The sequence below is a fragment of the Salvelinus sp. IW2-2015 genome, linkage group LG18, assembly GCF_002910315.2.
Source record: "Salvelinus sp. IW2-2015 linkage group LG18, ASM291031v2, whole genome shotgun sequence".
NCBI lineage: Eukaryota > Metazoa > Chordata > Actinopteri > Salmoniformes > Salmonidae > Salvelinus > Salvelinus sp. IW2-2015.
The window spans coordinates 54,400,022-54,527,027 of record NC_036858.1 but is presented as its reverse complement, the minus strand read 5'-3'; the positions used below and the strand labels follow the sequence as shown (position 1 = coordinate 54,527,027).

Below are 127,006 nucleotides of genomic sequence, written 5' to 3'. Positions count from 1 at the left end.
AAAAGAGAGAGATAAAAGTGATTTTTCATAATGAGTAAACAAGCCGACAGTGTTCTATGAATGATAATGCTGTGAGTGGCATACAATGATCATGTTAATTGTCTATTGTATTACATGGATGTTTTATTTTATTTTATTACATTTTATTTCAAAGTAGAAATGAAAAGTGTATACAAAGACAATTTCTATATGTGGATTTAATGAAATGTTCTACACATTGAATACATTTATTTATATCAATAAATCCAAGTTTTCTATCCATCCTTCATGGCAGAGACAGTCATAAAATGCTTCTTTTTCTTAATTCAGTCTGCTGATGGTAGATTGTTCATTACAACAATTGCCTGTAAAGAAGAAAAAGGGCCGAGTTTATCTTAGATATTCACTCTTGCAAGAAAACAAAAAAAAAACATTATGTACACTCTATACAGTACAAACATACCACAGGAGGTTGGTGGAACCTTAATTGGGGAGGACAGGCTTGGGGTAATGGCTGGAGCGGTTGAGTGGAATGGTATCAAACACATGGTTTCTGTGTTTGATGCCATTCCAATTGCTCTGTCCAGCCATTATTATGAGTCGTACTGCCCTCACCAGCCTTCACTGAAACATACACTGTAATAACATAATTTACAGATAAGATTATGTCAGATTCTTTAGGGCACTTAAAAATCTAAATGTATTTGATTAATTGCACTGGCATACTTACCACAGTCTACAAGCCCCAGGCTAGGATAATATGAGTTATAAAGTATATCACTGCCACAGTACTTTACCTGTGTCTTGCTGTGACCGCAAGGCAGCCCTGGCAAAATGCTGTCGATCATTATTAGGAACACATTCCCACTAAGCTCTGATACATGAATACAGCCTCAAGGCTGCGCAACTGGCCCTGTCAGGAGAAAGCAAAATGAAGGGTTTCTTTATTTAGAAAGAATGAGAAAGTTTACAGTTTAAAGCTGTGTTATAAGATGTTTATCCTTTCTTTATTCCATTTACTGGATGGGATTTTAAAGAGATTGTCACAAACCAAATACCCAAGAGAAGAGTGCCAATAATAATTTTTCCACATAGCAGTGATCCAGTTTCACAACAACAACAGCAACAACAACAGCAACAACAACAACAACAACATTTACCGTATGATGTTTACGCCAGGGGACATCATCTCTGGTAGAGTTTGTGATGTCATCATAGTAGGAATGATAATAGCTGTAATGGTAATACTGCAAATTCAGGAKGCCTTTAAGGAATTCAAAGAAAGCCACTGTGACCCCCAATATAGAGATGATGCTAAGGGCCAGGCTTGCTGTCACCTGGAGGGTGAGAACAAAGAAAATGGTGAAAAAACAGCAAGCACTTTGTGACAAAGTCTCTTTCAAGGCACGCATCGGAGTAGGATTCTATTGCATTGACAAGCCATACTCTACACAGACCTGCGTGGCATAATCGATCAGAGCTGCAGTAGGCCTATATGCAAATAGACCATTGCATGGAGCATGGAGGAGGAGGTGTGATAGTGTGGGGGTGCTTTGCTGGTGACACTGTCAGTGATTTATTTAGAAATCAAGGCACACTTAACCAGCATTGCTACCACAGCATTCTGCAACGATACGATATCCTATCTGGGACTATCATTTGTTTTTCAGCAGGCCAATGACCCAAAACACCTCCAGACTGTGTAAGGGCTATTTGACCAAGAAGGAGAGTGATGGAGTGCTGCATCAGATGACCTGGCCTCCACAATCAACAGATGGTTTGGGATTAGTTGGGCCGCAAACACCATAAGAAAGATGCCCAGGGTCCCTGCTCATCTGCGTGAATGTGCCTTAGGCATGCTGCAAGGAGGCATGAGGACTGCAGATGTGGCCAGGGCAATAAATTGCAATGTCCGTACTGTGAGACGCCTAAGAGAGCGCTACAGGGAGACAGGACGGACAGCTGATCGTTCTCGCAGTGGCAGACCACGTGTAACAACACCTGTACAGGATCGGTACATGCTGAATTCCAATTCATGTTACTCACCAATTGTTTTGAAGTATTCTTCTCTGTGAGCACGTATAACAGCCCACAGATGATAAACTGCAAAACAGTGGAGGGAGCGGGTTTATAAATTCAAAAACACAAACTGTCATGGGAGAAAGATATCATTGATTGGAAGATTTGAAAATGCGGGCTTAAGACTCCAAGTTATGTGTTACTGTAAGTTAGATGTTATGGTATGACATTTGGATTGTCAATATGATAGATTTATATAGACACACGCAAGAAATGCATACCAGGATTCCTAGCCAAAAAGAGGTGAAATTCTCCGCAGAGGACTCCAGTGGATCCATTCTCATGGGAATCGCCAAGATGAAGAGTGATGAGCCCATGAACAGCATTACAATCTAACCAACCAGACAGAGAAATTATATATTTACACATAAATGACGGGGTATCTGGGCATATAATGTTTTCATTATGAGTAACTGTAGCCTGTTACCGTGCTATTACCATGTTATTACCACTTTATTTTGTACTGTAATGTAAAGTGCTACCACTAAATTAACGGTAAATCCTCAAATTCAAAGTTTACATTTTTGTCTGCAATGATATCTTGGAGTATTTGTTAACAATGAATACATCAGTTCTCTGTTTTCCAGTCTCACCCCAATACTCTTCGGCTCCCCTCTTATGAAGCGGTGCAGGGGTTTACTACCTCCCACTGTGGCAGAATGTGGCTCTCTTCCTCCCCCTGCTGGACTGATGTCAGACACCATGTTCACCGACATCATCTGTTGAAGGATACAGACCTGATAAGATCTATAGGCTTAACAACACAACACTAATAACACAATAACACAATAACAACAACAACACCATGACAACACTGATAACACCATGACAGAGAAACAGAAGAGTGCCATAAACAGCAAGATCAGCTTTGATTAAAATAATTGAACCCGTGTGGTTTTATTTACACTTTATACTATGTGGGAACAGTATAAGAACAGTGGCAAAGCAAACCTCAGAGCAGCCAACATTGAAAATACTTTTGTAAAGGGCCAGAGCCAATCACAGGGGTCTAGAACTTGGTGAAAGTTCATAAATATGCTATGGTATGCATCACACAAAAACAATCTAGCAACAAATGAACCATTTGAAAAAACCCACTGAGCTCATCTTTTCTACGTGTGACAATCATCATAGGCCATACTGATAAGCCGATTATAATGTATAGCCAGTTTCTATATGCCTCATCAAACCAAGATAGCCTAACTTTTTTGTGTTTTGAAAAGAGTAAGGCTGAGATTAAGTACTAGGTCTGAATCTATAAATCAAAACTAACAAATGTCATAAATAATGTATTATACTGTATTTGTTTGAAGAGAACTGCAATATTCACCTAATAGTTCATCACCAACAAAAACAGCACTAGAATTGCATAGAGCACCACAGAACCTATGACATAATATGGTCGTCATGTTCAAATGGACTTTGACTACTTTTGGTGGCATATGTAAAGATAAGGATGTCCGTTGTGTTGATAAGAGAACCTAACCTGTTACAAATGCACAAATAATTGAATTGTAGAATATTTAACAGATAGATACTGTACATGTATAGCATAGAAAGTGCTAAAATAGTTACAGACCTGGCTTGAAACAGAACAGAACCTTGTAGATGAACAAATATTACACAATGGAGGGAGATATTGACACGAGGGAGACGGGTGGGTGTGGGGGTGGTTGGGCGGGCGGACGGGCAGATGATAGTGCCACAGAAATGTTTTTTACAATGAATCTGTCCTGAATCATTAAAAGGAACTGAACACTTTTGAGAAAGGTAGAAAAAAGACAGAGCAGAGTAGAATGTTGCCAACATGCACTACAGGTTTATTTTGAATGTTGAATGTCCGTCAGTTGAACTTAGAGAAATGACATAGCTGGTTTTGTTCTGTAACCCCAGCTGTTTTCCAACATGAGAGATGAAGAGAGAGAGAGACCATAGAGAGGAGCAGTGGGGTAGGGGAGAGGCGGTAGGGGGTTAACAGAAAGCAAAGGGAGTGGGAGGGAGAGAAAGAAAAAGTTTTACACAATGTCTACTTCTATTTGGCGGTGGTTGAGATTGTTACAGTATTTCAGAAGAATGAGGAGAGGGAGGAGAGGGGAGAAGGTGAAGGAGATGGATCATAAAGGGTATAAAGGAATGGCTTGAAGCAATGTCTGTGTGTAACATCCTATATATTCAGGATTCAGAAAATGCTCCATGCAGAGATGCTTTCTGAGCTACTGAACAAGGGGAGMGATCAAGACATATAAGGATCAAGATAAAATTATAGCTTACCAAACTTTAGAGACTTGAACTTTTGATCTTAGAGACTTGAACTTTTTGATCTGAACTTTTCAACAAACTTAAACTTTGGCCATTTCCTCATCACTGAAGCCCTCTTATCTGACGGCTCGTAAATACGCTTTTCTAGCAATGTACAAGTAAACGCGAATTTCATGATACCACCTCAGCCCCCCCCAMCCACTTCCAGACCAAGCTTCAACCCCTACCCCCCTCTTCCCCAAAACAGCTGTGGAGTAAATAATTATCTTTGCCCAACCTAGTGTAACATCTCTCTCTCTCCACACACACACACATACATAGAAAGTGGTCAAATAGTAAGAGCTGTCTCAGATGTTTGTTCTATCAGTGCTTCTGTAGGTTTATTGATTATCATTTGTCAAAGAATAAACAGAAATATCAGGTAACCATGCAACCAACATATCCAATTAAATGTTATTAATTTGTCAGTCTATTGCATTGAAAACAGTTGAGTATGAGTTAGGGTTGGGTTTGCTTGCTTGTTATGATAGTCAGTGTAATAGTGTGTCATATCAAAGTTCAAGTTGAATGGATGGCTGTGATTTACTGTAATAGTATCAGCTAAACCTGGCACATCGGCCAAGGGGTCATATTGCCCTCTCAAATTCTTCTGAGTGAACAACAGGGATATTTTGGGTTCCATACTAATGATCTGTGATACCCTAGTAAGTTTGTAAAGTGCGTCCCTGTATTTGTAACTCAGTTGAAAATCACAAAAACCTTTAAAAAGAATATACCTAAAGAGTCTAACTTGGATGAATAAATGTGAAATAAACTACATAAAATCTATTTATTAAAAAAAAGGAATGACTATAACTAACTATATTAAACTGCTTACACACGTTTTCAAAACGGTCTCCTTTTTTCAAAACTCTACACACAAAATGAAAAATGCCTCACATCTCCTTCAAAATGTAACACTSCATTCAAAATGCCATAAACACATGTCAGAATGAAGCATTTGCATCAAATGGCAAACACTGCTTTCATAATAGTACATTTTTGGATATACCATGTAAACACTGTTGTTCTAAATCTAAAGCTCTTTGGTCTTTCATAGGCTTATATCTACATTTCAATACAATGTTCTACAGTGAAAGTAATCTGCTGAGAGGTGTAACAAGTACACTGTAAACACCAATGCAATGTAGAAACAGAAAATATTTATTAGGCCAAACATTACTGTTGTATACAGTAGCATAGAACAAAACCATAAACATATGTAAACCAAAAGTATATTCTTTAGAATACAGTAAAGAACACAATTGTGTGTGTGGGTTCCGGACAGTTGGGGCAGTCCAGGAATTGGTAGGGGGGGGGCAGTCACCAGTGCTAAGCAAGCTACGCTTCATCTCTTCACCGGCCTGGGTCTGGCCACAATACTTAGTCCACATCACAAGATACGTTTTCTCTTGCCAAACATCGAGGGAAGTATCTCCTAGCATGGCGTATCCAACCTTGGACAGAGGCAACCTCTATGTCCCCACATGCGTCCTCCATTGCCTGGAGAAGCGGCATGCGGGCATAGGGTTGGCGATCATACACTTTCCAGCGCCAGGCTGAGAAGAATATCCTCTATGGGATTTAGAAAAGGTGAATATGGGTAGGTACAAACTACAAATTGTGATGGGTGGCAAACCAGTTTTGGACCAAAACCCGGTGAAAACTAACATTGTCCCATAAAACCACAAATCTAGCAGGCTCCTGATCTGGATCAGGGACAAGCATTGTGTAAATTGCATCCAGAAAAGTGAGCATATGGCCAGTGTTGTACGGACCCAGTGTGGCATTGTGATGGCAGCACACATAGTTATATTACCCCACGCTGTCCAGGGACATTGGTAATTGCCTTCTGTCCTATTACATCTTCCGCGGCGCCTGGTTTGGTGAGGTTGAAGCCAACCTCATCCACATAAATAAATTAATGGCGAATTACATGGGCATCCAGCTCAATACTCGCTGTAACAGACAAAAAGATATACAGATGAGTAAATATGGTATGTCTGAAGTACTGGAAGTAGTGTTGCATACATACCTCTACAAAGTCATGTCGCATATTCTTGACTCTGTCAGAGTTTCTCTCAAATGGCCTTGTAAAGTTGTTTCATCGTCACTCGGTGCCGTTGGAGATGCGTTGTATGGTCGACAGGCTTACAGCATTGATGTTGTTAAATATGGTGTCATTATTCAAGATATGCTCTCTTATCTCTCGAATCCTAATTGCATTGTTGGCCAAAACCATATTTATAATTGCAGTCTCTTGTACATCTGTAAACAAGCGTCCTCGTCCTCCATGATGTCTTTGCCTTTCCACTCTGTACAGAATTCAAACACAGTATGTGTTCAGCATAGGAACTGTAAACAATGTACAAAAAAAGGTAGTACAGCATGATAACCAACCTCATTCATTCAATGCAGTGCAGTAAATGGATGGCTTAGAGTTACAAATGTTTATGCAATACTATGCAGTCATACGTATTTTACAGTACATTACTGTAATGCAAAAATAGTCATTAGAAGTTGCATACCTGTTCTCATTTCTAAAGGTTTGAATTATGGACGCCACTGTAAATCGACTCAAGTTGGGCTGGACTCTCAGTCCAGCCTCTCTCATGGTCAAACCGTGGTTGATCACATGATCAACAAGTGTTGCCTCTCATTAGAGATGGCTCTCCTTCCTTCTCTTCTTTGCCTCGTCCTCTTCTTCCTCTACCCTCCCTCCTACTCCTCTTGCTCTCTGTCCATTATTGGCATCCATTGTTCAAAACAGGTAATCTGACCTTTGACCTATTTATAGGCCTATACTACAGTAAAGCAGTGATTGGTTAGTGATCAGTTAAGCTATTAGTGTTTGCACATGTGAGGAGTGTGTGTGTGACCTGGTGAATAAGTGTAGCATTTTGATTGGTTGTGTTTGGAAAAGGAAAGCAAGTCACTCCTGTTAGATTTTTGTGTTTTCAGGTAGGAATTGTGTGTAGTGTTTTGAAAAAAGTGTTTTATGCAATTGACAACTGAGTCTAAGGCTGAGAAATAGCTTATGGTTTTGGATATTTGGTGTGTAGCATTTTGATTGGTTGTGTTTGGAAAAGGAAAGCAAGTCACTTCCTGTTAGATTTTTGTGTTTCAGGTAGAGAATTGTGTGTAGTGTTTTGAAAAAAGTGTTTTATGCAATGACAACTGAGTCTAAGGCTGAGAAATAGCTTATGGTTTTGGATATTTGGTGTGTAGTTTGCACTTTGAGTGAGAGGTTTCAAAAATCGTGTGACATGAAAAGATTTTGTGTGTAAGCAGTTGGAAAAAACTGTAACTATCCCTGAGGTTGAATGCTTAACCTTGGCCAGTCAAGTATAGAAGAAAATCAACTCTGTCATGTCTGGGTGTAATGGATAAAGTCAATTCAGACATTTTGATTGCTCTAATAACTTAAATTGTTTTGTTAAATCAAAAAGGTCTTCACTTCCTTCATGTCCTACATCCTTGGCAAGATTTTATATATATATATTTTTATAATTGATTACTGTACACATTAACAAGGAAATAACCCCTCTGAACTCTCTCTTAAACCGTTGGAAAAACTTGGCTCCTCAGGCAGTTATGCCCTGACCTTAGAGAGCTTTTTATGTCTCTATTTTGGTTTGGTCAGGGTGTGATTTGGGTGGGCATTCTATGTTCATTTTTCTATGTGTTGTATTTCTTTGTTTTGGCCGGGTATGGTTCTCAATCAGGGACAGCTGTCTATCATTGTCTCTGATTGGGAACCAACTTAGGTAGCATTTTCCCACCTGTGTTTTGTGGGTAGTTGTTTTCTGTTTAGTGTATCCTTGTATCCTTTCCCTTCGCTCTCATCTAACACTTCCACACTGCCCCTACTCGATGGTATCGCGCCGTCCCAACCTTCGCTCTCTCTCCCCGCTACTCTCTCCTCTTCCATCCTATCATCTCTTCCCTCTGCTCAAACCTTCTCCAACCTATCTCCTGATTCTGCCTCCTCAACCCTCCTCTCCTCCCTTTCTGCATTCTTTGACTCTCTATGTCCCCTATCCTCCAGGCCCGGCTCGGTCCTCCCCTCCTGCTCCGTGGCTCGACGACCTCATTGCGAGCTCACAGAACAGGGCTCCGGGCAGCCGAGCGGAAATGGAGGAAAACTCGCCTCCCTGCGGACCTGGCATCCTTTCACTCCCTCCTCTCTACATTCTCCTCTTCTGTCTCTGCTGCTAAAGCCACTTTCTACCACTCTAAATTCCAAGCTCTGCCTCTAACCTAGGAAGCTCTTTGCCACCTTCTCCTCCTCCTGAATCCTCCTCCCCTCCCCCCCCCCCCCCCTCCTCCCTCTCTGCAGATGACTTCGTCAACCATTTTGAAAAGAAGGTCGACGACATCCGATCCTCGTTTGCTAAGTCAAACGACACACGCTGGTTCTGCTCACACTGCCCTACCCTGTGCTTTTACCTCTTTCTCCCTCTCTCTCCAGATGAAATCTCGCGTCTTGTGACGGGCCGCCGCCACAACCTGCCGCTTGACCCTATCCCCTCCTCTCTTCTCCAGACCATTTCCGGAGACCTTCTTCCCTACCTCACCGTCGCTCATCAACTCATCCTTGACCGCTGGCTACGTCCCTTCCGCCTTCAAGAGAGCGAGAGTTGCACCCCTTCTGAAAAAAACCTACACTCGATCCCTCTGATGTCAACAACTACAGACCAGTATCCCTTCTTTCTTTTCTCTCCAAAACTCTTGAACGTGCCGTCCTTGGCCAGCTCTCCTGCTATCTCTCTCAGAATGACCTTCTTGATCCAAATCAGTCAGGTTTCAAGACTAGTCATTCAACTGAGACTGCTCTTCTCTGTGTCACGGAGACGCTCCGCACTGCTAAAGCTAACTCTCTCTCCTCTGCTCTCATCCTTCTAGACCTATCGGCTGCCTTTGATACTGTGAACCATCAGATCCTCCTCTCCACCCTCTCCGAGTTGGGCATCTCCGGCGCGGCCCACGCTTGGATTGCGTCCTACCTGACAGGTCGCTCCTACCAGGTGGCGTGCGGAGATCTGTCTCCGCACCACGTGCTCTCACCACTGGTGTCCCCCAGGGCTCTGTTCTAGGCCCTCTCCTATTCTCGCTATACACCAAGTCACTGGCTCTGTCATATCCTCACATGGTTTCTCCTATCATTGCTATGCAGACGACACACAATTAATCTTCTCCTTCCCCCTTCTGATAACCAGGTGGCGAGTCGCATCTCTGCATGTCTGGCAGACATATCAGTGGGATGACGGATCACCACCTCAAGCTGAACCTCGGCAAGACGGAGCTGCCTCTCTCCCGGGGAAGGACTGCCCGTTCCATGATCTTGCCATCACGCTTGACAACTCCATTGTGTCCTCCTCCCAGAGCGCTTAGAACCTTGGCGTGATCCTGGACAACACCCTGTCGTTCTCAACCAACATCAAGGCGGTGACCCGTTCCTGTAGGTTCATGCTCTACAACATTCGCAGAGTACGACCCTGCCTCACACAGGAAGCGGCGCAGGTCCTAATCCAGCACTTGTCATCTCCCGTCTGGATTAATGCAACTCGCTGTTGGCTGGGCTCCCTGCCTGTGCGATTAAACCCCTACAACTCATCCAGAACGCCGCAGCCCGTCTGGTGTTCAACCTTCCCAAGTTCTCTCACGTCACCCCGCTCCTCCGCTCTCTCCACTGGCTTCCAGTTGAAGCCGCATCCGCTACAAGACCATGGTGCTTCCTACGGAGCTGGAGGGGAACGGCACCTCCGTACCTTCAGGCTCTGATCAGGCCCTACACCCAAACAAGGGCACTGCGTTCATCCACCTCTGGCCTGCTCGCCTCCCTACCTCTGAGGAATGACAGCTCCCGCTCAGCCCAGTCAAAACTGTTCGCTCTCTCTGGCACCCAATGGTGGAACAAACTCCCCCACGACGCCAGGTCAGCGGAATCAATCACCACCTTCCGGAGGACCACCTGAAACCCCACCTCTTTAAGGAATACCTAGGATAGGATAAAGTAATCCTTCTAACCCCCCCCCCCCTTAGAGTTAGATGCACTATTGTAAAGTGGTTGTTCCACTGGACATCATAAGGTGAATGCACCAACTTGTAAGTCGCTCTGGATAAGAGCGTCTGCTAAATGACTTAAATGTAAATGTTAAATGTAGTGTTCTGCACCTGACAGGACTGTTTCGGTTTCGTTTCTCACTTTGTTTATTTTGTTCGAGTGTTTGTTGATTTAATAAATATCATGAACACTTACCACGCTGCGCTTTGGTCCGATCCTACTTCATGCAAYGACGACCGTTACAGCAGTGGAGATTTGTATATCTTATTTTTGTACACATAGGCAACAAGTACAAAACGGAGGATCTACATATACTGAGGGATATTTCGAACAAATTCATAATTTGTAATCCAATAAAACCATAGTTAAAGAAGGCCTGAAAGAAAAATCACATCTAAAAGTGTTTAAGATTGTGTGAGTGGTGGATTTTCATCTATGAGGTCCTTCATCATACTATGACCTTGCACTGAATCACTGTTAATTTATGCTCTGTAACAATATAACTAGAATATCAAACATATTCTCAAAACATTGTTGCTATGTAACTCATCTTGGTAAAGAAATTGCCCCACTGAAGACATGTAAATGTTTGAGGTGGTTAATTTTGTACATACAACATGTAAATCAACCTATCACATGTACACTATCATAAAGGCAAACAAAAAGACACCTCATAATGCCACATTTCTTGTTTCATTCATTTCCGTGAGCGATAATAAAAATGTTAAAGTGTCTTATGTATGATCCTTGTACCTCTTTATGGTTAATGAGCAGTAAACGAGGGAGGGGCGAGGCGTTGCAGACAGTGGTAGTTGATTAAAGTAAACGTACGCATATCAATACCTTAGTACCTCAGTAAATGGACTGCTACTAAGGACTACTAAGCTCTACCACTAAGGACGGTGAAACATGGAGGAGCTCAAATTCAGAGGGCGGAAAAGGGAAGGGAGGCACAGGTAAGTTTTAGTCATTTAAAATAAATAAATTCAGATGAAATGTGGGAATAATTTCAGGCAAAACTGTTAGGATTCACAGGGCCTGATCCTGAAAATAATTAGCTCTGTAGAAAGAAATGAAATTATGAAATTGAAATTACACTGAGTGCGCAAAACATTAGGAACATGACACAGACTGACCAGGTGAATCCAGGTGAAAGCTATGATCCCTTATTGATGTAATTTGTTAAATCAAATCAAACTTTATTTGCCACATGCGCCGAATACAACAAGTGTAGACTTTACCGTGAAATGCTTACTTACAAGACCTTAACCAACAGTGCAGTTCAAGAATGAGAAGATATTTACCAAGTAGGCTAAAATAAAAAGTAATAATAAAAAGTAACACAATAACAATAACGAGGCTATATACAGGGGGCACCGGTACCGAGTCAGTGTGCGGGGCTACAGGCTAGTTGAGGTAATCTGTACATGTAGGTGGGGGCGAAGTGACTATGCATAGGAAACAAACCCACTTCAATCAGTGTAGATGAAGAGGAGGAGATGGGTTAAAGAAGGATTTTTAAGCCTTGAGACATGGATTGTGTGTGTGCCATTCAGAGGGTGAATGGGCAAGACAAAATATTTAAGTGCCTTTGAGCGGGGTATGGTAGTAGGTGCCAGGCGCACTGATTTGAGTGTGTCAAGAACTGCAATGCTGCTGGGTTTTTCACGACCAACAGCTGTGTGTATCAAGAATGGTCTACCAACCAAAGGACATCCAGCCAACTTGACACAACTGTGATAAGCATTGGAGTCAACATGGGCCAGCATCCTTGTGGAACACTTTCGACACATTGTAGAGTGCATGTCCCGATGAATTGGGGCTGTTCTGAGGGCAAAAGAGGGTGTAACTCAATGTTAGGAAGGTGTTCCTAATGTTTTGTGCACTCAGTGTACATTACAACCCACTAGTTTTGATTTACGTTTGGTTGAGTTGTCAACTCGTGTGAATTAAATTTGAAATCCACAACAAATTTCACCATGTCATTGGATTTAGGTTGCAAGTTGGGTGAAAAACAGACAAAAATTGCTTACGCTGATGACTTTTTGCAAATCCATGTTCCATGTTGATTCAACCTCATCACATTTATTGTTGTTTTTGTTGTTGAAATGACGTGGAACCAGTTTTTGCCCAGTGGGAAGGAAGCAAAGTTTAATTCCTTCCCAAATGCTTCTTATGACCYTTTGTTCTGATAAGCCTATCAAAAGGAATGAAAAAACAAAGATATCTGACAATGTATTATTCATTACTACATTATGCTTACAATAAGTGTTTTGAGACTCATTCGAACGAGCATGACAGATGCATTGCAATACATTCATGTTTCAGGGTGAATAATAGCCTACAAATATAGGTGTAAGGCTTATGATCAGGCAGGCTATGTTATAGGTGGCCAGGTTGAGAACCACTGAGCTAGATCATAATCAACAGTCTATTCAGATTAATTATTTGAGACACGATTATCAACATTTGGTTCCCTCTTCAAATCAGTTTCTTTCAGTAAGCCTGGTAGAGATGACACTTAACCCACAAAGCTTGTATAAGCGATAGTTTACATAAGGTTAATATAATGGATAACGGTCTTATCTTAATTAGGGTGATTCAACTTGTAGGGCGGGTCACAATTGGGTTGGGTGTGTTTGGATGTTTCAAAGGCAAAGCTCATTAGATATATGTAGACTGGGGTATGAAGTTGTCAGTATCTACTGTACCCCATCAACAGTCCCATTTCCATTGATTCAATAGTGCCTAATATAGTGTCATCTTTGCCTGCCACACACTTGAAAATGGATGTTGTTTGATGCCACTTGTGACTCACTTGTGCCACTAGACTTCCTTTGATATAACATATCTTCAAGTTAGATATTAAAGTAACAGTTTATAAAGGGTTTATAAAGACTTACAGTTCATGTTTTAAGGATGGTTTATGAGTCAGTAAAAACAGTTTTAACTAAATGTTTGAAATTGTTTTTGATACTGTCATAGGGACACCTGGGATCCATTCCAGTTGAATCCCATTGGTGCTGAGAAAGAGGAGAAGAGAAGATGCTTTGAGTTGTTCCAGCACCTGGTGGCAGGGTTCGTGGGGATAATGGTCCTGTCCAGTGCTGTCATCAGCAAGGTGAGCCACAATTACGGACCAGCACCCTGAACCTGGCAACTACTGGATCAGCACATTCAAGCATAATACCATCATCTTATAATCATATTTTAAAGGAATAGTTCACCCAAATTACAAAATAACACATTGGTTTCCTTATCCTGTAATCAGTCTATGGATAAAGTATGACAGCAATAMATGATTTGGCTTAGTTTCCCTGGCACTGTTTCCATATGCTAACTTTTTAGCATTTGCGGCAGAAATCCCATTTAAGTAATGGAACAGATATTAGCATTTTTTTCGCACATCATGTCCAAATATCGGTCCCATGACTTGAATGATTTAATGGGATTTGTGCTACAAATGCTAAAATGTTAGCATGTGGAACAGTGCCAGGGAAATTAAAACAAATCATGGTTTGCTGTCAGACCTTATCCATAGACTCCATAGATCTACCTTGTCCATAGACTGCTTACATAGACTGCTTACAGGGTAAGGAAACCAATATGTAATTGTGTAATTTGGGTAAACTATCCCTGTAATGTATATCGAATCCATACAGTATCAGATACAGTGCCTTCGGGAAAGTATTCAGACCCCTTTTCTTCCACATTTTGTTACGTTACAGCCTTATTCTAAAATGGATTAGATATATTTTTTTCTCAGCAATCTACACACAATACCCCATAATGGCAAAGTGAAAACAGTTTTATCTACATTTTTGTAAAAAAAAAGGAAAAAAAAGATTTACAAAAGTATTCAGACCCTTTGCTATGAGACTCAAAATTGAGCTCAGGTGCATCCTGTTTCCATTGATAATTCTTGAGATGTTTCTACAACTTAATTTGTCAGAGAGGTGACCAAGAACCCAATGGTAACTCGGACAAAGCTCTAGAGTTCCTCTGTGGAGATGGGAGAACCTTCCTGAAGGACAACCATCTCTGCAGCACAATCAGGTGTTTATGGTAGAGTGGCCAGACAGAAGCCACTCCTCAGCAAAAGGCACATGACAGCCGTCTTGGAATTTGCCAAAAGGCACCTAAAGGCTCTCAGACCATGAGAAACAAGATTATTTGGTCTGATGAAAACAAGATTGAACTCTTTGGCCTGAATGCCAAGCGCCACATCAGGAGGAAACTTGGCACCATCCCTACGGTGAAGCATGGTGGTGGCAGTGTCATGCTGTGGGGATGTTTTTCAGTGGCAGGGACTGGGAGACCAGTCAGGATCGAGGGAAAGATGAACGGAGCAGAATACAGCGAGATCCTTGATGAAAACCTGCTCCAGAGCACTCAGGAACTCAGACTGGGGGCGAAGATTTACCTTCCAACAGGACAACCACCCTAAGCATACAGCTAAGACAATGTAGGAGTGGCTTCGGTACAAGTCTTTGTACCGAATGTCCTTGAGTGGCCCATCCAGAGCCTGGACTAGAACTTGATCGAACATCTCTGGACAGACCTGAAAATAGGGGCGGCAGGGTAGCGGCAGGGTAGCCTAGTGCGTTGGGCTAGTAACCGAAAGGTTGCAAGTTCGAATCCCAGAGCTGACTAGGTACAAATCTGTCATTATGCCCCTGAACAAGGCAGTTAACCCACTGTTCCTAGGCCGTCATTGAAAATAAGAATTTGTTCTTAACTGACTTGCCTAGTTAAATAAAGGTAAAATAAATAAAATAAAAATAGCTGTGCAGAAACATTCTTCATCCAACCTGACAGAGCTTGAGAGGATCTGCAGAGAAGAATGGGAGAAACTCCCCAAATACAGGTGTGCCAAGCTTGTAGCATCATACCCAAGAAGACTTGATGCTGTAATCACTGCCATAGGTGCTTCAATAGTTCTGAGTAAAGGGTCTGAATACTTATGTAAATGTTATTATTTATTTTTTTAAACATTTTATAAATTAGCAAAAACCTGTTTTTGCTTTGTCATTATGGGGTATTGTGTGTAGATTGATGAGGAATAAAAAATAAAAAAAACATTTTAGAATCATCTGTAACAAAATGTGGAAAAATTCTGTTATTGGTATGTTGGCATTGCAGTTTTTGCATCCTTTTCGGTTTCTCTGACCTGGTGGGAAAACCCAGTGCAGGCGAGCAACAACATGCAAGAAATGCTGACTGAGTTGGACACCTTCAGAGACTTTGTGTTTGTGATATCCAGCCTCTTAAGGATAGTAGTCATTGCTGCTGTGTACCTCATCTACCACGTGTTGATACAGGAAAACATTGTATGGTCAGATTTTGATTTCACTGCTAAGGCGGATGACGATGAAAATACAATTGCAAGGCATAGAGAGACACTTGATATTGGTCTTATTGTCCTTTTCCTCCAAGCCTTTTTTTCTGCTGCATGCCATTGGTTTGGGGTGGTGGCTTGAATGATCCACTCTGTACGAATGAGCTTCGCCTTCCCTGTCTGCTTCACTGGGCCCATCGTTCCCTTACCCACATCAGCATTGATTAATAATTTACAAGGGAAGCGGTATAGGTTCTATATGAGACAAAACTCATGACTGTCTTTAATGAGAGGGCATATAGAAATATGTTATGTCTATATCATAGAAGGTTGGTGGCATCTTAATTGGGGAGGACGGGCTTGTGGTAATGGCTGGAATGGAATAAGTTGAATGGTATCAAATACATCAAACACATGGTTYGTTGCCATTCATTCGCTTCGTTCCAGCCATTATTATGAGCCGTTCTCCCCTCAGCAGCCTCCACTGGTCTATATCCACATATATTATTTATGTGATACTGTAGGCCATGCATGACAACGACTGAGCAATCGATTTTTTCTAACTAAATTAATAATGTTTCCATTGACAGAAGTAATACTAATTAAAGCCTCTTGTACGTTTCCCCTTACCGTCTCAGCTGGTATTGCCATCTCCATGGGCAGATGTGGAGCAAGAGAATTTATGACATGACTGTACCCTAGACACTTTGTACTCTCCTATCTGTTTTTCTCTCTAACATGTACACTGCAAACATTCTCCTTGTGAGGTCAAAATACTATGAAGGACATGTTCACATTTACTATGTACTATGTAGTTTCAGGGTTGAGTAAGTTACTTTCTAAATGTAATCCTTTACAGTTACTAGTTACCTGTCCAAAATTGTAATCAGTAATATAATTTTTGGATTACCCAAACTCAGTAACGTAATCTGATTACATTAATTTACTTTTCAATTACTTTCCTCTTAAGAGGCGTTAGAAGAAGACAAATAGAGCCCATCAAACGCATTTGATGTGTCATCATAGTGGTCTCTGACTTGTGGTCAGACTCACTCAGATGGAACAAACTTAAACTTGAGCCTTGTTTCAGTGCTGAATTTAATGTCATTGAGAAAACAGAAAGGTGTCATAATGTATTTTTGCCTATGTCATTTCTGAATTTAAAAGTAATCCAAGAAGTAATCATCATTTTTTTTTGGTATATGTAATCTGATTACAATATTTTTGATAGTAACATAATGGATTCCAGTGTTATTTAAAAAAAAAAATGATTACATGTAATCAGCTATTACCCAACCCTGTGTAGATCAGTGTCTAAATGAATTAATTCAGTCACCTTTGATTTTATAATATAAGAAGTCTGATGTCAGTTGTGTTACATCCAATCTGCAGGGCTCTCTGCTCGTTCTATCCACGCTCTCAAGCCCCACATCGACTAGGACTCCCAAGGAAAGACAATACTACGTGCTCATGTTGGTGTGCTCTTTGGTGGTGCCCAACCTGCTCGTGTTCCTCAAGTCACTGTGGAAATGCGCTTTCAAGAACTTTGTTCCGCCAAACATGAGAACTCTGGGAATTGTAAGTTGACACTGTGAAATACTACACAATTTGACTCCTTGGTGATCTTTGTAACTCTTAATTGCTCCTTGAATTGCTTGCTGTCAATACAAATTGAAATCTATATCTTTCAGGTGTGTGGCATTGAATGCCTGGTGTCTCTTGGGACCTCCATCCTGGTGCTGGTAGTGATGCCCCAGTTTGATGTACTCACAAATCTGTTCATCTCTGGGGGAGTCTGCATGCTTTCCTCTGTCCTACAGATAGCATTTCGCCTGCAGAGAGAGAACTGGAAGATCATCTTCCCCATTTGTTCTCTTATGCTTGTCTTGACTGGCTACTTTCTCCTTGGGGCAGACTATTACGTTCGGGTATCCTCTTATGTATCAGGCCAGGAAGATGACTGTTATTGGTATGTTGGCATTGCAGTTTTTGCATCCTTTTTGGTTTCTCTGACCTGGTGGGAAAACCCAGTGCAGGCGAGCAACAACATGCAAGAAATGCTGACTGAGTTGGACACCTTCAGAGACTTTGTGTTTGTGATATCCAGCCTCTTAAGGATAGTAGTCATTGCTGCTGTGTACCTCATCTACCACGTGTTGATACAGGAAAACATTGTATGGTCAGATTTTGATTTCACTGCTAAGGCAGATGACGATGAAAATACAATTGCAAGGCATAGAGAGACACTTGATATTGGTCTTATTGTCCTTTTCCTCCAAGCCTTTTTTTCTGCTGCATGCCATTGGTTTGGGGTGGTGGCTTGTAAGATCCACTCTGTGCGAATGAGCTTCGCCTTCCCTGTCTGTTTCACTGGGCCTGCCGTTCTTATCCTCGGCATGATCCTTTTCCTAACGCAATCTGAAGACCTAGCTGGGGCCGACACAACTTCTATCACAGACTTTTGCTCGAGCCTAGTTGAACTAAGCACAAAGAACACTAGCGCAGTTGTGATGCTGGAGATCACCAAGAGCATCTGCAGGACTTCTTTGAGCAGCCATTACTGGACCTGGCCTTTCTCCCTACTTGCGCTGGAGGGGATTTGCATGTGGCTCGGGCTCATCACATGCACCTACTACGTGTGGAACTTCAGGGTCCAGAGGATCGAGCGCACAACTGAGCTGTTTGTGCGACGCCTATACGAGTCTGCCTTCATCGACCTGTCTCTGCTTCTGAACACCAAGATGAAGGTTGTACGAACGAGGAACCAAGAGAGGCAAGATTCTACTATTTAATTGATTAAGTCCATGTGGTCCAATACTTCACATTGCAACAGTGCAAATAGACATTTGTTCACTTATTGTTTAGTTTTACCGACAGTGCACTATATAACACAGAGACTCAGTGGTATTGTGCTGAAATATACTCACTGACATTAACATGATTAGAAACAGTTCTCTCTCCCCATCCATCCAAACAAGTTCTCACACTTTCCCAATGTTTTTCCTTCTACAGTAGTGTTGTTGATGACGTGGAAAATTGTGTAATTTACCTCTGTGCAACAATGTGGCATGAGACCTATGATGAGATGTTGAAGATCCTGACATCCATGTTCAGGTAAAGCAGAGGCCTCTTGTATACAACACAAAACAATGGCCCCGTACACACTCAAGTTGTATAACTCATGAAGCCTTTTGGCACAAACACATTTGGCACAAACGGTTGTGATACAACAGAGAGTTGTTCTGAACAAAAATAAGTACACAAGAGTTGTTGTGACACCGTAAAATGTTTGTGTAAACATGTTTGTACAGACAAACTCTCTGTTGTATCACAAGATATAATTTGTATCACAAACATTGTGTAAAATGCGTTGCATATCAGTTGTACGGGGCCAAAAGACTTTCAGAAAATAGAACGAATGATAAGGAGGTGATCACAATGTTAAGCAGAAAAATCTGACTTTATGTAATCATATGTGTCTTGATGGTTTCAGGTTGGACCGGTACAGAGGTGACCCAAAAGAGGAACATAAAGATGTTTTTGACTTTGAATGCCACATATTTGTAGATGACGCATTCATGATAGAAAAGGAGACAGGCAAAAAGTTTGTCAACGAATATGTGACCGATCTCATTCATGTGGTCATAGAGGTATACAGGTAAGTGGATATTTGGTTTTTCTTTGCTCTTTGTTCCATATAACCGAAACAATAGTGTCAATTAATGAGCACAAGCACGCGTAATGATGCATTCACTACAACTGACAATTCTATTAATCCAAAGACTGCAAACTGTATTATAATGAATCTTGAATGTTTGTGTATTTCAGGGTATTCACCAATAAGGAGCCTGATGATGTGTCAATTATTGAGACTCCCTATGGTGGGCGATTAATGTTTGTGATGCCAGAGGGAAACATGCTGTATTTCCATCTGAAAGACAAACAGCTGATCCGAAACAAGAAGAGATGGTCACAGGTGGGTGGGATGATTTTCAATATTCAATATTTTCAATATTCCTGTATGTTAACATACTTTAATTACATTTCTTGAAGAATATATGTATATCTTGTTATTGCTTTCTGGTTTTAGAATGGAAACACTTCAGGAAAATCAAATGGTTATAGGTTTGCATCTGACATGTCTTTCAGATCATGTACCTGTACTATCTGCTTGGGTGGAAAGGATACATTGTCAAGAATCCTCAAAAGATAACGGTATGTAATACATTTAATGCTAATTTAAATCAGTAGACAGCCATGGTTTCCATGGTTTTCCTAAATTAATGTGTATGATATTTTTTTGTGTGTCTTGTACAGAGACAGAATAATCCTTGCCGTGCCAGTCTAATATCATTGGATGGGGAGAGTTTCCTGTTGCCACAGCATGACAATGACAGTAAGAGAAAACACATATCTGATGACAATACCTACATCATGGCTCTGGATGGGGATACAGACTTCCACCCCGCAGCTCTGATCTTACTGGTGGATCGACTTCGGAAGTACGGCAATGTGGGTGCTGCATGTGGAAGAATCCATCCAACAGGAATGGGTGAGTAAAGCTTTACCAAATATTTAGGTGGTCCACTCAGACATTGCAATGTCTAGCATATACACTGAGTGTACAAAATATTAGGAACACCTGCTCTTCCATGACACAGACTGACCAGGTGAATCCAGGTGAAAGCTATGATCCCTTATTGATGTCACTTGTTAAATCCACTTCAATCACTGTAGATGAAGAGGAAGAGACAGGTAGAAGGATTTTTAAGCCTTGAGACAATAAATTGTGGCATGGATTGTGTATGTGTGTCATTTAGAGGGTGAATGGGCAAGACAAAAGATTTAACGTGCATTTTATTCTATTGTAGGTCCAATGGTGTGGTATCAGAAATTTGAGTACGCTGTTGGTCACTGGCTCCAGAAAACAGCTGAGCACGTTTTTGGTTCAGTCCTCTGCAGTCCTGGATGCTTCAGCTTGTTCAGGGGATCAGCTCTGATGGATGACAATGTGCTCAAGAGATATACAACCACTGCAACTAGAGCTTCTGAGTACGTTCAATATGATCAAGGTGACTACTTTCTTATTCTCTCATCAACAAAACTTGATTGTCGATATCAGCCTTTACACAGGGGGTTCATAGAAAGTATTATTATCACAGTTCCTTGAACTATCTCTGTTGGCTTCAGTCGACCAAGGGTGCCATACATATTTGCAAGCTGCTTAAGTGTTCCCTAGAGATAATCATTATAGTGCGCACCTGTCCTAGGACCTGATTCGTACATTGACTTTCATGAATCTTCCCTCTTCCTGCTGGCCAGGTGAGGACCGCTGGCTGTGCACCCTGCTCCTCCAGCAGGGCTGGAGAGTGGAGTACAACGCTGCGTCAGACGCCTACACCAACTCCCCTCAGGAGTTCAAAGAGTTCTATAACCAGAGGCGTCGCTGGGGGCCCTCCACTCTAGCCAACACCCTGGACCTCCTGCACAGCGGCAATGAGACAGTCAAGAGGAACTCTTCTATCTCCAGGCTCTACATCTTCTACCAGATATTCACTGTCAGCTCCTCCATTCTTGGCCCTGCCTCTGTTTCTCTGATGATAGCAGGTGGGCACCAATCTCACACTGTACTTGTTCGGTTATTTCTTGGAAATTAATGTTTATGAATACCGATTATACTGTATGACCGAGAATAACTAGAGCTGTGGTAAAAGCAGATGTACCACTTATTCCCTTAAAAACTGGTGCGTCAATCTATATTACATAACAAACAAATACCTGTCAAAATCTGTCAGCTTAAACTAGAGATATCTGTTTTTTTGCATTGAATGCGTCTAAATCCACCGCATCCGCCAGTGTCGCACTTCCGCACCTGCGGTTTGACCTACACACTATTATAACCACTCTATGGAAAGGGACACTCTCACAAACATTTATGAATGTGTTATTCAATGCATTTCTATGGGCTTTAGTAGTAAAGGCCAAAATCRATATTTAAATGATCCATAGTATGACCATTTTAAAACAATCCATATGTCAGCTTAACACCCCCCAACATCTTACACTCTAAATAATTAAGTAAAGTTAAGTATTTCTAATTGTCAGAAAATTCAAAAGCTCAACTTCAGGCAGAGCGTCGACTGACTGGGTGGATGAGATTACATATGACTTTAACATTTTAGGGCACAGGGCTAAAGGTATAACCATAAAGTATGTCTACCCATCAGTTAAAGCAGGGCTTTTCAAACTGGGGTCCGCGGAGGTACTGCAGGGGTCTGCGATTTAGTTTATTTGTTAGAAAGAATATTTTGGGCGRTTTTTTGTGAAAAATTATTATTTTATGAATATCGCTAGCTGCAACAGAATATCACCTTAGATACCATTTTTACGTCTGCGTCCAGCATGAAGGAAGTTTCATGAGGAGGTAGTTTCATGAGCCAATTCTAACTAGCATTACCGCAATGAACAGTTAACATGCTAGCTGTTCCTGTTCACAACTCTGGGGAAGTAGATCAAATGCTTCATTGCCAAAATCTCGAACTATCCCTTTAATATGGAGGAAATTACAGTCATTGGAGTTAATTACTGATATAGAAAATTACATTTTGGGATGGAAAAAAAGTTTCAGTGTTAACTTAGATGACCAAAAACAGATAGAAAGCATGCAGAAAATAACTAACAATCAAACACAGTCAGACAGTTAGGTAGAATAGAAATGTTTTAAAACCGGGCATTCAGGACACATGACCATTGATTTTGTTATAATGCTTGAGCAGAGGAACACAGCATTAGCCATGGCAAAATGCATAGAATTGCAGCTTTAAAACTGCAACATTTTCTCTTAGCTCCATGAAATAATTTGGAGAATTGCAGAAAATGTGCTTTACAAAAGCAAAATGTTTCCTATGCCGCCAAGATACCTTTCTAGTTAATTAATAGACTATGTTAGACTTTACACTTCCTCTTCCAATGAACAGTGGGGAGGTCAAAATAAAAGTAACTGTCTCCCAAATCTATTTAGTTTATTTACATTTTTTTTGTGCTAATTTATGATGGAGGTCACTGGGTCTCATGTTTGCCTGGTTAGGGGTCCCTGGGCAAAACAAGTTTGAAAACCCATGAGTTTTGCGGCCGGAGTAGTCACCTTTGGGGGGGGGGTACTGTCACGCCCTGACCATAGAGAGCCCTTGGTTCTCTATGGTGTTGTAKGTCAGGGTGTGACTAGGGGGTGTTCTAGTCAATTTATTTATATTATTTGGGATTGAGTATGGTTCCCAATTAGAGGCAGCTGATTATCGTTGTCTCTATCGTTGTCTCTAATTGGGGATCATACTTAAGGTGTCCCTGTTCCCACCTGCTTTTGTGGGATATTGTTTGTGTTTGTGCTTGTTGCACCACGTAAGTCACGTTCCGTTGCTTGTTTATTGTTTTGTTGAGAAGTTTTCACTTAATAAAAGGATGTGGAACTCAAATCACGCTGCGCCTTGGTCCGTCCATTATCACAAGCGTGACAGAGTTACAGTATACAGTTCAGTGAAAAAGCTTTTGGCCCCTTTCTGATTTTCTCTATTTTTTGCGTATGTTTGACACTGAATGTCCACCAAAACCTAATATTAGATAAAGGGTACCTGAGTTTACAAATAACAAAAAAAATGTTAACTAATTTTATTTAATTAATTAACAAAGTCATGCAACACCCAAAAGGTTGACTCAAGTTTGCCAAAAAGCAGCTGGAATGATGATCATCAAGACTCTTGGAAGAATGTTCTATGGACAGATGAGTGAAAAGTATAACCTTTTGGACAACATCAGTCCCATTATGCCTGGCAAAAACCAAAAACTGCATTCCACAGTCAGAACCTTATATCAACAGTCAAGCATGCGGTGGTAGTGTGATGGTTTGGGAATACTTTGCTGCCTCAGGACCTGGACGAGTTGCGTTAGAATTCTACAGGAGAATGTCAGGTCATCCGTCTGTGAGTTGAAGCTGAAGCGCAGCTGGAAGACAATGCAGCAGCAAGACAATGATCCAAAACACACAATCAAGTTTATATGAAAATGGCTAAAAAGCAACACATTTTAAGTTTTGGAATGGCTTAGTCAAAGTCCAGACCTAATCCCAGTTGAGATGTTGTGGCAGGACTTGAAACGAGCAGTTCATGCTTGAAAACCCACAAATGTCGCTGAGTTAAAGCAGTTCTGCATGGGACAAAATGGGAAGGGTGGGACAAAATGACTGATCAACAACCACAGGAAACGTTTGGTTGGAGTCATTGCAGCTAAAGGTGGCACAACCAGTTATTGAGTGTAACGAGGCAATTACTTTATCACACAGGGGCATTCAGTGTTGTATAACTTTGTTTATGAAATAAATTAAATAAGTATTTCATTGTTGTGTTATTTGTTTACTCAGGTTCCCTTTACCTATTAATAGGTTTTGGTTGAAGATCTGATAACATTCAGTATCAAAAATATGCAAAAGTAGAGAAAGGGGGCAAATAGTTTTTCACAGCACTGTATGACTTTTGCTTTGGTTCAATAAAACCATAAAAGTAATGTGGCGAAGATGAGTTCAAATGGTATTGTTCTTATATGATAGGATATACAGATCTCTATTCCAGGAAGTATTCACCCTTTTTCTGTCTTCCTTTTAGGTGCTTTCCAGTTTGTGTTCCAAATTAAAGGAACCCTGTCCATAATCATAGCAGTCATCCCACCTATTTTCTACATGTTCATTTGCTTTTTGGCAAAACCAAACGCCCAGATCATCATTGCAGCCATTATGAGTGTGTTATACGCCTTTCTGATGTTAGCATCATTCTTCGCCATCATCGGTAAGCTTTGGCAATGACTTTTCACTACATACCACAAGTTATTTATGCAAAGATAGAAGCTACCTCTTATCATTTAAAGGGTGGGGGCTGGTGATAAATAATATGTTATTGCCTGTCCCATCATCATAACTATTTCTATATTTTGACATTGTCGGTTAACCTATCATCAGTATGCCACAGGTAGACTTTGTTCTAGTTTATTTTCACCCAAACATACTGTATGACATTGAGCTGTGTTTAGTCTCTCATGACAGCCTAAGTAACTGATTTAGTTCTGTGTTCTGAGATTAAGCTGTAGTTTACCACTAACTCTTACATCACTATTGTTGATTGGTGCCAAGTCAGACTGTTACGAGTCACATTTAATTTCATTCGTTCCCCAGGTGACATGGCTAWGCAGGGCACATTTATCACCCCAACTGGCCTCTTCCTGGTGTCAATGGCTGTCATGTACCTGGTAACTGCCATCCTTCATCCCCAGGAGTTCAGCATGATCATCTATGGTCTGATGTACTTCATCTGTATCCCCAGTGGTTATCTCTTGCTCACAATCTACTCGCTGGTGAACATGCACATTGTCACATGGGGCACCCGAGAGACAAACAAGGAAAAAGAAGAAAAGATGACCCAGAATGTTCTCTGTGATCACAACTGCAAACTCTGCTGTTGGGATATGAAACTACAAGTTACTCAAGAGACCGATAACTTGCTACTCCAGCAACTCCAGCAGGCAGTCAATCCAAACACGCAAGTCACCGAACAGGTGGTGAAAGAACAACAGGCCAACACTAAGAAAGAGATAAATAATGCACCGAATGAAGAAAACAACAAGGGAATACTTTCAAAGTCTTCAGACAGCAAATTGGCCAAGAAAGACAGCGACTCAAAATCTGATACAAGGCATGTACAAAGCATTTCACAAAGGCCCAAAGGATCTTGCTCATTATACTGTTTAATGCAAACTTTTATCAAATGAAGTGCTATATCTGTTGTAACTTTTCATAATCTTGTTCACAGCAGTGATGACAGTGTTGACAGCATTGCTAAAAAGGAGAGTGCTTATTCCAGCATTGAAGATGACAACGAAGATGATGATAATATGCTTTATGATGGTTCGCTTTATAGTGGCTTCACCGAGGAAGAAAGAGAAATACTACCTCAAAGTGGTAGGTGTTTTAGTTCATGAAAGTCTAATCTTTACCATCCATTTGCTAACCTGCTTCTTGATAACCCTTTTCAATTGAAAGCACTTAATCTTACAGTACATAAATGACTAGGCATTTATTGAAAACTTACAAGGTAAAATTGTAGTTACATCATAATTACCAATTAATTAAAAACGTTTAATTAAATCAAGTACCACAAGCCACCATCTGGTATCAAAGTACCCACTGATTTCCTACATACAATACCAGGTAAATACCAATAGAAACATCCTGTGAAATAATGCGCAACCTGTAGACATGATTATTGATAAAGGATCACGTCAATAAAAGAGTATAGCTGTAACTGCTAACATACAAAAAGTCAGTATGTAACTGCAAGTTGAATTATACTCAACAGCACCCTCATCTCTACACAATTTGCTTTCAATAAATAGATTGGGTTCAGCCTGTCAAGGAAGAGTTCCTGAAGAAATTGACCTACGCCAACATGAAAAGGAACCTTCAGGAGCAGATCCGCTACAACCTGAGGAACAAGAACCAGGAGGATGTGTGTGAAGAGCTGGTGATGATGCTAACCGACACGGTGAACGGAGAGTTGAAGGACAAGGTGGGCCCAGAGGACGTGCTGAGCGACAGCCAGCTAGAAGAGCTGCAGTACGCCCTTAACGAGGCCGCCAGGAGGATCCTAAAAACCAACCGCATGGAGAGGCTGGAGAGGAGGGTGAAAAGAGCCATAGAGAAGACCCTCATTGCCCCACAGGTGGAGAAACTGACCGAGGTATTTGCTTGAGTGCCACATGCCATTCATATTGTATTTATATGTTATATTGTAGGCATTGTTTTCTCTACATATGGCCTGGGATGGACTTCAGCAACAAGTAGACTCAGTACTCTAGAACCACCCTTTGAATTATAATCTGAATCAGGGGCGGCTGAAATGACAGTTGGGCTGGTCCATTTTTAGCCCAATGTGCCTGTCTAACCTGGGATTTTAGCGCAAAATTATAAATATCTGGCTAATAATGGTTCCCGCAAGGAAAATAATCGCCAGGTGTGTTATAAATGCCAGGGCTGATTTCTGGTCCGAGTCTGCCCCTGACCTGAATAATAGAGTGTTGCACAACAATGTGTTTGTTCTCATCTAGGTAGGGATTATGAATATTACAAATGGGCAAATATAGCTACCATGTTTCYCTATGCATTTTGGCAGGAAGAACATGACTTTTGGAAGAAACTGCTTGAGAGATACCTTGCACCTATTGTTGATGATAAAGCACATAAAGAGGAAGTGACAAGGGAACTGAAGTCACTACGGAACAAGGTGTGCTTTTATATTAATTTCTTCTAAATCCATCTATTTGTTTACTCACATGGCTTGTAGAATGATATTTTATTTTTGCTGTTTTACAGGCAGTGTTTCTGTATTTCATCGTCAACGTTTTGTGGATTGTGGCCACTTTCTTTTTACAAGCCATTGGAAATGATGTGATTAGTATCAAGATTGAAAAARTCTGGCCAAATGGCACATCATCTGGAGAATACCTGAAGGTGGAGCCTCTCAGTCTGATGTTCCTCTTGTCATTTGCTGTGCTTCTAGTGGTGCAGTTCCTGGCTATGCTTTACCACAGGTGGGCAAACTTTTCTCAAACACAATATGATACATGATATATAATAATTTGATACATGATATATCAACATAACACCACCTTCCAAACATGCATAAGACAGACATTTCCAAATAAAAGACAGAAAGACAAATAGAATATGATTACAACCTCAACCTAAAAGTACACTGTGCGGTTTCTCTTTTCAGAGTATATACTCTTATCCATGTAGTGTCGTACAGAAGCACAGAAAAAGACTACATTCCCAGAGACGAGGTGAGTGACCTGTTAATCCAAACAATAGGAAGAATAAAGTGTACTTGATCACTATGCACTGTAGTAGACAATGAATCCTTTGTGTAATTATGGTGCAAATATATCTAATAGGTTAATACATTTCCTAGACCTTGTATGAAAACATTGTGCAGACCTAAAATGCTTGTTGTTGATCATTTTAATTATCTCCATTGTTTGTGCAGGAGGACGAGGAGGGGCTGATTCTTGAGAACCAGATAGCCAATGGCCTTGTGATCACCAGTGATGACTTGTGAAACAGGCTTTTTGGGGGTGACTTTTTTTAACCAAGTGTTCCATCAATAAAAAGGGTGACTTTGTGAAGTGTATTGCACCTTTATGTGTTAACATAATTCAGATATACCTAGCAGGGAAAGCTTATGATACTGCAGCAGTGAAATAGGAAGTGGTATACTAGGATTAAAGCAGTTGTCCAATGCCTCAGTAAAAAATAAACTATCTATTGAATAACAATATGAGTGATAAGATGTGTATTGAAAATAATTGTAATTCAGACAGATTGTAATTACTAACTGGGAAACAAGACAGTATTATGATCAGACAATAAATAAAATCATTAAAACACATACTTCTTTCTACTAATACACTAACATACATTTTTCAAGGGAAAATGACCCTTTCTAAATGTATTGCACTGAACCTATCCAACTGAAGAAAAGCCTGACCATAAAAAGGTAGTTTCTTGATAAAAAWAAAATTAAAAGTGGGTTTTGCAATTTTCAACAATGTAAAACATTAGGTAATTTTACTAGTATTTATACTGCTATGTTTATGATGTAAATGTGTGACTGCTTATGCTAAACTCAAATAAAAAAAGGAATATTTTTAACAGATACTGTATTACGAGTCATAACATTCAATGGCCACTGCATGCGTCTGTCTATAAGAAGATATGTCTAGCTATTTCACCTCAAGTATCATTACTAAAATTAACAAGACATTTAAAATAAAAAGCATGTTGAGAGCAAGATACAACTTCAAAAAGACATTGCAGTTCACATAACTAAGGCAGAATGTTCACTGATGCCTTTCATCAAGGTMATTCAGAATGCAGCCTTCCTGGAAGAGTTCTGTCTTCATGAATGTAAAAGTTAATCAGCCACTCAATGGATATCAGACAGTTTATTAGACATTATGAGCATGTAGTTTGATCAGTGTAAGAGGAAGTTTCATTTATGGGAAATAGATAACGGTTTATTCATTATCTTCAGAAATAACACTGCCATGGCAACACAACAGAGTACCACTTGTATTGCCTGTACATTCTGATAAAGATTGTGTTATTGGTAGCTAATACATTTACCAAAATGAGGACGTAACCTAGAGTGCAAGTGTTACAGACCATCTCTTTAAAAGACATCTGTAAAAGGGCCTCTACAGACTCCATTTCATTAGTTTGTGCATGATACATGGTGCAAAATCAATCTATTCATTGACCTCATTTATATACCTGAAGAAACAGACATGGCGATCTTCAACATAAGTTGAAACTTAAAAATTGTTAATTAAGTTAAGAGTTTTACATAGGTATGCAATGATAAGATAAAATTGCCATACACCTGAAACCCATACAGCCAAACGATGCTGGTTTCTAATTAAACTAAATATTCTGCAATTCCACCCCTAAGATGACTTCTTCTCCATGCTGGAAAGAAGGGGGGAAAAATCCATCAGCATTACTGTAGATACACATTCTGTAGAATAGCATTTAGTCTTAAATTATAACCAGTGACTATGTTTCAATATCTATGTGGGTACAGTGTGTGTGTGTGTAATTTATATATATATATATATATATAYATACAYACACACACACACACACACACACACACACACACACACACAGTTGAAGTCAGAAGTTTACATAACTCGTTTTTCAACCACTCCACAAATTTCTTGTTAACAAACCTTAGTTTTGGCAAGTCGATTAGGACATCTACTTTGTGCATGACAAGTAATTTATTACAGAGATTATTTCACTGTATCACAATTCCAGTGGGTCAGCAGTTTACATACACTAAGTTGACTGTGCCTTTAAACAGCTTGGAAAATTCCAGAAAATGTCATGGCTTTAGAAGCTTCTGATAGGCGAATTGACATCATTTGAGTCAATTGGAGGTGTACCTGTGGATGTATTTCAAGGCCTACCATCAAACTCAGTGCCTCTTTGCTTGACATCATGGGGAAATCAAAAGAAGTCAGCCAAGACCCCAGAAACAAAAATTGTAGACCTCCACAAGTCTGGTTCATCCTTGGGTGCAATTTCCAAACGCCTGAWGGTGCCACGTTCATCTGTACAAACAATAGTACGCAAGTATAAACACCATGGGACCACGCAGCCATCATACCGCTCAGGAAGGAGACGCGTTCTGTCTCCTAGAGATGAACGTCCTTTGGTGCAAAAACTGCAAATCAATCCCAGAACAACAGCAAAGGACCCTGTGAAGATGCTGGAGGAAACAGGTAACAAAGTATCTATATCCACAGTAAAACGAGTCCTATATCGACATAACCTAAAAGGACAAGGAAGAAGCCACTGCTCCAAAACCGCCATAAAAAAGCCAGGCTACGGTTTGCAACTGCACATGGGGACAAAGATCATACTTTTTGAAAAAATGTCCCCAGGTCTGATGAAACAAAAATAGAACTGTTTGGCCATACTGACCATTGTTATGTTTGGAGGAAAAAGGGGGATGCTTGCAAGCCGAAGAACACCATCTCAACCGTGAAGCACGGGGGTGGAAGCATCATGTTGTGGGGGTGCTTTGCTGCAGGAGGGACTGGTGCACTTCACAAAATAGATGGCATCATGAGGTAGGAAAATGATGTGGATATATTGAAGCAACATTTCAAGACATCAGTCAGGAAGTTAAAGCTTGGTCGCAAATGGGTCTTCCAAATGGACCCCAAGCATACTTCCAAAGTTGTGGCAAAATGGCTTAAGGACAACAAAGTCAAGGTATTGGAGTGGCCATCACAAAGCCCTGACCTCAATCCTATAGAAAATATGTGGGCAGAACTGAAAAAGCATTTGCGAGCAAGGAGGCCTACAAACCTGACTTACACCAGCTCTGTCAGGAGGAATGAGCCAAAAAATCACCAAACATATTGTGGGAAGCTTGTGGAAGGCTACCCGAAACATTTGACCCAATTTAAACAATTTAAAGGCAATGCTACCAAATACTAATTGAGTGCATGTAAACTTCTGACCCACTGGGAGTGTGATGAAAGAAATAACATCTGATATAAATCACTCTCTATTATTGACATTTCACATTCTTAAAATAAAGTGGTGATTCTAACTGACCTAAGACAGGGCATTTTTTACTAGGATTAAACGTCAGGAATTGTGAAAAACTGAGTTCAAACGTATTTGGCTAAGATGTATGTAAACTTCAACTGTATATATATATTTTTTTTTAAAGAAGAGAGAAAGACAGAGACTGTAGTTAAGATGCTTTCATGGATATGGATAAAATGAATGCCATAAAGTACTGTGCTTCCATGTTGTAAATTTTTTGTTAATTTGATGGTAACTTTCAACATGTTCTTGTACGGAGAAATCCCAAAAGATGCTTGGGCTTCAAGGCTGTGGCCTCCTTGAAATATCCATCTATTATACCCTAACAAGTGCCACAAAGAAGACATCAAAACTATGAAAGAACACATATGGAACCATGTAGTAACCAAAAAAAAGTGTTAAATAAATCAAAATATATTTTGTATTTGTGATTCTTCAATGTAGCCATCCTTTGCCTTGACAGCTTTGCACACGCTTGGCATTCTCTGAAGTACTCCTGGAATGCATTTCAATTAACAGGTGTACCTTCTTAAAAAGTTAATTTGTGGAATTTCTGTCCTTCTTAATGTGTTTGAGTCAATCAGTTGTTTCAACAAGGTATTGTTTATTTAACTAGGCAAGTCAGTTAAGAASAAATTATTATTTACATTGACGGCCTACCTCGGCTAAACCCTACCCGGGACGACACTGGGCCAATTGTGCGCCGCCCTATGGGACTCCAACCACAGCCGGTTGTGATACAGCCTGGAATCGAACCAGGGTCTGTTGTGACGCCTCTAGCACTGAGATGCAGTGCCTTAGACCGCTGCGCAACTTGGGAGGGTTGGTATACAGAAGATAGCACTATTTGGTAAAAGACCAAGTTAATATTATGGAAAGAACAGCTCAAATAAGAAAATAAACTGACAGTCCATCATTACTTTAAGACATGAATGTCAATCAATGCAGAAAATTTAAAAAAAAGTTTCTTCAAGTGCAGTTGCAAAAACCATGAAGCGCTATGATGATACTGGCTCTCATGAGGACCACCACAGGAAAAGAAGACCCAGAGATACCTCTGCTGCAGAGGATAAGTTCATTTGAGTTACCAGCCTCAGAAATCAGAAATTAACTGCACTTCAGATTGCAGCCCAAATAAATGGTTCACAGAGTTCAAGTAACAGACACATCAACTGTTCCCGAGGAGACGGCATGAATCAGTCCTTTATGGTCTAATTGCCGCAAAGAAACCACTACTAAAGAACACCAATAAGAAGAAGAGACTTGCTTGGGCCAAGAAACACGAGCAATGGACATTAGACCGGTGGAAATCTGTACTTTGGTCTGATGAGTCCAAATTTKAGATTTTTGGTTCGAGTTGCCACGTCTTTGTGAGACACAGAGTAGGCGAACGGATGAACTCCGCATGTGTGGTTCCCATCGTGAAGCATGGAGGAGGTGGTGTGATGGTGCTTTGCTAGTGACACTGTCAGTGATTTATTTAGAATTCAAGGCACACTTAACCAGCATGGCTACAACATCATTCTGCAACAATACGCCATCCCATCTGATTTGCACTTAGTGGGACTATCATTTTTCTTTCAACAGGTCAATAACCCAGAACACACCTCCAGGCTGTGTAAAGGCAATTTGACCAAGAATGAGAGTGATGGAGTRCTGCATCAGATGACCTGGCCTCCACAATCACCCGACCTCAACCCAATTGATAGTTTGGGAGGAGTTTGACCGCAGAGTGAAGGAAAAGCAGCCAACAAGTGCTCAGCATATGTGGGAACTCCTTCAAGACTGTTGGAAAAGCATTCCTCATGAAGCTGGTTGAGAGAATGCCAAGAGTGTGCAAAGCTGTCATCAAGGCAAAGGGTGGCTATTTGAAAAACAATTCAAAATATATTTGAGATTAACACTTTTTTGGTTACTACATGATTCCATATGTGTTATTTCATAGTTTTGATGTCTTCAATATTATTCTACAATGCAGAAAATAGTAAAAATAAAGAAAACCCTTGAATGAGTAGGTGTGTTCAAACATTTGACTGGTACTGTATGTGTTTTTATTTTATTTATTTAACTAGGCAAGTCAGTTAAGAACAAATTCTGATTTACAATGATGGCATACACCGGTCAAAGCTGGACGACCCTGGGCCAATTGTTGCACGGTGCTGTTGTTGCACAGTGCTTTGTAACCAAAATGGAAAACTGGTATAAAATAAAATGAGCTTGGCATTGAAATAAGCAAATCATGCAGTACAGTAAAATGTGAGCTTACTTGTATTTGATAAGTCGTGATCCTTGAATGAGCTGGGCTGTCTCATTGGTTAGGTGGCAAGCAAAGAGGAGCCAATTCCTTGGCTGAACTTTGTATGCAAACCTCATAAACAGGAGTGAGTAGCAGGTCAGAGCTGCCGGGGAGGGGGGGCAACAACAAAGAACACTGAATAAATAAGGACTTGAAACTTTATTCATATCTTTCAGACATCCTTATCAGAAAAAAACAAAATGTTCTTGCCTCGTGTGTTAGACTGCAGGAAAGGATTGTTGAAGTTCAAAGAATAATGTTAACCTATTGGAATTCTACTTTATCAAAGCATGGAGTTATTCAACAAGCGTGAGACTGCTGCTGGTATTATAGTGAACAGGCGATCAATCCTGGCAGAAAGTCCCTAATGTTATAAGCTAGCTAAACGGCAGCAATTGTGTTGTGTCTGTTCTCCAATCGTCTCACCAAAGGTCATTCTGCCACTGATAATCTCAGGGCTTTTCTTCATGTCACTGATGGCAGCTATGGGCAGACCCCAGTTGGCCACAGGTCCCCAGAAGTGCTGGAATAGAAGTAGAAAACAACATTTCAAGGAACAATTCATGTAGAGAGCAACAAGGTTACTGTAAGGGTCAAATGTATTCAAGCTGCCATAGCAATTATACAGTCTTGCCAACTAACTACCTAAGCGAGGAGTCTATCTGCTATGTTCAATGAAGCCAAAACATTCTGTGATTTTTTTAGTATACAAAAAGCTCTGACGAAGGCCTTGAGGCCGATACGTAAAGCTAAATAAAGAGCAGTGATGCTAACAAACGCAGTGTGTGGGATTTCTTCTTTTTTCCTCATTATTCAATTGTTACCATGTACCAGTAACACAGATAGCTCAGATGTGCGAGTGCCTTTTGAGTAGACAAAAACAAAACTTACTGTGCTTATTTTCAACGTTCCCGGGAGGACACCAAGATGACAGACATAAGACAAAGGAGTTTTGGTTAGGAGATATGCCTATACCTCAGGAAAACAACCAACACATCGCATCATGCCTGACAAACTAATAATGCAGAGTTCAAGTCATGTCGGGAACTCGTGAATATGACCTTCCTACCAGGAAACATTGCATGTGAACGCCCCTCCAACTCATAATTACGACTAGGAAACTCCGGTATGATCTCTGGACCCCGATCTTTCCCACATGCTGAACTATGACGTCACGCATCACTGAAAATGGCCACAAACATGGCCATGTTTTCGGCTGTCAATGTTGAGAAAGGAAAGATGCAAGAACCAATCTCAACACTCCCAAGTTGTTCCTCTGATTATGCCGACATGACGTAAACACGGCATAATACTAATATAGGGCTGACATCACCAGCAACACATCAGCACACACAGCAGTAGGCTAGTTTGACAGCTAGCTCTCGAGAACCCAAGGGGGCCCACAAGGGCTTACAGCCGCTGGCCCCCTTTTGGGTTCAGCTGAAGGTGTCCTGACACTCTGTTTTGACGTTTAGAAACGTTAAAGCTGCAATATCAAACCTTTTGGGGCGACCCGACCAAACTCACATAGAAATGTGAGTTATAGATGTGTCATTCTCACTGAAGTGGTAAATCAAATCGTATTGGTCACATACACGTGTTTAGCAGATGTTATTGCGGGTGTAGCAAAATGCTTGTGAATAATTTCTATGTGCGCTATTTCTATGCTTCCTGTCTTAAATTTTGTTTTTGTGTCTTACCCCTCCACACCAGCTTCAAACACAATATTTTTGGTTACTGAAAATTACTTCAATGATTTAAAGGGGACGATGATTCTCTAAACTTGCTTGTTGTCACAAACCGAAATTAGGCAAACTATTAGAATTCTAGCAACCAAGAAATGGCGGAGTGATTTCTGCATATTGCACCTTTAATAATCCTCGCTTGTGATACGGTTTTGTAAACCTTAACTTTCACACCAACGAGAAACAATCTTTCAAATACAWAAGAGGTACAACACAGCCTCCAGCCGAGGTACCACACAACCTCTCAACTTGCTCTAGCACTTCTATTGTGTTACTCTTGCCTGAAAACTCACGTTGAATTGCATAAGGAACAATCATGACCTCTACAAGTCAGAATGTTAAATAAAATGATATTTTAACATACTATACCGGTTGTCCGTGCGGTTGGTCCTTTTGGCGGTAAGAATGCGAGACAATATATCCATTGGAACGTATAATTACAGCAACTTTTCAAAGCGCTGGTTGTGCATTCACATTTGATATCGCCTGAAACATTCGCACAAGATACAAAAAAATAAAAATACATGCATGAGAAGCATGCATACTTGCCGAGCTCGTGTTTACATGGTTCTGCACATGTTTCAGGTGATAGAAATCTGAACGCACTACCAGCGCTTTGAAAAGGTGATGTAATTAAACTTTCAGGTGGATGTATTGTCTCGTATTTCTACCGCCATAAGGACCAACCACATGGACAACCAGTACTTTAAAATATAATTTTATTCAACATTCTAGCTTATAGAGGTCACGAGAGGAAACGTTCCTGATTCAAATTCCATGCAATTCAACGTCGGGTTTCAAAGCAAGTGTTACTCAGAGCACAGCTGGGTGCAACTTTGCTAAACTAAGTACGTTAAGTCTATCTTTTGTATTTGTACAATTATTTCTAACTCGTAAAAGTTAAGTTCGAAATGTTTCCCGCAAAAGGGGACGTGCAATGAAAGAGCATTGTAATTGGGGTCATGACGACAAGGGCTAGCTTGAGTGATGCCAAAAACATTCAAGAACAAACGTCCTTCAGACCGGCCACAATATTTGTAAACATTTATTTTTTTTAAGTTAACGGTGGTAGCTACAATTTACAACTAACGTTAGCTCGATACGTTTGATAATTAATTGCATTGCTATATTAGGTACGTTAGCTGGCTAGTTGGTAAAGTAAGTGTTACTGAAGTTAGCTATCTTCCAGATCTTGCAAATGTGTCATACCTCATGAGATACTCTCTGAACTCCTTGCTTTTAAGATGGTCAATAGCTTTACGTGCCAAAGTACCTGCCATGACTGTGGTGGTTAGCAGTGCAGAGGAAATTATAACTATGGGAATGTACAAGCTGGATAAATGCAGCTTAGCGTAGAGGACACTAGTGGTCACCAAAACATATTTACGACAGTATCGCAATCACTCAGTTAGGACGGCTCTCATTGGTGTTGCTATGCAATTTCACGATTTCCGGCCTCATGGTGATGACTCGCCTTTACGAAAGATTGTTTACAACTAAACCAAGATAGACCAAAGCCTGTCGTTTCCAATGGGAACAAATGAGTCATAGTGGGCAGAACAAGCAAGGAGGATGGCAGAACAAWGCACGAGCTAGCGAGATCCTATTGGCGCGTTGTAGTACATCTGCATATTTCCGTTAGGGAACGCCTACGCTGTGAAGTGCGCGTGTGCAATAACTCATTTCACCTTTGCACTCTTTCGAAACAACGAGATTTAAAACAAACTTTTGCCACGGGTAAAGTCTACAAAACTTTGTCCACTCTGTGCATTAAATATTCTAGTTTTGGGAACAGAAAACTGTATTGAAATCAAATGTTTCATCGATGAGAAAATTTGCAGAATGTCGGCTAAATTCCATCTCGTTCCATCTCCCACTGCTGACCAGTGGGTTTCCTCTCACTACCATATTTGGAAACGCCAAGCGGGTGCTTCACATTTAGGCATCTGGGGAAATATCTGTCTCATTTGTCTATCTGTGCATCTACTTTCTGAGATTGTGCCACGGATCCAGGATCAGCATCTTCTCTCTTGGTATAATTATTTTTCATTATTTAACCTTTATTTAACTAGGCAAGTCAGTTAAGAACATATTCTTATTTACAATGACAGCCTAACCCGTACGACGCTGAGTCAATTGTGTGCCGCCCTATGGAACTCCCAATCACATCCGGTTGTGATACATCCCAGGATCAAACCAGGGTCTGTAGTGACGCCTCTAGCACTGAGCTGCAGTGCCTTAGACCACTGCGCCACTCGGGAGCCCAATACACATACTGCTCAAGAATAGTGGCTGAACTGGTTACACCACAATTCTCAGAAGGAACTGTCCCTTTAGCTATCACTTACTGGCTCAAACATATAGCCACCACCTATAAAACATGTAGAACCAGGAAACAATGAGCAACTGTTCTAGACTGACCACACTTCCATTCAATTAGGCTGATTTCAACTATTTGCATAGTATTATAATAATGAATAACATGCCATTTAGCAGACACTTTTATCCAAAGCAACGTACAGTAGTGTATGCATCACATTTTTTTACGAGTGGCACCAGTGGAAGTCAAACCCACGACCCTTGTTTTGCAAGCACCATGCTCTACAAACTGAGCCACACAGGACCACAAATTGTCAACAAACTGCCAAGAGTCAACGTGTGTATGTGTAACGGATGTGAAATGGCTAGCTAGTTAGCGGGTACGCGCTAGTAGCGTTTCAATCAGTTACGTCACTTGCTCTGAAACCTAGATGTAGTGTTGCACCTTGCTCTGCAAGGGCCGCGGCTTTTGTGGAGCGATGGGTAACGACGCTTCGTGGGTGACTGTTGTTGATGTGTGCAGAGGGTCCCTGGTTCGCGCCCGTGTCGGGGCGAGGGGACGGTTTAAAGTTATACTGTGACATTGATGCTGTTGGCTAGCTAGTTAGCGGGTACGCGCTACTAGCATTTCAATCAGTTACGTCACTTGCTCTGAGACTTAAGTAGGGTTTCCCCTTGCACTGCAAGGGCCGCGGCTTTTGTGGAGCGATGGGTAACTACGCTTCGTGGGTGTCAGTTGTTGATGTGTGCAGAGGGTCCCTGGTTCGCGCCCGGGGCGAGGGGACGGTTTAAAGTTATACTGTTACATATGCCTGACCCATATGCGATTTATGCTGCAATTTTGCATTTCATACGGGTCCTAACTGGACTATTTCTCTAATGGTTTCCAATAAGACATTGTGACTAAGATGCTCCATGTGGATCCACACCAATGGCTAACCACCCCCCCAGGTTCTCAGACACCAGTGAATAGTCAACTAAGAACAGCTGTCTCAGAGTCATCTTATAAGATAGGATGTACAGCTTGTGAAGGTAAGGAGGAAAACCTAAGAAAAACACTAAACCTGACATAGTGTAAGAAGCACCATCATCTGCATGTTGTGCCAATCTCTAGCCTCGTATACCAGACTGACCACATTGTTTCAGTCACTGTGTGTATGCCTGACACAATCATCACAAAATATCAACACAAGAGTTTCTTCCACACTTGATTTATTTGTAAAATTTTGCCTATACAGTATGTACAGTCCTACTAGCACAGATACTAACACTCGCACTGACTTTACTAATAGCTACTTTGAGGAAAATGTACTTACTATGACTGAGATATGCGGTTGCCCCACCTAGCTGTCTTAAGATGAATGCACTAACTAACTGTAAGTGACTCTGGATAAGAGCATCTGCTAAATGATTAAAATGTCAATGTAAATGTACTCGTTTCACAATGTTACTTTTTACTTAGCGGTTATGAGACAGTGTGTGCTCACTCGAGGGCTTTTTGACTGAACAACACAGAGCTGAAGACTTTGAATCAATTATCTTTGTAGAAGTACCTTCAGTATGCACAAAACACTTAAGATCTATACAAGCCACAGCAGCACAAGGAGAGGCATTGGTACTCTATTGTGTTATTCTATGGGGGATCTCTCTTTACATCGTGTATTTTAGTAGTTATTCAATGAAGCTTTGTGAAAACAGAAATTAAGGCTCACTGTGCAATCAGCTATAATGCTTTTAATTTTCTCTGCCCCAATTTAGCAAGCTGTACTGTCAAAATGATGAATATATTCTAAAGGTAAGTCTGTAGTATTTACCCTATGTAACCTGTTTTGTCATATTGGTGTGTATCCCATATTCTTATTATGGAGCAACTAAAGCGTCATTGTGGGCTTAGGTTGATTGATAAACCATTCCTGAATCCTGTGTGCTTTCTACCTGTAATTCTATGATATCTCAATGTGTGAGTACACTGAATACTGTTGAGATTTCTTGTTTGTTTCACATAGCTTCTTTACTACTTGACTTGCACATAAATCAGAAACAAAGGCATCCAAGGTGGCATTCTACTGTAGGTGTTTTTTGTTGTCCCTGTTCAAAATATGAACAATACATGTAAATACTCATGTGCATTCATATTGGTTCCATACTGTTTAGAGATGAATGGTATATTTTCTGAAAAAATAAATAAGTAATTTTACAGACGGCAAAACAAGGTAATGCCGATAAAGGCAATGTATTTGCTAATACAACAAATACTTCCTTCCAAAGTCACTTCAGATCAGGTATAAAACACTTAAATATGTTGTGTATTAAAAATAAAATAAATAGACATTTACATAAATTAATACACAAAAATAATGGATAGAGTAGAAACAAATACATTTGTTTGATCAAATAAGTCACATTTAAAATAAATATAACTTACAATGGCAATTTATAAATGGGTCTGTTTTCAGTAAACCCTCCAAAAACACATAGAATGCTGTTATAAATTGCCAAAACTATTAAAAGCATCCAAAATAATGCTCACTAGATTTTTTTAAACAATAGAGTGAATTTGTAATCTACAGAAAATAAATATTGTACACTACAGCATATCGAACCTTATGAACCAACCTGAAAATCAACTACAGATGCATACATATACTCTTTGTGCTCATTTAGCCATTTCAGTTTTTGTTACAAAAATGTACCAACGTATCCTTAGCAGCTGAACATTTACATTTACAACAATCTGTCAGCAATTATTCTCCCAGATGAAGACTAATAAAAGTAACATTCCCACCTGCCACAGCGAAAAATACAGATGTCTGATGTTGATAAAATCCCGTAAATGTAGTTAGTTATCTGTAGTCATCATGTTAGTTAAACTGTTCTCAACTTCTCTGTTACAGCTTTTATGACAGTGTCAACTTGAGGTTCTGTAAGATTACTTGGTCTCCTAGATAATATCATATGAAACATACTCTACATAATACAAAGGTGTCAAATAATTAAATAGTAGCAGATGGCACCTAAAGGAAAAGGCAAATATGAATGAATAAAATATATGAACATTACATATCTTCAATACCAATGAACATTTGAACATCATTCTGGTTGGTCTTTTAATACCACCATTTGTTTCTAGTGCATCTAAAATCCGTAAAGATTTCTTTCTTAGTGCAACAACCGGATGTATCTTCTCCACATTTTTTCTTCTGATAAGTTGCTCCTCCTTGCTCCCACTACTGTGGACTTCCTGGTATTTTGGACGGGCACTTAAACCAGTGTCTGATGTAAGTCATTGCACTTTGACCCCTTTTCAAGCTCTGTCCCTGAATGATCTATGAGGGTGCTATAAACCAGTGGATGTGAGTCTCTTCATTCCTCTTCTCTGCGCCAAACTTGAAGACTCCACAGGCTCCAGCTTTGGGGCCAGAGGCAAACGATTCAAAGCCAAGTATGTTGCAGCCATTGCGCCCTAGAATGACAGAGAAAAACGTCTTTAAATGATATAAAGCTGGAAAAATTGCTCTGGGAAAAAAAACTGCATATTTAAAGGCCCAGTACAGTCCAAAACAGGATGTATCTGTGTTTTATTTCCATACTATGATGTTGGAATAATACTGTGAAATTGTGAAAATTATGATAATGTTCTTTTAGCGTAAGAACTGTTTGGAAAGACGGCCTGAAATTGCTGCCTGTTTTGGTGGGATAGTTTTGCCCAGCTGGTGATATCCTCAGGCGGTAAATTAGTTAATAGACCAATATGAAAGAGCATTCCAAACCTCTCTGCCAATAACAGCTAGTTTTCAGTTTTCACCTCACCACTCAGACCATTCCCAGACAGACTTAGCAAAATTCTTACTTGAGAAATTGCTAATTAGCTATTATTTGACAATTTTAATTTAACACAATCACAGTAAGGTATTTAATTGCTACCCAGAAATGATTTGATAGAGATAAAAAAGGCTGCATTGGACCTTTTTAAGCGGGCAAAGCAAGCACAGTATGTGAAACTTTGAGCAGGTTTCAAATGACTTTTGCTGACACAGAGAAGAACGCAAAAGGTCTACATGTAATGGCAGATCTGTACACAGCGTGGCAGTAGAATGTCAGTGAATACAAAAATGTCATTTCTACAGAGGACAAATTAATTTGTGAGAGACCTAAGTCAGTGAGCTTTAGCAGGCAAAAATGCTTGTGATGCTAAAAAATAACTATCACAATTAGCTAACATAATTTGCTCAGGGACAAATCGACTAGCCTGGTCAATCAGTCAAACCGCTGGGCTGAAGTGAAACAATGTGGTCAGTCTGGTTTACGAGGCTAGAGATTGGCACAACATGCAGATGATGGTGCTTCTTACACTATGTCAGGTTTAGTGTTTTTCTTAGGTTTTCCTCCTTACCTTCACAAGCTGTACATCTTGTCTGATGAGCTGACTCTGAGACAGTTGTTCTCGGTTGACTATCCACTGGTGTCTGAGAACCTGGGGGGCCGTCAGCCGTTGGTGTGGATCCACATGAAGCATTTTAGTCACAATGTCCTTTTGGAACCCAATAAAGAAATAGTCCAGTTAGGACTAGTATGAAATGCAGCGTTGCAGCTAAACAAATGTGGGTGGGATTTTATTTCAGACTTTCATGTACAACAGTTGGATGTGAATTGCATTTATTAATCAAATTTAACAGTGATGTGTCATTAATAAAAGCCAAGTAACCTCACCTTTGCAGCATCAGAAACTGTATCCCAGTTTCCTCCGATGAGGGCATATTTTCCACTACCAATGCGAGCCAGTATTTCCTCCGGGGTGTCATTAGGACCATTGGCAAAAGGGGTGAAGCTGTAAGCACAAGTGTGAGGAAGGACAAAACAATCAAACACTTTTCAATAATACTTTAGGTAACTGAGTTAACCTTTTTCACCCTGCTCTACCATAATGAATGTGCTTTCCTGTTGCACAAATAATTATGTATCTGGGTTTGTTTGAATTGGGGGTCTTGTATTTCTTTTAGTATCTCAAATCAAAATCAAATTGAATTGGTCGCATACACAGTTTAGCAGATGTTATAGAGGGTGTAGCAAAATGCTTGTGTTACTAGCTCCTAATAGTGCAGTAAAATGTTGTGTCACTGATCTACACACTATACCCCATAATGTTAAAGTAGACATTTGTATGTAGAATTTTTTACAAATGAATTACAAATGAAAAGTTAAAATGTCATGAGTCATGAGTATTCAATGTCATGAGTATTCAAACCGTTTGTTATGACAAGCCTAAATAAGTTCAGGAGTAAAAATTTGCTTAACAAGTCACATAATATGTTTCATGGACTCACTCTGTGTGCAATAATAGAGGTTAACATGATTTTCAAATGACTACCCCATCTCTGTACACCACACATACAATTCTCTGTAAGGTCCCTCAGTCGAGTAGCGAATTTCAAGCACAGATTCAACTACAAAGACCAGGGACTTTTCCAAAGCCTCGCAAAGAAGGGCACCTATTGGTAGATGGGTACAAATAAAAAAGCASACACTGAATATCCCTTTGAGCTTGGTGAATAAATTAATTACACTTTAGATAGTGTATCAATACACCCAGTCACTATGACCATACAGGCGTACTAACTCAGTTTCTGGAGAGGAAAGAAACTGCTCAGGGATTTCACCATGAGGCCAATGGTGACATTAAAACAGTTAGAGTATAAATGGCTATGATAGGATAAAATTGAGGATGGATCAAGAACATTGTAGTTACTCCACAATACTAAACTAAATGACAGTGAAAAGAAGGAAGCCTATACAGAATACAAATATTCCAAAACATGCATCCTGTTTGCAATAAGGCACTAAAGTAATACTGCAAAAAATGAGACAAAGAAACAACATTTTTGTCCTGAATACAAAGCCTTATGCTTGGGGCAAATCCAACACATCACTGAGTCACACTATTTATATTTTCAAGCATGGTGGTGGCTGCATCTCATTTATAGATATGCTTTTCATCGTTAAGGACTGGGGAGTTTCAGGATAAAAATAAACATAATAGAGCTAAGCTCAGGAAAAATTCTAGAGGACAACCTGGTTCAGTCTGCTTTCCAACAGAGACAGGGAGAAAAGTTCACCTAAAACTCAAGGCCAAATATACACTGGAGTTGCTTACCAAGACGGCATTGAATGTTCCTGAGTGGCCCAGTTACAGTTTTGACTTAAATCGGCTTTATAAACTATGGCAAAACCTGAAAATGGCTGTTTAGCAATGATCAACAACCAACAACAATTATTTATTTTTTTAAATATTTTTTTTTATGTACAATCCAGGTGAGCTAAGCTTTAAGAGACTTACCCCAAAAGACTCACAGCTGTAATCGCTGCCAAAGGTGTTTCTAACAAATATATTAGTTATTTGTCAATTATTTTTTATAATTTTCCTTCAACTTTTCTTAAATTACAATTAAATCCATTTTAATCCCACTTTGTAACACAACAAAATGTGGAAAAAGTAAAGAGGGTTGAATACTTTCTGAAGGCACTATTAGCTATGTCAAGAATCTAGTATAAATACGCGGTGGGTATAAACAGTGTAACAAAAAATGCAATGTACAGTAGTAGATACAGTAGGTCAGAATGAGCTATGTCGTGAATACAGTATACACACACAGTGTGAAAAACAGTATAAAAGAAACAGGAAGTGTCCATTGTTTAATGTCTCTATATACATGGGACAGCAGCATTGGCTGTTGGTGTGTGTGAGTGTGCGTGTCTTTGTGAGTATGGGCTATATGTGAGGTGCTATTTTTAGGCCATTTCTCCAACACCCTTATTGAGCTAAAAAAATAAATAATAATAATGGCATCTAAACAGTGTTTGACATCTATGAAAGAATTCAGCTTTTTTTCTAATGCCCTGATTACAAAGATTTAAAACATGAGCCACAGGCTGGGACATTAAATTGTCAGAGCAGGTCCTGAGAGATTTGGCATTGTGCAGAGTACAATTAAAATGACTCTACCGCAGACTCAACCTCAGCTTAAAAAGTAATCCGTCGTCCACTGTCCCTCTCACCGTTCCAAAAATGAGTCCTGAATCATTGGTTGCCAGGAGAGGTAGCGCAGTCCAGAATTCATTGTTTTTTGTTTGTTACTGTGAAACTGGTTTAACCAGGTTTCTAGCAAAGGTAAACTGTCACTTAGCAAAGGGAAATTGGGATATAAATGGTCTGACCCTGCGTGTTCAGTCTTCTTGAGGTTTAAATAAACCAGCGAATTAGGATTACCCTGCGAGCATAGTGTAGAGTAGGATTCCCAAACTCCAGATGTCACAAGCAGCATCATACCCYTGCTTCTTCAGGACCTATGAAAGACATGAAGAATCTGTGTCATATCACAATATAGAGATATACAGCACTTGAAATAAATAAGAGCTGATCAAACCACTCCTTACCTCTGGAGCCACAAAGTTTGCTGTGTAACAGGGCGTCATGAGGAGACCATTTTCTGCCCTTAATTGTTTGGCGAACCCAAAATCACAAATTCGGATCGATTCCGGATCTCCCGTTTCATCCACGTAGAGGATGTTGCTTGGTTTAAGGTCACGATGTACAACCTATGACAAAATAAATAAAATAAATTGCCAGTATGAATATGTCCTAGCTAGGAGCACTACTCCTTTCACTTTGATACAGATTTTAGTTGGACATATACATTCATGATACTGACCCCCTGTGAGTGAAGGTACTCCACTGTCTTGGTAATAGTGCAGAGCACAGCAGAGGTCTCTCGCTCAGAGAAACTCTTCTGATGGAGGATTCTGTCCAGCAGCTCTCCACCTCTCATCAGCTCCATCACAAGGTACACATACTTCCCATCGTCATAGACCTAGGGGCCAAAAAGACAGTTTAATACCACATGGAGTTATTTATGAACCAAGAGTACATTAGTCTAGTCCTCAGAGCCCACAAAAAGTGGCTAGTGAAAATCTAATAGAGATACAAATGGACAAGAGAAGATGCAGTCAAATATGATGGTCAGTGAAAACTCAAGTTTGCAGGACACATTTTTCATTAGTCATGCAAACTCACAAGGTTCTCTGTCCTTATGGAGGGCTTTCAGCATGGGCATGTGTTTGAGTCATTGAATGATTACTTACATCCTTCAGCGTGATAATGTTTGGATGCTGCCCATATCTCAACAGAATCTCAATTTCCTCAGATGGATCTTTTTTGGCTCTGTCGATGATCTGAAAGAGACACACCACACCCCCTGTTAGATTAGAACTGTTTTTTTATTTAATTTTTTATTTAGCAGACGCTCTTATCAAGCGACTTACAGTAGTGCATACATATTCGTACTGGTCCCCCTGCTTGGTATCCTCTTATGATAAAATGTGTGACAGAGCATCATCTGCACAAAATACAGAATCATTGTCGCTGCATGAATCATCCTGAGAGAGACTATATTATAGTTGAAAGGCTTGTAATTGTTCCAGGATTCAAGGAAGTGAAATGTGTAAACTACATACAGTATATCACAAAGCTACTATAATTAAAGATGATATATCATTCTGGAATCCTTGTACTGATCATAACGTCCCCTTGCTGCGTATGATGCTGTTTCTTATAACTGATTGGCCGTGAAAATTATTTCTCTCCAAGAATGATAAAGTACCTATAAAAACTATTCCTCTTGAAAAATCTACCTATACCGTTCACTTACTTTGACAGCATATTCAACACTGGTGATTTTGTGGATGCAGCGTTTGCAGACGGAGTACGCTCCCAAGCCCACATCCTCCTTCATCTCATACCCATCAGTGAAATGGATGTTGGTCCCATGAAGTTGCTGAAATGACAAACATTTCCAGTCATCATGAAAACGTTTAAGCCTCTGCTCATATTTATGCTCTTAAGCTTGTCATCTGATTTCCTTACTATTCGCTCATGTCATAATCCTGCTCAGGCAGACTAGGGAATCCATCAGTCTTCCTATAATCCTCAGACATATTCAGGGGTAGCACACTGGTATTCAAAACAGATCTACTGTAGCTATCAAATTATTCCCCTAGTAAGAATTGTCCTTGAAGAACATTCTATGTGAACAGTGTTCCAGCGAGAGTGCACTTTGGTGGCATTTCTCCTTTCTCTTGTGATGTAATGCTTCATATGTGGAGATTTTGGACGTGTTCCTTTATTGCTGTACAGTATGTCAAAACAAAAATAAGAGCAAGAAAGGTGAATTGAAAATGTTCACAGTAATAGTCCATCTTGGGTTCACACATCCACCTTGCGGTCTGCAGTATAGTCCATGCTATTCTATTGTGTTCGCTGAGAGACCTTGCCTGCACATATGTTGGCTCATTCATATTCATCCACACTGCAGCGGCATCTAATCTCACTTGTTCAATACAATGAAAATGTTCACCGTTGATCTCTGCACTGCCGCAGCAGAGGATCCAAATGTTCTCAGAACGCTGCCACTGCAGAGCACCCATGGCCATGATGTCAGAGGGAACTAAGTGTTCTCACAAATCAATATGCTTTGCTGAGGGCACTGGGAGGCCTCTCTGGTGAGTGACTTCAATGAAATGCTCACTCAGGTATGAACCATCTGGTAAGAATCAGTCCGGGTGGTTATGTAAGTTGATCTGTTTTTGTGTGTGCTGCAGGACACACAAGAGGGCCTCTCTGGAGCAGTGGCTAAGATGTGTGTTGCGGTTAGATCAAAAGATCAGGGGTCAGCCTTAAAGAAGAGGGTCACTTCGACCTCACTGTCATGTGTCCACTTAAAATAAATTGAATTCGTCAAAAGACAAATTCCTTAGATGTTTGTGCTGTACCATAGGTAAGCTGACAGTCATGTCAGTAACAGCACCATACACAGAAAGACAGAGGTCTCTAGTGGCAGCTTGTTAGTACAGTTGGGCTACAATCTTATCTTCCTTAAGCTCCCACCTTTCATGTTATGTGTCCAATGTGTAAGTAAGAGGACGAAGGTAGCAAAAAGGTATGAATTATGTACAGAGAAAATGTATTTAATTGAATCTTTTATGCCCCACACAATTACAAAATCACCAGAAATTACCTTTGAATATGAGTTTTGATAATTGACAGGGGTCTTTACTTTCTTTACTCAACACTTTCTGAATACAGTATCAAAAGTGGTTAATCCATTGTATTCTGATGTAATGCCATGACATCCCCATGAGGTTCCTTCCTGATATCATATTGATTTCTTCTTCTTCCATACAGAAACAAGGATTGACATTCCCCTCGATGTTGATACTCTTGTCCGGTGGTTACGTTTAATTAATGGGGAAAAAATCTCTCTCTTTCTCTAGAGATATATATACTATATATATATATATACATATAAAAAATAAAAGACAATAGCCTGAAGGCAGTGTCATATCTAAAAATAGAGATATTTTTAGATTATTTCAAGTATTTAAATAGAGTATGGTTGATAGAGCTGAATAACAGAGATGATTAGTCCTCTCAGTCTAGTCTATCATTCTCACTTGGACAATAGTGTTGACAGTTGAGCTTTGCCGTATTTCAGCAATGGACTGCTCCTGGTCCAGATTAGTTGCCACGAAGCTGAACCCTCTGAAGAGCTGGTGTGTGTTGGCACTGGGAGGGATGCCCGGCGAGTCTGATGGGAGAAAGGTACAGAAAATGTTACAACCACTACTGTCTAACGGGCAGGCACGAAACAAACATGGGAACTAGGACACATTGGCAACTGGAAATACATCACAGTTGATTGAATGTCAGTTATCATTAAATTGACATTTGAAAAGGTTAGTCCCATTGTACTGTACAGCTGTGGCCTAGAGGGTCTTGTCGACAGGCAACTGCCCAGCTCTGACTTTGCAAACTAGCAGCTGATATAGGAGACTAAATATTGGCACTTTTGTCCCACATTTCCTTTGCCCATGGACTATGATCCATTGAAGGATATAATAATTTCAGAGGATTCAAAATTCAAAGATTTAAAGTTGCAGCTGGGTGACTTTATGCGGATATATAAGTGTGAGTTTATGTGGACATTATAAGAGGGGGTTGTTTGTCAGTAATTGAGTGGCAATTTTATGTCAGTGTGAGGGTAACCCAGATGCATGGAGAAATTATTATTCTGAGCATAACAATGAAGCAAACAGTATGAAGTAAAACATAACATGATTCATGAAATTATGAGGCGACAGGGATGTACGCACGTACACAGGCACGCACAGATGAACTACTTCACCTACAATTACCAATCACCTGTTGGTGTGCGGGAGGTGAATTCAGGGTCAAAGTGGAAGGTGTCATCTGGCCTGCCCACTGCTGGTTTGAATGGAGGCTTGATCTCTCTTCTGTAAAGTTTCTGTGGTTTCACCATGAGGGGAAAAGGAAAAATAAAACTTGTATTTTTCCATTTAGTATTTGAGCTACAGATGTAGGATCCTGTTGCAGGAGAAGGACCCTGTTGCAGATGAACTGTCTTGCAATGCAGGAAATGTAAAACTTCTAGAGTATTTGAGGTTTAAAAAGGCTTCTGAAGTTTGTAATTTCCACTTTTCCCCCCTTACAAAAATGTATCAACACCTACAAAAATGTCTATTAATTATAATCCACATATTAATTTACTGTTAATCCTGTTGCTGCAGGATTATTGTACTGCTGTAGAAAACTGGCTCAAATGTAAGGTCCTACATCTGTAAGTACAAGCTCTGGGGTAAAATACCTTTACTTCTATTCTGAAGGTATGACAATCAAATCCTCAGGAGGACATATCCGAAGCAATGCCTTTAATGATTTTTAGAAAGGGTTATGAAGAGCTTTATACTCACATTCCAATCTATATTTCCAAAGAAATTATGCCTTTTAATCTCCTCGACTCCATCTGGTCCAGCACCTAACAGTAAAATGCACCAGAACATTTAGATTGAATACTCTTTTTAGCTTCACTGGGCTGTAATTGCTCACTTACTAAAATTCTATCTCAAGTATCTCTGCTCCACCATATTATTCAGTGAGAATATGGTGTATTATGGGGAATATTAGGCTACACTCTCTAAACATGATTTTTAAACAAGGGTCTAGGGTGGTAAAATACAAGCCCTATGCAGTAATACATAAAGGCTCATATACAGTGGGGAGAACAAGTATTTGATACACTGCCGATTTTGCAGGTTTTCCTACTTACAAAGCATGTAGAGGTCTGTAATTTTTATCATAGGTACACTTCAACTGTGAGAGACGGAATCTAAAACAAAAATCCAGAAAATCACATTGTATGATTTTTAAGTAATTAATTTGCATTTTATTGCATGACATAAGTATTTGATACATCAGAAAAGCAGAACTTAAATATTTGGTACAGAAACCTTTGTTTGCAGTTACAGAGATCATACGTTTCCTGTAGTTCTTGACCAGGTTTGCACACACTGCAGCAGGGATTTTGKCCCACTCCTCCATACAGACSTTCTCCAGATCCTTCAGGTTTCGGGGCTGTCGCTGGGCAATACAGACTTTCAGCTCCCTCCAAAGATTTTCTATTGGGTTCAGGTCTGGAGACTGGCTAGGCCACTCCAGGACCTTGAGATGCTTCTTACGGAGCCACTCCTTAGTTGCCCTGGCTGGGGTGTTTCGGGTCGTTGTCATGCTGGAAGATCCAGCCGACGACCATCTTCAATGCTCTTACTGGAGGGAAGGAGGTTGTTGGCCAAGATCTCGCGATACATGGCCCATCCATCCTCCCCTCATACGGTGCAGTCATCCTGTCCCCTTTGCAGAAAGCATCCCCAAAGATGATGTTTCCACCTCCATGCTTCACGGTTGGGATGGTGTTCTTGGGGTTGTACTCATCCTTCTTCTTCCTCCAAACACGGCGAGTGGAGTTTAGACCAAAAGCTCTATTTTTGTCTCATCAGACCACATGACCTTCTCCCATTCCTCCTCTGGATCATCCAGATGGTCATTGGCAAACTTCAGATGGGCCTGGACATGCGCTGGCTTAGGCAGGGGGACCTTGCGTGCCTGCAGGATTTTATCCATGATGGCGTAGTGTGTTACTAATGGTTTTCTTTGAGACTGTGGTCCCAGCTCTCTTCAGGTCATTGACCAGGTCCTGCCGTGTAGTTCTGGGCTGATCCCTCCACTTCCTCATGATCATTGATGCCCACGAGGTGAGATCTTGCATGGAGCCCCAGACCGAGGGTGATTGACCGTCATCTTCAACTTCTTCCATTTTCTAATAATTGCGCCAACAGTTGTTGCCTTCTCACCAAGCTGCTTGCCTATTGTCCTGTAGCCCATCCCAGCCTTGTGCAGGTCTGCAATTTTATCCCTGATGTCCTTACACAGCTCTCTGATCTTGGCCATTGTGGAGAGGTTGGAGTCTGTTTGATTGAGTGTGTGGACAGGTGTCTTTTATACAGCTAATGAGTTCAAACAGGTGCAGTTAATACAGGTATTGAGTGGAGAACAGGAGGGTTTCTTAAAGAAAAACGAACAGGTCTGTGAGAGCCGGAATTCTTACTGGTTGGTAGGTGATCAAATACTTATGTCATGCAATAAATGCAAATTAATTACTTAAAAATCTACAATGTGATTTTCTGGATTTTTGTTTTTAGATTCCGTCTCTCACAGTTGAAGTGTACCTATGATAAATTTACAGACTCTACGACATGCTTTGTAAGTAGGAAAACCTGCAAAATCGGCAGTGTATCAAATACTTGTTCTCCCCACTGTACATGCATATAATTAAGTGATAATGCCCGAGAAGCCGGTGTTTGGAGGATATATTGCCACTGGTGTTGTTCGTCAAGGGCCAGCAGGGGCATTATCACTTTTCTACAACGGGTTACCAACATATTCAAAAAATTATTTCCATATTTTCATTAAACACGTTAATTAGATTCCTTTATTAATACTATTTCATCCTTCCACAAGATATAGTCCCGACACAAATCTAGGGTTGCTGCCCAAGCCGGCTGGTCGTTCGTTCTATCAGTTCAGTTGCCAGAGACGGGACCCAGCCGTTCAGTCTTTTTGTTCTGTATCTATGGACGCGACTCAGTATTTCGTACTAAATGTTCCATAGCCATACTGGCTGGCAATATTCTTATCCCTTGCTCGCTAGCTAGCCAACTATGGCTAACTTACAGTCACGTCAAAAAGTGCAGCCAGAATAACAACAAAGTAGCCACATTTGAATTTGTTTAAGCTGTTTTCTAGTGACATTTATTTGGATACATCCATAACAATGAGCTAATGATACGTGATTTCACCTGGCATAGAAAATGCGCTCACTCACTCGTCAGGACACTGCTGTTCAGAGGAGCTAGCCAACAACACAGCGAACACAATCACTTCAAACTGAAGCTGGAAAGACACCAAAGTAGCTGCACTTCATTTTGTTTGACCTTTTTTCAATTGACATTTCTTTGTATATATCCATAAAAATTATGCCATCTGATTAATAATTTCGACTGCCTGCCTGTCTGTTTCGTCCTGACTCCCGACATGTTCATTACTATGGGAAAGCTGGAGATGGAATTTGAATACTGAAACAATGTTGCAAATGTCAGARAGACAGACAGCAAGGTTTATATAAATCTCCGCTGTTGAAAACTAAAGGTTAATCTAAAAGAAATGTGAGATAATGTCTAGATGTTTTTTATAGTGGAGATCAAGTTTATAAATTGCCTGGCTGGACTGATGAGACAGTAGCTTGCACAGTCAGATGGAACGGAGTAAATAGGCATTTTAACATCAGATTTAGCCGGTGGTAACTTGTGGAATAGACACCAGCTGGAATGCCACCCGTAGACCAACCCATTGTATAACACGTAATAAAGCATTAAACCTCTCTACTTTATCATAACCGCCATCGATAAAAGACAGTACTGTGCAGCCGTCTTCATCAACTTGGCCAAGGCTTTCGACTCTGTCAATCATTGCATTCTTATCGGCAGACTCAATAGCCTTGGCTTCTCAAATGACTGCCTCACCTGGTTCACCAACTACTTCTCAGATAGAGTTCAGTGTGTCAAATCGAAGGGCCTGTTGTCCGGACCTCTGGCAGTCTCTATGGGGGTGCCACAGGGTTCAATTCTCGGGCCGACTCTTTTCTATATATATATATATATGATGTCGCTCTAGCTGCTGGTGATTCTCTGATCCACCTCTACGCAGACGACACCATTCTGACCCTTCTTTGGACACTGTGCTAACAAACCTCCAAAACGAGCTTCAACGCCATACAACTCTCCTTCCGTGGCCTCCAACTGCTTTTAAATGCTAGTAAAACAAAGTGCATGCTCTTCAACTGATTGCTGCCCATACCCTTCCGCCCGACTAGCATCATTGCTCTGGACGGTTCTGACTGGACGGTTCTGACCTAGAATATGTGGACAACTACAAATATCTAGGTGTCTGGTTAGACTGTAAACTCTCCAGACTCACATTAAGCATCTCCAATCCAAAATGAAATCTAGAATCGGCTTCCTATTTCACAACAAAGCCTCTTTCACTCATGCCGCCAAACATACCCTTGTAAAACTGACTATCCTACCGAACCTTGACTTCGGCGATGTCATTTACAAAATAGCCCCCAACACTCTACTCAGCAAACTGGATGTAGTGTATCACAGTGCCATCTGCTTTATCACCAAAGCCTGATATAGTACCCACCACTGCAACCTGTATGCTCTCGTTGGCTGGCCCTCACTACATATCCGTCGCCAAACCCAATGGCTCCAGGTCATCTATAAGTCTTTGCTAGGTAAAGCCCTGCCTTAGCTCACTAGTCACCATAGCAACACCCACCCGTAGCACGCGCTCCCGCAGGTATATTACACTGGTCCTCCCCAAAGCCAACACTTCCTTTGGCTGCCTTTCCTTCCAGTTCTCTGCTGCCAATGACTGGAACGAATTGCAAAAATCACTGAAGCTGGAGTCTTATATCTCCCTCACTAACTTTAAGCATCAGCTGTCTGAGCAGCTTACTGATCACTGTACCTGTACACAGCAAATCTGTAAATAGCACACCCGTCTACCTCATCCCCATATTATTACTTACCCTCTTGCTCTATTACTTACCCTCTTGCTCAGAATCTCTACTTGCACATCTATCACTCCAGTATTAATGCTACATTGTAATTATTTTCGCCTCTAGGGCCTATTTAGGCCTACCTCCCTACATTTGCACACACTGTACATAGATTTTTCTATTTTTCCTTTATTTTGTGTTATTGACTGTACGTTTGTTTATGTGTAACTCTGTGTTGTTGTTTTTGTCGCACTGCTTTGCTTTATCTTGGCCAGGTCGCAGTTGTAAATGAGAACTTGTTCTCAACTGGCATACCTGGTTAAATAAAGGTGAAATATATATTTAAAAAAAAWAWATACTTTAGGTAAATTGTTACTAATATTTAACGCAATCATACATACAGAATGACTTCTGGCTTTAATCTGACTGCACCACAGGTACCACACTAGTGATGCCTGGTACAGTTGAAATTTAGCTTGACATTACTCTCCATCTTATAAATCATGGAGGAAGTGATTAATGTGGTTATATTCAACCCCAACACTGGTCAACCAGCTTCCACCGAGGGGTAAGAGAGGACATGCAGTAACTGTGCTTTCTAGCCTGCACTGTCCCTAAACCCTCAATGCGAAGATGTCAAATGTAAAATTCCGATTTCAATGCTGTCTGTGTCACATTTAATAAATGAGAAATGGCTTATCTAATGCTGTAAATTAGTCTTCCAATTAGAGGAGCATGTGAAATGACACACACGATTAATTCTCTTGACTACATACCTAATCTATTGGTAGGATTTCTTTTGAAGAGGGCCCGTATTAAACTTTGCACTTCTGGGCTTAAGAATTGCGGCATGCCAAGTTTTGCCCTACAAAACAAAACAAAAAAATACAATTATTTCACAAAGTAGCATTTCATATATATTTGCCATACAAATTGTCGTATCTTACTTTAGTATGAGGGCCATTGTTTCCTTGCGATCTTTGCCTTGAAATGGTAGAGATCCTGTCAGCATTTCAAACTGAAAATAAAGACAAACAATGTCAGTGCCAATCCTCTAAATCTCTTTACAAAACAATATAATGTATTCCACCACAATTTTGACAGTTTCTTGGATGACAAACTCACTATATTATGGCATGATATAGGAAAATAATATTTTCCAGTTACTACACATGCACTTGTTCTAAAACTGCAGAGCAAAGAGAAAGGAAAAGGGGGATACCTAGTCAGCTGTACAACTGAATGCATTCAACTGAAATGTGTCTTCAAGGTGATATCAGTGAGAGTGCCTGGCGGGTTTCTTTTGGAGAGAGCAAAGCTTGCGTTATAAATTCTGGCCCTAAAGGGATATATTTGGCAAGGTTTGTATTGATCTGTTTTTAACGTGAGGCTAAAGTACTGAGCTTAGAAACCATTAGGGAGTCCTTTGTTCTTTAGAGGTGGTGGAGTAATGTGTGGATTAGTCAGCAGCAACCTTATTATAACAGGTCTGGCTCTATTCAATCAGCATTCATCTTTTAATATAAGAGGATTGAAGAGGTGAGACTAGTGTATGGTGTAGAAGTAGTGGACTACTACCATACCAGTATGCATCGTCATTATGATGTCTCTGCATTAAGATCCACATTTTGACTTTAGGTTGGACCATTAGTGACCTGGTCTAACAGGCTGTATGCATAGTGCTGCACGTCCATATACTGTATGCAAACAATTTCATTATATGAAACTCTGACCTAGAGATTGTGTTGCAATAACATTGCAGCCAACCAATAGCTATAGTATGTCTGTAATGCATTATCAAAAAGAAAGGGAGGGAGGTCCACACCATTAAGACGCCAAATGACCACCAGTCAGCACTATGTGTATGTCCTCTTCTGTTGACCACCTCAGGGGCCATGTATTCTATCGTCCCGCAGAAGGAGTACGCTCGCTTGTCATGGTCTATTGCCTCTTTACTCAGCCCGAAATCTAAAATACATTTGATAAAAGGGATTGATGTCAAAGACAGAGGAAAACAGCCACCAGCTATGGGCTTAATGGATTCAACATAAAAAAGAGAGACTACTGCTATATATGTTCAAACTACTACTACCACTGCTGTATGTTTTTAAAACAGTCTTTAGTCACCTGTTATCTTGATGTGGCCCTCCTCATCAAGAAGAATACTGTAGAGGGAAGGAATGCGACATCAATATATATACAGTACCAGTCAAAAGTTTAGACACACCTATTCAAGAGTTTTTCTTTATCTTTACTATTATCTACATTGTAGAATAATAGTGAAGACATCAAAACTATGAAATAACACATGGAATCACGTAGTAACCAAAAAAAGTGTTAAATATATTTTGGATTCATCAAAGTAGCCACCCCTTTGCCTTGAAGACAGCTTTGCACAGTTTTGGCATTCTCTCAACCAGCTTTACCTGGAATGCTTTCACAACAGTCTTGAAGGGCTGAGCACATATGCTGAGCACTTGTTGGCTGATTTTCCTTCACTGTGCGGTCCAACTCATCTCAAATTGGGTTGAGGTCGGGTGATTGTGGAGGCCAGGTCATCTGATGCAGCACTCCTTCACTCCTCTTCTTGGTCAAATAGCACTTCCATAGCCAGGAGGCGTGTTGGGTCATTGTCCTGTTGAAAACGAATGATAGTCCCACTAAGCGCAAACTAGAAGGGATGGTGTATTGCCACCAMATGCTGTGGTAGCCATGCTGGTTAAGTGTGCCTTGAATTCTAAATAAATCACAGACAGTGTCACCAGCAAAGCACCATCACACCTCCTCCTCCATGCTTCGTGGTGGAAACCACACATGCAGAGATCATCTGTTCACCTACTCTGTGTCTCAAAAGACAYGGCGTTTGGAACTAAAAATCTCAAATTTGGACTAATCAGACCAAAAGGAAAGAGTTCCACCAGTCTAATGTCCATTGCTCATGTTTCTTGGCCCAAGCAAGTCTCTTCTTATTGGTGTACTTTAGTAGTGGTTTCTTTGCAGCAATTCGACCTTGAAAGCCTGATTCACGCAGTCTCCTCTGAACAGTTGATGTTGAGATGTGTCTGTTACTTAAACTCTGTGAAGCATTTAGTTGGGCTGCAATCTGAGGTGCAGTTAACTCGAATAAACTTATCCTCTGAAGCAGAGGTAACTCTGGGTCTTCCTTTCCTGTGGCGGTCCTCATGAAAGCCAGTTCCATCATAGGGCTTGAGGGTTTTTGCGACTGCACTTGAAGAAACTTTCAAAGTCCTTGAAATGTTCCAGATTGACTGACCTTCATGTATTAAAGTAATGATGGACTGTCGTTTCTCTTTGCTTATTTGAGCTGTTCTTGCCATAATATGGACTTGGTCTTTTACCAAATATGCCTACCTTCTGTATACCACCCCTACCTTGTCACAACACAACTGATTGGCTCAAAGGCATTAAGAAGGAAATAAATTCCACAAATTAACTTTTAATTGAAATGCATTCCAGGTGAATGCCTCATGAATCTGGTTGAGAGAATGCCAAGAGTGTGCAAAGCTGTCATCAAGGCAAAGGGTGGCTACTTTGAAGAATCTCAAATATAAAATATATTTTGATTTGTTTAACACTTCTTTGGTTACTACATTATTCCATATGTGTTATTTCATAGTTGTGATCTCTTCACTATTATTCTATTAGAAAATAAATAAAAACCCTGGAATGAGTCGGTGTGTCCAAACTTTTGACTGGTACTGTACTCACTCACTCACTCACTCTCACACTCACACTCACACTCACACTCACACACACACACACACACACACACACACACACACACACACACACACACACACACACACACACACACACACACACACACACACACACGAGTTCACGAAAATAGTTTGCTCCTACAGACAGTGAGTCACGTGGATGTGGCTTGATATATAAAGCAGGCAGTAAGGCATTGAAGCATTGTTACTGTTCTATTGAACCTTAGAATGGGCAAAACGAGTAACCTAAGCCACTGAGCGTGGTATGTTCGCCGGTGACAGGCGAGCCGGTTTCAGTATGTCAGAAACGTCCAGCCTCCTGGGCTTTTCAAGCACAACAGTGTCTAGGGTTTACAGAGAATGGTGCAACAAAAAACATCCAGTCATGATGTAGCGGTGGTGTAATGGTGGGGGTGTAATGGTGTGGGGAATGTTTTCCTGAAACATGTTAGGTCTCTTGATACCAACTGAGCAACGTTTCCATGCCCTGAAGAATTCACGCTGTACTGGAGGCAAAGGGGGCTCTGACCCAGTACTAGATGTGTGTACCTAATAAACTATCTGTATAATATAAATAATTTATATAAAATCTTCACATCTTACACACCTCTCAGCACTGCACACCCATACATTTATTGAGTGTTTGTTTGTTAGAACTAATGGATCTGTGCACAGCACACTTTTGCCCTTGGGTTGGTGTCATTAATCATCAATAGTAAAGCTGGGAATAGCTTGTCCTTCAAAGACAAAAAAAGCAGAACCACTGAAACCAGGAATTACGCGAGACCTTCAAACGTCAATTATTCCCATGCTGAGAGTTCCTTGTTTATTTTCTCTCATCAAATACCCGAGAGCCAATTTACAAGTCTAGGAGGAAAAAGATGCAGAACAGATGCAGCATTGATTGCACCAGAGACCTGTTTTTGTTTTGATAGACCTGTCACAGGCAGCACCACGGAGCAGTAACGCAACCTTGTTTGAACTCATGGATCGGAATTATATGATATCAAATCCGACAGTTATGTACTTGGTCATTCCCGATCAGAATATTCATAAGTCTCGGAGATAAAGAAACAATTTGTAGGAGTACTCATATGGGTAAACATTTTATAGCTGCGGAGAATGGATACGCAAGATACTTGAATAAGGAAGTTGTCTATGGCACAGTACAGTCAGTGAGGCTTTACTTCTCTGGTTTGAGGTCTCTGTAGATGATGCCCAGACTGTGAAGGTGATCTAAGGCCAAGGCCAGCTCAGCCAGATAGAACTTCACATCCTCTTCAGTAAACATCACCTGCAGATGGAGAAAGGTGAAAGATAAAGTAACAGTCATTGACAAGATGCAAACAGTACATGTGTGATATATGATTACGATTTTAAAAACACAGCTTTTATTTTCACAGAGTAGCCTACATTGACGTGTTTTAAACATATAAAAAAGAAACAGACAGCTTTCCATAATTCCAATGTCAGGTAGCCTGAGCAAAACAAGAGCACTACCCACAGATTGAACACTACTGAAATGCATTAACTTGATCACAAAGCCAGCTGTTTGGAACCTCACCCAAAATATTTGCATCAAGGATGTTACACATTTACATTTGAGTAATTTAGCAGACACTCTTATCCAGAGCGAGTTGCATTCCTCTTAATAAAAACTTTGCTGAGTTTCCTCAGGTAGAGCATGGATTGTTGTATTTCTCTTTGTTTACTAAATAGATMATTTTAACCACAGAAAGATTACTTTAGCTCCCAAATGGAATATGTGTGGGGAATAAAAACTGCGGTGCCAAGGAGAGCATTTAATTGCGGTGAAAGTAACAAGTTGCTACCAGCATTAGGGCATCTGCTAGCTGTTCCAGATGAGTGATTTCCAAAACCAGCAGTAATTCATTCATATTTCAATTCCCACTTGTCTGTCAGCCCAGAAGAGCAAATTTAAATCTAGAGACAAATTGTTTGCTCAATTTCATTCCAGGTATTATTCACAAAAGGATTGGTAGTAGTCACGATGACACATAGGAGGCAGTAGTTTTAGGAAACATGGGTGAACGCATTTCCAAAGTTGGTGGTCTATTATCCGGACTGCAGGTTGTTTTTATTATTCAATAATAATCAAGGTCTCCATCCATTTAATCACTTCTTTGAGCAAACCTCCCCTCGAATACCAGGGGCTTGATGGGGCTATCAGGGGCTTGATGATTAGTTGGAGCAGGTATGCTAGTTGGAATTGAACAAATAAGAATGGCTGGGGGTACTCAAGGAGAGGTTTGGAAACAACACAGAGCCCTGCATGAGGCCCCCCGCTGATCCSGAGGACTAGGTTATATCTCTCTGTCTGTAAGGCCAGACGGTATTCCAGGGCGTGTCCTCCGGGCATGTACAGACCAGCTGGCAGGTGTCTTTCCAGACATTTTCAACCTCTCCCAGTCTGTAATCCCCACATGTTTCAAGCTGACTATCATCATTCCTGTTCCAAAAACACTAAGGCATCGTGCCACAATGACCACCGCCCTATAACACTCACATCTGTAATGAAGTGTTTTGAAAGGCTGGTCATGGCACACATCAACTCCGTTATCCCAGACACCCTGGACCCACTCCAATTTGCCTACTGCCCCAACAAATCCACAGACGATGCAATCTCAAGTGCACTCCATTCTGCCTTCTCTCACCTAGAAAAGAGCAATACCTATGTGAGGATGCTGTTCATTGACTACAACTCAGTTTTCAAACACCATAGTGCCCTCCAAGCTCGGGACCCTGAGACTGAACACCTCCCTCTGCAACTGGATCCTGGACTCCTGACGGGCCGACCCCAGGTGGTAAGAGTAGGCAACAACACCTCCGCCACTATGACCCTCAACACAGGGGCCCCCAGGGGTGTGTGCTCAGTAGGGCTGTGACGATACCAGTATTGCACAATTTTTTCCATGGCAAAAATTAAAACACAAAGCAGAACAAATTCTTTGGTCCTTTAAAAACCTGATGTATGTAAAATATAGTGTGCTATAGCTGGAAAAATAAATAAATGTGACTCTGGATGACAACATAATGATGTTTGGTTCCAACATTAGGTCTGTTTTCCTAAAGTTAAATCTGCTTCAAGTTTTGTTTCCTTGCCACGATACTAATGAGTATCGCGATACTGATATTGTCCCAGCCCTAGTGGCGGTTTAAATCTCTGCTGTTTGTTGCTGTTCATATCAGCCCTGTGAGCTGTGCTGGCTGGAATTCCGTGGATAACCAGCATTAGCGTACGTTGCTACCGTCATGCCGCCCAAAGTTAAAGAAGTTTGGAGAAATGGAGAGGACAGTGTTTCACTATCACAGGTGCGTGGTCTTTTAAAATCAACAAAAATATGTCAACAAGCAATTGTTACAACAACAGAAAAATAGCTTCAAGAGCTTTGTCCAAATACTGGTGGACTCAACGAACAAAATAATGGGCAATCTGATCAGAAAAGTCCAAGAACATAGGAACAGTATTTCAGTTCTCCCAGGGAGAGGTGGATGTCTTGCAGCAAGATGACAACAAACTGTAAGCCCACGCGAGATGACAGCAGTCTGTGGATCATTATTTCAGATGACTGGGAAAACAGTAGTGAAATTAGGATATTATTTTTGACGATATATGATATCGTTTTGACAATATAGGAATATTATTTTTGTCCTAGTTGGCTGTACCTACACCACAACTCCAATTTGTCTTGAGAACTTTTATTTCCATGACTGATTTTATCATGGCTCTGTCTTGTCCCTCTACAGCAGACATATGGTGTTCAATATGTTTGGAACATCGAATCGCAATAAAATCACAGTATCGAATCGCAATACATATCGTTTCGGCACCTAAGTATAGTGATAATATCGTATAGTAAGGTCCCTGGCAATTCCCGGCCCTACTATCTAGACTAGAGAGACAATCCAGGAGGAATAACATTGTTGTGGATGGCATACCAGTCCCCACATGAGGCCTGGACGGAGTCTGAGGAAAAAGTGGAGCACGCCCACAGGTCTGGAAAACCTGTAACCAGCCCAGATGATAGACCCAGGCCGATAGTGGTCAAGTTCCTGAGATTCAAAGACAAGACGGCTGTTCTGGTGAGAGCCAAGAACTTGAGAGAAACCAACATCTTCCTCAACGAGGACTTCTTTGAAGCTGTGCGCCAGAGCCGGAAATAACTTATCCAAGCTATAAAAGCTGCCAGAGAGCATTGGGACATTGCTTACATCCGCTACAACAAGCAAAGCACATTGTCCCAAAAGCCTGGGAGGAGTGAGAGAGCCAAGCTTCAGGTTCAGTTGTTTCAGCCCAACATCACACACACCAACTGACACTCACAAGTAAATTTTTTCTCTCCATATTTATCTACGATAAGCTACCCAGGATAGGGCTAAGAATATTAATATATGTAGCCTTAGAAATAAGGTTCATTGAAATCAATAACTTGCTAACATCTGATAACATTCATATACAGTGCATTCGGAAAGTATTCAGACCACTTCCCTTTTCCCACATTTTGTTACGCTCCAGGCTWATTCTAAAATGTATTAAAAATGAAAACATCTTAAATATTTACATAAGTATTCAGACCCTTTACTGTGATACTCAAAATTGAGCTCAGGTGCATCCTGTTTCCATTGATCATCCTTGAGATGTTTATACAACTTGATAGGACTCAACCTGTGGTAAWTTCAATTGCCTGGACATGATTTGGAAAGGCACAAACCTGTCTATATGAGGTCTCACAGTTGACAGTGCATGTCAGAGCAAAAACCAAGCCATGAGGTTGAAGGAATTGTCCGTAGATCTCCGAGACAGGATTGTTTCGAGGCAGAGATCTGGGGAAGGGTACCAAAAAGTTTGGAACCACCAAGACTTTTCCTAGAGCTTGCCTCCCAGCCAAATTGAGCAATCGGGGGAAAAGGGCCATGGTCAGGGAAAAAACATGATGGTCACTCTGACAGAGCTCCAGAGTTCCTCTGGAGAAACTTCCAGAAGGACAACCATCTCTGCAGCACTCTACCAATCAGGCCTTTATGGTATAGTGGCCAGATGGAAGCCACTCCTCAATAAAAGGCACGACAGCCCCCTTGGAGTTTGCCAAAGGGCACGTAAAGGACTCTCAGACCATGAGAAACTGATGAAACCAAGATTGAACTCTTTGGCCTGAATGCCAAGCGTCACGTCTGGAGGAAATCTGGCACCATCCCTATGTTGAAGCATGGTGGTGGCAGCATCATGCTTTGGGGATGTTTTTCAGCGGCATGTACTGGTAGACTAGTCAGGATTGAGGGAAAGATTAATGGAACAAAGTACAGAGAGATCCTTGATGAAAACCTGCTCCAGAGCGCTCAGGACCGGTTCACCTTCCAACAGGACAACGACCCTAAGCTCACAGCCAAGACAATGCTGGAGTGGCTTCGAGACAAGTCTCTGAATGTCCTTGAGTGGCCCAGCCAGAGCCCGCCTTGAACCCAATCAAACATCTCTGGAGAGACGCTCCCAATCCAACCTGACAGAGCTTGAAAGTATCTGTAGAGAAGAATGGGAGAAACTCCCCAAATACAGGTGTGCCAAGCTTGCAGCATCATACCCAAGAAGACTCGAGGCTGTAATCGCTGCCAAAGGTGCTTCAACAAAGTACTGAGTAAAGGTTCTGAATACTTATGTAATTGTGATATTTCAGTTTTATTGTTTACATTTTTTGCAAACATTTCTAAAAACCTGTTTTTGCTTTGTCATTATGGGGTATTGTGTGTAAATTGATGAGGGGGAAAAACAATTTAATACATTTTAGAATAAGGCTGGAATGTAACAAAATGTAGAAAAAGTCAAAGGGTCTGAATATCTTCCGAATGCACTGTATATGATACATGCATCTTAGTTCATCATGGAGTCAACTATCATGTTAAATATGATCATTGTTTGTTACAAACACAAACTATTGCAATCCACATAGCTTGGCGTATTGCCAAATAATGAGTAAAAAAAAGTATGGTGTGATGAAACAATCTGCAGTTGTTAGCTGAATGTCCCAAAGGAACTCTATGAGTCAATGGTTTCATCAATTGAGTCGTTATCTATAATTTCTTCATAATAGCAGTATTACAATACAGGCTATTGAAGGGGTGGGGAATAATTTTGGCTCGAGGGCCACATTGGGATTTCGAAATTCAACGAAGGGCCACAATTTTTGGGGGACCGATTTGCTCGTCAAAATCATTTTGCAGGCCAGAAAAAGGGCAGTTATTTGAAAATCATTTCTACATAATTTCTATCTAGTTTTAGATGTTCAAATGTGACCTGGAGTGTTATTTAACCCAAAATAATCATTCCCCCCCCAACCCTGGGTTAGTTACTTGGATTCAGGAGTAATTAATCAATGCAAAGAAGGATATATTGTAATCTGACTGATGAGGTCTGGGCTGTTCATTGGCAGTGAGCACTTGAAAATGTTTGCATCGAAAGCCCATGCTAGACATACCACACAAGCCATTATGTCTGTGGTTTGAAATAAACCTGTGCTGGTAATTGGAAGTGAGCACTTGAAAGAGCTACACTTTATTACTGAAGTAGCCTACTTATTTCAACTCACTATGAATGCATGGACATTCAGAGATGCTGAAGTACAAGATTAAAGCCAAACCAATTAGGAATGAACATTTGCAATATAGGGACCTATTCCTGATGGGGTCTGGTCAATGGCAGGGTGTTTATACATATCGATTGAATCAGTGGGGAGGACGGACCTATTTTTAGTCACAGAATGAGTCCTGAAGCTTTGGAACGTGCACGTGTGATGAATGAATGTCCTACTTGGCTCAAGCTCTGAAATCCCTTCACAGGAAAGCTAACTATGGTGGTGGCAGAGAGGCAGTTATAGATTGGTCATTGTGCTGCACAGTGATGGGCCCCAAAGTGGCATGATGAATCAGTGTACTACTAAGAAGTGTCAAAGATCCATTAATAGCTCGGCATTGAACATTCAATTGGCCATCAAAACAGATTTTCATGAGGGCAGAATACCATTCATCTACAGCTCTTTTGGAATGTGCTTGTTTGTTGCTGTTGCCAATAAAGGCAAACAAATCTAAAGAGATAGTTCAAGGGTCATGACATAAAAATAACGCATTGCAAGGGTTTTTACTTGGGAGGGTTTTTACTCTATAAGCCAAATTACCAATTGCTGTTGAGTTGACCAAAAAAAAAAAGTAATATCACGCAAATTGAGAATGCCTCGAAATATACTGTACCTATTCAATCAAAAAGGGACATCTGCACCAAGAAAACAAATTATTGGAAATAAAAGTATATATATTTTTAAACATATGCATGTGGTGATTGAATGTATTAATAAAACAGTGAATGAGCAGTAAGCCATCACAGTGAGTAACATGATGACTGACCTCTTTAGAAAGCCGTGTGAAGAGGTCTCCCCCTCTGAGGAAGTCTAGAATCAGATACAGCTTCCCCTCCGTCTGAAAGGCTGGGCCATAAAAACAACATAAATGGTCACGCAAAATACATATTCTCCTTCGCTCATGACATGCAATAAAATGAAAACACTCCAAAGTGCAAGAGGCATCACTACAGTTCATGGTTCTATTCCAGGCTGTATCACATCTGGCCATGATTGGGAGTCCCATAGGGCGGCGCACAATTGGCCCAGCGTCGTCCGGGTTTGGCCGGGGTAGGCCGTCATTGTAAATAAGAATTTGTTCTTAAATGACTTGCCTAGTTTAAATAAAGGTTAAGTAAAAAAAAAATATATATATATTTGTTTTTACAATGAGGCTCAGAGACGATTTGGCAGTTTTATAGCCAATTTCCTGCAATTCTACACATTTAGCTATCATATGCTATCTGGGGGGCCCACAACCAGGGGGACCACAACCCAAAATAAATCAATTTGGTTGGGTACCACCTGGAGTTCGGGGGGCCCCGGGGCATGTGCCCTATGTGCCCGTTCAGTAATCCAGCTCTGCTTAAAAAGGTACATGTCAAGGCAAATATTTTGATAATATAGTCTTCTCGTGTATTCCTATTATCTGCTTTGTTGAGTGCATCTGTTTGCCTGGGGCTGCTGTGGCAATACTCAGAGCATGCTAATAAATAAGGAGGTAAGGTGCTTTGAGACGGAGTGATGGCTTACGCTGTCTGAAGGGCTCCAGACGTCACTGAAATGTTTAGAGGGACGTGCCAAGCCTTATAAAACGCTTGGAGAGTTATTCAATGCAAGAACCTACTCCATTTGATATCACAATGTGTTTCTGCCTGCTGCCTAATGGCAGAACCATTCTAACAACTGATGGCTAAAGACAATCTCGTCACATAATTATTTGGCTGTCTTAACAAGAGGGTTTTCATGTCTCAATGTTTGTTGTATGTATGTGTGCCAGTCAGAACATGGTTGCATGGATGAGAAAGACGGCACTTGGGAAATACGCTCACCATAATGGAGTTTGACTATGAAGGGGTGGTTGACTTCAGCCAGAATGTCTCTCTCCATTTTGGACCGCACCCGATCCCGAACTGAAAAACAGACAAAGCTTATCAAAATAGTGGTAATGAATTAAGATACTTGTAGAACTGAACAGATGTGGACAAAAGCTATACATATACAACCCATTAGAGTTGGGCCGGTGTCTGACGATACTGTATAAAATACCTCAGTTATACATTTCTATACTGTCAAAACTGTTGATACTATGAAAATCTGTAAACCACTCAACCATGCATATGTAACGTCTCCCTCACTAGTCAGCCACTTACCTAATCAGTGCATTGGGAATGTCATCGCATAATCGAGACAGAGTGAGCTAATGCAATGACTTGCTGCATTATGCTCATCTATCTGCATTACCTAAGCCTTCTCCCTATGTCACCTGAGAAATGGAGGTCAGCTACTTCGTTATCAATAATAATCAAAATCATAATCCCCTCAAGCACCTGTGCTGCAATGCAGAATATTATGCCAGCTTCCTCTTGCAATGTCTCTCTGCTTTGCAGAGGACATTCCTGCAGCTGTGCCTGTATTATGTAAGCAAGGAGAACATCATCTCCATTTCCTGAGACAGGGCCAAAAGGCTGCATTTCATTATCTAGAGCAGATTTTTTTTTTTTATGTAAAGCGTTTGACTGAGATTTGTTGAGTACAGGAAACGCAAGATGTTTTTGACTGAGATTTGATGAGTATAGGAAACGCAAGATGTTTTTGACTGAGATTTGATGAGTATAGGAAACGTGAGATGTAAAAAAAWATATATATTTTTAAATGAATATATATTTTATTACTTATGCCGGAAAACCAGTTTGGCTGGATAGGGAATTAAATCATACCCATATCATGTCTGTTTACTGTAATAATATTACGCTCTTAGTAAGATTGGTCCAATGAAAAACATCGAAAGTATCAGAATAAGTACCTTTTAGCGTTGCTTTCCTTAACACTTTCATGGCATAAAGCTGTCCTCTGTCAGAGCCTTTGATTTTTCTCACCAGGAACACCTATGGAGGAGATTCATATCAGATTGAACAGTAGGGGAAATGTGACGAATGCATAGTACATACACAGTAGGTGTAACATAGATGCGAACACCTTAATTCAGGTAGCTATATGTTTACCTTTCCATAGGAGCCTTGGCCTAGCACTTTCAGCAGCTCAAACTGKGAGGGGTCTGCCTTTTCAAAGCCCTCTTTGGTGTGCTGGCTGATGTCGATCTCTTTCAGGATGCCATCGTCCTGCAGGGAAACAGATGGCCCTCATATCAAATCAATCAGGTGATTATAGGAATCCCAAGAACACCCATGTCGTTCCAGAGACACAGGGAGAGCCAGAAAGAGGGATTTAGTCAGATGTCCAATTTAGAGAAGTCAAATTTGATCAGGGCAAACGGAGACTACTCAACATAATCATGAATTGAGATGTTACAGCTAGTATCATGAGTATACAAGTATCAGAGGAAACTCAGCATTATTACATYGAAGGATAGAACATGCACATTGCTATTACACTTTTTTCCCTTAGTATTCTCAATCTCCAAACATATCCACGTTAACTGGTGACAATAGGAGGATTTGAAACAGATGTTGCAGGCTAACAGTCAGAGTGTGACCTTGGCTACAGAACCAGCCAGTAGTCCATCCTGTTCCCCTCTTATCAGGGGAGATTAGTGTGACCATGTTTTGCGTGAGTGGGGCTATGTGGCTGCCAAACGGGAGATCTTAAAAGGGAACACTCCGGCTATTAATGCTGTCTTCATGACGTGCCTCTGAAATATGCCGACCCAGGCATGTGAGAGTCCTGCCCTGACTGTCGCTGATTGATGCAGAATCTGCCACGCTGACACAGCAGAGAGCATGGTTAAACCTGTTTATCTCCCTCAATACATACAAGTACAACAAACAGTTACATAACCCTTTGCATACAATATATCATTGGGATGAAATAAAAAAGGATGCTTTTCAAATCCATATGCCGATTTGTCCCTTATRGTTTACGTTAACCTATAACTTCTCCTTCACTATATCATGTTGAACACAGCATTGAATAGGAAGAAAATCATGTATCATGTAGATGAAGAATCAATGGGTTAAGGATGACCTCTGTAGGGGCTCTAGATAATAAAGGCAAATAAATCAAACAATGGGATTACAAATGCTCTGTAGCTATCCATGGTGTCAGTCCCATGGGCTTTTTATATTTTCAAACCTCTAACACCTCAACAGTCCGCTGTCTAAAAGTAAACAAAGAAATGAGTCATGATGCCTTGTACAAACAGTGATACTCCACAGTAACCAGTACACCATCCATTAATACTAAACTCTGCAAAAAAATAAACGTCCCTTTTTCAGGACCCTGTCTTCCAAAGATAATTCATAAAACTCCAAATAACTTCACAGATCTTCATTGTAAAGGGTTTAAACACTGTTTCCCATGCTTGTTCAATGAACCATAAACAATTAATGAACATGCACCTGTGGAACGGTCGTTAAGACACTAACAGCTTACAGACGGTAGGCAATTAAGGTCACAATACAATTATGAAAACTTAGGACAACCAAAAGGCCTTTCTCTTACTCTGAAAAACACCAAAAAGAAAGATGCCCAGGGTCCCTGCTCTTGTGTGAACGTGTCTTAGGCATGCTGCAAGGAGGCATGAGGACTACAAGATGTGGCCAGGGCAATAAATTGAAATGTCCGTACTGTAAAGACCCCTAAGTGTTATGAATTTTATGAATAATGACTAAATGATGTATACATTTACTAGAACTAATTGAATTCTACCCTGTTTTTCTGTATTGATAAATAAGTTAGTTCATAAGAAAGAGGTTATGTAGCATGTGCATGGGAAGAGAGGAAGTATGTGTGTGCCTAAAGAAAACAAAGTGGATCATTAAACATGTTTGAACCGACCGGGCTATAACTCTGGGAGATAAGATAAGACATGGAGAGCCCCTCCAGATTCCCGTATCTGAGGATACTGGAACTGTCAGCTGTGTGGTAATAAACTTGGTGAGACTCCAGGATAAGAGAGAATCCAAAGTTTAGTGTGTATGTATGGCGTAGGTTAGAGAAGGTATAAAGGAACGTTTTGTATATACACAGCAGAGCTCTCTAAAATAACATTCCTGACAATTGTAGCTGGGCCTCCGCCTGATTCATTTCAACCATTTCTTACAAATTCTGGGTTTCAGGCTGAGTAATTAATCAATTTGGTATATGAACAACTGAGAACAAAATTCTCGTAACACTAAGACAGCGCTACAGGGAGACAGGATGACAGCTGATCGTCCTCGCATGGCAGCACGTGTAACACACCTTCACAGGATCGGTACACATCGAACATCACACCTGCGGGACAGGTACAGGATGGCAACAAACATGCCCGAGTACAACAGGAACGCACAATCCTCCATCAGTGCTCAGACTGTTCGCAATAGCTGAGAAGGCTGGACTGAGGACTTGTAGGCCTGTTGTAAGGAGGCCTCACAAACACATCACGGCAACAACGTCACATATGGGCACAAACCCACTCGCTGACCAGACAAACGCAAAAAGTGCTCTTCACTGACGAGTCCGGTTTTCTCTCACCAGGGGTGATGTCGGATTCACGTTTATCGCGAAGGAATGAGCATTACACCGTGGCCTTACTCTGGAGCGGGATTGATTGGAGGTGAGGGTACCGTCATGGTCTGGGCGGTGTGTCACAGCATCATCGGACTGAGCTTGTTTCATTGCAGGCAATCTCACCGCTGTGCGTTACAGGAAGTCATCTTTCCTCCTCATGTGGTACCCTTCCTGCAGGCTCATCCTGACATGAACCTTCCAGCATGACAATGCCACCACCAAGAACCATACTGGCCGCGTCTGTGCGTGATTTCCTGCAAGACAGGAATATCAGTGTTCTGCCATGGCCAGCGAAGAGCCCGGATCTCAATCCCATTGAGCATGTCTGGGACCTGTTGGATCGGAGGGTGAGGGCTAGGTCCATTCCCCCCAGAAATGTCCGGGAACTTACAGGTGCCTTGGTGGAAGAGTGGGGTAACATCTCACAGCAAGAACTGGCAAATATGGTGCAGTCTATGAGGAGGAGATGCACTGCAGTACTTAATGCAGCTGGTGGCCACACCAGATACTGACTGTTACTTTTGATTTTGTCCCCCCTTTTTTCAGGGACACATTATTCAATTTCTGTTAGTCACATGTATGTGGAACTTGTTCAGTTTATGTCTCAGTTGTTGAATCTTGTTATGTTCATACAAATATTTACACATGTTAAGTTTGCAGAAAATAAACGAGGTTGACAGTGAGAGGACTTTCTTTTTTTGCTGAGTTTAGTTAAAGCATCAGTTTTGTTTTCCAAACGAGGGCTGTTTTTGAAATAGAATAATTGGAAGAAAACTATACCATTTTAGATTACAGAGAATTGCTTTATTATCCTAAAGATCAAACTAATGTTAAGTCTGTGGGAAATTTAAAAAATATATATACATTACTACTACACATCAGAAAGAAAGCGAGAATGGATTTAGTTCAGTTCCACTTAACAGCCTTTCACATTATTCTAAAATACTGGAATGGAAAAGAAAACATTTACCTGTGGAGGGAGTCAACCTGGTAGTACTAGTAGGTTTTCACAGTACCCAATCAGTCTGTTGTTAAATCAGTATTTTTTAAAAGACACCAGTGCAGATTATCTTATTGAATCAAAATAATAAACAACCCTTGTCCAACTATTACTCTTTACCAATAAACATGGATGACATAGTGACATGCGTAGTGTATTCTGAACACCAAGATTTGTTATCTGGGTCAACAGCTGTTGATGGTGTGTATTTCAAGATAATCTCTTTGATTGAAAAAGTCAACTTGACAAAATGTCTCAGTCGGTTGGACAATGGTGCTTGCAATACAATCATTTTGGGTATGATTCCTGCATGGGCCACCTGGATAAAAACTGCTGTTTTCATATTCAGCTATTTGACCATGACTTCATGTTTATGCATCTCAATGGTAGCTTGGTAGTTCTAATGTCAACTCTGATAGCAGCTATACCAGTTTACTATTCCAAACCATCATCATCATGCATTCCGTGCATGCCGTCTGTAAAGGCTGATCATTCCGTGCATGCCGTTTGTAAAGACTGATCATTCCGTGCATGCCGTATTGTAAAGGCTGATCATTCTGTGCATGCTGTTTGTAAAGGCTGATGACCTACAGTATACTGTAGGTATATATATATATTTTTACACCTTTATTTAAATAAGCAAGTCAGTTAAGAACACATTCTTATTTTCAATGACGGCCTAGGAACGGTGGGTTAACTGCCTTGTTCAGGGGCAGAACGACAGATTTTTACCTTGTCAGCTCGGGGATTCAATCTTGCAACCTTACGGTTAACTAGTCCAACGCTCTAACCACCTGCCTTACATTGCACTCCACGAGGAGCCTGCCTGTTACGCGAATGCAGTAAGAAGCCAAGGTAAGTTGCTAGCTAGCATTAAACTTATCTTATAAAAAACAATCAATCATAATCACTAGTTAACTACACATGGTTGATGATATTACTAGTTTATCTAGTGTGTCCTGCGTTGCATATAATCGATGCGGTGCGCATTCGCGAAAAAGGACCGTCGTTGCTCCAACGTGTAACTAACCATAAACATCAATGCCTTTGTTAAAATCAATACACAAGTATATATATATTTAAACCTGCATATTTAGTTAATATTGCCTGCTACCAYGAATTTCTTTTAACTAGGGAAATTTTGTCACTTCTCTTGCAATAGAGTCAGGGTATATGCAGCAGTTTGGGCCACCTGGCTCATTGCGAACTGTGTGAAGACTATTTCTTCCTAACAAAGACAGCCAACTTCGCCAAACAGGGGATGATTTAACAAAAGCGCATTTGCAAAAAAAGCACAATCGTTGCACGACTGTACCTAACCATAAAGATCAATGCCTTTCTTAAAATGTATATACTGTACTCTATACCATCTACTGCATCTTGCCTATGCCGTTCTGTACCATCACTCATTCATATATCTTTATGTACATATTCTTTATCCCTTTACACTTGTGTGTATAAGGTAGTAGTTGGTGGAAATTGTTAGGTTAGATTTATTTTGGTTATTACTGCATGTCGGAACTAAAAGCACAAGCATATTTCGCTACACTCGCATTAACATCTGCTAACCATGTGTATGTGACAAATACAATTTAATTGATTTGATTTGATTAAAATCAATAACACAGAGGTAAATATTTTAACCTGCATATTTAGCTAAGAATCCAGGTTAGCAGGCAATATTAAAGCAGGTGAAATTGTGTCACTTCTCTTGCGTTCATTGCAACGAGTCAGTATATGCAACAGTTTGGGCCGCCTAATGCCCGAATTTTACGTAATTATGACATAACATTGAAGGTTGTGCAATGTAACAGAAATATTTAGACTTATGGATGCCACCCGTTAGATAAAATACGGAAGTTCCGTATTTCACTGCAAGAATAAACGTTTTGTTTTCGAGATGAAGTATTTCGGGATTCGACCATATTGATGACCTATGGCTCGTATTTCTGTGTGTATTATGTTATAATTAAGTCTATGATTTGATAGAGCATCTGACTGAGCGATGGTAGGCACCAGCAGGCTCGTAAGCATTCATTCAAACAGCACTTCCGTGCATTTTGCCAGCAGCTCTTCGCAATGCTTCAAGCATTGCATTATTTATGACTTCAAGCCTATCAAACTCCCGAGATTAGGCTGGTGCAACCGATGTGAAATGGCTAGCTAGTTAGCGGGGTGCACGCTAATAGCGTTTCAAACGTCACTCGCTCTGAGACTTGGAGTAGTTGTTCCCCTTGCTCTGCATGGGTAACGCTGCTTCGAGGGTGGCTGTTGTCGATGTGTTCCTGTTCGAGCCCAGGTAGGAGCGAGGAGAGGGACGAAAGCTATATCGTTACACTGGCAATACTAAGGTGCCTATAAGAACATCCAATAGTCAAAAGGTATATGAAATACAAACGTAATAGAGAGAAATAGTCCTATAATTCCTATAATAAACTACACACTTAAAACTTCTTACCTGGGAATATTGAAGACTCATGTTAAAAGGAACCACCAGCTTTTCATTATGTTCTCATTACATTTACATATTTAAAGTCATTTAGCAGACGCTCTTATCCAGAGCGACTTACAAATTGGATGCATTCACATTATGACATCCAGTGGAAACAGCCACTTTACAATAGTGGCCCATCTAAATCTTTTACGGGGGGGGGAGGGGGGGGGGGGGGGGGGAGGGAGGGGGGGGGGGGGGGGGGGAGGGGGGGGGAAGGGGGGGGGTGGGGGGGGGAAGGAGTAGGAGGGGGGGGGGGTGGGGGAAGGGGGAGGGGGGGTGGAAAACTTTATACTAACCTAGCGTATTTCCTTAAAAGAGGTGGGGTTTCAAGGTGTCTCCGGAAGGTGGAGATTGACTCCGCGTTACCTGGCGTCGTTGAAGGGAAGTTTGTTCCACCATTGGGGCCAGTAACAGCGAACAGTTTTTTGACTGGCTGAGCGGAAATGACTGTACTTCTCAGTGGTAGGGAGGCGAGCAGGCCAGAGGGTGGATGAACGCAGTAGCCAAATTGTTTTGGGCTGTAGGGCCTGATAAGAGCCTGGAGGTATGAGGTGCCGTATCCCCTCACAGGCTCCAGTAGGCAAGCACCATGGTCTTGTAGCGGATGCGAAGCTTCAACTGGAGCCAGTGGAGAGAGCGGAGGAGCGGAGGTGACGTGGAGAGAACTTAGGGAAGGTTGAACACCAGACGGGCTGCGGCGTTCTGGATGAGTTGTAGGGGAGGTTTAATGGCACACGCAGGGAGCCCAGCCAAAGCGAGTTGCAGTTAATCCAGACGAGTAGAGACAAGTTCCTTGGATTAGGGAACCTGGCAGCCGCTTTACCCTGTGTGAGCGGGTCGTACCTCTGCGGATGTTGTTAAGAGCATGAACCTATACAGGAACGGGCCACCAGCCTTGATGTTAGTTGAGAACAAGACAGGGTGTTGTCCAGGATCACCCAGAGGTCTTTAAGCGCTCTGGGAGGAGGACACAATGGAGTTGCAACCGTAGTGATGGCGAGAATCATGGGAGACGGGCAGTCCTTCCCGGGAGGAAGAGCAGCTACCGTCTTGACCGAGGTTACAGCTTGAGGTTGGTGATATCCGTCATCCACACTGATATGTCTGCCAGACATGCCAGAGATGCGATTCGCCACTGGTCATCTAAGAAGGGGGAAAGGAGAAGATTAGTTTGTGTGTCGTCTGCATCAGCAATAGATCGGAAGAACCAGTTGAGGATTATGGACAGAAGCACAAGTGACTTCGGTGTTATAAGCAGAGAATAGGAAGGGCCAGAACAGAGCCCTGGGGGAACACGCAGTGCAGTGCAGAGCACGTGTAGGAGACAACGAATTCTCGCCAACGCCACCTGGTAGAGCGACCTGTCAGGTAGACGGCAATCCAAGCGTGAGGCGCGCCGGAGATGCCAAATCGATGAGGGTGGAGAGGAGGGATCTTGATGGTTCACAGTATCGAGGCAGCCGATTAGGTCTAGAAAGAGATGAGAGAGAGGAAGAGAGTTAGCTTTAGCAAGTGCGGAGCGCCTCCGTGATACAAGGAATGAGCAGTCTCAGTTGAAATAGACTAGTCTTGAAACCTGACTGATATTGGATCAAGACAGGTCATTCTGAGAGAGATAGCGGGGAGAGCTGGCAGACGGCACGTTCAAGAGTTTTGGAGAGAAAGAAAGAAGGGATACTGAGTCTGTAGTTGTTGACATTCGGAGGGATCAGAGTGTAGGTTTTTCAGGAAGGGGTGCAACTCTCGCTCTCTTGAAGACGGAAGGGACGTAGCCAGCGGTCAGGGATGAGTTGATGAGCGAAGGTGAGGTAAGGGAGAAGGTCTCCGGACGTACTACACCTGTTCTGAGCAGAGGAACTTAACGTTAGCTATTCTTTAACATGGCACATATGCAGCTTTTCTTATCTTCTCCAACACTTGTTTTTGCATTATTTAACCAAATTGAACATGTTTTCATTATTTATTTGAGGCTAAGTTGATTTTATTGAATCCTATTATATTAAGTTAAATAAGTGTTCATTTCAGTATAGTTGTAATGGTTATATACAATAATAACAAATTTAAAAAGTCGGCCGATTAATCGGTATTGGCTTTTTTTGGTCCTCCAATAATCGGTATCGGCGTTGAAAAATCATAATCGGTCGACCTCTAATTTGTATGCATTATGTTAGTCATGCTTAGCATTGCTCAGTGTATTGCAGATGTGCAATATTAAATCCCCTACGTCTAGCGTGCAATATTAAATCCCCTACGTCTAGCGTGCAATACTAAATCCCCTACGTCTAGCGTGCAATACTAAATCCCCTACGTCTAGCGTGCAATACTAAATCCCCTACGTCTAGCKTGCAATATTAAATCTCCTACGTCTAGCGTGCAATATTAAATCCCCTACGTCTAGCGTGCAATTTTAAATCCCCTACGTCTAGCGTGTAATATTAAATCCCCTACGTCTAGTGTGCAATATTAAATCTCCTACGTCTAGCGTGTAATATTAAATCTCCTACGTCTAGCGTGTGATGTTAAATCCCCTACGTCTAGCATGTAATATTAAATCCCCTATGTCTAGTGTGTGATGTGAATGTCTGTTTCCTGGTGAAGGGATTGGGGTTTGGTACATGATGACTACATATTATCTCAGAGAGGCTGGTCTGTCTGAACATCTTGCTTTGAGACACTCAGGAAGGATTACAAAGAGACGTCAAAGTGAATGTGATTTCTACTGATAACTGCACACAGCATTCTGTAAGACAAACAGTCACAAGCAGTGACATGTCTATAACTCCCCAGCAATGTTCACACAAACAGTACCATTAGCTAACACTTAGATCCCAACTAGTCTGAAAACATTTGCACCGAATACAACAGTGAAATGCTTACTTTACAAGCCCTTAACCAACAACGCAGTTAAGAAACAATTGTGTAAAGATAGTAATTCTTTTTTTTTTGTTGAAAAATTTAAAATAATTAAAAGAGCAACAATAAAATAACAGTAACAAGGCTATATACAGGACGGTACTGGTACACAAGGTCAACGTGTGGGGGCACAGGTTAGTCGAGGTAATTGAGGTGCATGCTATACAGAGAAATATGTTGTGAGAGGGGTAACAGCCTCAATTTGTCGGGGCATGGCCTCTACAAGGTGTCGAAAGCGTTCCACAGGGATGTTGGCCCATGTTTAATCCAATGCTTCCCACAGTTGTGTCAATTTGGCTGGATGTCCTATGGGTGGTGGACCATTCTTGATATACATGAGAAACTGTTGAGTGTTAAAAACCCAGCAGCGTTGCAGCTCTTGACACAAACCAGTGCGCCTGGCACCTACTACCATACCTCGTTCAAAGACACTTAAATATTTTGTCTTGCCCATTCACAATCCATGTCTCAATTGTTTCGAGGCTTAAAACCTCAAAAAAGTATCTGACCCTTTAAAAAAATAAATAATAATAATTACATACCCAAATCTAACTGCCTGTAGATCAGGACCTGAAGCAAGGATATCCATATTCTTGATACCATTTGAAAGGAAAACTGTAGAAGTCAGTTCCTACATTTGAAAATAAAAATTGATTTTATCAAACAAAACTATGCTACATTTTGTGTCTGGGATCCTCAGGATGACAAATCAGAGCAAGATTACTGAATGTAAGTACATTATTTACCTTCAGAGGTGAATGTATCAAAACAGTTGCTGTGATAAAAGTTTGTTGCTGTGCACTCTCCTCAAACAAGAGGCATGGTCTTTTTTCACTGTAATAGCTACTGTAAAATTGGACAGTGCAGTTAGATTAACAAGAATTTAAGCATTCTGCACATATAAAAATGTATATGTCCTGGAAAGATGGCTGTTACTTACAACGTCATTCTAGTCACAGAGCACTTTAGCAACAACCGTCCAGGTATAGGGACACCGATCCCGTAAAGGTTAAAAATCCTTTGTTAGCCTGTCTCCTCCCCTTCATGTACACTGAAGTGAACTGGATTTAACAAGTGACATCAATAAGGGATCACGGCTTTCACCTGGATTCACCTGGTCAGTCTGTCATGGAAAGAGCAGATGTTCCTAATGTTTTGTACACTCAGTGTAGTATATCGTTTTTTATCGTACAGAGTTCCACACATAGTAATTTAATAGGATATCTGTGGTTCCACCACTTTAGAAGGCATTCCAAACATGCGGGAATAACTTGTGCCTTTAACCATCGCACAACATTCAGCACCATGGACAGCACCATGGATAGCATTGCGATCAATTTGAAATTTCAAATGGACAAAAGACTAATCGTCGATTCAGCACCACGGCTGCTGAACAGCGCCATGCCCAGGTAGCTTTGCAGTGTGGCGGAGAAAAAGGTGAAGATTGCAATCACCTGTGTAGTGGTTGGGTTTGACATGTTTGTCTACTGTTCCAATTCCCATTCCCCCCGAAACTTACAATTGTAAAACTAGGCCTAGAGAATACGTTGAAGATCTTGGTTTCATGCTTACATTTTTCAGTCCAAATCTAATAAAGAATTAATAATTTGAAAGGGTCAATCTGCAGTTCAAACAATAAAGCACTCATCCGGCCACCGCTCTGGGTAAACAGCTTACTGATGGGGCTGGAGAAATGTAACCTCTCTCAAATTCATAGACTGGGATATAAATGCAAGGACTGACCATCCATTTGATCAATAAGATAGTTGTAACCATGTTTTGAAGCTATACAATGTTTGTTCACAATTAGATTGTTTACAAACAATGGAGTAGAACAAGTTTATATTTTGGGTTCTGATTGGGTTAAACTGTTAAACTAAGCTCAATAAGCAAAAACAAGTTGTATTTTTCAAGAATCAATATAAGTAGCCTACATAAAAGTTTWAAAAAATTGCAATCTATGATTGCCACGTAAAAAAAATCTGGATTCTTACAAATTATTAATCTCTTAAAATATAATAGTCCCTAATAAACAAATGAGCAAATAGACCTAGGTACACCAAATCCAGCCCGCATTAGGCTATGCTTAATCATGTGTACCTTAATTTGGGAGAACGGACTCGTGGTAATGGCTGGAGCGGAATTGTATCAAATACATCAAACATGGTTTCCATGTGCTTGATGCCAGTCCATTCGCTCCRTTCAGCCATTATGAGCCGTCCTTCCCTCAGCAGCCACCAATGCATCTCAGTAACAGTTGCAATAAGACCAAGTACTGAATACATTTAGGGCAGGGGTCCCCAATTACAGTGCCAGTCATAGTGAAGACTATGAAATAACACATATGGAATCATGTAGTAACCAAAAAAGTGTTAAACATATTTTATATTTGAGATTCTTCAAAGTTGTCACCCTTTGCCTTGATGACAGATTTGCACACTCTTGGCATTCTCTCAACCAGTTTCACGAGGAATGCTTTTCCAACAGTCATGAAGAAGGTCCCACATATGCTGAACACTTGTTGGCTGATTTTCCTTCACTCTGCAGTCCAACTCATCCCAAACCATCTCAACTGGGTTGAGGTTGCGTGATTGTGGAAGCCAGGTCATCTGATGCAGCACCATCACTCTCTTTCTTGGTCAAATAGCCCTTATACAGCCTGGAGGTGTTTTGGGTCATTGTCCTGTTGAAAAACAAATGATGGTCCCACTAAGTGCAAACCAGATGGGGATGGCGTATCGCTGCAGAATGCTGTTGTAGCTCTGCTGGTTAAGGGCGCATTGAATTCTAAATAAATCACAGACAGTGTCACCAGCAAAGCACCCGCATACCATCACACCTCCTCCTCCATGTTTCATGGTGGGAACCACAAATGCAGAGTTCATCCGTTCACCTACTCCRCGTCTCAAAGACACGGCGGCTGGAACCAAAACTCTCAAATTTTGACTCCGACCAAAAGGACAGATTTCCACCGGTCTAATGTCCATTGCTCGTGTTTCTTGGCCCAAGCAAGTCTCTTCTTCTTATTGATGTCCTTTAGTAGTGGTTTCTTTGCAGCAATTCGACCATGAAGGCCTGATTCACACAATCTCCTCTGAACAGTTGATGTTGAGATGTGTCTGTTACTTGAACTCTGTAGCATTTAGTTGGGTTGCAATTTCTGAGGCTGGTAACGCTAATGAACTTATCCTCTGCAGCAGAGGTAACTTTGGGTATTCCTTTCTTGTGGCGGTCCTCATGAGAGCCAGTTTCATCATTGCGCTTGATGCTTTTTGCAACTGCACTTGAAGAAACTTTCAAAGTCCTTGAAATTTTCCGGATTGACTGACCTTCATGTCTTAAAGTAATGATGGACTGTCGTTTCTCTTTGCTTTTTTGAGCTGTTTTTGCCATAATATGGACTTGGTCTTTTACCAAATAGGGCTATCTCCTGTATACCACCCCTACCATGTCACAACACAACTGATTGGCTCAAACTCATTAAGGAAAGAAATTCCACAAATTAACTTAACAAGGCAAACCTGTTAATTGAAATGCATTTCTGGTGACTACCTCATGAAGCTGGTTGAGAGAATACCAATAGTGTGCAAAGCTGTTATCAAGGCAAAGGGTGGCTACTTTGAAAAATCTCAAATATAAAATATATTTAGATTTGTTGAAGACTTTTTTTGTTACTACATGATTCCATGTGTTATTTAATAGTGTTGATGTCTCGACTATTATTCTACAATATAGAAAATAGTACAAATAAATAAAAACCCTTTAATGAGTAGGTGTCCAAACATTTGATTGGTACTATATATAAACATTGTTTTTCCTCAGATAACTTGGGTGGCCAAATAAAATCACCCCCCAAGCTGTATTTGGTATTGGGGAAACCTGGTTTAGGGAAAAATYCATTTGAATGCAATCACTTTTTGCAGTAGTGGAAAAAGTACCCAATTGTCATACTTAAGTAAAAGTAAATATATGTTAATAGAAAATGACTCAAGTAAAAGTGAAAGTCACCCAGTAAAATAGTGCTTGAGTAAAAGTCTAAAAGTATTTTGTTTTAAATATACTTAAGGATCAAAGTAAATGTATTTACAAAAATGTACTTAAGTATCAAAAGTAAAAATCACTTCAAATTGCTTATATTAAGCAAAGCAGACAGAACAATTCTCTTGTTTTTTTTATTTATGGATAGCCAGGGACACACTAAAACAGTCAAACTTCATTTATAAATGAAGCATGTGTGTTTCGCGAGTCCGGCAGTTCAGAGGCAGTAGGGATGACCAGGGATGTTCTCTTGATAAGTGCACGAATTGGACCATTTTCCTGTCTTGCTTTTGGGTGTCAGGGAAAATGTACAAAGTCAAATGTACATTATTTTGTTTAGGAATGTAGTGAAGTAAAAATAAAAGTTGTTAAAAAATATAAATAGTAAAGTACAGATAACAAAAAACTACTTCAGTAGTACATTAAAGTATTTTTACCTAAACACCACTGACTTTTTCACAGCATCCCTTTTGATTTAAAAGACAACTTTGCATTATTGTTTGCCCATTGAAGAAGTTGTCAGATTGTTACTTTTTGGACCTGAATGCCAAACATTCAGGAGATAAAGGTGCTCAAAGTTGACCCATTTTGCATACCCCACCCTACCATGAGACATCCATGTCTTCATCACTGGAAAAGATAAATGGTTGAGTTTGATATAATTTAAAAGCTTACAACAGGGTTGTCAAACTATTTAAAATGTCTTGATGGAAGAAAAAAAAAGTCAACTATCGTAAAACGTGTGAACAAAATAAAACAAATCATATTTGCATACGTTGTAGCTTAGACCCTATTTTACATCATCTGAGATTTGTGTTGTGTCCGCCATCGGTTGAGACACAACATGCTCTTGAATACAGGGAGGGTGTCATTTTAATCAGAAACATAATTCATAGAACGGACCAGTCTCTTAGGACCACTGGAATTAATCTGGTCCACCATTGACATTTTAATTGAATTGAAATTGTAACTTCTAAATTACTACCACAAAGATGGCCGCCGGTCCACCCACCGTCGAATGTCAACTTATATGGTCATGTCCATTCTATTACCTACTGAACAAAAATAAAAAACACAACATGCAACAATTTCAATGATTTTACAGAGTTACAGATCATATAAGGAAATCAGTCAATTTAAATAAATGTATTAGGCCCCAATCTATGCATTTCACATGACTGGGCAGGGGCGCAGCCATGGGTGGGCATAGGCCCACCCACTTGGGAGCCAGGTCCATCCATTGGGGGAGACTGGCTGAATGGGTTTTCCCCCACAAAATGGCTTTATAACAGTCAGAAATACTCCTCAGTTTCATCAGCTGTCTGGGAGATTGGTCTCAGACGATCCCGCAGGTGAAGAAGCCAGATGTGGAGGTCCTGGGCTGGCGTGGTTACATGTGGTCTSCGGTTAGACGTACTGCCAAATTCTCTAAATTGACATTGGTGTCTTATGGTAGAGAAATGGACATAAAATTATCTGGCAACAGCTCTGGTGGACATTTCTGCAGTCAGCATGCCAATTGCACACATCTGTGGCATTGTGTTGTGTGACAAAACTGCACATTTTAGAATGGCCTTTTATTGTCCCTAGCACAAGGTGCACCTGTGTAATGATCATGTTGTTTAGTCAGATTCTTGATATGCCACACCTGTCAGGTGGATGGATTATCTTGGCAAAGGAGAAATTCTCACTAACAGGGAYGTAAACAAATTTGTGCACAACATTTGAGAGAAATAATCTTCTTGTGTGTATTGAAAATGTCTGGGATATTTTATTTCAGCTCGTGAAACCAACACTTCACATGTTGAGTTTATATTTTTCTTCAATATACAGTACATTTCTATGATTTCAATAGGTTTCCTATGGAGAATTGACAGTATAATATAAAACAGATATTCACATCAACATTCTCTGATGTCTGGACCTCAAACTTTTGATGTACCATTTGAAAGTTAAAATTTCAAATTGTTTTCCTATTTTAGTACATTTATCAGCCAAAACATGGCATCCACCCTGTATTCAAGAGCATGTTGTGTCTCAACCAATGGCGGGCACAACACAAAAACCTCAGATGATGTAAAATAGGGTCTAAGCTACCACATATGCAAATATAAAAAATAATTAGAGTTAATGCGTTTTTAGATCATTGACATAAAAGGTTAAAAAAAATCTAGAAATTATCGAATAGTTTGACAACCCTTTTTGTAAGCTTTTAAATGCTTTCAAAAATGGTGCCGGAAGAAATGGCAGCCGTTTTACAGGCGCCTAACCAATTGTGCTATGTGTTTTTTCTCGCGTTATTTGTAACTTATTTTGTACATAATGTTTCTGCCACCATATTTATGGCAAAAAAGAGCTTCTGGATATCAGGACAGCGATCATTCACCTCGGATTAGACTAAGATTTTTTCTTCAACAAGCAGGATGTATAGGATGTACTTCAGACACCCGACAAGGCCAAAATCCCTGTCAATGGCAAGAGACGCAGGTACAGAGAACACAGAGTGGGGTGCCTCATAAGGATCCGCTGATGGCGAGTGGGAAATCTGCCTTTACCGTCAGTATTACTTGCCAACGTACAATCATTGGACAATAAATTAGACGAGATACGATCAAGAATATCCTACCAACGGGACATCAAAAACTGTAACATCTTATGTTTCACAGAATTATGGCTGAATGACGACATTGATATTCAGTTTGCGGAATATATGCTGCACCGGCTAGATAGAACAGCACACTCCAGTAAGACAAGGGGGGGAGGTGGGGGGGGGYGGTTTGTGCATATTTGTAAACAACAGCTGGTGCACAAAATCTAAGGAAGTCTCTAGATTTTGCTCGCCTGAAGTAGTGTATCTCATGATAAGCTGTAGACCACACTATTTGCCAAGAGAGTTACCTATATTTTTTATGGCTTTTTATTTACCACCACAGACAGATGCTGGCACTAAGACCGCACTCAGTCAGCTGTATAAGGAAATAAGCAAACAGGAAACCGGAAACCGCTCACCCAGAGGCGGCGCTCCTAGTGGCCGGGGACTTTAATGCAGGGAAACTTAAATCAGTTGTACCTCATTTCTATCAGCATGTTAAATGCACAACCAGAGGGGGACAAAATATAGATCACCTGTACTCCATACACAGAGTCGCATACAAAGCTCTCCCTCGCCCTCCATTTCTCAAATCTGACCACAATGCTATCCTCCCAATTCCTGCTTACAAGCAAAAAATAAAGCTKTAGTTGAGCAGGTTGACAGAATTCAACATGATTTTTAATGAAAATGTTGTGCAATGGTAGTCTACAAAGCTTGTCAAAATGCTGAAATTGTACTGGCAAGTATAGCCTAATATCGGGTAACAAACAAGACCGAAACAAGGTTCCACAACAGCCTACCACAACATCATTGAGTGGCAGCTGAATCACACCTTTAGCAAACAATTATTCTGCGTTATGGCACACACAGACACAAAGTAGTTGGGCAGTAAACAACAATACACTTACCTCTAATCTGCAGAGGTTCGCATTTTTGGACCGTGACTTCTTCTGAAGGTAGATGGAAAACCATCTCCTAACTGTAAATTTCTGCATGTTCGTGTCCATTGTGTGCCCCGCTTCAGATCTGCATTGGCAGTTTGCCTTTGCTCAACACCTAAATCCAGATCAGTACACAACAATAGAGAAGGATTTAGTTTCCTCCCAGCCACTCTCTTCTAATCCACTTCCTATATGGCAGATAAACAACCACCAGGAAAACCAGCGATTTGGTCACTGTTGACACCACTGCAGTGTCCGTCCGTCCTTGCTACAGCGCAATGCTTTGATATGCACAAGCATTTCGCTACACCCGCAATAACATCTGCTAAACACGTGTATGTGACCAATACGATTTGATTTGATTTGACAGTGCCATCCAAGCAGCAGTGATTCTGGCGATTACGGTCCTCAGCACCCGCCGCTATCCCTTTTGTCCTGCTGAATCAGCACGGTGCAGTCATGCAATGTGAAGCAAGCGAGGGCTCCCCTCCTCCCCAACATTCAGCTTCTTCTTTTTGCGCCCAATCAAACAGGACTCTCACCGTTGATAGTAGAGAACTCCCCCTTCTCTGACAACAGAGAGCAACTAATCCACATGTTCATGATACACCCCTACCTCATGTAGATATCAAGGAGGGTGGACACAGACTCAGAGAGCAGCATGCAATGTTGGTATGAAGCCCAGTGAAATKATGAGACGTCTCATCTGTTTTCAGGCATGTTAGGGATGCATGGATCACAGGTGAATGTTGTGGTGTTTTTAAGGCTGTGTTTACACAGGTAGCCCAAATATGTACATCCTCCCAACCTCAGAATAAATTAAGGTTGGAGTGTCGGCTGATTAGTGTCTGCTTCAAACAAGGATCAGCTAAGAGGAAATCAGATTTTAAACATTGATGCCATATTTATAATTTTATAAAATATATCCAACTAATTGTACAATAAAGTGAGGGAATTATTTCCACTGAGGTCCTATTTTTTACATAAATACATATACAATTACATGGATACAGACATATTACAGAGATACCTGAAAGAAAGGTTATACTGTTCACACATTAACCAGCTTTTGACATTCTTTTAAAAAGTTGTTATGGTTGGTATGGGTTTGAGTTGCTGTGGTAGTTTCCACACAACAGCACCAGTATATAAAAATGTTCTTACCACATATTCTTATTTAAAACAGTGCATTTTAGAGACTCTGGCTATGGTATTATACTGGTGGACATCTCTAACAAATGAAAAATAGTTGGACAGAAGCTAGGGGACTGAGTCTGTGATAATTCTGTAGACCAGACCAAGTGTAATTAATACTACACATTTTTTTCCACAGATAGCCAGCCTATCTGGTTAAAATGCTCGACCTTCAGATGCGTATGAGGGGGAGTTTAAGTACAATTCTTACAAGCTTGTTTTGGCTGATTTGTAGTTTATTCTTTAGATGTTTGGGGCTGCTGGTGAATCATGATGTGCAGTCATAATCAAAGTGACACTGGACTAGCACACTTGCCAGCATCTTAACTGTGTCTATAGCTAGGTTTCCATCCAATTGGCAAAATATTTTCATGCCAATATTCTAAAATCTGTATAAAAACAATATGCACATTTTCCGTCAAATTGACTTGTTGCAGATAAAAGTCTGTGTGTAAATACGTAGCGCGCATAAAAATCACTTTTGCGGTTAAATTCCCAGGTTCTGATAATGTTGCTTAGGTATAGTGAATGTGCCCACTCTGGTATTTGCACATGCACTCTAGTCAACAGCGCACAGATACAGTGCGGGTATAGTTTACATGATGAGATTATTATGGACAAAGGTGCGAGATAATTTTTTATTGTCAAACGGCAGTCAAGCATTGATCATCATGTCACCAGAGTAAGACCATCGATATTTATTGAAAGGAGCATCAAGCTCATCACCGTGGACTTTCACCACCCTATGAAGTTAATCATAATTTGTTTAATTAATCTGTAAGAAATTGCATGCTTTCCCATGATGTTGTAAAAAAAAAAATATCTGACATGTACGTTACTCACATAAAGGTTGGATGGAAACCTGGTTAATGTCAAGCCATTTTGAGGATGCTGAAATTATATTTTGGATGAACGTGCCCATGCCTACATCAGACTTTTGCAGTAGCCTAATCATATTAAAATATTGTGACTGGTTGTGTTTATGCTACATATAAAAGGTAATACATTTTAAAAGTTATATGACAACTATTTAGGCTATATTGAAGCGTTAGGTTCTAGGTGTGCGAGGAATAGCTGCCCAGATTGGAGGAGGCAGAGCGCACSTTAAGCTTTCCTGAATAACTGGGTCTGCCGGGAACATATGTGGTCACATTATTGTAGGACGACTTGGGAGAATAATGATCTGCAACAGGAAGCACATCTCAGTATCAGAAGTAAAAATACAGTCAGACTGGCCTGCTACTCTGCGTTTCTAACCCTTGTAAACTGTCGAGAGTAGACCCACAATTGATCCAAATGGAATTAAACATTAGAATCACAGAGCTTTTGCGCCAATATTCAAATGACATTTCACTGCAGCCTAAAGTAAAAACATGTTCTCACTTGAAAATAATAATGCTATTATTCATAGTATTATGGTGTTGTTGGCTAGTCTAGGTAGGATAATTATATTGTCCCTAAACAAGATCAATAGGGGAGCTTTTTGAGCTGAACGTCTCATGTCTTSATTGTTCTTTCATGCACAATGGTGCACCTGGCCTCCCCGCTACCTATCAAACTATTCTTATTTGTTCTTGTGGATTCATATTGAACATTGATGCAGCTTTGAATGCTTTTATGTGTGGTATGATTGGTAGTTAGCCTATTGCAGATCTGGACAAATGATCCACCTACCACTATTGTCACTAAGAATGGTGGACAGAGGGGCAGGATAGATACTTAGACTGGTAAACTATATTGACCTGTGGTATAGTAAAAGTTGGCGTCTGGAAAAGTGTAGTGCATAAGGGAAGTACCAATACACCTTGCTATCGGGAGGTGCATGCAAGCACGAGGAAATTTGGCTAGGATGTAAGAAATTATATAGAGTAAACCCTGCAAATGAGCGAATGTTAACCTGGGAAAAAACGCACTACCCTCCACGGTGCCCAATAAAAAGAAACACAACCGCCCCAAAGCAAAAATAAATAAAGTTAGACAACCCTCCCCCTTTTTTGACCCCCCCCCCACACACCCCAGTAAATTTCGAACTGTCCCCAGGAAGATGATTAAGATAAAATGCAAACAACCTTTACAAAATTAGAATGCCTGTAATATAACCTGGTAAATCACTAATTTGAAATGTATAACCCATGTACTCAATTGAAATGTACAATTCATCTTGATAGTGTGCACTAAGAATCCTAACTTGACCTCTTAGGAGTAGCTCATTATATAATGTACATTAGTTAATCAATATGGGAGCCATTATGAGGAGAACTCCATTAGGCCGTAGAGGGTCGTCACAGCGCAGCTACAAATGCATAAACAACTTTGAATAGGTTTACTGTGTAGAGATTGTTAATGAAATTATGCACACACTTAGCTAGTTTATGCAATGATGTATTAGGCCTACAATACAGTGAAAGTATCGCTGTAACTGGTTAAAGTGGTACCTAAGCCAATGCTTTGTACAAATCTGATGTTGCATACAGAGCCACACTGAAACCTTCAGATAGAACATATTTTCTCCTTCTGCATGTGCAGCTTAGAGGTAGTGAGTGAGGTGAGAAATACCCATTGCAGTGGATCAGATTTTTTTTCACACTCAAATGTTCCACATTCATCAGAGCATGCTTACAGTATATGAACATCCAGACATAGTTTATGTCAGGGACTGTTGGGAATAGATTGCACTTGTACCAGTACAATCAAACAGTGGTAACAGTTGTTACCAGCCCTATAGGGACGCTTGCTTCTGTTCTCACAAAGGGGACAATGCCTCTAAGAATAACAAGCTTATAATTAGCAATGACCCAGTCCCAGACTCACCAGGTCACCGTCTGATCTAAGCCTGATCCAGAGGCTATGGGGAGGACAGGACACCAGACGTTGTCAGGGGGCATAAACAACTTTTCATACACCTGTAAGTTAAGGATAATGATATTTTCACCAAATCTTGTGAAAATGTGTCACTATTTTCCAGAAGCCTCTACAGTTGTTTGTTTAAAGCAGAGCAGTACTTGTATAGTCGTTAAAAGGCCTGCATACACTGTATGTGGTGAATCTTCAGTAAATGTGAACATTTCCATAATACCTCATTCCTTTGGACAACACAAGGCATGAATTATTTCTGTCTCTGGCCATCTGTGGGACAGACTGCAATTTATTACACCCTGGTGGGTTTTAAATTCCTAAACAAGACTGCTAAATAGCTAATCAACTGGCTACCCGGACTACCTGCATTGACCCTTTTTTAAAAACGAACTCTCTTGCACTGACTATGGACACACACACTGGACTCTACACATACTGGACTCTACCCACACAGTCACACATACTTACACTGACACCCAAACACACGCTGCCGATACTTATTTTATCCTTACCTACATGCTCAGTACATAGCTACCTCAATTACCTCATACCCCTGCATATCAACTCGGTACTGGTACTCCCTGTATATAGCATGTTATTTTCTACTCCCTATATATGGCCATCTTATTTTACTCCTTATTTTTGTTTGTTATTCACTGTCACTATTTCTATTTTATTGTATTTATTATCTTTAACTCTGCATTGTTGGAAAAGGACCCGTAAAAAGCATTTCATGGTTAGTCTACACCTGTTGTCTACGAAGCGTGACAAATAAATTTACACCCTGGTGGGTTTTATATTTGCAAATAAAAAACAGAAACATCTGAGTGATTCTACGAGAATCTGTCCATATGTTAATATCTTTGAAATACTACAAATAACGAGATAACGAGTCATCCACAAAGGTGGTAATTGCACAMAATATCATACCTAGAAAAAGCCAAAGACATACTTTAGATTGGAATTTCATGGAGTACTGTCTGACAAAGGTAATAAAGGGCTCAAAACCAATCTTTCATATCTTTGAAGAGTCACTGCTGTGAATATATTCCATATTGGTGTGACTTCAAAAGAATGTCAGGATTTGACATGTAAACCCACTTTAAAAAGTCAACACCCTACTTTGCAATGATAATGTCAAGACTTCAAAGTGCATGCTTTAGTGGATATAAGCAACTAAAAATTTTCCCCTTTGGAGCAACCGTACAGCAAAAGTGTTGCGGTCTGTTTCTCAAAACAAACATCAGAAAGGATTTCATTCAAAAAGCTTTACCGTGTCTTTCTTGACATACCCGCTTTCCATACAGTAATTTACCTGGAAAGGATTGAACCATCTTATATCTGACTGGGATTCATGATACAGAGCTGTTCCCCCATTAAAGTACATTTTCCTAGTTGCAATAATGTCCTTAGAATCTGTTCAATATGTATAAGACATGTCTATAGGCAATTTCTTTATTTTAGATTCACAGGGTGTGAAAAAAAATTCCGTCATCACTTCAGTTTGTATAGCAGTCATATGGACTGAACATAATTGTACTGGACATGATCCCACTCTGAGAACACAGATGGAAGGTGGGAGTAATCATGCAAATATTTCCTCATAGTTCTGTACAACACCAGTAGGTTCTAACTACTTACATTGACATATTGAGCACATCACATAAGGCAAGTACAGTCCATAATAATAATAATAATAATTTGGTGTGTGCTTATATTTTTCCTATTTCACATGTACAAGTGTGTATTAATACAGATTTTGTTTTTGCACACTTTTCCCTGAGACTCCTTCCGAGTGGGGTCATGGCCAGGGCCTGGCATTATCAACAGCGACCCTGGCACAATTAGGGTTGAGTGCCTTGCTCAAGGGCATAGACATAGTTTTCACCTAGTCGGCTCGGGGATTCCAACTAGCAACCTTTCGGTTTATTCGGATCCACATTAGCATATGGAACATTTCTGGGATCTTTTATTTCAGCTCATGAAACATGGTACCAACACTTTACATGTTGCATTTATATTTTGTTCAGTGTAATTTACTAAATTACACTGTTTTGCAATGAAGGTCCACTGTAGCCCCAACAGCACTCTGTAGGGTACCACTATTGTGTTGTTGGAGGACAGCTAGCTTCCGTCCTCCTCTGAGTACATTAACTTCCATACAAAACCTAGAAGGCTCATGGTTCTCACCCCCTGTCATAGACTTACACAGTAATTATGACAACTTCCGGTGGGTATCCTCCAACCTATCAGAGCTCTTGCAGCATGAACTGACATGTTGTCCACCCAATCAAAGGATCAGAAAATGAATCTAGTACTGAAAGCATAAGCTACAGCTAGCTAGCACTGCAGTGCATAAAATGTGGTGAGTAGTTGACTCAGAGAGAAAAAGATCATAGCTGTAAAGTTTTGAACAAATTCATTTCTTCTAAAGGGAAGGAGGAACAAGAGAGAGGGAGAGAGAGATAGCTATATTTCGGTTTTTTTCTTCTCACTTTCACAGCTAGCAAATGCAGGTAGCTAGTTTAGCCGACTCAAACACTTGGCTCAAACAGAGGGATGCTATGTTAGCTAGTTGGATATCACTATCCAACACTGGAACTCTTCCAAGTCAAGGTAAGCTTTTGGTTTCACAAATGTATTGCCACCAGGGCCCGTCGGTGTAACTGCTAAACTGCTTACTACACTGTACTGCATGATTGTAGCGGGTTTACTAACGCGTTAGTTCTATTAGCTATGTTGACTAGGACGTTACTTTAGCTAAAATGGTGACAACGATGTGTTTAACGGTTATGGTATGACGGGTTGGCTTGGAAAGGTTTTTTCACCTGGTCAACAGACAGCTGATGTGGTGAACATTGAAGTTCACAAACGAAGGGAAAGGGCGAGGAGGAGAGCGTGTAGATGAGAGAAGGAACACACAAGCTGTTTAGTATGTGGCTATGAAAGTGAACTGTTTGCTTGTGATCAGGGGTGCATTCATTCAGCTGATTCTGTTGAAAAACATTTCTTAAAACGGAAGCAAACGGGGATAAACATACCTGAATTTGTCCAATAGAAACTCTCGTTTGCAACTGTTGGACTAATGATTACATTACACCCTCTATCAGCTAGATGCAGGCAAGAGTGGGCAAGGCAGTATAGAATGTGTCACTGTCTGTCCATGTGTCACTGTCACCTCAAATCTTCCTCTCGACCTGTGTGCACCTACGTTGTAAACTTTCATTTATAGGTAAGGTTGTAGTAACCTCATGATGGGAATAGGGAAAATTTGAGTATTATGTAGTAGCCTAAACCTATTGATATTACATTGAACTGAGTGAACGGAATATGAATGACAGTCATCCAATATGCTGTAATAGAAATAAGGCCATGCTCATAAAAACAATTATCGTCCTCCATCCTCTTAAATGGCACCAACCGCCACTGAAAGGAACATATCTATATTATTACAGAACAATAAAAAAGCCAATTAGCACAATGAAATTAGCTAATTTCGAGTGATCTTTCAAGCAGATTATGTAAACCTCTCACACAGCACTGGTCCCCATGGAGCTGAAAATTAATAACTGTCTGAATACAGTAGTAGATCTGAACTTTAGCCTGCAGGTATAAGCTTATGATATGTCTAATGCAGATATTTCATACAGTATATCAGAACCTTACATTTATGTTCAAGTCATACAATAAATGAACTTCTATGAAATGCAAGGTTGGTAGTAGTGTATCCATATTACTGCATTCCTTAACCTTTTAATGCAGTGGGCTAAATCAGGGTCACACAGAGTGTTTCTTGGTAGTCAAACAAATCAAATTGTATTTGTCACATGCGCCGAATATAACAGGCTCCCTCATGGATGGAATATTCATATTTTTCATAATTAATAAAACAAATATAAACCTCAGAAAATCCTGTGTTTCTATGTCAAACGGTTTTGTAATATTTCAGTCGTCTGTGATGTATATAAAGTGTAATATTGGGACGCAAACTCAAAACTGAATGCATTTCAACTCTATATCTGACATGGTACAGGTGTCTTCTTTAAAAAAAAAAAACAGAACCATGTGTGTGAGGTGTATACTATTATTTCAAAGTAGTTAAGAGCTTGTAAGTAAGCATTTCACTGGTTATTCTACTGCAGGAAAGGGATTTTAAATATCCCTACAGAGGTTTTTACACTTACCTAAGTAGTATTAAAATACCTGATCATAACACTGTTCCTTGATAGAGGTAGACATTCATTAAAATAAATGTGTCTTGCTTAATGAAATCGAGACACAGTATGGAAAACATTTATCTTTTTTAAGAAGGTACTGGAATAGATTCACTGAGCACATAATTTGAGCCATTGTTCATGCTCAATCATGTGAAAAAGTAATGTATTTCACGTCAGCAAAACATCCTCCTGAAAAACTGTCCATTCCACATTACCCCTCAAATATCATAATGTACATTAATGAGAAATGGCATGGTTGTCAGTGCAGTCCAAACCCTTGCTTAGGTAGGGACTGCTTTGCTTTGTTGTGTCTAAATGGCTGGAAGAACTATAGTTAGGCAGGAACATACAAGCTATAGAGGGCTTGAAGGCAGAGATACCGAAGTGGAGAAGTATCTGACTTGCAGCCAGGTCTGACCTGTGGCTGATTAGAGTTATCTTGCCCAAAGCCAGGTGTGTTGTGATTCATATAGAGAGCAATCCATTAGGACCCAGACTGTCAGCCACACGTCTGTCTCCTGTTCTCTCCACTCTCTGGAGAGTCACAGGGCATAGTGGTAACCCTGGTGGTGTTTATAGGTCTGCTGTGAAAAGATAGGTCTCCTTGTCTGCTTTCAACTCACCTGTGCAGATGCACATGTTCAAAACAGCATCTATTACAAAACCGTTTGACGTAGAAACACAGGCTTTTCGGACGTTTATATTTATTTTATTAATTATGAAATGATTTAAAATATTAATATTCCATCCATGAGGCCACTAGAGGGCGCTTTGGTTATGCAACTGCAGGAAAAGGATTTTAAATATCCTACAGAGGTTTTTACACTTAACTAAGTAGTATTATAATACCTGATCATAACACTGTTCCTTGATAGAGGTAGACATCTGCAGTTGACATGATCTTATTGTGGATTTATTAATTTCCTTGAAAAGTTGTGATTCCTTAGATGACTGATGCATTCAGAAAGTATTCAGACCCTTTGTATTTTTCCACATTGTTACATTAAAGTCTCAAATGGATTAAATTGTTTTCCCCCCTCATCAATCTACACACAATACCCCATAATGACAAAGCGAAAACAGGTTTAGACATTTTTGCAAATGTATTAAAAATAAACAGAAATACCTTATTAACATAAGTATTCAGACCCTTTGCTATGAGACTCGAAATTGAGCTCAGGTGCATCCGGTTTCAATTGATCATCCTTGAGATGTTTCTACAACTTGATTGGAGTCCACCTGTGGCAAATTCAATGGATTGGACATGATTTGGAAAGGCACACTGTCTATTTAAGGTCCCACAGTTGACAGTACATGTCAGAGCAAAAACCAAGCCATGAGGTCGAAGGAATTGTCTGTAGAGCTCCTAGACAGGATTGTGTCGAGGCACATATCTGGGGAAGGGTACCAAAACTTTTCTCCAGCATTGAAGATCCCCAAGAACACAGTGGCCTAACATATAACTAACTACACAATTCTAATCACCACATAGGTGAGTAGCAATGATAGATTTAACCAACTTACTACCATAAAATGCCTTTGTTTGAAAGTCTACAGATCTCTCTTATTGTCCCTGACCGGTGCATCACTGAATGATTACCCGTCTTTAACTACATTTTGGAGGACAGACTGAGCACCGAGAATTAATGTATTTCTAGGCTCTGTGGTTTTGAGGACTACACAGGCACCGAATGGAATATATAGGAACTCTGCATGCATCGCCTCTGTAGTATTGCTAACAACTCATGTATTCCTGAGTTAGCCAGTATATCATAGTTATTTGTATGTCTTCCAAACTCCTCCCTTCTATTGAAGCATTTTAGAGATCAACACATAAGATAGTTGGATACTCTAACTACAGCGCATCTCTCTGATTCAGAGGGGTTGGGTTAAATGCAGAAGACACATTTCAGTTGAATGCATTCAGTTGTACAACTGACTAGGTATCCCCCTTTCCAGTATGTGTCCTCTGTATCCACTGGCTATTCTTACTGCTATACTACAGGAAGTTGTAATGAAGGATATCAGATACTGAACATGTAAAACACAGATACTGCTTTAGTATACTAACTTGCGCTATATTCAGGAGCTCTTCATAAGGACCCTCGTCTTCGGTCAACGAGGCGAAGGCACTGTCGATAGACAACGTCTCCACGTCTGCACATGGCAAATCCAAACTCAGCCTTACATTCCCRCTCACTCCAGTCAGGGAGTACTGGCGATGACTCATGGTGAAGTTACTTCCTTTTCGGCCCGTCACCCTTACAGGAAGAAGGGCAGAACCAACACAGAATCTCTGCTCTCCTCTACCACAGATATGAGTGAATGACAAAACGATTGCTTTCAAGGGCATCCAGAATTGCTCTCAGCCATGACCATTATCTCTGGGACCAGGTCCTATTAATTCACACTGCTTAAAAGCCAGTTGGCTGGATCTGACTTACAACCTCCACCAAGAGGAAACTACCCTGGCTATAGAGGAGCTGAGGTATAAGGCCATGAGTGCTCTTGTGTGCAGTGACTATCCCATGCTGTCTCTGTTGACTTGAGGACATAAGACATTTAACTCTCTCCAAAAGGAGAGGGAGGGAAGAAGAGTGAAATGCATTTCTAATGGGCCTTGTCACCAATTAGGAAGCAGTGATGTAGCCGAGCCATTGTTCAGCCCTCGGAATGGCTGCGAGCCAGAGTTTTTTTTGTCAGGAAGAATCAACCTGACTACTTCACTCACTGATAAGCTTCAATAAGCACATTAAGAGTAGTGCATGGATCTCACTGTGTGTATGTGTGTAATACCCACTGAGGCAACCGTTGCCTCCCTACAACTATTTGGTTCTGCCTGTTCTTGGCAAATGAGATTTCACATTGACACTATAACCTCTTTCCTCTTATCCTACGATGACAGCTTACATAAAACTGATTGCACCACACATAATATCCATTTTACCGACAGCCAAGGCCCAYAATACAAAACTTATTTTGGGGACAGGGATTCAAATGCAGTTCACAAGGGGAATATTAAACTATGCTGAAATATAAGTAGACAAGTTATTGTGCCCAGGACAGATACACATGTCATATTTTTGATAAAACCCTTTTATATGAAATGTAAAATACTTGTTGCAAAAATAAGCTTTACTTACCACCAGTCACCAACAGACAAATCTCTTCAGTGTGCTGATATGACACAATGTTCCATGTACTCCAACAGCCTATAAATCTCTTACACACAAGGTGTCATGAGGATAGATCAATGGCATGCCTGTAGGGTACAACTAGCGTATACACCACCAGCATTATTATTCTACCACTCGTGAACACTATAGTAAATAGCTTTACTTTTTTTTTTATGTCTTAAAAATTGCTCAGGAGTAATCATCATCTTTGTTCTAATATACATCTGGCTATACATCTGCAGTTGACATGGTGTTAAAATTAAGAGAGGGTTACAATACAAATACAGGATTTTAAGTCAAAATCATCAGCGTTCCTGGACATGGAGTTTTATATAATTGTATACTTTTTATGCATATAACATTTCTTTAAAATGTGTAATTTGTTAGACTGAACAATGCCACACAGTGTTAGACAGGGATACTGCCTCTTTTGGCCATTGGCGTTCTGTTGAGGTTTTCTGACCTCTTGTGGCATTTAGTTGAATGTGCATACTTAAGCTTGTTAACTGGATTCACTAAAAAGCAAATTGCAGGGTAAATAGTACGTACAAACTGCTGCAATAGAACAATTACTTTAATGAATTGTACATAAACATTACAGAGGATTGGAACCTACCAAAATAAGGCCACCATTTAAAAACCAAAGCTTATCCCACAATTCAATGAAATCAAACTAACTAAACAGCAGAAATTACATTGTTAAATACCTATATCTGGTTAAATCATGATCATCATAGCCTTGTTAAACTGTGCGCAGAAAATCTCGACTTTAGTAATGCCATCTCCATAACTTATGTTAACCAATGCATTTTAACCACCACCACGCACATTCTTACCATAATTACTCAACACAGTTTACAACAAAATGAAAAACATATTGAAAGACAAAATTAATGAATGCAGTCATCAGACCTCTTCATAAACTGTGCATCAAACTTTAAATGTTATGTTTAACAAAATGTAGGACCATACTTTAAACAAAATAAGGCCTATTTAAAATGACTCACAAATCGCTTGAAAGCAAATGTCATTCTATATTACAGGTGGCATTAGTGTTACATTCCACAAACTCACATTATACATCGACAGGCTCAAACATGGACGCCCCTCCCCTCTACAGGATATAATGCACTGCATACTACATGACTGACGATCACATGTAGCATCCGCCACGATACCTGGTGTCATATATTCCCCCCTTTCTCTGCCACATCTAAGATGCTCTGTGGGGAACTTCTTATTTACGTACATTTTATTATGATTTGCAAAGTATTATATATATAAACAAAAAAAGCTGATTTGTTCCTTGAGTTACAACATGACCACCCTGTTTCCAAGAATCAAGCAGAACAATTTTATTGAATGCCAGCAAACAGATCCAAATAGCAGTAGACACATTCAATTAAAAACTGTTAGTGTTTTTCAGATAGAGTATTTCTGTGCGAACTCACACCAAGTGGAACCTTCCTGTATCTATGTTCCATGTGAGATATGGCACTGATTATAAAGGGATGTGTGACCATACCGCACTAGCCACTACACTAACAGTTTCCCCTTCAGGGGAGGGTAGTAGACTGGTGTGGCATGGTCACACACACTAAACCCTGCACCCTTAACATTGAAGTTCACTGTGTCTGTCTCAGAATGCTCACAGTCGTCCAGTTGAAAGTCTGAGTTGAAGCAGATCTCGATCTGCCCCAAGATTTGCACCTTCCCTTCCTGTAAACAATAAATAACTTAATGATACATTCTAGATTTAGGGTTAGGATTCATGATTTTTTTCTTTAAGTTGTGTGCAATGACTATTCTTCATGTAGAATGATTAGAGAAACGTATTCTAAATACAAAATGGTACGCAATTCTTGTTATCCTATACTCTTCAATGAAAACCTGTAGCATATCCATTAACCAGTTGTGCTTGAGTTTGCATTTTACCCAAAGACAAAATATAAAAAACATGATACCTTTGGATGAATACACTGAATCTTTGGTTTCACGTTGTAGAAGTTGAGAATGTTTCCTTCAATGAGGTCAAACTAAAAACAGACGTAATCAATTTTACCACGAGCACTCATCACATGCTATTAGAACCTGACCGACATGGGTTTTTGGGGTCCGATTCCGGACTTTTTCCACATTTTGTTGTGTTATAGCCTGAATTTAAAATGGATTACATTTGTATTTATTTATTACAAACAAATAAAAAATAAAAATCCGAAATGTCTTCAGTCAATAAGTATTCAACTCTTGCTATGGCTAGCCATAAGTTCAGGAGTAAAGATTTGCTTAACATGTCAAATAATAAGTTGCATGGACTCACTCTGTATAATAATAGTGTGTAGCATGATTTTTGAATGATTACCTCATCTCTGTACCTCACACATACAATTATCTGTAAGGTCCCTCAGTCAAGCAGTGAATTTCCAACACAGATTCAACCACAAAGACCAGTGAGGTTTTCCAATGACTCACAAAGAAGTTCACCAATTGGTAGATGGGTAAAAAAAAAAAAGCAGACAATAAATATCCCTTTGAGCATGGAGTTATTAATTACACTTTGGATGGTGTATCAATGCACCCAGTCACTACAAAGATACAGGTGTTCTTCCTAACTCAGTTGCCGGAGAGGAAGGAAACCGCTCAGGGATTTCACCATGAGGCCAATGGTAACTTTAAAACAGTTACTGAGTTTAAAACCCCCTAGAGTCGTTGTCCACACCCCCGTGGAAATCTAATTCAATTTTTTTTTTTTTATCCGTCAGTTTAAACTAGAGATTGTTTTTTTGTTGCATGGGCTGCGACTCAATCTACCGGATCCTGTTCCGCATTGACGGTGAAAGGTGGCAGAGCTTGAGTGGTGTTTGTCAGACCATGAGACATCCCGAAAATTGGTCCTGTCACAACATATGTAGCGACCGAACGGTTTTGCTCTACGACCCCCACAAGTGTCACAGGACTTGTCTGAAATCGGTACAGCCGATCTGCCAGCATCTGTGTGTACAGCCCAGCACAGTTTGGGCTACACACTAATATGGAAAGGTGATTCTCTCACTAACACATACATGTCAGTTGTTTTGCTCTAGGACACCTACAAGCCTCACGAAACTAGTCTGAAGGTAGCCAGGTACCAGTTTAAAAAACAAATGGCAGTATATATATGGAGATTAGTTTAATGCCTAAAATAAGGGGTTAAATACATGTATAAAAAGAAAAAAATAAATAGTTTCTGATCTTTATCGCTCAGATATAGGACAGACACTTCAGAACAAACTTCTGTATAGAGTTTATTTTTAATTTTTATTATGTATAAAGTTGTTATTCAATGCGGATGGATCAACAACACTGTAGTTACTCCACAATACTAACCATACAGGCAGGCCAGAGAGGTATTTCAACTGGGACTTTCCCCTCAAAAACCATGCGGATGAGGCCTCAACCCTTTCCTTTCATATTTGCCCTGTTCTTTCTTTGTTTCGGACCATTACCAAAACCATTGAAGTATGGTAAAGTTGCCTGTAACACAGACTATAGTACAGCAGTCTTTGAAGATGTCAGAGGATTCACCAGCAATTGTTAGTGGACACAGACTGTCCACCATCTGAAGCTCTTTTCCAGCACACCTTGATCACATCGTTACTTTTTAAACCTGATTGTGAGACCTCTCAATTTCAGGGCAATGGCAACATACTAAAACCAAACAGGGAATCATTTATACTCAAAATTCTTTAGTGAATTTATTTGATCCATTTGCAGGCTAGTTTAATACATATATAGTCTGTATGTGTACCTTTTTATCATATGTTAATGTTTCCCGTTTTTAACATTGTGCCAGTATAACGTGTCGATAGCAAGGGGACTTTTTATTTACTTTTACCCCTCAGAACTACAGCTGTGGATCTCTGGGTCTGTATCCACAAAGCATATCCGAGTGGGAATGCTGATCTAGAATCAGTTTTGCCTTTTTAAATCATAGTGAATAAGATTATGTAGACAGGTCCTAGATCAGCACTCCTACTCTGATGCTTTGTGGATACTGGTCCTGATCTCCACAGGTTAGCATTGCGTTGAAGAACTGATTGATTAGTTGGTCTAGCCTGTTATGATGGACTGTATAAACCTCAGACTTGTTCTAGGCCTATTTCTAATGATATTACATGTTAAATGTATTTCACTGGTATTTCAAGATGGGCAATATAAACCAGAGACTTGTCCCTGCCTCAGGTTTCTACATCTGTAAATATGTATTTTAAAAGGATATGTTTTCTTATTGTCAATAAATATAATTTGGAAGTTTGATGTAAGTGTTTGTAGTAAATTCAAAAATGGTAAAAAGGCTGTGATGAGTTTGACTTGAGACAATTGCTAGCAGCATACCACCCTTGCCCTGTGTAGGGTGGAGTCTTTCGGATGGGATGTTAAATGGTTGTCCTGACACTCTGGTCATTAAAAATGGCACTTATCTTAAGAGTAGGGGTGTTAACCTTGGTGTCCTGGCTAAATTCCCAACCTAGCCCCATTCCATCAAGGCCACCTAATCATCCCCCTAATTTCTAATTGGCATATCACTCCTCACCTGATGGGTGGTGAGCGCTGTGGCACAAAAATGGTCACCATTTACTATGTAAAGTCCTTTGAGTACCTCAGTTGGTACAAAAGCGTTATATAAATCTAAAAAATCTAATATATTTGACTGAGTGAAAAGAAGGAAGCCTGTACAGAATAAAAATATTGCAAAACATACATCCTGTTTGCAACAAGGCACATAATACTGCTGTGGCAAAAAAAATGTTTTGTCCTGAATGCAAAGTGTTATGTTTGGGGCAAATCCAATACAACACACTACAGAGTACCACACTCCATATTTTCAAGCATAGTGGTGGTGGCATCATGTTATGGGTATGCTTGTAATTCTTAGAATAGGGAGTTTTTCAGGATAAAAAAGAAGCACAGGCAAAATCCTAAAGGAAAATCTGGTTCAGTGTGCTTTCCACCAGACACTGAGAGATGAATTCACCTTCCAGCAGGACAATGACTTAAAACACAAGTTGCTGACCAAGAAGACAAAATGTTCCTGAGTGGCCCAGTTACAGTTTTGACTTAAATCTACTTGGAAATCTATAGCAATACCTTAAAATGGTTGTCTCGCAATGATCAACAACTAATTTGACAGAGCTTGAAGAATTTAATAGAATAAATGGGCAAATGTTGCACAATCCAGGTGTGGAAAGCTCTTAGAGCAGGGATGGGCAACTGGCCGGTCCTCGGATCATAAAAAAATAAATAAAGAGCTAGGGTCTCAACTTACTGTTTCAAGTTAGAATAGTAGAAGGTGCAATACACGAGGTGCAATTTCGAAATTTGGTTGTGAATTAGCAGTTTTTCTTTTGTTATGTCACTATTAATAGCTAATTTTCCTCTCAGCCCCATGGCAAAATGAGTAGAATTGCATGAAATTAGTAATAAAATCACAAAATCTTATCTCCACCCCATGGCAAAATGTGTAAAATTGAGGAAATTAGCTGTGTAACAACTATGCACATGTGGGTGCGCAGAACCACGAGCAACTGCAGCCCCTCGTGGGTACGCAGAACCATGAGCAACTGCATGTTCAGATTTTTTGTGGCCCCCACCCCTGTCTTAGAGACTTACCCAGAAGGACTCACAGCTGTAATCGCTGCCAAAGGTGCGTCTGCAAAGTTTTGACTCAGGGGTGTGAATACTTATGTAAATTAGATATTTCTGTATTTAATTTTCAATAAATTTGCCCAAATTTCTAAAAACATGTTTTCCCTTTGTCATTATGGGGTATTGTTGGTGAAAAAAAAAATATTTAATCAATTTTGGATTCAGGCTGTAACACAACAAAATGTAGAATAAGTAAAGGGGTATGAATACAGTGCCTTCTGAAAGTATCTGATGATATACAGTTGAAGTCGGAAGTTTACATACACCTTAGCCAAATACATTTAAACTCAGTTTTTCACAATTCCTGACATTTAATCCTAGTAACAATTATCTGTCTTAGGTCAGTTAGGATCACCACTTTATGTTAAGAATGTGAAATGTCAGAATAATAGTAGAGAATTATTTATTTCAGCTTTTTTTCTTTCATCACATTCCCAGTGGGTCAGAAGTTTACATACACTCAATTAGTATTTGGTAGCATTGCCTTTCAATTGTTTAACTTGGGTCAAACGTTTCGGGTATCCTTCCACAAGCTTCCCACAATAAGTTGGGTGAATTTTGGCCCATTCCTCCTGACAGAGCTGGTGTAACTGAGTCAGGTTTGTAGGCCTCCTTGCTCGCACAATCTTTTTCAGTTCTGCCCACACATTTTCTATGGGATTGAGGTCAAGGCTTTGTGATGGCCACTCCAATACCTTGAATTTGTTGTACTTAAGCCATTTTGCCACAACTTTGGAAGTATGCTTGGGCTCATTGTCCATTTGGAAGACCCATTTGCGACCAAGCTTTAACTTCCTGACTGATGTCTTGAGATGTTGCTTCAATATATCCACATAATTTTCCTCCCTCATGATGCCATCTATTTTGTGAAGTGCACCAGTCCCTCCTGCAGCAAAGCACCCCCACAACATGATGCTGCCACCCCTGTACTTCACGTTTGCGGTTGGTGTTCTTCGGCTTGCAAGCCTCCCCCTTTTTCCTCCAAACATAACGATGGTCATTATGACCAAACAGTTCTATTTTTGTTTCATCAGACCAGAGGACATGTCTCCAAAAAGTACGATCTTTGTCCCCATGTGCAGTTGCAAACCGTAGTCTGGCTTTTTTATGGCAGTTATGTCGATATAGGACTCGTTTTACTGTGGATATAGATACTTTTGTACCTGCTTCCTCCAGCATCTTCACAAGGTCCTTTGCTGTTGTTCTGTGATTGATTTGTACTTTTCACATCAAAGTATGTTCCTCTCTAGGAGACAGAACGCGTCTCCTTCCTGAGCGGTATGAGGGCTGCGTGGTCCCATGGTGTTTATACCTGCGTACTATTTTTTGTACAGCTGAACGTGGTACCTTCAGGCGTTTGGAAATTGCTCCCAAGGATGAACCAGCCTTGTGGAGGTCTACAGGTCTACAAAGGTCTTGGCTGATTTCTTTTGATTTTCCCATGATGTCAAGCAAAGAGGCACTGAGTTTGATGGTAGGCCTTGAAATACATCCACAGGTACACCTCCAATTGACTCAAATGATGACAATGAGCCTATCAGAAGCTTCTAAAACCATGACATCATTTTCTGGAATTTTCCAAGCTGTTTAAAGGCACAGTCAAGTTAGTGTATGTACACTTCTGACCCCCTGGAATTGTGATACAGTGAATTATAAGTGAAATAACCTGTCTGTAAACAATTGTTGGAAAAATGACTTGTCATACACAAAGTAGATGTCCTAACCGACTTGCCAAAAGTATAGTTTGTTAACAAGAAATTTGGAGTGGTTGAAAAACGAGTTTTAATGACTCCAACCTAAGTGTATGTAAACTTCTGACTTCAACTGTACTGTTTTAAAGAGGGGAAATTAAAAAGTGTAATTTTCCCACACTGATTTCTCATAAATTGCCATCCTAAAGACCAATTGTTCAAGAAATGTGCTTCAAATGTTGATTCCTTACATTGTGACAATAATAAAACATCATGGGAATGGCTGTGAATCTTCAGTTGAGCATGAGATTCCCTTTTATCCATCCTATTTATTGAATATCGGTTATCGTGGTAAAAGGCCAATACCGGCCGATAACCTGGTATTGAATGCATGCACACATCTGGGTCATTTTACTGCCAGTAACTAAGTAAACAGGAACAGTAAGTCAAATGACTTGCAGTAAATGAGTCACTGTTGACATCACATACTCGCACATTTAAAATTGTCCATCTTCCCAAAACACAGTGTGTTGTATAGTGTGTTGTTTGATACGATGCGGTAATGCTTGAAGTTTAAACATGCAACTATTTACTCTGTGAAAAATTACATTGTCCTTGGTAATGTAGTAATATTGATTTCATGTACTTACTGTGTAGTAAGTCTCAGAGGGCACAATGTTACATTTCTTCATCACCCTGAAAACATACAAAGAATTTATAAATAACTAGTAGAAAACATAAATTAGGGTTCAGGGTATTGAAACCATACATTATCCCATATGTTTCATGAGGGTACTTTATTGTTAATTCAGTACACTTACCCATCAAGGTCTAACTTGTGATACAGCTCCAGGGCTTTGCCAAAGTATTTGTGTTGACTGTTTAGGGACTCCGCTTTTGCAGCACATGTTCCATGTTTTTGCCATTCATATTTCCTGTAAATAGAAGATCAAACACTAACATTTGTTTAGAAAAATATTGTTACCTGAAAATATAACAATTACCTGGAATAAAGTATTAATACAAAATAGAAAACTGGAACAGACCAGAATCTAGAGGATTCTGGAATTTTAAGATCCGGCCACCACTTCTGCATCTCTGGAAGTAGGTCCTGTAAAACATATTCATTATCAAATATTTATCTTAATTTCAAAATATATAAACACGTTTACTTTTACCATCAAAATGATATTTTGTTATGAATAAGCTCAATCTGCCTTTTGTAAATGTTTGTATTTGAAATGTTTTTTTTCCCCCAGCAGAACATACCTGGATTAGAGTTTCATTGAAGTGCAAAGATGAATTGCATTCCTGGCCTTTATCTGGCCTGTAAGACAGACATTGGTCAAATGTGTACAAAGATAGAATGCAAAACAGTTTATGTTATGTTATCTGGTCAGTCAAAAAAAAAGCACTTTCCTACTGAATTTGTTGGAAGTCCTTCCTTACCACAGTCCATGCAAAGTCCAGTAGTCAAATTTGGAATGACAGTGTTCCATCTGCAAATAGAAATGTTCATTTGGTCATACAAGTTGGCAAATCTGGCAATTTAGGGCCACCGTATCAATCATACGATCAGATCATCACATGATACGTTGAGTTTATTATGCCATGAAACCATATAATAAAGTAACTTACACTGCAAAATGTGCTCGGCCAGTGGTGAGTCAGGATCAGCTTACTCCACATATGCCTGAAATAAAGTTAAATTGAAGTGTAACATTAGGATAATCCTACCGATCCTCGACTTCGGCGATGTCATCTACAAAATCGCTTCCAATACTCTACTCAGCAAACTAGATGCAGTTTATCATAGTGCCATCCGTTTTGTTACTAAAACACCTTATACCATCCACCACTGCGACCTGTATGCTGTAGTCGGCTGGCCCTCGCTACATATTCGTCACCAGACCCACTGGCTCCAGGTCATCTATAAGTCCATGCTAGGTAAAGCTCCGCCTTATCTCAGTTCACTGGTCACGATAACAACACCCACCCGTAGCACGCGCTCCAGCAGGTATATCTCACTGATCATCCCAAAAGCCGACACCTCATTTGGCCGCCTTTCCTTCCAGTTCTCTGCTGCCTGTGACTGGAACGAATTGCAAAAATCGCTGAAGTTGGAGACTTTTATTTCCCTCACCAACTTTAAACATCTGCTATCTGAGCAGCTAACCGATCACTGCAGCTGTACATAGTCCATCTGTAAACAGCCCACCCAATTTACCTACCTCATCCCCTTACTGTTTTTATTTATTTACTTTTCTGCTCTTTTGCACACCAGTATCTCTACTTGCACATGATCATCTGATGATTTATCACTCCAGTGTTAATCTGCTAAATTGTTATTCGCTCATATGGCCTATTTATTGCCTACCTCCTCATGCCTTTTGCACACAATGTATATAGACTAATTCCCCCCCCCCCCTACTGTGTTATTGACTTGTTTATTGTTTACTCCATGTGTAACTCTGTGTTGTTGTCTGTTCACACTGCTATGCTTTATCTTGGCCAGGTCACAGTTGTAAATGAGAACTTGTTCTCAACTAGCCTACCTGGTTAAATAAAGGTGAAATAGTGCCTCACTCATTTAATGGCCTTCAATTCGCATAGAGGCCGACTATGGAATGACACCAACTCAGTGGTCTTGTGGTTAGTGTCCTCCCGAGATTGGAAGGTTCCCTGGTCAACACAAAGCTCTAAAAACGGGACATGATCATGCTACTTGGCATTCAACATTAAGGAGATGGATTGGAGGTAACCTCCTGTCCTGGGTGTGTACTTGTACATCAAGCTGCCCTATGGGCCATTGTGGCTTGAAAAAGGCTACTTACTTACTTTGGAATGACAGACACAGTTAAGGGCTTGATGCAGAGGCCATGGTTGGCATCTGACATTAACCAGACAGATATAACCAGTAACGTTACTTACGGCGGTTCGTGTACGAATGAGGAAGTCATCAGACCGCAGCCAAGGCACAGCAGGACAACAAATGCTAATGACTTCATATTTACACTGAAACAAAGAAAACTTACAATTAGGAGAAGTAGATTTTGGGTCATAGATGATCTGATTTTAGCTGGTCTAATATGTGATGGTAGGCAAACTTACAATTATAAAGCCTATTATAAGTAGAAGTATAACTCTTACAATTATAGGCCAATTATAATTACAAGCCTAATATAAATTATTTCAATTTTAGTTTATAGATAGCTTGTGTAACAAACAGTTATATAATGGTTGGCATGACGTGATTGTTATTTTGGTGCCTGTCAAATACTATTGAGCTTATATTTGCGCCCATCAACACCGCAGTCAAATAATGGAACGCTTTTCGCAACTCTGTAGCCAACCACCAAACCTGACGTGTATGTGGGGGAGCGCAACTTCAGTTTGTATAAAAGGTTACATACGTACATTATTTTACAAATACAAGGTCTCCAGTATCACCTGGGCCTGCCACCTGGCTAACGTAGACTGTGTGGGTAAGATTTAAATGTAACCTACGACGTATACAATAAGTTCTTACCCCTGTTTTGTTCCTGTGGTTAAAAATAAACTCGTATATACAACTATACGTTTGGAAGGGCCATTTAGATGAGGCAACAGAGATGTCGTTTGATAGATTAGCAATATGAAGATTCCACTAGTATCACTTATTATGGTTTAAAATGAGACAGCCACACTCCGTCCGATTAGACGTCTGGTAGAAGCCTACAACAACAATACCGTGAAATTGTTTCCCGCAACAGCTGAACTGAGCGTCACATGCTCAGAAAATGTAAGTCACGTGAGATCATGTGAAACGTGTACTGTAGGCAACTGTACCGCACAGGCGCGCACACATACGATGATATTCCACTGTGCCACATACAGTTGAATAAAAATAAGACAAATGTGTTGAATCTTTATTGCAATTGCATTTATCTGTAATCCTTCTATAAAAAAATGGTCAGACATTGCAAAATGTTTTACAATGTTATTTTAGACAGTAGGCTATGTTATTGTATCATTTAGGCCTTGTAGATAAGTAATGGAGGAATTGTGCTTGCATGAAGCTAGCAAACTGTGTGACATTGCCTCAGGCTATTGGCAGGAATAGCCGTAGCCTAGGCATATCACACTGCTGTGTCTGTTAACCCAATCTCTTGTTAAAAATAGTGCTTGGCTACAGTTCAGGTTTCAGGAGGTCATCTTAAGATTCTGTCTTAAGGTTCCTTCAGTTGAGCATAGAGCTAAGCAATATTATATTAACATAGCCTAAAGCTAATAAATATAAACACAAATATAGGCTATATCAAAATTATCCTCAATTTCATGGATAGAGTTGAATAAAAAGAAAGTATGACATTATTTAAATGATGTAAACTGAACATTGTGCTCAGTCCAAATTTTGTAAATATTGCAAACTGGATACAGTTTTTATGACCTATTCAGTGATCAAAGAATAACCAACACTACGTGATATGTGCCTAGCCTACTGCAAGTAAGAAATTATGTTAAGGGTTGATGTAAAAGCTATATATAGTCATATGCCTATCCATAAATGGGATGCAAGAGTTGCTGCACTCTGTGTGGGTAATCTTTGGTTTTCATCAGCCAGTGACTCCCAAGCGGGTTTAGGCTGACCTACCTCTGCTTTGCGCTCGTGTAATCTCTTGGGGTAAGTCAGGCCTATTATTTCCTTCCTTTTCAGATTATTGGATTTTTCAGAAAGGTGTTGAATTGAGAGATGCATGCTTGGTTCTTGGTTATATCAGAATGTTGAGATTGATTAGTCCAGTTACCTAATTAGGGCCTAGGCTACTGCCTAGACCTTGACATAATAAGGATATTATCTAGCAATCTTCATTTTAAGAGTTTTTGGACACAAATTATTGATATGAGAATATTGCTCTGATGGCATGTTGATAAATGGAGGCATCAGCTTATATAGACTTTTAAAATTAATTCTATAAAAAGACAGTTTACTTGGTCTTCTATATGCAGAGAAATGTGGCTCAGGAGTTCAAGTGTCAAGCGATTGATATTTCTGGTACTTGAATCTCTGATGTTAAGCACTTTTGCTGCACTTGAGAATTAGCTGAACCTGACTGATAAATGAATGAGCGAATAAGATAGAAAAGGAAAAGAATAGAGTCAAAAAGCTGTTATTTGTTTGTAACCTATTCCAATACACATTGAGAGGCAATATACAACTTTGTACGACTGTGGGAATTTAAGGCTGCCATAGGCCTATAGAACATTTAAACTATTTCCATATTCAGAGAACATTTTCAAAGCTACAGTAAGTTTTAAAGTAACTGTCCAGTGAAAATCTCACTTTTAAAAGTTAATATTCTGTTAACTGACACCCAAATAACGTTGTCCTTTACTCGTATTTGTGGCCAAAGCATACATAGGTGAAAAACACTTCAAAAACTTGTATCTCAAACAGACCGTTTAAAAAATGCTTGCTATTTCCTCACAGAAAATGATGTCATGTTGGCTCGTTGGCTGAGCTGGCCAATCAGCGGTCTACTGATGTGAATATTTTTTATGACCGGTTTACGCCCACACCATTCTGTTGTTGGGGTTTGCCCGCATCATTCCAACAAAGAAAAGCTGCTTTTAAATTAGCATACCTAACTAAACATTTTTGGAAGGAAAACTATTTCACTCATATTGTAATTAATTATAGGTCATATTTCATAGAAATCTGCAAACACTGGACAGTTACTTATAAACTAAGTTTTGACTTTATTCCCATATTATTTACTGCAATTAAAAATAACTTCCAAGTGCTCAGACTGTTCTTGTGTATGTTAATATTCAATCTGTTAAAGGCTATATGGTTTTGTATGTTCTTATTTATCACCACATCACCTGTGAATATAGGCTATATATAACTCATTCATATTTAATAGGTGTCTGAATTACATTTAGATTGCTGTATTGTGAGAATAACTGGTAATAACTGAACTCATAGATGAATACTTAAGCCATTAACTAGCTCTAAGCCTCAACCCCCCCACCATCTAATTCAAACCTCCAATGAATTTGCTTTCCATTTCTTCTGCCCATAACTCAGACTCTTCCATTACATAAGAACAGGCCCAATCTTTCTCCCGCAGTGCAGGTTTGATGGAATTCTATCCCCAGTGTCTGTAATCTTACAGGCACTAATACCTAAGACATATAATTTGATGTTGAAGGACATACTGTACCGTACTGCATATTGTGCCCTGAAATGCATCAATGGATCAAAGAGCCCGAAGAGCCATGCATCCGTTGCATTGCATTGTAGTAATTCTACATTAACATGGTTTGTTGTCATCATCGAGATACAACTATTATATTGTATTTCTATGGTTGCCATTATATTGCTGTTAGCCAATAGAATACAGTAAGTGTGTTCCTCATTTGAATCACAGGTCATTAAAAGTTATCAACTATGGCTGCGACAGTTGCCAGACACAAGCACGTGCACATCAGCCATGACTACCACAGTGCACAGTCTAAGGTGGTAGCAAAGCAGTACACAAGGTAAGGAGATCGGCCCATTGGAATCCTATGCTTCATTTGAAACATACTAGTGGTTTGGAAACTGGTGGCCAGATTTACAATTGTTTGCACAGGAATATAAATTGCACCTGCTATCTACCAGAGTAAATTAAGCATTTAAACTGTATAGAGCTTATTTAGCATAGTTAGATTAAATGTAAATTAAGACAGTTAACACATTTTTTCCCCAGTCTTTATTCTCCTCTGAAAATAAAGAACTGGTGTAAATACATCAAGTAAATCTGGCCCTCGGTGTACAGTTTCAAATGGTAGGTAGTGTTTTCAGCTTGGCATTTAACAGTGGCTAAGTTTACACCTAGAGAGAGCACTTGTAACCCACTAATAGGTTGGTTCCCTGCTAATTGTCAAATCTCATGTAACTATGCAGCCATCCTATTGCTACTACATCACTGGATCACATTCTCTTCTATAAACTGGGGACACATATGCTTTACTGTCTTGTATGGTGACTAATTGTCATATTTGTTTGGGTATGATTATAATACCATTAACGTTTTCCTCTGTAATACACCTTGGACTGATTTGCCTTTAAAGAAGGGTGTGTTTACTTGTGTTTGTTGACGTCAGGAGTAGAGACAGGACACTCATATTAGTTTGCACCATACATTCTATGGATTGTACCCAGTTTCATCTGTGTCATCTCCGATCACGTAATCTATATTACCTGTACACACTTCTATGATCATTCTGTCAGGTATGTATAGATTGATGATTCATCCGCAAGAAATAGTACATTAAGTAATCTGACAAAAAAGGGCATGAGAATACTGTCAACATGATGCTGTTAGAGGTCTTTTGATGCTAACGAAGTGCTCTGTAGCTCTATGACTACATTTACTCAGCAATAAGCCAATGATTAAAATGCAAATAAGATGCTTACTGTATGTATAGCAAATAATGATTGTTATGGTTAGACTTAACATAGATGTTTTTTGTGGTGCTTAGTTTTTCACTGTGTTGGGCCTTTCTTATATTAGTTCGTAAATGCTTGTTATGCTTGTTGACTTTTTGTAAATTATCCTTTAATAACTACGTTTGTTTTGCTCATATAGCTCTGAGGTGGTGGAGGACGATTATCATCACAAACAAGAAACAAGAATCCAGGGAGTGGTAAGGTCCTCATCTGTCATGTTGGGAGATTTCAGCATGTCACCATAATTAAAGATGTCATTTGAAAAAGATGAGCGAAAATATTAAGTATCAGATCTGCACAAGTACACTTTTCACACATTTGAGCCAAGCCAAACCATATTGTGCAGGCTCTGATATTTACTTTTTGCATTATCCTGTCTAGCACAGTTCCAGTAACTATGATGGATGCATTACCTGGCCAGGGCAGTACAGGTCGCCTCAGCTTGGCTTGGCTTAGTAGTTTGAAAAGGGTATTGAAGAAAAATGTAAAATGTCCATTTTGCCTTCAGGTGAGGAAGAAGATGGTTGAGAAGTACGTCCGTGAGGAGTCTATGATCAGGGGCCCTAAGTTCCTGACCACACTCCGATCCCATACTGTTTGGGAGCACACTCCCGTGAAGCTATACTGCACAGTCGAGGGCTACCCAACCCCTTTTGTGAAATGGTGAGGATTCAGTCTAAATACAGATGTAGGATCGTCATTTGAGCCAGTTTGCTACAGCAGTAAAATAAGCCTGCAGCAACAAGAAATGTGAATTCTTATGTGGATAATAATGAATGGACATTTTTGGTAGGGGTGGTACATTTTTTCGTTATGGCAAATCAAGTCTGACATTTTTAAACCTAGAATACACTACAAGTTTGCAAGCAAATTCTCAGTTACAAAAGCGTGATCAAATTAATATCCTACATCTGTGTCCAAAACAGTCATTCAGCAAGTTCAACAGCAGCATTTAGCGGCTTATCTATCGGTGCAGAATGTTATTGTACTGGTGTAGCACAAAGGGAGAACTGCTTAATGCTAGTGTTTTTCTTTCATACACTCTGTTAGATTGAAATAGTGGTCAAAGTTTTACGGATGATTGATGGTGTTGGATTTAGAAGTCAGCATAGCTAATCTTAACCTGTTACTGTCTCTGTAATAATGTTTTTTTTCCCATTCTTGAGATTTGCGTCTTATAGTTTTACACTAAAGGTATACGTTATGACAAAGGTACAGACTGCTTATACACAGTCACATCACAATAGTCTGCATACTGTTATTACTTTTTTCCTGTGTTACCACAGCCACTTGAAAGACTTCACCTTAACCATTTCTAATTGATTTCTCTCCAGGTATAAAGATGGTGTCAGCATTGACATATCGTCAATGAAATACAATGTGCAGGACAATGTTGGAATTCATAACCTGGAGATCGTCAAGTAAGTTATTCTCACGGGAGGAAAAACCTTAGGCTGCACAATGGATACACACATTCAGTGGTGAAACAATCACAGGTTTTTATATTATGGGAAATCACAGGTTTTTATATTATTTAGATCCATTTGTCCCGAAAACATTATCCTCTCATGATAGCTTATCACCCCCATTTAAAAAGTCTTATACAATATCATGACTTTGCTCCTGGACCATCTGAGATTTTCATTGTGGCCTCCCTGCATTTCACTCACAATCACATTGTTTACTGTTAACTTAATTAACACACAAGTGTCCACAAAAGGGACCCTTGTGAATGGTGGAGCCGTAGCAGTGGAGCTTTTCCAATTTAGTCCAAAGCCCCCCTGGGCACTGCCCTCGTCTTGAGGACTCATCAGCTGTTCATAGCAAAGTGCTGAGCTCTTTGTCATTTGATCCTGGAGCTCCTTAAAGAGCACTGTATACGCTCGCTGTCAGTGTCAGGAGCACCAACGCTAAATCGCACCTTAAGTCTCAAAGCCCTTTTTGCCTCTCCAAATCAAAGTGAAGGGTCTCAATAAAGAAATCCCACTCTGTATTCTCCCTGGGTTCATACTCTTTCACACTCAAAAGAAAACAACCATGGTTTGGAAACAGTGAGGGAAAGTGAGCATGGACAGCTTTAAAATGGTATATGCGGGGTCAAGGTCTTATATCTGTCACTATTCTCAACCTCCTCTCTCCTTGCAGCTTCAGATGTTTGCCATTCATGTCTTAGAGCCTCTCATGAATATCTCATGAATAATTCATGCATAGTTTTTTTCCCCTGCATAGCATTATTCTCCTGTCTTAAGTTCCAAAGATTTGATAATATCTGACCTTGAGTGTGTGGTTATACTGTAGAGGTCAAAATAAGAGACCCTTGGGGCGGAAGGTACTGTAGCCTTGTGGGTAGGAGCGTTGGGCCAGTAACCGAAAGGTTGCTGGATCGAATTCCTGAGCTGACAAGGTAAAAATCTGTTGTTCTACCCCTGAGAAAGACAGTTGACCCGCTGTTCCCCGGGCGCAGATGACGTAGATGTCGATTAAGGCAGCCCCCCGCACCTCTCTGATTCAGAGGGGTTGGGTTAAATGCAGAAGACACTTTTCAGTTGAATGCATTCAGTTGTACAACTGACTAGGTATCCCCCTTTCCCTTTCAAGCTAGAAAATTATGTATATTTGCAGTATTAATTTACTGTGCATTCATAAAGTCATAGCACCATTTCAAATGAGGATCATGGCTTGATATTTCCCAGTAATCATTTTGTCAACAGCAATTTGCATAATCTGCATAATTTGTCATCCTTTGAAAGTTTACCATCCTGTAAATTCAACTCAGGAAATTATGTTTGGTGGTTAGTCAATTAATCAAAGTCCTACATACAAAAATATACCCACACAAACTATAGATGGAGACAAAGTCTAAGCCTTAGGTATTGCTGAGATGTTTTTATGTGTTCATGTACATTATCAACAATGTATTCTTCTGGTATTCCCTATAGGTGTGAAACCGATGACACTGCGCAGTACACTGCTGTAGCTAGTAACATTCATGGACAGGTCTCTACTCAGGCCTCTGTCATTGTCAAGAGTAAGTTTGGCAAAGCAAACATACAGTATATATGTTTTGTTAATGCATTGATTTTCATGATATGGCTTATTTAAACGGTATGTTTATATACTTGATTTATACCACGATACAATATTATAGTGTAATGTATTTTGTTGTTGTGTAGTGATTGTATGTGTATAATATGTCTGTTTTGCAGGATTCAGAGAAGAAGGGCATTTATCTTCCTATGCATGGCTTCCTTACACAAGTAAGTCCACCCAACACCACTGTCCTGTGTATTTTTCCTGATACATTTATCCTCTGAGTAGATCTTGACCACTGTTGAGTCAAATCCAGTAACTGGGGATTGTTTGAATATGGCAACATTCTTCTTGCGTTGCAAGGATGTAGCCTACATATAAACAATGTTTATACTATTGTGAGAGACAAACATAAACTACTGTAGATGGTATATCAACTCAAACATGCATTCTCAACATATGAGAATAATGTTAGTTTTTATTTATCCCTGTAAGAATCGACAGAGACATTATCTGATGAAACTTCTATACTAATCACAACATGAATTGCACCTTTGTATGGATAAAAAAAAAAGAAAACCACAAAGTCTTCCTAATAATTCAGTGCTTTCTCTCTTTTAAAGTGTATGTAATTACATACATCATTGCTGAATATACTTCTGATCATGGTCATCTATAATTATATTACTAAAATAGACACATAATACTGTAAGTCTATCCTGTTTTACTATCTTCTGCAGTTCCCATGTTGCCGGAGATCAAATACACCAAGATCAACATCACCTTCCTGGAGACTTTTGGCTCGGTCTTTGGAACAGAAGGAGACACGGTCACATTGGCAGCCACAATGAACATTAGCCCCAACCTAGCCAATCTGCAGCCTGAAGCTCAATGGTTCAGAGATGGTAACACATTTTCTCTTACTGCTTTCAATAACAGCCGATTTACAAGACCATTTTTGTAACTTCAGCAATGGACAGTTGTTCACTTTTAATGTTGGCGTTTTTGTTTTGTTTTAGATCATCGGCTGTCAGACTCCAAGTGGGTGAAGATAGAGTCTGGTAGAGGCGAGACCAAGCTGAACCTGCCTCACCTGAACAAGGATGATGAAGGCGTCTACACTCTCCGTATGGTGACAAAGGGGGGAGATGCTGCGCACAGTGCATTCGTCTCCTGTGCCGGTAAAAAATCGGCTAACTTTGAGAATTGTATACCACCTCTGTGTGTACCAGCAATGCATCTACTTTGAAAACTAGTATGAGCCATATTCTTCTATTTTTCAAAAAGCTCTTTGGTCCTTGAATGATTCTGTTCACAGGGCATTTCAAGTATAGCGTGATGTACTTTGACAGACTGTGATGATGTGACGTGCTTTGTGTCCCTATGCCAGATGGTCCACCCCCAGTACCTGGGTCTCCAGGTGCCCCTATGGACATCAAGATCCATGACGCCAACAGAGATTATGTCATCGTGTCCTGGAAGCCTCCCAACACCACTACTGAAGGCCCCATTATTGGATACTTTGTAGATAGGTAACGGAAGGTGTTAAAATGGGAATCAAATGTGAATATATCCAGCTACTTTTTCCCTGATGCCATTACCTGACCAGGAAAAACTCCAGGCCCTCGTTTAAGTTTTTTTCTTAAAATCACATATCATTCTAGGCTGAAAATGGGAGGCAAATCTGTAAATTACAAGCTATAATCTCCCACCACTGTTCGTATCTTGTGACAGGATAATGTAGCTATATATTGGAGATGTACCAATTTACMATTTTTTTTTGCAGATGCGAAACTGGAACTGAAAATTGGGTGCAGTGCAACGACTCCCCCATTAAGATCTGTAAATACCCTGTGCCTGGCCTTTTTGAGGGCCACTCCTATTACTTCCGTGTGCGGGCGATAAACTCAAAAGGTATCAGCAAGCCCTCCAGAATGTCTGACCCCATTGCCGCCCTGGACCCAACTGAATTTGAAAGGCTCCATGGTAATGTGAGGATGAATTCGTAAACTTTAACTTGTGAGGTCATGTATTCCCTAGAATCAAATGAATGTATATAATTTTCTGTTTTTATCTTTGTTTGACAGCCATCAAGTTGGGTGGTAAACTTGACGTTGTAACTTACTACGATGACGTTGAAGGTACTAAATGGTTTTCTATGATGTATGGGGGTCCTTGAAACTCGATAACTAGTTTGATACAAAAATCTTTGACGTTCTTCTAAGCAGTCATGCTATTACTTTTTTAGGCTTATTTCTTTACACTTCATCAGTGTCAGTAGCACTAAGAAGAATAATGAGGGTAAACTACCCATTTAGAATATTGAGATATCATTAGCCCCTCACATTGTACCATGTCTTCCATCTGTATAATAAAACACCAATAACAACTGTCACATTTCACATTTTTCTTTTCACGATTCTCCCGTCTCAATAATTAGCAATAATTATACAGCCTAAATTTGGGCTCATCAGAGAGCTGCTGATTAGTTTTTGATGAGAATTCCATCAGGATGCTGAGATCCAACCATCTGTGACACCTTCTTCAGACTGAACGTAACACATCTATACTAGCAACAGATCGATGTGCATAGACAGGCTAGAGAAAAAGTCTTCAGTACTACAATTTCATAACCTTGAAAACATTTGTTATTGTGGCAATATTTTTGTCAACTCGGGTGAATGTTCCCACTTGGGCTAAAGACAGTAAATCTCTGTGATGTCTTGTGTCCGTAGACGAGAAGAAGGTGCCAGGAACCCCCTCAAAGTTGCATGCCCCAGAGACCGACCGAACATATGTTGTCCTCAGCTGGAAACCTGCCCCCTATCACGGCCGGGCCCCAGTGTGGTACTATATTGAGAAGGTTGGTCTCTCACTGTTCTCCACCAGGTTTATTTTTTTCACAAATTTTGCAGCTACAGAATAGAGACACATTTCAACATGGAATTGATATATTTGTGTCCTCTAAAACAGGGTTCTCAAAGTGGGGTCTGTGGCCAGATCTCAAAATATCAAMAAAAAAAAATCAAAAATCCAAATGTCTCATTTATTTTTAGGATTATTACTAACAAGAACAGATTAAAAAAAATGTATTCATATAAATGAACTGTAATATCTCTCTGCCTCATACGACATTTGTAGAATTGCAGGACATTAGCTTTAAAGCTGCAACAACATATCTGTGCCACATGACAAAAGGTGTAGAATTGCTGGAAATTAGCTTGAAAACTGCACAAGAGGCGGGCCTTTAAAATGTTCCCGAGACTTGGTTCGTCAGGCCATGCACTGCGGAAGTTGTAGTAAAATTCCTTGTATGCAAAATGTTTTTTATCTCACTCAAGTTGTGTTCTGATTATGAGGTCAGCGGGCCCAACAAGTTTGAGAAACTCTGCTCTAAAACAGATGGAATCTTTCTTAAGATGCGTTCAATAGTATAATCGAGGGCAAAAACAATCAGGGTCACCACCCGAATGAATAGCTGAAGTCAGCAAAATGATTTAGGGTTCTATCTTTCTCTCCATTTCATTTGCCTGTTTCTGTGGATGTTGTAACAGGGTGTAAATCTTGTTTTTGGGGTTCTTCCCTCACAGTGCCTAGCTGAGACCGGTGCATGGCAGAGGGTGAACACTCAGGTGCCTGTGAGATCTCCTCGTTATGCCGTGTTTGACTTGGCTGAGGGAAAACAGTACTTGTTCCGCGTACTGGCTGCAAACATGTACGGCAGCAGTGAAGCCTCTGAGCCTACTGAGCCCATTCAGACTCAAGAGCTGCGTGGTAAGTGTCCTCTTCAATGGCTTTATAGCTATCTCTTAGAGTCCTCCCCAAGGTTGTGCTCAAGTATTCTCTCTAAAAGTCAAACTCCCTGCAAATCACAACAATAGTCAAGGGTGGAATTTGAAAAAATGTAAAAAGTAATTCATATTGTAGATTTTGCTAAGAAATAATAGTCCTTCAATCAAAGTAAGTAGATAGTTGACATTTTCCACTAGACATTAACCCTGTTAATCTGCTGTAGGTGAACCCTCCGCTTCTGGTTAAATGGTTGCCACAAGGGAGACTGACATGTCTCTTGTTATCCAATGGGCTGAACTTAAGGAGCCTAACCATGCCCTGTTGATCTACTGTAGGTGTCCCCTCCGCTCCTGGTCAGGTGGTTGCCACAAGGCAAACTGACACATCTCTTGTTATCCAATGGGCTGAACCCAAGGAGCCTAATAACCTTATTGGCTACTACATTGATGTCTGTGTAAAAGGCTCCAAGGACTGGGATTCAGCTAACCACAAGCCTCACAAGAGCAACAAGTATGTATTCAGTCATAGACTTATTATTTAAAGAGTGTGATTTCATTCATCATAATATGTTGACATTTTACTTCATCTGCTATTTTTGATTAGATTTGTGGTTCAAGGCCTGACCACTGGTGAGACGTATGTCTTCCGTGTGCAAGCCATCAATGAGCTGGGTCTTAGTGATGAATCACAGGAGTCGTCCCCCCTCTCTGTCAAAGCTGCCCTCAGTGAGTTTGCACACACACACACACACACACACACACACACACACACACACACACACACACACACACACACACACACACACACACACACACACGCACACGCACACGCACAGGATATAATTGTCATTAGTCAAGGTTCCAACCAGGCGTAAAAAGTGCTGGGTTCAATCTGGCAGTAGAAAAAGTAACAGCAGAAGAAAAATGCAAATACACGATTTTAGCGACCCACTGTGCTTAGCTGGAGACTCTTTTCTCTGTGAATGATCATAGTGATTCAATTGTAGGAAGGTTATCAAGACTGTTTAACAAGTCTGTTGGTAGCTGTCCAGAAGTATGACAAACAAAGACATCTAACTTTGATGCCTTAACTTGGCCGAATATCTAAAATCAATGTCTCCAATAAAAGAGCACCATTATCCTTCCAATTCAAAAGTTTCAGCAGGACAGACTGGGAGCCTATTTGATTTAGCCAATCGTCATGTACTTTTCTCGTCCAAATAATGTGAATAATTTAGGCAATATGAGTCAAAAACCAACCATTGGCTCAGAGTTCCTTTGGGACATTCAACCAACAACTGCAGATTGTTTCATCACACCATACTTTTCTAAACTCATTTATTGGTGATGCTCCAAACTATGTGGATGGCAGTATTTTGTAGTTTGTAGTGAACAATGATCATATTTAACATGCTAGTTTACTCCATGATGTGGATTCGGAAAGTATGCACTGTATACATGCTACTTAAAGCACAACCAGTATTTCACCAGGAGTTAGGGACCCCTGCTATATATCCACCATGATACATGTTTAGACACTTTTAAACTCTGTTTGCAGCGATTCCCTCTGCTCCATATGACATTGCTCTGCTCGCTTGTGATGGAGAGTCCATGGTTCTGAACTGGAAGCGGCCCGTCCACTCTGGTGGCTCTCCGGTGGCTGAATACTACATCAACAAACGCAGGCACGGAGAACACACATGGAGAGAGGTCAACATCCCACCCATCAAAGAGAGGCTGTTCAAGGTATAAATCTGATAGACCTTAGTAAATTTTTTTTTTGCTGTTACAGTTAGGATCATTGGATCATAATGAATCAATTATGCAGTGATTCAAACAGTTTTAACAGTTTTAATACTTTCCCTATCAACTACAGGTTGAACATCTAAGTGCAGGTGCAGTCTATGAGTTCATGGTTTATGGTGGAAGTCTTGCTGGTCTTGGTGCCCCCTCTGCCCCTAGCAAGGCTTTTCACTGTGATGCCTGGACCATGCCAGAGCCAGGTACAGTACCGAAAACCTCTCTGAAACAAGTTGATATTTTAAAGATGAAACAAAGTGTGCATTGTTCAAAGAAGCGAATGCCATTTTACATGCAAATACCGTTGCATATTTAAACCGTAATGCATATCTCATCCTTTTTATGTGATGATGAATTCTGGAAGAGGTGCATTCAAGCTTATCGGCAGTGCCACTTCCAACATCAATCATTAAGATAGCAGCACGTACACATTACACAGTCTGACCTCTATGCTCTGTGTGTCTGACTTAAAGAACTGCTTGGCTGTAATTTTCTACATTTACTGCACTCTGAATTTCAGGTCCAGCTTATGACATGACCTTCTGCGAGATCCGTGATGACTCTGTGGTGGTGGAGTGGAAGGCTCCCGTCTACACCGGCGCCAGCCCAATCACAGGCTACTTTGTGGACTTTGCCAAGAAAGGCTCAGATGAATGGCACTGTTCCAATGAGAGCCATGCTGTCAGTCACCGCTACCACAAGGTACAGAGTATTCCTAGAATACCTATGAGTTATGACAATGTACCCTGTCTGGCACATTTTATAGTCCTTGTTGTTTTCAGGTGACTGGGCTGGAAGCCGGAGTGTCATATGTGTTCAGAGTGCGCGCGGCGAACTCTGAAGGTGCCGGCAAGCCTTCCTTGGCTTCTAACCCTGTGGTTGCCAAAGCAGTGGAAGGTACTGTTGGACAGACACAATTCCCCATGCTGAGCTTCAATGTGGCTTAGTACAGAGCAGCATTCATTCAGTGCGTTCCACGGAGAATGTTTATTTGGCTCAGGATTCCCATTAAAATGGGAGTTAGATTAGCTGAAATGTAGGAGAGTAACACCACAAAGTGTGGGGTACACTAGACAGGGATGTTGAGGAGGAGCCTAGGGAGGGGTTGTCTGTTCTTCTGTTGATAAGGAACATTGGGAGGACGTGGGAGGAGAGAAAAATAGATGACTCATATTGAGCTCTGTAAAGTGGTTGGAATGAGAGCATCAGGCAACCAGCAGAGAGCAGTGTTGTATTCAGCAGGGACCTCAGCAACTCAAGCACTGGGTGAGATCAGGGAAAAGTCATTCTCACAATTCTTTTGATATTAATTCAACAGAGGATGCAGAACATACAGACACAAATACACTGTGGACATATAATGAGCATACTACGCTAGTACTGTATGACTGCACCTAAACACCCATCTCGAGGACATGCTGTACTTGCAGTGCCAGATTTTTATTGCTGTTGCCTGTCAACTTCACTCTTTGCTTTGTCAATCCAAAAGGTGCCCAGGAGATGACCTGCACAGTGGACAAAGAGTCAGGTGACATCATCCTGTCATTTGAAAGCTGTCAAATTACGGAGAGCTCCCACWTTGTGTGGAAGAAATTCTACAAGGAAATCACTGACTTCTCTAAAGAAATTGTCATCAAAACAGAGGGCAGCACGTAAGCTATGCACAAAACTTGTCAACAGATCAAATATATTTTATCTAAATAAAACTTCTCAGTAGTGATTCAGAAATGTGTAATAGGTAGCAGGTAGCCAAGTGGTTAGTAGATCGAATACCCGACTAACAAGGTAAAAATTGGTCGTTCTGCTTCCTGAACAAGGCAGTTAACCCACTGTTCCCAGGCCGTCATTGTAAATAAGAATTTGTTCTTGACTGACTTGCCTAGTTAAATAAAAATATATACTTCAATTGATGTGCTAAATATCTCCTGGACTCTATATTCAATGGTGTGTCTTTTCTTTTCTTACATTCTAGCTCCAAGCTTATTTTCAAGCACCCTGACCAGGGGGATGTGGGTTGCTTCTCTGTTTCTGTAACTAACACTGATGGTGTTTCTGCCAGCCATGACATCCATGCCGAAGGTAGGCCCTGGCTGGGGAGTGGATCATAAATAGGAGGTTACTTATTTATAACCCTCATTCTGGACATATCATGGTATAAAATAGATTTTGTCCATACATGCATGCATACTGTACTAGTACATCTAAATCAACACAACAGCACTTCATTATACGGCAAACAATAATGGCACCTATCACAGTCATTCATAAATATGATATGATCTAGTGATACAGTACATGCATGTCTGGTCTTGTGCAGTGCAGATAACTGTTACTGTGGAAGTATACGATGACGTTTCATGTAAAAAGGCTTTGCTGTGAAGGAAGCTGTTTGGCTGTTTCCTGAAATCAATTTGCGAAACAGATATTGGATCATTGGAATACTGAAATGCATTTCCCCTTATTTACCTCTATTACAGAGCTGGAGAAAATGCTGGCAAAGAGCTATGGTATCAGACACCCGGGTAGGTTTTGTTCGGATTTATTCAATATGGATTTTTTATTTTCAATCTCATTCATTCTGGTCCCCATCAAATTATATTTTGAAATACACAGCTCAGGGTAAAAGGAAGATTACATTTTTGGGGATTTGGCTTGAACAATCTGCATATACTGTATGGGCGTGTGAGCCGTTGTAGACTGGTGATGAGGTAAGATCCGTGTAAACCACATAAAGGAGACAACTGTTAATCCCAGAAAATAGTTTTTGTCAGCCCTTGCTCCATCAACTTTTTAGCATGTGGTTCATCACAGCCTATTCTAATTTTCTGAAGAGGAAAATGTATACCTGTTGAACAAATGACATTTCTTTCATGAGCAAATGTAATTTCTATCACAAAACTTACCTCTATTTGCATCACCTTCTTCCTCCCTTTATCCTGCTTCCACAGTGATCCCTCTAAAGACTCAACTGGCCTACAAGATTCTGGAGCGTGGTCGCATGTGCTTCTGGCTGCAGGCTGAGCACATCTCCTCTGCTGTCACCTACAAGTTCTTTGCTAACAACAAGGAGCTCTCAGCAAATGATGTAAGAGTCACTTCCTTATTCCTGTCAACACTAAACGGACACATTGTCTTTGTCCAAAATGGTACCCTATTTCCTAGTGCACTTTTGACACCCATTCCTTATTTAGTGCACTTYTTTAGAAACCCTTTTCCGATAAAGTGCACAACTTCTGGCCAGGGTCCTAGGAGGCTAACCCTATGGGGCTCTGGTCAAAAGTAGTGCACTATACAGGAGGTGTCGTTTCAGACAAAACATGCACAGACAATTTTTTTTGTCTTTGAACTAGACATTCTACTCTCATCACAATGTATGGCATGAATAGCCTTTTTAAGCCAAGACTAGAGTAGATCACACAACATAACCACATTATTGGATTCACAATATTCCCTCAGTAAAGTCCTCTCCTGTAAACTTTCTTGGTGTCTTCTTCTCTGTGTTCTCAGCCAAATCATGCGAGTCACAACGTGGAGACTGGTATCATTGAGTTTGTGCTGGATCATTTCACAGAGGATAGCGAGGGTACCTTTACTGTTCAGATCGAAGATGGCAAAGCCAGAGGCCAGTCCTCTCTGGTGCTAATCGGAGATGGTGAGAGCCTGTCTGCTGTGGGGGAGTTGTTGTGCTCTAATCCAGGGTAGGGGTCCATGAGGTATCCAGGATGTATCCCATGTATCACTTTGTTTGGGTTGTAGATTTCAAGGCAGCTCTTGCAGACGCAGAACACCAAAGGAGCGAGTACATCAGAGTGAAAGAAGGTAAAAGTAAAACATTTATGAAATTAATTTGAGTAATATTTGAATGAAATATTAATTTCAAACAGCCAGTACACTCAGATGATGATTAGGTATCATAATGAATTATTAAGGTTCACATTATTTATGGAAACCACACACTGTTATCGCACCTGCAAATCCATAAGCCACCCATTGTTACAAGGATATTACAAGAAGGATATTATAAGGATACAAGGATGTTATTATCAAAACAATGCATTCAAATCTGCCCTTTTTGACCCCCTCCCCCTCCCTCCAAATTCCCCCTCCCCCACCTCTCTCCCTCACATCCCCCCTCTCCCACTTTCTGTCTATTGCCCTATTTCCAGGCCCCCACTTCAGTGAGTTTTTGTCAGTCCATGTTGGGGACGACTGTTCTGTTGCACTCGTCTGCAAGGTAATTAAACATTCACCTTAAGTACAATTAGATTAGGCCAAGAGATTAAATGGAAATTATGGCGTGAGTTATCGCTAATGCCAATCTAAACGACAAACACAGTCAGCATGATTCAGTTTAGTCGTTGTTCCCCTCTGTTGAGAGGCATGATGACAGATGGTGTTGTTGTAGTGCAGTCATGCCTCTTTGTTTGGGCTGGTCCACCTCTCTGTGGGTCACGGGTCTATTGTTTCATAATGCAGGTGGATAATCTGAAGAAAGAAACAGCGCTGCACTGGTTCAAGGATGACGTTGAGATTACCACTGAAGGGCCAGCCAATCTGGCATCTGGAGCCTGCAAGCTTCCTATTTCCCTGGTAATTTTATCACACAAACACACAGATTGAACAAACTACATATAATAGCAGTTGTTATGTGGACAATAGGCAGAAGCACAATGGAGTTCTTAAAACCCTGTAGTTTTAATAATAGGCTACAGTGAAGGACCTTACCGTCTGGATTCCAGTTAAACAGGGTTAGGTGCATTCATACTATGACCTCCATTGCTGGAAATCTCAAGGCAGCCATTGAAGAGGTATGGCTTTCCATATCATCAGCAAACATCTAGACACAATCAGGCCAAGCAAGAGTCAGACAGACATCTTTGTCGCTAGTACTACAATATATCGCTATTGTTTGTGTTGAAGGAGGGTATTATCCGCCTACACGCTCATGCAGTCAGTTCCTAGGGGAACGGTTGGCTTTATACAATAAGACAAGACAAAAACACAGCCACCAAAACATTTGGTGATCATGTAAGAGAAGTCAGAGAAGCGGACACTGATGCAGTCAAGACGAGTTTTGACTCTCGGTCCTAGGAACACCAGCCATTTATAGGAAACAAGAGGAATAACCCTGAAGGGAAGAAGACGAACGCCTCTTTCCTCAGTAGAGCACCGCTGTCATAGAAACCAGTCACATCCAATGATGTCATTAGAAATAATCACGCCCTGCAATCTTGCTTTCTCATTCATACTATGTCCTCACAAAGCTATGAGATGGAAAAAGAATACTCTGATCCTGTGCTTGACATACAGTCACATGTTTGATATTGCTCATCAAGTGGCCACATGTACAGTGCCTTCAGAAAGTATTCGTACCCCTTGACTTATTCCACATTTTGTTGTGTTACAGTCAAAATATATTAMATTGATTTTCTTTCTCACTCAACAACCTACAATACCCCATAATGATAAAGTGTAAACATGTTTTTCAAAATGTTTGAAAATGTATTGAAAATGAAATACAGAAATATATAATTTACATAAGTATTCACACCCCTGTTATGTTAGAATCACCTTTGGCAGCAATTACAGCTGTGAGTCTTTCTGGGTAAGTCTCTGTATTGTACAGTATTTGCACATTATTCTGTTTAAAATTCTTCAAGCTCTGTCAAGTTTGATGTTAATCATTGCTAGACAGCCATTTTCAAGTCTTGCCATAGATTTTCAAGCCGAGTTAAGTTAAAACTAACTAGGCCACTCAGGAACATCTTGGTAAGCAACTCCAGTGTATATTTGGACTTGGGTTTTAAGTTATTAACCTGCTAAAAGGTGAATTTGCCTCCCAGTGTCTAGAATGCTATTTTATAGTAAACAAATTGACAACAGACTTTCAGCACGCTTATAGGGAAGGACATGAACCCTTTCACACATACCATCACACGGGTGTGATCGTTCTACAGTGGTCCCTGAAGCGTACGATCACACCCGTGTGATTAGAACACTCATTTAGAACGCTCGTTTAGAACGGCCAGTTTCGAATGACGCAACAATCAGCGTTTGAGCTGGCCACACTTTTTTCAGAAACTATTTACACAAACACCATAACACAATCATCCTAACCGGAAAAATGTAGGCTACATTTGTCCTAGCGCTGAGGAAAGATTGACCCAACACAAGCAGTCATATTTTCTAACTCTCGGCTGACATAAACTACAATATGAATTAGCTAATAGCAATTACTATGTATAATTAATCACATCACGGGTGAGCACACCATTGATCGAAATAATTAGGTAAAGCACTTTTTAGAAATCGAAAGTAATCCGACGATTAGTTTCAGCGCGCAGCCATGCATTTTTTCCTCACAGAAACCGAAGATAATAAGAGAAGACGAAGATGAGTTTAGTCTGTTTATAGTATGCATGTTGAAGGGGTGTGTCTTCTACCGTCGTTCACATCCCACCATTCATTTCCGAAGTCCTCAAAAAACGAGTGAACTCTTACTCACCTCATTTTGTTATAAATCTTTGGTCAAACAGACGATTAACGTGAACCCAGAATGCATTGAATGTCAACAAACATGACTACACAGCTGGAATTAGCTTAGCTCATCATAATCAGTACAACCTTCAAAAAAGTATTTCAACACAATAATATGTGCCCATTACAATCTGTGCAAGAATCGGAATGCATGATTTGTCACCTAGATTTGAAAACATGTGAATAAAACCGTAAATAACACAATAATTGCCACACAAAACATTTTCTGATAGTGATTTATTGATACAAGTGGCGCGTGCCGGCATCAACCACGTACCCTCTCACTCTAAACCATTCAGTGTTGTTGTTTATGTATGTAGCTAGTGAGATGAGCTGAAGCATTAGCAATGTCTTTCAAAAGGAGATAACAAACAAATGTGGAACATTCTGGAGATTTTTTAAAATTCTGACAATGAGTCTGAGTATGAAAGTCAGGAATCAGATTCTGACAGTGACAGTGAGGAGCTGCCCCCCAACCTTGTAGCCATTGAGAACCCTGAAATCTGAATTTCCCTTGTCCACTGACAAAGTCCCAGTTCCTTGAAGATGCTGGTGGTGATGGAGGCATACCAACAGTGGATGAAGTACAGGAGTTCTGTGGTAGCTGGAAGGCCACCAGTCATTTCACCCTCCTGGCCCTGCTGTTTCACCCCTCCTGGCCCTGCTTGTTTCACCCCTCCTGGCCCTGGTGTTGCTTTGATGAGTCCCAGTCTGGAGTGCAACGCCCTTGCCAATTTCCACCTGAGGCAGAGTGCTTCAAGTTGTTTCTGACAGAGGAGCTGGGGGAGACATAGTAGAGACCAATTGCTATGCCTTGGAGCTACAGGATAAGAGAGAGCCAGGAGTGGGGGACAACCACAATTAGTGAAATGTATACATTCCTGGTGACAGTAAAGACTGCTTTCTAGTTCTGCTGCTATGACTGCATTTCATCAACGCTACTACCATCCTAAATGGACCCGTTATACAAAATAAGAAATGTTAACAGCTGGCAGTAAGTGGCATGACAACGAGACCGTCCATGTCCTCTCCACTGTCCATCAGCAACCATGTCGGCCACAGGGAAGGTGGACCACTGACGGGAGAGAGAAACAAACCAGACAGAGAAACATAAAACCAGACTGCGTGCTTGACTATTACCTCAAAATGGGGGCAGTGGATGATAAACAGCTTTGTGGAATGCACTCAGAAAACGCCAAGTTGTAATAAGATATTTTTCAATTTTTCCAGGGTAGCGTCAAAATACAACATGCCAATACTTCTGACGCATTTAGCATTGTTTTACAGAACTAATAGAATAATGTAACTAGCTACATAAGCACGATTGAATATAACACCATAAAAAGGTGGGTAACGTTACCTCGCGTGTCCGGTTTATAAGGAATATATATGTAACAGTATAACTTTAAACCGTCCCCTCGCCCAAACACGGGGCGAACCAGGGACCCTCTGCACACATCAACAACTGACACCCACGAGCGTCGTTACCCATCGCTCCACAAAAGCCGCGGCCCTTGCAGAGCAAGGGGAAACCCTATTTAAGTCTCAGAGCAAGTGACGTAACTGATTGAAATGCTAGTAGCGCGTACCCGCTAAACTAGCTAGCATTTCACATCCGTTACACTCACCCCCCTTTCAACTCCTCCTTTTCCGCAGCAACCAGTGATCCGGGTCAACAGCATCAATGTAACAGTATAACTTTAAACCGTCCTCGCCCAACACGGGCGCGAACCAGGGACCTCTGCACACATCAACAACTGACACCCACGAAGCGTCGTTACCCATCGCTCCACAAAAGCCGCGGCCCTTGCAGAGCAAGGGGAAACCCTACTTAAGTCTCAGAGCAAGTGACGTAACTGATTGAAATGCTAGTAGCGCGTACCCGCTAACTAGCTAGCCATTTCACATCCGTTACATATACAAAATATATTATGCTCCATTCACACAGTGAGCTATAGTAGAAACGGTATAACACGACACAATAACGTAATTAGGCACTTACTTTGATAGAAACGCAGTCTTGATTTGAAGATGGGTGTCTGGAGTGACGCCTCTAGCACTGAGACGCTGTGCCACTTGGGAGTCATAAGGCAGGGTAGCTTCAAAATACAACACATGCTAATACTTCCCTGACGCAATTAGCATTGTTTTCCAGAGCTAATAGGAGAATGTAGCTAGCTACCTAAGCATTGAGTATAACACCATAAATGTTATGAAATGAGTAACGTTACATCGCGTGTCCGCGGTTATAAGGAATATACACAAAAACATGATGCTACAGTAGAAACGACATAACACGACATGCAGAAACTATTATAACGTAATAAGGC

General features: G+C 40.4%; 6 protein-coding genes across 8 annotated transcripts in view; 2 read left to right on the top strand and 4 right to left on the bottom strand.

The window, feature by feature from the left end:
- Positions 1–112: 112 nt before the first annotated feature.
- Positions 113–3,721, bottom strand: LOC112067748 (membrane-spanning 4-domains subfamily A member 15). The gene is made up of 7 exons (XM_070448611.1): positions 3,638–3,721; positions 2,652–2,777; positions 2,280–2,390; positions 2,026–2,082; positions 1,140–1,316; positions 777–892; positions 113–344 (listed from the first exon to the last, which is right to left on the bottom strand). The coding sequence occupies exons 2-6, from the start codon at positions 2,775–2,777 to the stop codon at positions 830–832; spliced, it is 534 nt and encodes a 177-aa protein (XP_070304712.1). The 5' UTR covers positions 3,638–3,721; the 3' UTR covers positions 113–344; positions 777–829.
- Positions 3,722–11,279: 7,558 nt separating this feature from the next.
- On the top strand, positions 11,280–28,513 carry LOC111978084 (chitin synthase chs-2-like). Of its 2 annotated transcripts, none has more exons than XM_024007882.1 (19): positions 11,280–11,379; positions 13,409–13,544; positions 17,154–17,339; positions 17,453–18,534; positions 18,774–18,875; positions 19,255–19,419; positions 19,590–19,737; positions 19,911–19,976; positions 20,079–20,313; positions 20,633–20,833; positions 21,084–21,368; positions 24,416–24,595; positions 24,979–25,495; positions 25,616–25,761; positions 26,196–26,539; positions 26,972–27,082; positions 27,172–27,389; positions 27,575–27,641; positions 27,845–28,513. In XM_024007882.1, exons 1-19 carry the CDS (start codon positions 11,333–11,335, stop codon positions 27,914–27,916), a joined length of 4,308 nt encoding a protein of 1,435 aa, XP_023863650.1. In that variant the 5' UTR covers positions 11,280–11,332; the 3' UTR covers positions 27,917–28,513. The 2 variants fall into 2 exon arrangements, with proteins under 2 accessions (XP_023863650.1, XP_070304710.1); XM_070448609.1 differs by having other exon boundaries at positions 25,613–25,761.
- A 307-nt stretch (positions 28,514–28,820) lies between these two features.
- On the bottom strand, positions 28,821–36,391 carry LOC111978085 (mitochondrial pyruvate carrier 1). The gene is made up of 5 exons (XM_024007883.2): positions 36,232–36,391; positions 34,169–34,172; positions 33,704–33,800; positions 33,248–33,380; positions 28,821–29,325 (listed from the first exon to the last, which is right to left on the bottom strand). Exons 1-5 carry the CDS (start codon positions 36,300–36,302, stop codon positions 29,304–29,306), a joined length of 327 nt encoding a protein of 108 aa, XP_023863651.1. The 5' UTR covers positions 36,303–36,391; the 3' UTR covers positions 28,821–29,303.
- Positions 36,392–38,536: 2,145 nt separating this feature from the next.
- Positions 38,537–83,717, bottom strand: LOC111978824 (ribosomal protein S6 kinase alpha-2). The gene is made up of 21 exons (XM_024009077.2): positions 83,190–83,717; positions 66,738–66,854; positions 66,539–66,620; positions 65,565–65,645; positions 64,520–64,599; positions 58,294–58,400; positions 55,494–55,531; positions 55,192–55,334; positions 54,314–54,384; positions 54,143–54,231; positions 49,162–49,226; positions 48,593–48,695; positions 47,845–47,978; positions 46,044–46,169; positions 45,478–45,567; positions 45,048–45,206; positions 44,773–44,934; positions 44,606–44,682; positions 42,052–42,169; positions 41,735–41,872; positions 38,537–40,804 (listed from the first exon to the last, which is right to left on the bottom strand). The coding sequence occupies exons 1-21, from the start codon at positions 83,286–83,288 to the stop codon at positions 40,679–40,681; spliced, it is 2,205 nt and encodes a 734-aa protein (XP_023864845.1). The 5' UTR covers positions 83,289–83,717; the 3' UTR covers positions 38,537–40,678.
- Positions 83,718–89,811: 6,094 nt separating this feature from the next.
- Positions 89,812–127,006, top strand: part of LOC111978643 (myomesin-2-like) — a 47,758-nt gene continuing 10,563 nt past the window's right edge. Inside the window, exons 1-28 of one of the 2 annotated variants that reach the window (XM_070448608.1) lie at positions 89,812–89,888; positions 108,455–108,566; positions 109,658–109,715; positions 110,027–110,181; positions 110,853–110,939; positions 112,458–112,546; positions 112,725–112,775; positions 113,289–113,453; positions 113,568–113,729; positions 113,939–114,080; positions 114,335–114,534; positions 114,636–114,689; positions 115,284–115,411; positions 116,139–116,322; positions 116,676–116,850; positions 116,944–117,065; positions 117,898–118,085; positions 118,216–118,342; positions 118,660–118,841; positions 118,922–119,036; positions 119,629–119,791; positions 120,112–120,218; positions 120,617–120,661; positions 121,088–121,224; positions 121,647–121,791; positions 121,896–121,958; positions 122,306–122,373; positions 122,616–122,729. In XM_070448608.1, coding sequence (XP_070304709.1) covers positions 108,475–108,566; positions 109,658–109,715; positions 110,027–110,181; positions 110,853–110,939; positions 112,458–112,546; positions 112,725–112,775; positions 113,289–113,453; positions 113,568–113,729; positions 113,939–114,080; positions 114,335–114,534; positions 114,636–114,689; positions 115,284–115,411; positions 116,139–116,322; positions 116,676–116,850; positions 116,944–117,065; positions 117,898–118,085; positions 118,216–118,342; positions 118,660–118,841; positions 118,922–119,036; positions 119,629–119,791; positions 120,112–120,218; positions 120,617–120,661; positions 121,088–121,224; positions 121,647–121,791; positions 121,896–121,958; positions 122,306–122,373; positions 122,616–122,729 — 3,318 coding nt within the window. In that variant the 5' untranslated portion in view covers positions 89,812–89,888; positions 108,455–108,474. Of the gene's footprint in view, positions 89,889–106,603; positions 106,705–108,454; positions 108,567–109,657; positions 109,716–110,026; positions 110,182–110,852; positions 110,940–112,457; positions 112,547–112,724; positions 112,776–113,288; positions 113,454–113,567; positions 113,730–113,938; positions 114,081–114,334; positions 114,535–114,635; positions 114,690–115,283; positions 115,412–116,138; positions 116,323–116,675; positions 116,851–116,943; positions 117,066–117,897; positions 118,086–118,215; positions 118,343–118,659; positions 118,842–118,921; positions 119,037–119,628; positions 119,792–120,111; positions 120,219–120,616; positions 120,662–121,087; positions 121,225–121,646; positions 121,792–121,895; positions 121,959–122,305; positions 122,374–122,615; positions 122,730–127,006 lie in introns of those variants that run through there. The other variant, XM_024008833.2, reaches the window with a different exon arrangement.
- rnaset2 (ribonuclease T2) lies at positions 95,585–105,791 on the bottom strand. The gene is made up of 10 exons (XM_024008834.2): positions 105,571–105,791; positions 104,973–105,056; positions 103,680–103,734; positions 103,491–103,540; positions 103,311–103,368; positions 103,088–103,152; positions 102,863–102,976; positions 102,692–102,737; positions 96,630–96,701; positions 95,585–96,384 (listed from the first exon to the last, which is right to left on the bottom strand). The coding sequence occupies exons 2-10, from the start codon at positions 105,047–105,049 to the stop codon at positions 96,202–96,204; spliced, it is 720 nt and encodes a 239-aa protein (XP_023864602.1). The 5' UTR covers positions 105,050–105,056; positions 105,571–105,791; the 3' UTR covers positions 95,585–96,201.

Excerpts from the sequence above, each read along its gene's own strand:
- rnaset2 (XM_024008834.2), bottom strand. The coding sequence starts at position 105,049 with ATGAAGTCATTAGCATTTGTTGTCCTGCTGTGCCTTGGCTGCGGTCTG. Across the intron at positions 103,541-103,679 it reads GGCCGAGCACATTTTGCAGT|ATGGAACACTGTCATTCCAA; the intron begins GTAAGTTACTTT and ends TTCTATTTGCAG. Across the intron at positions 103,153-103,310 it reads TCAATGAAACTCTAATCCAG|GACCTACTTCCAGAGATGCA; the intron begins GTATGTTCTGCT and ends TATGTTTTACAG.
- LOC111978085 (XM_024007883.2), bottom strand. The coding sequence starts at position 36,302 with ATGGCAGGTACTTTGGCACGTAAAGCTATTGACCATCTTAAAAGCAAG. Across the intron at positions 33,381-33,703 it reads CAGTGGCAGAATGACCTTTG|CTCTGACCTGCTACTCACTC; the intron begins GTGAGACGATTG and ends CCTCCCCGGCAG. Across the intron at positions 29,326-33,247 it reads TCACGACTTATCAAATACAA|CATGGAGAAGAAGTCATCTT; the intron begins GTAAGCTCACAT and ends CCTTCTTTCCAG.